This window comes from Nannobrachium achirus (genome assembly GCF_963921795.1).
Source record: "Nannobrachium achirus genome assembly, chromosome: 11".
Classification (NCBI taxonomy): domain Eukaryota; kingdom Metazoa; phylum Chordata; class Actinopteri; order Myctophiformes; family Myctophidae; genus Nannobrachium; species Nannobrachium achirus.
In genome coordinates this window covers 35637493-35777095 of record NC_137820.1, presented here as the reverse complement: position 1 = coordinate 35777095, position 139603 = coordinate 35637493, and the positions used below count along the sequence as shown (strand labels likewise).

At 42.4% G+C, this 139603-nt stretch overlaps 3 protein-coding genes across 3 annotated transcripts; all 3 read right to left on the bottom strand.

Annotated features, from left to right (window-relative positions):
• Positions 1-8818: 8818 nt before the first annotated feature.
• Positions 8819-16799, bottom strand: LOC308294739 (uncharacterized protein). Its single transcript, XM_080737555.1, has 3 exons — positions 16472-16799; positions 15845-15948; positions 8819-12834 (listed from the first exon to the last, which is right to left on the bottom strand). Exons 1-3 carry the CDS (start codon positions 16668-16670, stop codon positions 12352-12354), a joined length of 786 nt encoding a protein of 261 aa, XP_080593681.1. The 5' UTR covers positions 16671-16799; the 3' UTR covers positions 8819-12351.
• A 12082-nt stretch (positions 16800-28881) lies between these two features.
• On the bottom strand, positions 28882-35964 carry LOC308293513 (fibroblast growth factor 4A-like; the record flags this gene model as incomplete). Its single annotated transcript, XM_080736081.1, has 3 exons — positions 28882-29058; positions 34528-34631; positions 35568-35964. 3 exons carry the CDS (start codon positions 35962-35964, stop codon positions 28882-28884), a joined length of 678 nt encoding a protein of 225 aa, XP_080592207.1.
• Positions 35965-47814: 11850 nt separating this feature from the next.
• Positions 47815-130370, bottom strand: LOC308293556 (solute carrier family 45 member 3). The gene is made up of 8 exons (XM_080736128.1): positions 130325-130370; positions 78355-78666; positions 63823-64019; positions 61668-61952; positions 59518-59759; positions 58756-58928; positions 49969-50234; positions 47815-48539 (listed from the first exon to the last, which is right to left on the bottom strand). Exons 2-8 carry the CDS (start codon positions 78500-78502, stop codon positions 48099-48101), a joined length of 1752 nt encoding a protein of 583 aa, XP_080592254.1. The 5' UTR covers positions 78503-78666; positions 130325-130370; the 3' UTR covers positions 47815-48098.
• Positions 130371-139603: the final 9233 nt, after the last annotated feature.

The following is a 139603-nucleotide window of genomic DNA, read 5'->3' as shown; positions in this document are numbered from 1 at the left end:
TAGACTATGTCCAAAACCGTTCATTTTATATTATTATTATCAAAACATTTTAAAATAGTGACGCTACTTGCGACATTCTTGTTTGATCAAGTAGGTCAGGTCATTAATTTACGAGTTGAAATATGGGAGATACAAGGTTTCGACTCAACAGCAGCGATATAAAGCTATTATGTATTGTCAATATAATGTCCTCAGCCTCACAATAAACACAATATGGATGCGATCATTCAGTGTTTATTAAAGTTCTGTTGATAGTGTCCACTAGAAGTGATGTCCTGTGTGTTTTGTTATGTTGGGCTGGTCATTCAGGGGGTTTTATAGGGTGTCCCCGAAGAATTAGGAACACAAAATGAGCACTTTTTCAAAAATAGTGACGCAACGTGACAAACACTTTGTAGATCATATTTTTGAAAATATTTGCACATAACAATTTACAATATACAATTTAGGCATTTACTGTAGCAGATGAACAGTATCATGGTCAGCATCATGTCCTATGACATGGAAATGATTATGGATGACTATGGTACTTACTAAGGATGATTATGTATGGATGACTGTATGGATACTACATGGCCATTTCTAAGAATTATTGTGGACTGTATGGATGACTATGGTACAGTACTTAATATGGATGACTATGGTACTTACTATAGGTGACTATACTTATTGTGGATGGTACTTACTATCTATGACATGTCAGTCCCATTGTCAGTAGCCTCGGAAACCCAGGCATTTTATTTCGGCGATAGGAAGAAAAATATCAGTATCATGGTCAATATCATGTTAGTATCATGGTCAGCATCATGTCAGTCCCATGGTCAGTATGGCCAGTATCATGATCAGTATCATGTCAGTTTCATTTCTGTAGAATGTCAGTATCATGATTAATATGATGATTAGTAGCTGTTCAGAATGTCCATTCAGCTCTTTCTGCTGCAGTTATCTATTGGAAAGCAGCTCAGTGAAACAGTGTTATTTGGATGTTAATCAAATGATAGCTTGTGTGTCCTGTATTTTACCAGGTAAAGTAAAAGGGTACAAGGACAGCTGGGGGTCACTGCAGGTCAGTCTGTCTTTCATTCTGAACATTTTGTTTCACAAGATTCTTTTTCTGTGTTGGACAATAATTAAGTACATCTACTCAAGTACTGTACTTGAGTAAAACGGTTATTTTATTTTATTCAATGTTCAATACGTTTACTTCTATTCCACTACATCTCAGGGGTAAATGTAGTACTTTTACTCCACTAGAAATGATTTAAAAACTTGCTAGTTACTTTGGAGATTTGGAATGTTATACTAAACATACATTAACCACTTCAGCCTTGTGCTTCAGCTAGTTTCACAATATTTTGTATACATGGAAACTGGTGGAATGGGACATTGTGCCCATTGAGTACTTTTATTTTGATGGCAATACCTTTGTACAGTACTTTTACTCAACCGAACCTTTACTTGTTACAGGTCATTTCAACATTTTGATAAGAAATAGTCATACTCTTTACTGATCTTTTGTCAACGCATAAAGTCACAAATAAATGTGTTGATGAATGTATTGAATTCTGTAGCAGTTTCTGGTGTGTGTGTGTGTGTGTGTGTTGTACTGGACTGTATGTGCGTGCGTACGTGTGTGTGTGTGTGTGTGTGTGTGTGTGTGTGTGTGTGTGTGTGTGTGTGTGTGTGTGTGTGTGTGTGTGTGCATGCATGCAGAGGAGATAATAAAAAACAAACAAATCGGACACTCCACAGAATTGTCACCATTTATGTTGCAAAAGGAGACATAGCAATGCAATTTGAAACATAAATAAACAATGCAGCATCAACGTGAATACATGTTTACATGTCAATAAATAAATATGTTTTTGACCTGCTCATTATGCTCTGGCTCACATGGTGTCCCGCACCTGACAAAATTAGACTGACAGTTCCTGGAAATCTCGCTTTCCCAATTAAAACCATTGACAAACACCATATTTGTTCAACACAGTTCAATTGGCACTATGTAAGGAATAAAAAAACTATTGTGTCCAATCCAGGCCTGGAATTTCATCATTTTAGGGGCAAGGCCACTTGGCCTTTGGTGTTGTCCATCTTTTGCGGGCACAAAGGCCAAATGCCAGGGCAGGAAGGTCATCAAATAAAACCAAAATGTAATCCATTTAAATAATTAATTGAATTTAAGGGTTAAATTGAATATGTAGAATATCTGCTGTGAAATAAATAAATGGTTATTTAGAATCTGATGCTCAGCCCTGCACAAATCAAAGATACTGGATCGGTTTAAAAATGGGGACTCAACAAGACACTGGTGTCTACATGACAAGAAAGAGGCACTGGTGTCTAAATATTGACAAGAAAGAGACACTGGTGTCTACATGACCAGAAAGAGACACTGGTATCTACATATTGACAAGAAAGAGACACTGGTGTCTACATATTGACAAGAAAGAGACACTGGTGTCTACATATTGACAAGAAGGAGACACTGGTATCTACATATTGACAAGAAAGAGACACTGGTGTCTACATATTGACAAGAAAGAGACACTGGTGTCTACATATTGACAAGAAAGAGACACTGGTGTCTACATATTGACAAGAAAGAGTCACTGGTGTCTACATGACAAGAAAGAGACACTGGTATCTATATATTGACAAGAAAGAGACACTGGTATCTATATATTGACAAGAAAGAGACACTGGTGTCTACATATTGACAAGAAAGAGACACTGGTGTCTACATATTGACAAGACAGACAGAGGAGAAAGTGGTACAGTCAGCTGGGACATTAAGGCCACTGTGGCCTCAGGTCATGCCATTGGTTTGAGGGGCACAAGGCCAAACTGAGGGGCAACGGCAGCCTGAAATTCCTGCCCTGGTCCAATCTGTATGTTAATACCATATAACTTATACAAGTGAAAAGCTAATACAAACAAACCAGTTCTATTTTGTCTCCCTGCTATTGAGACATTTAGATGTGTCTAGGTGAGCCATGACCTCATCCTGTTATTGGTTTGACACAGATTTTAACCTGAAGTCAATATTCAATTTATCCCCTGAGCAAGCAGGCATCTATTAGATCAATGGTAAAAATGATGTTAGCACTTGTGCAGGAAACCGGGTTCTAATCTGGGGTAGAAGAGGAAGTCACATAGAGCAGTGGTTGTCAACCTTTTCAGGCTGTGACCCCCATAATATATGTTTACTGGGGGACCCCCCACCCTGACGAGCACTAAGAGTTGAGGCATTAGATTTTGTATAACACGGTTCTATTGTGAAAATATCTACATGCTCACAACGCTAGGGTAAGTGATATTTTTGTTGGTTAGATCAAAAAGTGTTTTGTTAAAATGTTAAAGCTCTATAATGTGATAGTAATCATTGCTTTTTAGAAAATAGATTTTCAGATGGGTTGTCAATCAGGAGTACCAATTAATCCGATTCAAATTGTGTTCCATGCCAGATCCAATTGTGTCAGCTCATTTCTTTGGGTCATCACTTTCAATCCCACTTGTTTAATCTGTATCCTGGATTGGATAAAATTGGTATCCCAAAGTGAAAACACATTTTCTGTTTGCTAGCTAGAGAGACAGGGTGACTGAACAAACAAACAAACACAATAGCAATAAGTACTAGCTATAGTAAGAGCTATTTAACATATTTTAACAAAGAAATATCACTAACCCTATACCTTGAAATTCAATACACCTGATTCATTAATGTATATTAAAAACTAAATGCATTTTTTTTTGAACAAATTACATGCCTATTAGTGGCTGAATACCATAGTTCCTTAATTCTTTACAAATAAAACATTATATAAACTATAACAGTGGGGTCCAGGGTACCTTGAGGGGGTTCCAAACCAAATGGACCCTTTTACGCGTCTGTAACTCTGAGAGTGTACAAATAGAACCAAGAGGACCTTGAAATAAAAGCTTGAGAAACACTGCTCTATAACACTTTATAAAACAACTATAAAACATGTACCGGTAGTAATTTGGAGCCATTATGCTCCAAATGACTGCGTCATTATGTTATTATAACCTGTTGCATCAGTCTATAAATATTCATAATTACTCACAGGACATATTTTTACACATGCAAAACAAACATTGCCACATCCAGCGCAGTGACGGGACAGTTTAAATTTTAACAGTCTTTTAAAGAGGTGAAAGGACACCAGGACAGCGGTCCAACCTCGCCTCACCTAAAAGCCAATGTTGCCTAACGCAGCACTCCCCAACATGGGGTGCACACTCTGCACAGACTCCCTTGGGGGCCCTTTGAGGAGGATCCAGGGGGTCCGCGGACCCCCTAGGGCAGTGGTTCATTAAGTATTCAACAAACTGTACTATAAATAACTGGTCAAACATTGGCCAAATTATCAAATGATATAAGAAAGAGGCGAAGATTTTAAAAAGATGAGTTAAAAAAGATCTCAATGTAAATAAGCCATGTGCTTTCCAGAGCGTATCCATTTAGTTCCATTAGGTTCCAGGGGGTCCCATGCAGCTATAGGATTGATAGTTTAGAAAAGAAATGCACCCTTACGGTCTGTAAATTAACACTGAGGATGTTAATGTGTATCAAACTAGGGGTCCTTGAAATACAAATACAAAAAGGTTGAGAATTACTAGGCCTAACTTCATAATTATCTGTTCAAACAAGTTATCTACATCATAAGAAATAAACAACTTTGATTTGATTGTAAGCGTGAAAAAATATAGTATAATCTAATATAATATTAGTCTGATATTGTATCCACAATTGATAATGGCTTTATTCAAAAGTTAAAAAAAAAAGAAAAGAAAAGAAAAATACAATAAAATCTACATATCTCAAGATCTGTTACTAAATATAACACTTTGAACTGTCTACACAATGTCTGTTTCCTCTCAAATGTTCACGTTCATTCACGTTTTGGTTACTTTCACCTTGAATTCTGGACCTAAAGATTATATAATATTTAAATCTATGTACATTATGTCACAGAACAACATACTGTACACATTCTGTAAATGTACAGTAAATTCTTGCAGACCAGAATTATCTGGAAATGGAAATTGTGGGGAAAAAATGAAGAGGTATGTTTACATACCCAACCTCTCATACACACTGTAGGGTAGAGTGGGGGAAAAGGCCCCCCTGGGGTAATAAGCCCCCCAGCTGTATTTGACTACAGAACTACAAGGTGGCAACAATTTTGATTTCAGCACATTCCTGGCATCCTTAGCTCTTCATGGATACAACATTTCATTGTCTCACCTTAATCCAGGTCATAACTTTCTCAATCAAACACATTTAAGATAAACTGATCTAATTCTTTGTCACTGTGAAAATGTTCCAAACTCGGTGTAAATAAGTTGAACCTCTTCACTTATTTTTTGTATATCATTAGGAAGGCCTTATGATAAATTATCAACTTAAAAAAATAAAAAAATAAAAAAGGTTTAAGATTTAAGATGACACTCTTTGCAATGACAGCGTTGGGGTAATAGGCCCCCCCCTCGTGTGGGGTAAGAAGCCCCCGGAGGCTTTTTGCCCCATGGAGAGAATAACTGCTTATTTTTGGCAGAATCGTTCAGTTAATGATACAAACGTGAAAATTGGCATTAGCAGTTTCCATGGGTCACTTTGAAATGGACACTTTCAAGATGACAGACATTTTTCAAGATGGCTGACACCTAATTGGAGCAGTTATGTGATATAAAGGGTTATTTTACCCAGGGGGCAAACCAGCCTTTTTTTGGGAAACCTGCATTTGCCCCGACATAAAAAGTTGTCCACCAGAAATATTATCTATGACCCAGTAGGATCACAACCTATATGGACAACCCGGTCAATTTGTACAACAAAGTCCAATATGGCCGCCTCAATATTAGCCCCTATTAGTTTTAATGGGGGGTGAATAGGGCAAAATTTTAAACTGAGGGATATTTCCACGAAACTTCACAGGTTGATCAATGGTATACATATGAACATTTTTTGTATTGCAAGTTTCCATGAAATCCAATATGGCCGCCACAATATGGCCGCCATAATGTAAGGACCCAGAAAATAGGTTTTGCCTCTAACTTCTGAACCAGATGAGCTAGAAACGCAAACTTGGTGTCTATTTCATGGTGTCTGACCATGGGAGACTCAATGGAATAGCTAATTTTATTATTGGGTGTGTCTGGACCTTTATTGTGCATATTTGCAAGATGGTGGATTCCCAAAATAGAGCTTTAACATAATTTCTACCATGATTGTTGACTGCTTTTGCAAATACAAGCAATATGAATCCATTTACTAAGATTTATGGCACAGAAGGGACTTATACCTGTATTATTCTTGAGTTTGCATGTTGTCAAAATGGCTGTAAACGAGATATTATATTTCCTGTCCGATTCTACTGTATGTAGTTGTAGCAATGACTTCAGATAAAATCAGAGACCAAAACAATGTATCTTAGAAATTATTTTTTTATTAAAAAAAATATAAAAATCGAACCTCTGTTCGAAGTGGAGCTGTGTGTGTGTGTGTGTGTGTGTGTGTGTGTGTGTGTGTGTGTGTGTGTGTGTGTGTGTGTGTATTGCAGTTGATGCTCAGGGCAGGCTAGACTCAACAGCACCTCTCTGGTCACCCAGGGTTACTACATACAGGCTACATACAGACCCACAGACCCACCCACCCACATACCCACATACCTACACACACGGCCACGTATAGGGAGCTTGTGTTCCACACAGCTCCAAAAAAGAGAGAGATTATCTCAATGAAATGAATGCAACTGCCTTTTTGGGTCTTTCACACATAGACATGCACATGCTTTCCAACAACTTCAGCTTCAGGGAAATTATAATGAACACATGATTAAAACAGGCTGCATTATAATGCAAATAATTGCTAGTCACTATCACTGTCATGTGTACTAGAGGTCTTCACGGGTCCAATTTGAACTACCCGAACCCAAAAGGACCCGGGGGAAATGGACCCGGACCCATATGGCCCCGTCTATCATTTGGAATTTGAGAACCGTTACCCGATCAGCCCCGAGACGTGATGGATCCGATCCGAACGGCCCCGCCTGTTATTAGAAAAATTGGATCCGAAACCCGAGCAGAACGGGAGATCCGAGACCCGAACCTGTCGCCCCGAAATGAAAGAATGCCAACGTTATTATATTAAGAGTTGTATCAGACATATTTCTTACCTAACGTCGCCACGGTGCTGCTGTTGCTGTCAGCGGCGCTGTGCCTCTCGCCAAAAGATGATCTTTTCCCAGACCAGTAAGTCAATGCGGACAGTTTGTAAATACAAATAAATCCATGTTTTTATTCCTTCTTCTTTGGCTAGCCAATGCTAATGCTATCGTTTTCTGTCGCATGTGTTGTTCATTATATCTTTCTGCTTTGAGTGTCCATTTTGCTCTGCAGAGCATGACAACACGCAATGACAACTCCATTGTAAACCGTTAACCAAAACGTTACGTTAATATCTTTGATAATAATAACAATCCAACAGTCAGTGTTGTTGTGACTGAGTGAGTTATACTTCTCAGTTCTCACAACCAATGCAACAGATTACATGCTGCATCTTTAGTGCCATCGTGTGGCGTTATCTATTTGGTGCAGTTGTTGCGTTCGCTTTCACTTCAATCTCGGCCTGTCTCGGCTCCACTCGGGTAACAGGAGATACCCGGGGAACCGGGGCAGACGGCCCGGCCCCGGCCCGCCCCGCGGTAAAAGCTCGAAAATGGCCCCGTTACCCGGCTCGGGGCAGTTCGGATCGCGGGTAATTTCGGATCTCGGGCAGGTCCGAAGACCTCTAATGTGTACCTATCCTGCTGCATCTTGTCTCCAGTCCTTGGCAACGACACCCCAAGTAGCATGCAATTCCCTTCTTCGCACATGAACAGTTTTTCTGGCAGCCTTTGATACAGCTACATGATCTTGCCTTGTCCATTGATATAGGCCAGGCTGGCTCTGTAGATGGACAGGGGACTGCCTTCCCATGGCGGCAGCATGATATAGGCATCTATATCATGCTGCCACCCACCTCCTAGACCTTCCAGAGCTGTGGGTGAGAACAGAGCAGGATGCATATCTTCCTATCCATCACATGGTCTCAGCTAGAGGTCTTCGGACCTGCCCGAGATCCGAAATTACCCGCGATCCGAACCGCCCCGAGCCGGGTAACGGGGCCGTTTTCGAGCTTTTACCGCGGGGCGGGCCGGGGCCGGGGCCGTCTGCCCCGGTTCCCCGGGTATCTCCTGTTACCCGAGTGGAGCCGAGACAGGCCGAGATTGAAGTGAAAGCGAACGCAACAACTGCACCAAATAGATAACGCCACACGATGGCACTAAAGATGCAGCATGTAATCTGTTGCATTGGTTGTGAGAACTGACTCACTCAGTCACAACAACACTGACTGTATCAGTTGGATTGTTATTATTATCAAAGATATTAACGTAACGTTTTGGTTAACGGTTTACAATGGAGTTGTCATTGCGTGTTGTCATGCTCTGCAGAGCAAAATGGACACTCAAAGCAGAAAGATATAATGAACAACACATGCGACAGAAAACGATAGCATTAGCATTGGCTAGCCAAAGAAGATTGGATGGATACAAATAAGATGGATTTATTTGTATTTACAAACTGTCCGCATTGACTTACTGGTCTGGGAAAAGATCATCTTTTGGCGAGAGGCACAGCGCCGCTGACAGCAACAGCAGCACCGTGGCGACGTTAGGTAAGAAATATGTCTGATACAACTCTTAATATAATAACGTTGGCATTCTTTCATTTCGGGGCGACAGGTTCGGGTCTCGGATCTCCCGTTCTGCTCGGGTTTCGGATCCAATTTTTCTAATAACAGGCGGGGCCGTTCGGATCGGATCCATCACGTCTCGGGGCTGATCGGGTAACGGTTCTCAAATTCCAAATGATAGACGGGGCCATATGGGTCCGGGTCCATTTCCCCCGGGTCCTTTTGGGTTCGGGTAGTTCAAATTGGACCCGTGAAGACCTCTAGTCTCAGCCCTTGGACTCGCACAGTGTCGTGCCCTGCCCTTTATTCACAGCCTGAGTGGCAGAGATACCACCAGCTATCCCTTTTTCACTGGAAAGAAGGCATGGTTCAAGACCAGCATGGGTCTAGATCTCCCTGCACTTCAGGAGTTTGGTGAAAATTCCTCTTATTCCCTCTCAGAGGATGTCAAGAATCAGGCTAGAGACCTCACAATAGCTGTATATGCATCAAAAGCTGACCATTCGGAGGACTTTGACCTGGCAAAGCTGAGAGTGTACAAGTTCCTAAATAACCGATCAACCCTGTTGAAGCTGCTGCCACCTACAGAAAATGCCTTTGGCCTGCACCTGAAAAGAGCTGCTCTTGCAGCCATAATAGATAAAACTGCACACATCGCGAAGCCAGACATCCCTTACTTCACTGAATATGGATGGTCTCTCAGTGATGGGAAGGCAGTCCCCTGTACATCTACAGAGCCAGCCTGGCCTATATCAATGGACAAGGCAATATCATGTAGCTGTATCAAAGGCTGCCAGAAAAACTGTTCATGTGCCATCCATCCATCCATCCATCTTCAACCGCTTATCCGGAATCGGGTCGCGGGGGTAACAGTTCCAACTGAGACTTCCAGATTTCCTTATCCTGCGCAACTTCCTCCACTCCCTCTGGGAGTATACCGAGGCGTTCCCAGGCCAGTCTGGATATATAATCCTTCCATCTGGTCTTAGGTCTGCCATGGGGTCTCCTCCCAGTGGGACGTGCATCGAGGACCTTCCTAGGAAGGCGCTCGGGGGGCATCCGTACTAGATGCCCGAACCACCTAAGCTGACTCCTTTCCAAGTGAAGGAGCAGCGGTTCTACTCCAAGTCTCTCTCGGGTAATTGAACTTCATGTGCGAAGAAGGGAATTGCATGCTACTTGGGGTGTCGTTGCCAAGGACTGGAGACAAGATGCAGCAGGATAGGTACACATGACAGTGATAGTGACTAGCAATTATTTGCATTATAATGCAGCCTGTTTTAATCATGTGTTCATTATAATTTCCCTGAAGCTGAAGTTGTTGGAAAGCATGTGCATGTCTATGTGTGAAAGACCCAAAAAGGCAGTTGCATTCATTTCATTGAGATAATCTCAATTTGGGAATCCACCATCTTGCAAATATGCACAATAAAGGTCCAGACACACCCAATAATAAAATTAGCTATTCCATTGAGTCTCCCATGGTCAGACACCATGAAATAGACACCAAGTTTGCGTTTCTAGCTCATCTGGTTCAGAAGTTAGAGGCAAAACCTATTTTCTGGGTCCTTACATTATGGCGGCCATATTGTGGCGGCCATATTGGATTTCATGGAAACTTGCAATACAAAAAATGTTCATATGTATACCATTGATCAACCTGTGAAGTTTCGTGGAAATATCCCTCAGTTTAAAATGTTGCCCTATTCACCCCCATTAAAACTAATAGGGGCTAATATTGAGGCGGCCATATTGGACTTTGTTGTACAAATTGACCGGGTTGTCCATATAGGTTGTGATCCTACTGGGTCATAGATAATATTTCTGGTGGACAACTTTTTATGTCGGGGCAAATGCAGCACACCTTCCTTTGCCCCCTGGGTATTTTGGTGATACAAGCCTGAAAATTGGCATGAGTAGTCTCTGTGGGTCACTTGGCAATTAGCCTCGGAAACCCAGACTTACTTGGCAATTAGCCACCCACAGTTACTTGAAATTTCAATATGGCAGCCATTTTTCAAGATGGCCACCACCTTAGTGGAGCACCAAATAATTAAACCATTATATCACTTAACTGCTCCACAAGGTGTCCGCCATCTTGAAAAATGTCCGCCATCTTGAAATTTCAAGTAGCTGTGGGTGGCTAATTGTCAAGTGACCCACAGAGACTGCTCATGCCAATTTTCATACTTATATCACCAAATAAACTATTATATCACATAACTGCTCCACTAAGGTGTCAGCCATCTTGAAAAATGGCCACCATCTTGAAAATTCAAATTCCTCTGACAATTATCTTGTCAAGTGACCCATGGAAAATGCTCATGACAATTTTCATGATTGTAGCACTTATTCTGCTCCAGGACATAGAAGGGGGCCTATTACCCCATAGAGGGGGGCCTATTACCCCAGTAGTGGGGCAATAGGCCCTTTTTACATGTTTTTCTTTTTGTACTATAAAATCAAATGTATCTAATTTTTCAACATGGTGCCCATATAGGTGTATTGGGTAAAGCATTGTTAACATGTACATACTGAATTAATATCAAAATGTATTTTAATTGGTCATAAAATAGACATTATCCTTAGGGGGGGCCTTTTACCCCACCTTACTCTACATGTTTACATTACATCAGTGGTGGAAAGTAACTAACTTACTCAAGTACTGTAATTAAGTAGGCCTACAGTACATCTCAGTGGCAAATATTGTACTTTTTACTCCACTACTGTTAAATTGAAACTTGTTAGATTATTTTACAATGAATTTGAGAAATCTCAGTGAGTATTTGAGTATGTGAGTATGTGCCCTGCGTATCTCGAGAACCGTTCATTCATCCCACCGGCTTCAGATTCGGCACGCGCGTTCCCCGCCGCAGCGCGGAGTGCAGTGCCCGGCCTCGACCACTAAAGCCCTATTAAATAAAAACTATGACAATTTGAGAAATGGTAAATTCGGCATACTGACTCATTTTGCATTTGTATTGTACGTATATTTTAAGTAAAAATATATACGCCAATGCAAGCCACGTACAATTTTGAATTATAAAGTAAAAAATATACATTTTTCAGAAAAAGTAAGCAAGTAAATGAAACATAAGCAGTGCAGTCCACAACTGCGCTGCAGACCTAGCCAAAAATAATTGGTAATTCTTTAGCGAAGATATTTGGTGTATGGTGTAGAGGAAGAAGAGGTCCACCGCGGTGCATCTGACTTTGTCGAGCGTCTCTATAAGATCACAGTTGGCCCATGTTCGGGAGAGGCACGCCAGGTGGGGAGGGAGGGTGATATTCATCACTGCACATACTCCTACAGGCTGGGGGGCGGTTGGGCAGGAGGAGCAGGACGAGTAGGACGAAGGCTCTTACGTCCTCTCGATGGGGGCTCCTCACTGGCAGGTGAGTCAGTAGGATGCAACAGCAGTGACAACACACAGAAATGTGTGTGGGGACGAATCAATTGAAACTAAATTGCGGAAGAAGAGGGGGTAACAACAACAAAGAAAGCAACCAAAAGAAGCAACCCCCCCCAGCAACCAAAAGAAGCAACCCCCCCCCCCCCCCCCAAACTGGTGAAGTCAAACCTCAGCGTGTCATGGGCTTGCCTCATCTGCATGCATGTTATTGTTGAGGTTGTGCTTCACGGGGCTGACGGGGGGGCTGGGCTGCTGCAGCACTTTCAGCGGGTCGTCGCATGACGTGATGGTCTCCTTGGAGACGGCGCCGGGCTGCTCCTGCTCTGGGGGCGGCGGCGGTGGTCCGGGATGAAGCCCCCCACCCGCACCCCCTGGGGGGTGGGGGGGCTCGGACCGCAGCGGGTCGGACGGGTTCACCGGGCTGTGGCTCCTCCGCTGTCTCCCAGCCGCGAGCGGACCACGCAGGAGGAGGAGTCTGGCCAGCAGGGCGGATGGGAGCAGGGTGTCATCGTGGGGGGACCCCTGGCTCAGGGGGCGGTGGCCCTCGGCGGCCTGGAGTCTGAGCAGCCGGCCACTGCTGGTGGAGTAGAAGACACGGTGGAGCTTCTTCTGGTCCGACCAGATGTGCTGGAAGACGCAGTCCTCTGAGCTCTGCTCCCTCTGTCAGAAGGAAGGAACGGTTGATATGATTAAACCTAAACCTGATTTGGTGCAGTTTAGCCACGTCTACACAAACGTTCAGATTTAAAAAATAAAGTGCTTACTGAAGGCTCACGGATGTCGCAATATGGTCCGCATTTATCCGTATCTTGTTTTCTGTTTTTAAATGCAAGGAGCTTCAGAACTCGTGTGATTGTCTGTCATTCAATGTTATATGAGATACTTCAATGGTTTCCTGTGTAAATAAGCCAAGTGCTTTTCTAGGATCTCCTTTTAGTTGACCTTGTACCAGTGAACTGTACCGTCATGAAACTGTACCTTTTCTTATGCAAACTTCTAATAAAGTCTTCAATCAATCAATCAATCAATCAATCAATCAATCAATCAATCAATCAATCAATGATACTGCCTGGTGTAATCTTGTTCTCCAAGCTCATCACACAACTGAAACATCAGTCACCACCCTTAGTTAGAGGGAGACTCTTAAAAGGCCATTTCACCCCTGAGACAACCAAATCTTATATTAATGTTGAGAGAGAGAGAAAGCCAGGTGCTCACCAGAGAATAAGAATAGTAAAAACAAGTCTAATGGACGAGTCTTGGATCGACGGGATCAAGTCATCAAAAAGAAAAAAAAGTGATCCAAAAAGTGAATGTTGTTTGGGACACAATCCTGGTTTATTTTTTGTGTTTAATGTGTGTTTGTAGGTGTCTTTAGTATTTCAAGTGTTTTATGATGCAAATCGCATCACAAGACACTGATCTCACTTTATTTCCTGACTGCAGATGTGTAGTTTTAATGAATGACACTGAAAATGTAGGAGGAGTTTCACAATGTTGGTGCGCAAAGCATTCTGGTAGTTGTAGTAATGCAGTCGAACACATCCCAAAGGAACAAGATCAACTGCATTCTTTTTTTCCCAGTCATTAGGCACCAATTTAAAATATGAATACACTTTCCCCCTACAAATAGTTTTAACTTTAAGTGACTGGAACTTGTTCCAGGGGTGAAATTCCCCTTTAAGGATCACAACAATTGGCATTAATTATCAAAGAACTTCATCTACTTCATCCAACAAATGACTGTGACTGATGTTAACAGTGAGGCAACCTGCCTTGAGTCCTTATTTATATCATAATGCCATGTGTTTTTATGAGTGACGTATGGATGGAGTGTTACTAAATAAGATATAAATAGATAGGTTAATTTAAAAGTTGATATATGGCGTTGAAGGGAATGTTTTATAATATGAGTAATATTGTCATTGTAACCTCAGAGTACACCACCAGGGGTATACAGTACAGCTGTTAAAATAATAATAGTAACACAAAGTATTGTGTTGTGGACCCTATTGTAAAGTAGTCTGGCATATCTACCAAATTCTTGCAGTTTTAACTTTTAACATACGGTATTTCAATGTGTTCCGAGTTCCAATTCAATTGTCCAATATGTGGCATCTCATTCCCTTTATCAAAGTCAGTATGGCCTCTGGAAAATAAATTAATTAATAAGAACGCTGCCTACCCGTGATATAAAGGTGTACAGTAGGCGCTAAAGGGACCATGCCAGTCTAATTTAGACTTGTAGCCATTAGGCCATTAGCAGAGATTGCACCTGTTTGTTGTCAACACATAATTCATTGTGTACTTTAGCAGATGTGACCCTAGGCTACATGTTTACGTCATTCAATGCCATTCATGGCGAAACAGTGTGTTGACAAACACTTGGATGTTGCCAGGTACAGGTAATTCACCCTTTTGAAGGTCATTATGTTTATTTGATGATATTACACACAGATATGGGCCATGACTTGGCCATCTGGCCAGTGATATATATCGATGACATCAGAGATCTTCATATATGGGCATAAAAGGGATTCTGGGGAATAGGACTACCCATATATGGACCTTTACATAGGTCACCAGCTGTGATTTGATATCACCTGTGATGTCACAGTGACAAGGGAACCAACCCATAGACTGTAAAAATGTGTACTGACCATCTGGCCAGTGATATACGTATATCAGACCAGCTACCCATATATGGAGATCCCTGCATCATAGTCAACAATGTGATGTCCGAACATGCCCATGTATGGGCATTCCCAGATATGCCCTTGATATTGATGACATTGGGACAGGGATCTCCTTATATAAGCATAAAACGGACAAGGACGTAATTAATTTGCAGGTGTGATCTGGGAATGCCCATAATATGGGCATGTTCTGACATCACATTGTCGGCTATATATATGGGCATAAAAGATATGGGCATAAAAGGGACATCAAGCCAGAGCGTGATATCAGAGTGGCAAACCCTGTTAAGAGTGGTTCCCCTGGCCTGACATCACAGTGACATCAGAGCATGATGTCAGAGCGACAAACCCATAGAACCATACACAAACCTATAGAACCATAGACTGTAAAAATGTGTACTGACTGACGGCTGACTGACAAACAAGCTGCAACATTTCTCATGGTATACTGCGACCTTCGGTCGCAATAATATGTAACATGTTGTGCCATGCTGCATTTCACACTGGAATTTAACTCTTAAGTCTTAAGGCTCCTAACAATGCATTGCATGCATTTTAACCTAACCTTGACAAAAAACTTCAATTTGATTCTGTATCATTTTGTTTAATATATCATTCAATGTGTAATGTTTAATTTAAAGCGTTAGCGTTGCCATTCTCATGAGTATCTGCAATGTACAGTATATATCTATTTTCATTCTATTCTCTAGACTATTCTTCTTTCTTTTCCTGAAAACTATAGAGCATGTACGAAAAATAACGGCATTTCGAGCTTGTAGATCTGCTACTGTTGATGCTTTTGTGTGATAACGTGATATGATCAAGTAGGTCATTCATTTACATATAAAACACAAAAAGTTAAAATATGAACATAAGAGGTTTCAACGATATATTGACAATTTGGTCAATCCTCTGTAGTGACACTGGTATGGTCCTTAAAGACAAGCGCTTCAAACAAATAAAGGATCACTCACAGAGCGGTACATCTCTCCTCTCAGGTCCATGCACAGGAACTGTTTTAGCCTCCAGTCAAATATTGACACAAAGTTGCTTGTCCTGGTTCTTAGCGGCAGAATCGCTGTTAAGAAAACAAGGCTGTTAGAAAAGTGCAACTTCTAGAGAGGCATAGGCCGTAACCGTAACATATTCTAAAAGGATTTAATCAGATTCCATCAACCACATGAACCCTAAAGCGAAATTTGTTTGGCCAAAATAGCCCTAATCTACAAGCTCAAAATGCGGCGTAAAGCGACAAGGTTGTGAGCTTGTAGATTGGCTATTTTTTGGTGAATAGGCCTACTAGCATATAGACCCCTGAGGGACTCCGGTTACCTATAACAGTGTTTCTCAAATTGGATTCCAGGGACTCTGTGGGTTGCTTTAGGGGGGGCTAAATTGACCCATACAAGTCTGTAACTCTAACAGTGTACAAATGGAACCAAATGAACCCTGGCGGGTCCATTTGGTTCCATTTTGTACACTGTCAGAGTTAAGGGGAGACCTTGAAATGTGAAAGTTTGAGAAACACTGACTTAAAGGAATATAAGGGTTTAAGTGGTTCAGAAAGAAATGAGAGGAAACAACAAAACATGTCCACGCACCCAGAGAGTCCAGATGGACCTCTATCTTCTTCACCAGCTCACTGGATCCCAGGTGGGCCGCGGGTTCACCGCTGGGTCTCCTGGTGAAGCGGGAGGCCGCGCTGAAGCCGTGCTGTGAGGAGGAGAGGAGCCTTGCAGGAACACACCTGAGCGCTCCAGACAGAAGAATGAGCGTGAAGGTGAGGAGGAGTGCTCTCATGATCAGTGAGGATGTGATCTCACACTCTCTCTCTCTCTCTCTCTCTCACACACACTCACACACTCACACACACACTCACACACCACACACACACACACACAAGTACTGAGCTCTCTCCGCAGGGCTGTAGTGGACTGCAAGTGGACCAGGAGAAAGTCCAACATGCTTTATTTAAACAGAGGGCCGTCCGATAAGCTGGCTAACTCATTTACCCATGCCAGAGCTATACAGTGCTAAGTACTCCCTTTTCTGTGGAAGTTCTTGACCTCCTACTTCCTGTGAACTACTGGTGGTCCCTGGAGGTATTGCACGTTGTCCCCGTACATAATATTATAACAAAACATACATTAACCACTTCAGCCCTATGCTTCAGCCCTATGCATCGCAACGCATTGTGAGTGTGTAGATCTGCTATTTTCAAAATGTTTTTATACATTTGAAAACTTGTGAAATAGGACATTCTGCATAATGAGTAGCCTACTTTCTACTTTTGGCACTTTAAGCACATTTTGAGACCAATACTTGTAATGTATTTTTACTCAAATACATTTTGAATTCCAGACTTTTAGAGTACTTGTGACAGAGTATTTCTACATTGCAGCATTTACTTAAAAAATTACTTTTACTTAAGTAAAAAATGAGACTCCACTAATAGCCAAGAAGAGACGATGAAGGGCTTGGGGGGGGGCGGCATTTTGGGTTGGGATGCAATTTTCAGACCTGTTGAAAACTAGTCTAAAAAGCAGTGGTTCTAAACATTTTCATGTCAAGGACCACCAAATTGACATGCATTCTGCAGACCCCCACCTGAAAATATTTTCTGCCTGGGAAGATTTTTCAAGATTTATCATAGTGTTTAAAAAATATCCGATCTACAAGCTCAAAATGGGCTGTAATGGTAATGCGTTGTGAGCTTGTAGAACGGCTATTTTCAAACAAAGTTTAAAACTGAGTTAAAATGGTAAAACTCTTCCTCGTTTTACAGTGGACCCCCTTGAACTTCCTAAAGCGCTCTTGGGGTGGCCTTTTGGTTCTTAAGTGTGACATGTTGTGCAGGAGTGGTTTGTTCTTTGAGTTTCTTCAATTCTACAGTTGTATAGTAGTATGATTTAAATCACCAAAATATTTGTATTATATCTTTAGAGTAGTGGTTCTCAAAGTGTGGTTTGGGGACCTTTCTCTAAAGATATAATACAAATATTTTGGTGATTTGGATCATATTGTTGTACAACTGTAGAATTGAAGAAACTTGGGGAATAAATTGTTTTTGCACAACATGTCACACTTAAAAGCTAAAAGGCCACCCTAAGAGTGCTCTACAGTGTGCGTAGATTTCTTCTTAACATAAGAACAAATCACAGTTAAGAAAACATTGGTGTATGCCAAATCTTCTTAAAAAACGTCTTAAAAGGTCTAAAGAAGAAACTTCTTCGTAAGAACGTTCGTAAGTACTGTAGGTTGGTGAATCGGGCCCAATGTTCTGCCGTGATAAACAACCATCCCAGACATTGGCCCACGTGCCCACTCTGGGCCAATCAACAATCCTGCATATGAAAGGGAATTATCACTTCCTGTTTTTTCAACCCTCGGTTGGAGGCCTTTCAATTAGCACCATTCCAAGACTTCTCCTCATAGGAGCAACCAGGCTTTTTATATGGCCATATCTGGACCGTTTGGTCTCATACACACTTAATAGCATGCACGTGAAAAGAGGGGTGAAGTGCATTCGCTAGGATTTGGTGATAAGAAAGAGGCCAATGTTGCCTGTATGATCTGTGTTTAAAGACTAAACCAAAATTATCTCATACAATTGTATTTTTTTTTTATTTTTTGCAGTGGAAATTGTCATTTGTCGTAATGTTAAATGTGGCATAGAATCAGATTTCCGTTATTACCGCACCAATATAGGCTTCATTCCATATGGATTGATTTCATGCATATTTGTTTTACTCAACAAGATGTTTTATTTCTTGTGCAGAGAAAATTATGTAAAACCCAGACATGCTTGACATCAGACTTGCCCCATGGTTTCACAGTTCACACCTAACCCCCCTTCTTCTCCCATCGTCTGTAGTGGAATAATGAGAAGTGGGAAGTAGCAGTCAAGGCAGAGCCCCAGCCCCCGTGTCGAACCTACGTCCATCCTGACTCCCCCGCCACGGGAACCCACTGGATGAAGCAGTCTGTGTCCTTCCTCAAGATGAAACTCACCAACAACACCTTGGATCAGTTTGGACATGTAAGGATAGCAACTACAACTTGCAGTGTTATGAAAGCACATTACTACAGGGGTCTTGGGGGTCCCCAGAGTTACTACAGGGGGTCCTCTAAATCCACTTGAATCCTAGTGTCCATATTCTGAGAACTTTAACCAAAAATAGCAGATCTACAAGCTCACAACGCCTGCGAGGCGTTGTGAGCTTGTAGATCGGCTATTTTCGGCAAATAGCTTTGGTGTAGAGGGGAAAAATTGCAGACTAAGTACAGAGTGAAAGGTCAAGTTTATTAAGGTCAAGTGGTGCGGCATAGCTCAGGGGTAGAGAAACCGTTATTAGAGCACGAAGGGTTCCCGAAGGGTTCCCGAAGGGTTCCCAGTTCGAATCCGGGCTTCCCCTGAGTCAATGTCGAAGGGTCCTTGGGCAAGACTCTGAACCCCACATTGCTCCCGGTGAGCTGGTTGGTGCTTTGCATCGTTTCCTCCGCCACCGGTGTATGAATGTGTGCGTGAATGGGTGAATGTAATGCACAATCTCTGTAAAGCGCTTTGGATAAAAAGCGCTATATAAATGCACCATTTACCATTTTACTCACGTCTCGTAGGCTTGTGAGCAAAATATTTGCCTCAAATATTTGACAATATGGCCAAAGCTACTGTACCTTTTCTTTATTACAGGTATTAAAAGGGTCTTTTCCTTAAACTGTCAATTTAGAAAAGTGCAGATACCCTCTATACACTTATACTGTGTGTTGGTTTGTTTACTGTTGAGTGAGAAAACAATGTTGCACATTAAGATAATCATCTGGGCATCCCCCAAAATAATTTGGGGACCCCCCCCTGGGGGTCCCGACCCACAGGTTGAGAACCACTGAACTAAGATTCTGCGGCAGTGCAGTTGACAGCAGTTACTGGGAAGTACTGTAGCAGAAGAAGAACTTCTACTGAACTCAGGGTTAGAAGACATCTGAGAAGGTTAACTGTTTCTCTAATGGTCCACTTATTCTTTATTGAATTTCAGCAGAAACATATAAGTCACACATCAGTCTCCAAAGATATTATATGATGTGGAAGTTCTTTCTGTGGAAGTTCTTGACCTCCTACTTAGGGCAGGGGTCATCAACGTTTTCAGGCCAAGGACCGGGCCAAGCTGAGAGAGCGATGAAGCAAGGACCCCCACAACCTTTTCATAGATTCCATAGTTTCATCGTTTGACAGCACGATCGATCGTCAGTGTATTTTGAATTCACGTAAATTTGTGTTTTCAGATATTTAACCACTTGAAACGTCAACACTTAATAAACTTGACCTTTCACTCTGTACTTAGTCTGCTCTTTTTCCCCTCTACACCAAAGCTCTTTGCCAAAAATAGCCGATCTACAAGCTCACAACGCCTCGCAGCACGAGGCGTTGTGAGCTTGTAGATCTGCTAATTTTGGCAAAAGTTCTCAGAATAAGGACACTAGGGTTCAAGTGGTTAAAGAAGAAAAAGGTTTATATCACACAAAGATTTCGAGGACCCCCTGAGGACCCCCCTAGGGGTCCCCGCGAGGCATTGTGTGCTTGTAGATGCTGTTTTCATTACTTTTGTGCGACGGCCTTGTATGATGAAGCAGGGCTTTGCTTTGCGAAAAAACTTGGACTTACGAGGTTTCTGCCGACAGTGACGATATCTTCATATATGCTCATTATTATTGTATGTTGTGTCTGTTGGGACTTGTTTTGTGTGGCCACTGTGACCATGTCTTTGTGTAATAAGGCTGAGAGTGCTCTTGGCACAAGCATTTCATTGTATCTGTACTTGTATGGTTATGTGTGACAATAAACCTGAACCTGAACCTTATAAGATGACACCATTTCCCTCTACCCTCCCTCTGTGTCTCATTGGTGGGCTGTGGACAGTTCAGAAACATGCCTACCAGTGACATCAATGATGGCAATTCCAAGCTAATGGGAACTAGAGCCTTTCCCTTCCAGGAAAGTTAGCGTTTTGAAATAGAAGTCATTTTTGTGCATCTTTATTATTAGGTCTTATGTGGTTATTAAGTCATAATGCCACCATCTAATGCGCAATCGCTATTTTGCAAGTCTCATTTTCAAAAGTAATACTATTCTTCAATGGCATCTACAGTAAATGCACCGAAGACACATGCAAGTGTAATTATTACATGACAAGATTTTACAAAACATCTTTTTTATTTTCATTTCAGGAATACAGTTGACTGCTGTGCACAGCACATACGTACAAAAATAAAAGGAAAACCATTTGTAATATAGTTTTTTTTTTTTTTTTACTTTTTTACTTACGTCATATTTTCTTTCTTCAGAAACAAATGATTGGAGACTGTCCGTTTCAAACTAATTTACAATCATTTTCAATAAATCGGAACTAAGGCAGAAAGGTGAGGTATATGTTCAAAACAGAGGAGGAAGCACTCTCCCCTCAGTGCAGGAATAGAAAAACTGAGAGAAACATGAGCCTGATTCATGCTGCGTCGTACGGTGTTGCACGCCGGAAATAGCAGACCTACAAGTTCATATAGCTGAAAATAGCTCAAGCTAGGGCATTCACCAAATATTCGAATATTCGAATATCAAAGTCACAATTCGACGTTGTTCTCCGAAGTCGAATATTTGCTTAAGTCACTATTCGACGTTGTTCTCCGAAGTCGAATATTCGCTTGTTTTTTTTTAATTATTATTATTGTTCTCTTTAAAAAATATATGGTTTATAAAGCTTGGCTACATAGGAAGTCATAAGAATGATTTGTCAATGAGTTGTGAATTAAATGTTAATGCTCTATACCAGGGGTTCTCAAACCTTTTTAGGCCGTGACCCCCAAAATAAATATATTTAAACTGGAGACCCCCCACCCTGACAAGCACTTGGAATTGGAACATTTAATGTGACTCGGTTCCGCAGATAAGTATTGTGAAAATAGCAGATCTACATGCTCACAACGCCTTGCAACGCAAGGCGTTGTGAGCATGTAGATCGGCTATTTTCACAATGTTCGCCTCTTGCTTACTTAATATTTGAAAGTTTGGCCAGTCCTGTAGAATATTAGACTATTCGAATGCTTTGAGGTCGAATAATTCGAATACTAAAAATCACTATTCGTGAATGCCCTAGCTCAAGCTATTAGCTCACAAGCTATTAGCTCAAGTTATTCACTAAAAATTCAAGCTATTACACAACTTGAGCTATTAGCTCACAAGCTATTAGCTCAAGTTATTCACTCAAAATTCAAGCTATTAACTTACAACTCGAGCTATTAGCTCACAAGCTAATGGGTCACAACGTTAACAATACCTAATAATGGCAGCTCACAACGCATTGCATCCGTGACGCCTTGCGAGCTTGCACTGCAGGTCTGCTATCATACCTTCGGCACGTGACAGCGCTGTACCGTACGACAAAGTATAAATGGGGCAATAAAAGCTGCCAGCGCACAGGGAAACACAAGCCAAGTCAGTCATCATCCCACTCTCCTCCAACTCCCTGTGAACTAACACAGCTGAAAACAGTTCAACAGAAGTACAATTATGGCAAACATCTGAACGTAGGCTCCGAAACCACAGGGGGATAAAATGCAGCAAGACCCTTCCCGGAACACTTCGGTTTACAATGAAAACCTCTTCTGCCTCGAACTAAAGGTCCTTACACTCTTGGGAGTGTTTGTTTTTGTTGTTATAATTTGCATTGATTTAAACTGCTGTTTAAAGTTTTAGTCATGAGTACACTACACCCACACGCAAATACAATGACATGATAAAGATAACGCTTTCAAAATGGTGAATCACAATCCCGTCGTGCGAGGACCTTAAATCGATTCAAGGACCCCTTTTTTGAGAGAGAGACAAAGGAACATATTGTATAAAATTGAGTTACAGATTAATCTTTTTCATATTTAACAGCACTATCATCAGTAGTTAATATTTGTTTGTTTATACGTCATCATTTCAATTAATATTTTGGATTCATGTTAAGGTGTATATGTTTTTAGACATTTAACACTTAAACCCTCAATACAACCCTCAATAAGTAAACTTGACCTTTGCCTTTGCACTTGGTCTGCTCTTTTTTCCCTCTACACCAAATCTCTTCGGTTAATACTGTAGGGATGAATAGGGATGCTAGGGTTCAAATGGTTAATGTAGCCTTGAAAAAAGAAAAAGAAAAAAGAAAATCACAAAATGATTTGGCTGCCCCTCGAGGGGTCATGGACCCCTGTCGAAGACCTTTGCCTTACAGCATTGAAATGTCAATGGAACAATAGAATTATGACATGCTGGGAGCTTCAAGTTATCACATCACAGTATTCAGCAAACCTAACAGACATGAGCTGACTGATGTCCCCCCCTTTAGTTTCATGGAAGCTTTTTGATAGTTTTACAAATTGTGCTAGGCTACATAAATAACGATGATCTTTTCCTGCAATTAGACCGTTCTTTGTGACTCATATGGCCAGAGTAGGCATGCATGCCAGGGTTCAAGTGGTGAAAGGTACAGGTACTTCATGCATGCCGGGGTAATAAAGGTACAGGTACTTCAGCTCAACCACACATTACAGCGTCATTTCAGCCTCACTCAGACATAGTGCTGTGTTGTTCCTGCCCTGAAGGTCAGCTGAGCTGATACCATCTCTCTGATGGTGCACACACACTGTTCCACAAACTGGCACGTTCATTTGTGCTACTCGACGTGACACAGTTGAAAAGGGAACAGACACCTATACAGTATTTGCTCAGCGACATTTCATGTCAGTGCTACAGCAGGGGTCTTGAAAAATAAATACATTTTTTCACAACTTTCATAAATAGCTTTTGTTTTTGTTTGTAGAACTGGGCATAAACTAGCCAAACAAACGCTTAGCTAACCACCATGTACAACCCTCTGCACATCATTGGCACGCACTATCTATCTCCACCAGGGAAAACCAGCGCCTCTGTCAGAGGGAAGGAAACTAGCATTTGGATGGATTCAAGTATGGTAACAGCATACATATAGATGAACAGCACGGATATCGTTCCTGTCGGGCAGAAACTTCCTGTCTCCATATTCTACTGTAACTTTTTGTGGGTTTTTCCCCCCTAAATCAGGGGTGGGCAACTTTGATGATGGAGAGGGCCACTATATTTTCACACTCACTCCAGAGGGCCATATTACAAAAAAGTAAAAAATAGCAGATCTACAAGCTCAAAACACGTCGCAGTGCAACGCGTTTTGAGCTTGTAGATCAGCAATTTTTTTATTGGAATCCTGAACAATTTTTAGTTCATTGTGGGCTCGCCTGGAAGGCGAGCACACGTATGTTATCTTCATTATTTATAGTCAGTCAGTCAGTCAGTATCTCCTCAAAACTTTGGCGCGCTTCATCTCTTAAACGCTTACACCTTTCAACACCATTCAAATTTTTATGTGTTCAGCTTACTGAGGACAAGTGTGCGTGTATTTTTCTTTTTGAAATGTTTTGTAGTATAATTATAAAAAAATAAAAATGTTTAACTTTAAGCACCCAATGCATTTCCAATGGGTTTAGTGAGGAAAGGGACCCATGTTTATATTAAGGCGCTGTGGCTGCAATATTCACACTTCAGATATGCTATTTATATCAATGCGTTCACACAGGTCTGCTCTCTGATTTGATCCAAATATCTAAGCTGTGTGATGTATAAAACTATAGTTATAGTTAAAACTATAAATAAATGTCCCTCTCCACTCTACTGATTACACAGCTGTGATCAAGAATCAAGTCCGGGCGATGGGATGTAAATCCCATAGCCATATATCCTAGAGCCCGCAGGGACAGTCAGCCATATTAGTGGTTGTTGTTGGTTGTCAGGGAGATATCAAAACCAATGCATTTCCAAGTCAGATCCACAAACACAATAAAAGCCACGCTCCACTCCTCAGTCTGGAGTGGCCACATAGAAGAACGCCTTGGTTATAGACATAGTGGAGGACAGATGTGATCTGGGATTGTTAGCCTACAGTATATGCACTCAATATACTCCACTACAGTTGGAGTCCATTTGACAGTTGCTGGTTCCCAAACACAGAATCAAAAATGTAGATCTAGAACACATAGAATATGTACAGTACAGTAAGGTTCAGTAGAGTACAGTAAAAGTACAGTAAGGTTCAGTAGAGTACAGTAAAGTACAGTAAGGTACAGAAAGGTACAGTACAGAAAGGTACAGTAGAGTACAGTACAGTAAGGTACAGTAAAGTACAATACAGTACAGTAAGGTACAGTAGAGTACAGTAAAGTACAGTAGAGTACAGTAAGGTACAGTAGAGTACAGTAAAGTACAGTATAGTAAGGTACAGTAGAGTACAGTACAGTAAGGTACAGTACGGCACAGTAGAGTACAGTACAGTATAGTACAGTAAGGTACAGTAGAGTACAGTAAAGTACAGTACAGTAAGGTACAGTACAGTAAGGTACAGTAGAGTACAGTAAAGTACAGTAAGGTACAGTACAGTAGAGTAGAGTAAAGTACAGTACAGTAAGGTACAGTAAGTTACAGTAGAGTACAGTAAAGTACAGTAAGGTACAGCAGAGTACAGTAAAGTACAGTACTGTAAGGTACAGTACAGTACAGTAGTGTACAGTAAAGTACAGTAAAGTACAGTAACGTACAGCACAGTAAGGTACAGCAAGATACAGTAGTGTACAGTAAAGTACAGTACAGTAAAGTACAATACAGTACAGTAAGGTACAGTAGAGTACAGTAAAGTACAGTATAGTAAGGTACAGTAGAGTACAGTACAGTAAGTTACAGTACGGCATAGTAGAGTACAGTACAGTATAGTACAGTAAGGTACAGTAGAGTACAGTTAAGTACAGTACAGTAAGGTACAGTACAGTAAGGTACAGTACAGTACAGTAAGGTACAGTAGAGTACAGTAAAGTACAGTAGGGTACAGTAGAGTACAGTAAAGTACAGTAAGTTACAGTAGAGTACAGTAAAGTACAGTAAGGTAAAGTACAGTAGAGTACAGTAAAGTACAGTAAGTTACAGTACAGTACAGTACAGTACAGTACAGTACAGTACAGTAAGGTGCAGTACAGTATAGTAAGGTACAGTACAATACTGTAGGGTACTGTACCTTACAGTACCTTAAAGTATCCTATTTGTTGGGTTGGAATCGAGCCCACACTGTTTCGAAGGAACAGTATTTCTAGTTTTGAATTGGAATCCTACGTTTTTAGTTTTTTTCATTTATTATTTCAGATTTATTTATATGATTTTATGTTAACTTTATGAACTTAAATACAAATACATTGGACATAAAAAAGACTAGTACTATTAAGCAGTCATTAAGCTACTAACATAGACTGAAGTAATTAAAGCGGGTCATGTTTGCATGTTTGGAATTGGAATATATATGTACCGGTATTTCGATATTAACCTCTGGGCCACAGTAAGTGAAGGTGGGGGCCGCATGTGGCCCCCGGGCCGCCAGTTGCCCATGTATGCCCTGAATGCCTATACTTGATCATACTGTAGTGTGGCACAACACAAAAGCAATAAAAGGAGCCGATCCACAAGCTCACAATGCGGCACCATGCAACGTGTTTAGCGCATAGATCTGCTTTTTTTGCTGCTTTTGAATTTGAATCCTGCAGAGTAGCAGTGAGGTTTCCACCCAACTGAGGCGATAATACAACCCTTTGCGTTGGTAGTTTACTTTAGCAACACCACTCCTCCTTTTTCTTGGAAAAGAAACTCAACTCAACTCAACCGTGACTCAACAGACATTTTTTCGAATAACGCACAAACAGCCCCAATCGTCAGTTTTAAGGTATACAGTCCGTATCATCTAAATATCAGATATCAAGACATCTTTAGCCAAACTGGGCTACCGGAAATATTGTTCACAAATCCCAGCATCATGAACTTGGCAACAAGTTTGTGATTTCAGAAATCAACTATAAATATTTACATTGTTTTTAAATCAACACGTTAGACCCTTATATCCAGAGTGATTTGAACATTACTGGCATTCATTGTAGCTTCAGCATCTGTCTGCATTAAGCAAAGGTTGTTGTTTCATTATAGTGCCAACTATAATGAATAAATATCATCAAACCAGTGCATAGGAGAAACAGCTCCCACTTTATCTGTTTCGCTTTGACTGTAAACAAAACAAAAACAAAAAAAGCAAGAATCCGCTATGAGTCTCAATGCCAGTTGCAACATAGGTGGCACAGCTGATAACCGCCAGTCCAGTCAAATGGATATCATGACTTGCAGAGGCCGAGACTAAGACTTAAGCCTAGTTCAGACTAGCATAGCCTATAGTTTTAAAGATGGGGTGCCATGATTTTTTCATCCCCTAAAACATGATGATCAGGTATTATGATTATACTAGGAGGAAGATTTTTTCCAAAAAAGTGTACAGAAAATGTTTTGTAGCCACACCTAACAGTTCATAAGTATGCCTGGATGTCAGGTGGGCGGTGACCCAGCTGAAGTTAGCCACACCCACAGTGGTGGGTATATGGTAAAAGGGGAGGGGATGATTTTATGATGTCGTTAAATCAGTGTTTTTCAATCGGGCCTTTTGACTCAGAGGCTTTACGCTTTCAGGAAGAAATCAAAAATACACAGGGAAGGCAAATTTGCACATAATCCTACCGGTGGTCTATTCGAGTAATAGACACATACAAAACAGAAAAAGTACAAAACTATGGCACAACCTCTTTAAGCCTGATTTACACTTCGTCGTACGGCTGTGTCGCACGCGAAAAGCAGCAGACCTATAAGCCGAATAAATAACCATTTATGGTGTCTCAATTTTCTGCTACACATATAGTCTTTGATGACCAATAATGTAAAATAAATGCTTCGCTTTGAATAAGGCCAAATGGCCGCAGATCAATTATGCACAAAAACACACCTCATCCACGTACGCGTGCGCACACACGCACGCACACACACACACACATTCATAAGGACACCCACACAAATCAATCCTGAGCCATGTAGCTATGACATCCGAACAAGTAAAAACCCAGGATTGTCAAAAGCTCCCTATAGGACATAGCTGGGGGGTGGGGATGGGTCGAATGGCATTTCCAGTTCGGTCTTCCCAATATCAACCTAGTCTCAATTACTTAATTGATCTAATTATGGAAAGAAAATCAAGCGGAGTTACTTCTGGCCCTCTAGGAATTGGGCCGAAGCCCCATGTTGAGCGGTCTGTGAGAGTGACTTGCGTTTCATTCCTATTTCTGACTAGGAGGAGGGGTGCATTTCTGCCGTGCGATGGCGTGGGGAGGGGGGCGCAAGCTGGAATCCAAGGCAACCCGCCACCTTCCCCCTCCCCACCTCATGAGTATGCAAACGAAGCTGCCACCGTACCCTCCCTCGCAGCGGCATTGATAACAATAAAACATATCAAAGGGGGATGGACGGAAAACCTCCCAGTCCATGGGGGGCGATGGCGTATAAAAAAGCTTTTCAGCAAACAAGCACTCTTCTTCTCTGTAGACATTTCATGCACACTTCTTCTTCTACTACTACTTCTATTACTACTTCTTCATCTTGTCAGGACATGGCGCGTTGAGGTAATAAACGATATCCGTTTCATAATAAAAGATATCCATTTCATAATAAAAGATATCCATTTCATAATAAAAGATATCCATTTCATTTTCCAGGAGACCAACTGACAAGTCATTATAAAGTGAAGGGACAGGTGCAGCCTTCCGGTTCAGACCAGAAAAAAATATAAAAATAATAAAAAGCAGCAAAGAATGGCATATTCATAAGTTCTACTACAAAGTAATCTACCCAAATATACATATAACGTTTTTGAATAAATATCGTCATATATAGTGGCACATCTTTCTTCTTACAGTCCGTTTTCTTTTTTCTTTTTTGTATTTTCTTTTAAGTACGTACTCATAATATGTATGTTACCTGGAGGGAAATAATCCACATGTGCAAATCAGTTTAGTTATTGCCAGTCTTTTCGCTCGGTCATATCCGGGGTAGGAAGTGTGTGACGGTCATGGCAGTGGTGGCCTTGTTGCCTCTCTTGGCGCGCCCATGCTTGCTGAGGGCCAAGTAGGAGCCGCGGTACGCCCACGACTCGTAGGCGTTGTAGTTGTTTGGCAGCAGGCTCTCCCTGAACTTACACTCATCATGGAAGACCGTCTGGAGTGGGCAAAAAAGGAACAAGAGTGTTAACACAGTCCTTATTATTTTTCCTTCTCTCCCCCCACCCCCTTTTTTGTCATAATGCCAATTGATTCCTCCCCACACATATTTTCCATTATAATTATAATAATATAGCCCCCACTCCTTGGTGTGTTTTTGTATGTAATGTATGTAGTATGTATGTATACATAAATAAATACTTACATACATACATACATACTGTATATACTGTAAGCCCAGGCGAGCTAACTAACAACTCAGCTATGGCCACCATGTTGTTGTCACTGTTGTTGCATCCTACTCTCCTTTTGCACAAAGTAGTGCAATGCAAGATAGAGGGCGCCAGATCCCTTTGAGTCACACCCTACCACTACTTCCTGTTCATCCACAGATCATTGATTCTAGTTGTTTTATCCATTAGATTAAAGTGCTTTCTTTTCACTTTTTTAAACTTTTATTACTTGTCAAAATACATTTTATTTGTCTGCCTCATCTTGTTACCATCCCAAGTAATAAAAGTTGAAAAAGGTGAAAATAAATCTAATGGAGAAAACAACTAGAATCAATGCTCTGTGGATGAACAGGAAGTAGTGGTAAGGTGTGACTCAAAGGGATCTGGCACCCTCTATCTTGCATTGCACTACTACTAGGAGGACGTAGAGATTTCGTCCTACTCAATTCATATTATATCTCCATATTTCAACTTTTTATGTTTATTTTGCAAACTAATGCCACACTTCATTGTAGAGTGTCACGCAACAGTAGCGAAAATAGGCGCTCGATAAGTTGACAAAGCGTTGTTATGTGGCGTGCTGTTAGCTATTTAAAATGAAAGTAGTTAGTTGTAGTAAGAGAAGTCTGTCTGTGTGGTTTATAAATATTGAACCAATGAAAAGTATTAAGAGGAGTGTGTGCCTAAATACTACATTGGATCCAATGGAGCACAGGTTCAGTTTTGCCCCGGGATTTTCCCGGTTTTCAACATTGACTGGAAAATTGCCCCGGTTTTCGCCACAATTAAAATAATAATAGTTTTTCTCGGCAGTTGCAGAGATGTTTATCATGTTCTGTTCATACAGTATGAATGCTCACCTAACCAATCAGAAAGCATGAACAATGCTTTGCCTGTCTCAATTCAACACTGATGAGTGTCAAACAGATGTTGCCTGTATAAGTCGGACTTACTGTATGTGCAGTCCCCGAAAATATGGGGACTGTTAGACATATGAGGTTTCCACTGTCACCTGATGACTCTATTTGACAAATACTTCAGCATGGACATGTTGGACCTCCAGAAGGCATTTGACACTGTAAATCACTCTATACTGCTCGATAGGTTGAAGGCAATCGGTTTTGATGCATCTGTGAACTGGATGAAATCCTATCTGGAGGGAAGAAAACAGGTGGTGGATGTGAACGGAACCCTGTCCTCCCCCCTCCCCGTGAGCTGTGGCGTTCCTCAAGGGAGCAAACTAGGGCCTTTACTGTTCCTAATTTATGTTAACGTTAACAACAAGACATCAGCACGTGACTGCAATTTGCTCTTGTTTGCAGATGACTCTGCTTTTCTGGCCTCGGACAAGAACAAATTGCAGTTTGAGAAAGCCTTTAGCTCCATGATCGGTAAAATCTGCACACAAATGCAATTTTTGGGCAGGATCTTCTCATTAGTCAGAAGGAATGCACTGAGGACACTCTAGCTGGAGCACTAGTCAAAAATCCAATATGAATGCATGCATACTCTAGCACCTCAATGAACTAAAATACACATACAGACCTCTCAAAACAAACTAATCAGACCTCACTCCTAGGACTCATCTAATGCCTGCTCTAGGGTGGGATGGCTCAGGGTAGAGGACAGAGTACAGCGACTCACAATGGACCTGGTCTACAAGATACTCAAGACACCTGTGCCCTAACCAAAAAAAGTTATGAGTCATCAAAAATCACAGTTTTGAGAGGCCGAAATCTATCCCAAAGAATGTTTTTCATGCAAGACAAATGCTTGCAATGGATTCAGAATCATGAAGAACCCCTAGTTTGACACCTTACATGCTACTTAAAGCAGATTTATTTTGTGTATTCTTTTCCTGTATAGTGAAGTCGATGGGACAGTGAATAAATGGCCATAACCTTTTTTCGCAATGTTTCCGGCAGAGCAGGCCTCTCATTCTGTGTACCTTAATGACCAAATGAATAGAAAAAAACTAAAATAAAAAGTATGTCATGATGTCACAGGTAAAACCCTATTCTTTGAGCTTTTGGGCCTGTGGCTCCCCGACTATAAAGCGACGGAGGCACGCCATCTCAATGGGAGGCACTATGGACATGATATCCAAAGATGTATAATTATTTATTTATCTACGGACATGATTTCCAAAGATTGATACGTATCTATCTATCTATGACATGATATCCAAAGATTAATAAGTATCTAAATATCTATGGACATGATATCCAAAAAATAATAAAGTATCTATAAGTCTATCCCTGAGCTATGCCGCCCCTGGTGAATGCTAACCTGGTGAAATGCTAACCTGCCAACACTGGTGAATGCTAACCTGGTGAAATGCTAACCTGACGATGCTGGTGAATGCTGCTAACCTGGTGAGTGTTAAACTCGTCAGACCAACGGTGCTTAACTCAGTTGCTTTTTTGATACACTCAGACTGAAAGACCTGCAAAAGTCTATGGACATGAATGATATCCAAAGATGAATAAACATCTATACAGTATATCTATGGACATATCCAAAATGTCTGTTGTCTCTCTCTCCCAGTGGAGGGAGGTTCCATTTGTACACTCTCAGAGTTAAAGACCTGTTATGGTCATTTAGGGCTACAATAAATATGGCAGCATAACCTCAATGTCCAATCCTTCCAGTGACTGTGAATAAAACAATTCCTGTGTTTTTGTCACCATTAATAACAGTGGGAAATGCTGAACTACGTTGAGAAGTAGCCTACAACAGCAGAGCAATTAACATGCCATTAAAAGGCTGTCATATGACGTGGCCTTAATTCAATCTGTTGTCAGATCGACAGCTTCCAGAGATTAGCCTGGGCACACACACATCATCACCCACCGAGCCAATGATTGCCTCTCATTGTGTGTGTCAAGGGTGTCGACTGAGGCTCCAACATGGAAATAGCAGCACTGAGCACATGTATAGTTAGACCTCTGGCCCCGTTGTGCATGCTGCTGCTCAACAAAGTGCTCTCCTGGGATCACAGAGTCAATATGATCCCAGTGCATGACAGAGGACAATTTCTCTTTTTACATTATAATGTTCTTATTTTGATCATTAGACCCAATTGCGGAATGTCTCAGTCTCCAGGTTTTCTTCAGAATATGCATGACACTGATTTACCCGGACATTACAGTATGTATTGCACATTAGGTGTCCTCTGGTACAGTGCTTCTCAAACGTATTTTCAAGAACCCCCACTACTCTGAGAGTGTACAAATGGAACCAAATGGGCCCTTACGTGTCCATTTGGTTCCACTTGTGCACTCTCAGAGTTACATTCTTGTTTGAGCCAGATCGGCAATCTTATCTGAATGACTGTTAAAGCACTTGTTGTTAGATTGCTTCCATATCGCTAGATTTCAATTGCTTGTCATTGTAACTTGGAAATAAAATCGGCCTGCATGTCCATGATGCATGTGTAGTGATGCATGGAAGCAGGGATTGAACCCAGGGTTCCCACTCGCCAGACCAACGCACAAACCGTTGTGGCTGGGGTTTACTGGCTGGGGCTACATATGCTTTTATACAATGGGATTCACAAGGATTATTTATTAGTGTCTTAGATTATACATTTTGGAGTGGATACATGTGTCCATTGCCTGTCAGATAGTTAGACAATGCTGCTCCGCATGCCTACAATGGAACAAAGTGGTGTAGATGAATCCTACACCACCTCAGAAAAGACATGAGATTTGATCCTACCCTACGCCAACGTCGAAGTCACAATGTGATAATAAATGCATACAATTGCCTAAATTTCGGCGTACACCAAAAATTTGATCTGCACCGCGTTGATAAATGAGGGCCGATGTGACTGGTATTGGCAGGTTCCTGAACTGTCCACAGCTCTCCTCTGAGATGCATTATGAGCATTAGTGAGGACCAATGAAGTGGTCCTTTAAGTATGGGAATAGCAAATTTGATATCAGTAGCTAGCCTACTATCCACATTCAGCATGGAATACAGTTGGTGAAAAAGACATGCAATGAAACCAAGGCAACACATTATTATTAGAGCCCACAAGACAGAACAATGATCTACACTATGAACATCAGCTAATATTACTATTGTCCTATAACAAACAACCACAATATCAACAACAACGAGAGGAAGAAATAAGAAATGAGAAATCCTGACTACTAATTGAAGCCGAGGCCGAATTGGCCCGAATCGCATGAAAGAGGCCTCATGGTTGGTTCTACAGACTCCAACTTTCGCACGCAGATAGCTCAGATCTGTGCCTACGTTCTTAGCTAGGCCTCGACCCGACCCGATATGTGGTTTTCCGGAACCGGCGCAAAAGGTTCGGAATCTCTGTATGCGGAGCTATTGAAGCCGAGGCCGATTTGGCCCGAAACGCATGAAAGAGGCCTCAGAGCACATGGTTGGTTCCACAGACTGCAACTTTCGCACACACATAGCTCAGATCTTTGCCTACGTTCTTAGCTAGGCCTCGACCCAAGCCGATACGCAGTTACGACTAGACGCTCGGCCGCCCGAAGGGCCGAGTATGAATAACTTTCACACACGGCCGTAATCCTTTCTGCTGTGAAGTCTATACAGGCTTTAGTGTGTGTGTGTGTGTGTGTGTGTGTGTGTGTGTGTGTGTGTGTGTGTGTGTGTGTGTGTGTGTGCGTGTGTGCGTGTGTGCGTGTGTGTGTGTGTGGCCCCTCATTTATAAAATGAATGAAAATATAGAAGCATATATATAAAATATGAAATACATAGGCATTACAAAGAATCCCACTGTTTCAGCTACCTATATGAAACAGCCAATAGACTACTTTTGAGATATCCTGGGCTTTGACTTGACCCCCTTTCACATATAGCTCTGTAAAACAGTTACACTGCTGTACACAGCCTACATAATTCCCATATGTGTATGTTGACAGATTTGGTGCTCAAAGCCGCCTAATTTATATAGCCTACTACTTCCATAGTACTAGAACGGTTAAGAAGGGTGACAAAAGTGTGTGTAAATTTGGCACAATCCTTCTAAAGCTTCAAGGGTCACAGACAGTCACAGAATAGACTACGATCAGGGCCAAAGCCATGCACAACAAGCACGCCAAGAACCCACAATAAAGGCATCCCAATAAAACCGGATCAGGGGGACTCGTAATAATAATTATAAGTATAGCAGCAGCAGCAGCCACTATTTCGGGGAGGCTGTTAATAAGTCAAATATAAAATGGAATAGCTTTGTGCATACCTACCGTTGCGTACAACCGTCCGCGGCTGTTCATTGCCACAAATCGCTCACTCCGCACGCCGAACAGGCTGACGACCCCTCGGTCCACCGTGGAGATCTCTATTAAAGCTATTAGACAACAGAGCCGTTAGATTAGATTATAGGACACATACTGTCAAAATGTGTAATTCTAAAAAGTGCTTGATTTATCCATGCGTAACTCTGAGATGAGAGGGGGGCAACCCTCAGATGATGTGTGTATAATGGTTAGACCTACTATATGGGATTGTTGTTGTTGTTGGTGTGTGTGTGTGTGTGTGTGTGTGTGTGTGTGTGTGTGTGTGTGTGTGTGTGTGTGTGTGTGTGTGTGTGTGTGTGTAACCTTGCAGGTTGCTGCAATGATGCTGCTGTGCTGACTGAGCTTTTTGTTCTGCATATTTTTTTCTAGCTTACACCTTGCATTTACAACCCCATATATTGCATACAGTATATAAAGGCTATATAAATAATATTGTTGTGACATGACATATGGTTTGTGTGGGGCATGGCCGTCACCGTGTAGTATTCCATAAGGGAGGGCTTCTCTTCTTGCGTAAGAATAAGTTGCGTCTAAGAGCGTTTGATGCATTCGCGTTGCGGCTTAACGGAGACATTTAGCGCTCAGCTGATGGATGCTGGTTTTTAATAGACGTGTCTTTGGGGGCTGCGGGAGGAAACCCAACGCTCCCTGCTGCGGCCAGCATGTGTGACATATGATCATGCAAAAATGAATAGAGGAGAGGAGGGGGGAGTAATAGCCTGCCTGATAGACGCTTATTGCAGATCAATATGTATTGGCGTCACGGCCGATGCAAATTGCAGGACATTTTATGTCATCAGAATTATGAGATATTATAATTTATAATCATACCAATATGGTAAGACGGAATTCAGTTCCCGGTGGATCGCACAAGGCCACTAAACTGCCCCGCAAAGTGCAAGCTCTGGTAGGCTATAAAAGGACTGTGTCATTTGATCGATGGAAGGATGCTCCTTTGCTGTGTTGTGTAGAGTCATACAACTCACTGTATTGGTTCTCGCTATGTGCACCGCCGATCCTCCCGTCGGGCAGCACCTGCAGGTGGAAGCCGATGCCCACGTTGCAGTAGAGCCTCCGCACCCGCTTGATGCCCAGCAGGTAGTCGCTCTCCCAGCTGCTCTGCTGCCGCTCCGCTGCGGAGAGCCCCAGGATGGAGCGGGAGAACAGCGTCTCCCAGCGCGTCTCCAGCAGCGAGGAGGAGGCGGAGGCTTGGCTCCGTGTCGCCGGGTGGAGGAGGACGGGGTAGGAGGACACGGCGCCCGCCAGCAGGGCCAGCAGGAGAGCAAAGGAGACGGAGGCGCTCCAAGTCCAGTGCGTCGTCGTCGTGCCGCCGGCCTCGCAGGAGGACATAATACTGACGAGCAGTCTTTGCGCAATGGCCATCCCCCGCGCACCGTGCACCTCCTCGGCGGGGGGGGCGAGGAGGGGGGGCACGTGGTGTCACACGCACACACGCACACGCACGCGCGCACACACACACACACACACACACACACACACACACGAATTAATGACCCTAAAAATATCCGCCGCTGCAGGAGCCGTCTTGTTTTGCTGATGGCTTCGGCATGCCTCTGCTGGCTGGCGGAGAGAGAGGGACTGAGGGAGAGGAGGAGGTGGAGGGGGGTATTTTGGGAGCAGGTTGAGGTGATTACCACCTCTCTCTCTCTCTCTCTCTCTCTCTGTGTGTGAAGGAGCATAGCCCACCAGCCGCCACCACCACCATTCACACAAACAGTTCACCTTGCCCATGAATGATGCCATCGCATCATGAGATCACCGTCCAATCATAAGGGGCGGAGGAGGAGGATGATATGGTGATGATGATGACGAAGAAGAAGAAAGAAGAAGAGGAATAACCTGATGATGAGAGAAGTTGCAAAGCCAGAAACATGTAACATTGTATTATAATAATGTACCTAAATTGATTCTGGTGGGGACCAGGATTTACTCAAGTATTGTTGATTCAAGTTGCCACTCTACCTCCTGAGCCACTGCCGCCCAATGATCTGTTATAGTGGTTCTCAACCTTTTTAGGCCGCGACCCCCCAAATAATCAAATTTTAACTGGGAACCCCCCAACCTGACGAGCACTAAGAGTTGAGGCATTGCATTTTGTATAGTGAAGAGCATATTGGATGAGCCTAAAGACAGTTGTTTACTAACCAAAGAGAGTTTTTCCATTTTAGAGATGCACATGGTTAGCCTGACACTCAGCCTGAATTGACATTTTGTTTCACTCCAATAGGCCTATTCAGTCTGAACTTGCTCTCCAAGGCGATTTCTGGGATGGGCGTTGCCAAAGAGGCAGTCTTCTGCGATTGGTTCACCGTCTGACCAACACAACAGTAGCAAAGCAGATGACATAGCGTTGTTATGTGGTTGGCTAGTGGGGGTCCGCATCAGTGTGCCGACGGGCCGGTATTCCGACACTAAAACTAACCCTAACTCTACCCCGAACCCTAAACTTAACCTCAGTAACCGTGACGAGTAACTAACCTGCCGACGCTAGTCGGAACAGCGGCCCGTCGGTATAGTGAGCGGACCCCGGCTACTAGTGGCTAGCATGTTGCTTGCTACTTGCTAACCAAAGAAACAGGCAGAATAGGAGCACTACGAACTAGGAATCAAACACAACATAACATGCCTGCTACTGGTGTTTCATAGCGAGATCGATACGATCGCATATTACTGCGACGCGATGTGCGGTACGTTTACTTGGAAACGCACATGAGTTCTGGGAAAGCCCCACCCACGCTGATCACAAGACGCTGATTCACGACGCTGATTCGCCGTACGGATTTTCGAACGAGGAAAGCCTCTTCAATGACAGCAATTCTAGACCCCTGAATCGCCAAAATAAAAATTTAAAGGGGTGTGGCTAGCAATTCATGGTCTGGAACTAGGCTAACAAGTGCTTGCAATGGATTCAGAATCATGAAGAACCCCTATTTTGACCCCCCCCCCCTTTTTTTATATGGGACAGTGAATATTTTTATTTTTATTTAACCTTTATTTAACCAGATAAAAACATATTGAGACATGATCTCTTTTTCGAGTGTGACCTGGCCAAGAGGCAGAAATAAAAAATGACACAATCCTTGCTTACATACAAGACATCACAACAAAAAATAGAACATCCATGATACACAAACAGATACCTAAGAAATACAAAAATAAAAAATGTATACTAAATAATAAGCAATTCACAGGTAGCAGTACACGGCACGCACAGTGTGCCCAATGTACCCAAAGGAAGAGATCAACAGAGCAAATTAATTACAGGTCTGAACAAGTGCAAGCGTTTGTAGATCTATCAAGAGTGATTCTCTTAAAACTTCTCAAGGGAATTAACACAGCCAATTTGAGTCTGGACTGAAGGTCATTCCATGACCAGGGGCCAAAAAAGGAGAGGCTTTTTGCCTCCCTCAGATGTAAATGCAGGTACTACACAGCGTAACCAGGCATTTGATCTGAGATTTAGCCCATTCTTGACCAGTACAAATTTGGAGGAAATGTAAAAAGGAAGCTCCCCAAGTAACGCTTTGTATACAAAATTCAACCAATGTTGTAACCTGCGAGATGTCAATGAAGACCAATCAACTGCAGCATACAACATGCAGTGATGAGTCCTGAAAGGCGAATTTGTTATGAATCTCAGAGCTGCATGATAAAGGGGATCCAATTTGGCCAAAGTGGAGGCACAAGCAAACCTATAAATGGTGTCCCCATAATCCAGCTGGGACAAGAACAAACCATTTACCAATCGTTTGCGAAATATAAATGGCCATAACCTTTTTTCGCAATGTTTCCGGCAGAGCAACCTCTCATTCTGTGGACCTTAATGACCAAACTAATAGATAAAACAGAAATAAAAAATATGGCATGACATCACAGGTTCAAACCTATTCCTTGAGCTTTTGGGCCTGTGGATCTCTGACTATTTGTATCAATGTTTCGGGAGGTTTAGTGGTATTCTTTCATATAGGCATATTGACCTGTCTTTTTCTAATAAAAAGTGTTTGTTTAAGATAAGGCTGAAAATGACCACCTCAGAATGATATACATTTCCTGAATCCTTAGGGTCATGTCAGTATTCTAGTTGTTGTGTTTTGTGTCTCTGATGTTTCTTGATGCCACAGAACTAAAAGAAAATATATGGTTTAGACGGAAATTGTGGGAAAAATTGGGTTATTAAAGGCCCGCTTCACCTCTGGGACAACCAGATCTTATTTTATTGTTGTTTGGGACATGATCAACACAATCCTGAGTTTTCTTTTAAGATCTGGTTGTCCCAGAGGTGAAGTGGGCCTTTAAAGTTTTGAAGAGCTCCAGTGACCACTGTAATTATCATACATATTCACAAAAGGGCTTAAAGCTCAAGTGTCCCCTAAAAAAAAAAAAAAGAAAAAAAAAAATGCAATATGTCCTGAACATGATCCAATACCAAGATATGCATGAATGAAAATCCGCCTATAGAGGAAAATATCAAAATGTCCAAAAAACATATAAAGCTACTCCTATGGAAAGGCTATCATATTTAAATGTACTTATATTGACCCAAACAACAATTTAGTATACAGTAGGTAAGGTTTTGCTAACTCAGTGGTACCGATACCTCGTCTGGCCCAAGGAAGTACATTTTGAATATGGGACTTCTACTTGTTAAGTTATAACAGAGTATTTACATTGCAGTATAGGCTATTGATAGGCCTACTTTTACTTGAGTACTGGTGGAGAGGATCTTCTGCAATGCCAAGTGTGTGGAGAGTTCAGCTGGGAATACACACGCAACTCTGAGTGTTTGAAAAAAAATAAAGAAAGAAAAGGGGTATCAAATGGACCCAGGAGGGTACCATTGGGTACCACCACTCTGCAGGAGTTGCATTTGACAGTGTACTTGTCACTTTGTCTGGCTCATATGATGGGACACTTTGGCAGCCGGGGCTCCCAAATTGGGTCGGTGGTCATATGTCTTTGACATGTCCTTATTTAGAAAAGAGGGACCGTGTAAAAACAGGTCACTTGTCACCGGAGAGGGGTGGCTTTTGCTTTGCGGTGACACTTCCTATAGCCTACCTAACTGCTGCTATTACAATTTCAAGAACTTTCTTTTATCCCCCCCCCTCCCCTCCCACAGCAAACGCCTCATTTTGCTCTCTGGAGTTCTAAATCATATTTCATTCTTGTACAATTAACACCATGCCTGGAGTGTATGTATTCTTGAGGCTTGCGGGAAGCAAACAGGAATGGATAGGCCTGTGGCAGTGGCACTGCATTGCTAGCATGCCATTCCCCAGCGACATGAAAAGCCCTCAGGCTCTCATCTTTTCCATGTAACAGATAATGCCACTAGCAGCTTGGCCCATACGTCAGTGGCAGTGGGAGTGGGACACAGCCAGTGCAGCGTTCCTAAAGTTGTCCAGACGATGGCGCTATTTCCACGTTTGTTTTAAACACCATGGGGTTGTTTTGGCACAGAATATAATATTGTCTAGTCTCCTTCCTCCCCAGCGCTAACCAGAAAAGCCCCAGAGAACACAAATATTTATTTTAGTTGATGTTATATTACATCTACATGTATTTAACACATTTTGGGCCAAATACAGTGTATAGGCTAGAATTCTTTCAAATGACACACATTACACATTGCTGCAAAAAAACACTCATTTTGGGGATAAACATAACATAAAATGTGCTCTTAAGAAATGACTAGGCAACAGAAGCAACGTATTTATAATGCAGTTTATTTTGTATAAAATCTATTTGGTAACTGCACAATTATAGACAATCTTACACAAATATACACAAGGAAAATAAAATACATCTTTCTGTAATGGATGAAAATGGCATTGATATACTGTTAGGCAGGTGACCGTAATGTCCTAGAAAGACTGTCGTAATATGAGAAAATATCCCTGAACATGATCTGTGTGTGTGTGTGAGAGAGAGAGTAAGAGTGTGTGTGTGTGTGTGCGCGCGTGTGTGTGTGTATGTGTGTTAGGGGATTAACGAAAAAGTCGACAAGTCGACTCAGTCGACTCCCACCAGAGAAAGTCGAAAGTTGAAAAAAAAAAAGACTTTCTATTGTGAAAATAGCAAATCTACATGCTCACAACGCCTCGCGATGGGAGGCGTTGTGAGCATATAGATCTGCTATTTGCACAATTTCTGCCTCTAATATTTGACAATTTGGCCCATGTTTAATTTGTAATTTTAGAGGTATTAAAAAGTCCTTAAATTGGCACTTTAGAAATGTGAAGATACCCTCTATTCACTTAAACTTTATGTTGGTTTGTTTACTGTTGAGTGAGAAAACAATGTTTCACATTAAGTTAATCATCTGGGGACCCCCACAAGCAAATAATTTAGGGTGTCGTGTGTGATGTGATGACGTCATGAAATGATAGTCGACTTCAACTCAACTTTTTACTGAGTCGAGTCGACTTGCAAAAATCACAAGTCGTTACATAGATAGATAGATAGATACCTTTATTATCCCAAGGGGGAAATTCAGTAATGCCCTAGTGTGTGTGTGTGTGTGTGTGTGTGTGTGTGTGTGTGTGTGTGTGTGTGTGTGTGTGTGTGTGTGAGAGAGAGAGATAGAAAGAAAGAGAGAGCAGTTTTTGGGGCCTTGACATTATATAGGCACTTTTACAGTCTGTAAAAATTAGACGGCAATATTTCGGCCAAAACAAGATGCCAGGTGGATGTGACTGTACTGTAGGCCTACTGTACATTCACAATGACCAGCTGTAAAATAAGTAACTAAATCAACATCAAGAGAAATAAGTGGTTATGATCCAGGTCAAGCAGAAGAGACAACAAATACAGCTTATTGCCTGCATTTCAACCAGCAGAAAATAAATAAAATACGAAAATCGTTGAAGCCTGAGTCGTGCAGGTGCTAGGGCATTCACCAAATATTCGAATATTCGAATATCAAAGTCACTATTCGACGTTGTTCACCGAAGTCGAATATTCGCTTTTTCTTTTTTTTGTCAATGCCCCTGATGGATGAATTTGTTGATGCTCTATACCAGGGGTTCTCAAACCTTTTTAGGTTGTGACACCCAAAATAAACACATTTGAACTGGGGACCCCCATCCTGACAAGCACTTGGAATTGTAGGTATTACATTTAATGTGACTCGGTTCCACAGATAAATATTGTGAAAATAGCCGATCTACATACTCACAATGCGAGGCGTTGTGAGCATGTAGATCACAATGTTCGCCTCTTGCTTGCTTAATATTTGACAGTTTGGACAGTCCTGTCGAATATTCGACTATTCAAATACTTTGAGGTTGAATAATTCGAATACTAAAAATCACTGTTCGTGAATGCCCTGGCGGGTGCGACACATTGTGAGCTTATAAATCAGCAGATGCTATTCGAGGTCAACTGGAATCCGTTTTTGTTGACTGTCATAAACTATGTTTACACTTTATTTTTATTATTATTATTAATTACTGGGAATAGGCCAGCGGTCAATTTCAAGCCTCGTTATCAAAGCTACAGTAAACGGTGTAAAATATTAAAATAAATTACAGCCTTGAGCAATAGCGGTCATTTTACATGTTTATACAAATAATTTATATTTTTCACAGAAATCGCCTCGTCCTTGCACCTGGCTATGACTGATGCCCAAAAAAAGGCCAATATTTGATGTGCTTACAATTCGGAGTAAAAAACAATAAAATAAAAAATAAAAACAGAATAAATAAATGTATATTATGTACAACAGATATCTTGAAGGGTGAGAGGCACTTTGATGACCGGTGTCCTAACCTTTGTTCTGGATCATGGCCCACTTGAAGATCTCAAAGACCACACTCGGATCAATAGAACCAATTGTGTCATACTTTAAGATCCTATTTTCTACTTTTTTTCCCCCAAGATTTTAAAGGTAAAATAATATCTTTTTAAAACCTTTATCATAATTATTATTCTTTTTTTTTTTTTTTTGCTAATTATTTGGGGCCCACTTTGCAATATCCTCACAACAACCAACAGGTTATGAATCGCTGCCCCTACTGGTAGTATATTGTTACTGCCAGGCAGAAACCTCATCTCCATAAATTGACCTTTTGTGTTTTTCTCGTAAATGAATGACCTACTTGATCATACTACAGCGTCACAAAAAAAGCATCGAAGGTTGCAGATCTGCAGGCCCCGAAACGTGGCGCAAAGCGGTACACTTTGAGCTTGTAGATCTGCAATTTTTGAATTTGAATCCAGAAAAGTAAGGGTTTTGGACAAATGAAGATTCCACCGGACAGAGATGATATGTGTATACGACATTAAAGAGGTGGTGCCATGATTTCCCCCCCTCTAAAACATGATTATCAGGTATTATGATTATACTAGGAGGAAGATTTTTTTCCAAAAAAGTATACAGAAAGAGTTAGAATTGGGTTTTTATGTGGACACACCCCCAGTTCATTACGTATGCATGGATGGCATGGTGGGTGGTGACCCAGCTGATATAGCCACACCCCACAGTGTTGGGTGAATGGTAAATAGGGGAGGAGTTGATTCTGTGATGTCATCTTATCTGTGTTTTTTTACTGACACTTTTCACCACAAGGTGGCAGCCTCCAAGAGAAAACAAACAAATACTAAGAGAATAATCATTTCTAAAAGAAAAACACATAAGGGGGTCTAATGAAGTACTTTCAACCTCCTAGACACATGAAAAACAGAAAAAGTACAAAACTATGGCACCACCTCTTTAAGTTAGTCTTGTTGCAGGGTGCGCTGGGTTGCTCTATAGTAATACATTAATTTTACTGTATTTTAATACCACACAGGGCAGAACTCCTCTGCTAGTTTTAGACATAGACTATATTCACCTGGCGGCCATGTTTGAAGTTTGCATTGAAAACTGTAGGCCTACCTACATAAGCTGCGTCTCAAGTCCTTAAATTAGATCCTATTTCCTATACTTCTTTCCTATTTCCTTGTATGTTCCCACCCATTGACAATAAATAGGAGACAGGAAATAGGAACTAGGAAATATAATTTGATTTAAGGACTTGAGACACAGCAACTAGGGTGGCATTTCATTCATTGACTTAATGGCAAGATGGCTGCCGTGTGAATATGGTCAATGGAGTCTGCTGACAATTTATGTGGCCACACTGCCTAGAAAACAACTTGCATTCCCACACCTAAACTCTCACACACATGGATGAGCCATCGTCACCCCCATGTTAAGACATGCATTCCCATTCAAATGAGAGGTCATGCACTGCAGCCGTTTGTCAGTTTCCTCCTCTGTAACAGCCGTTTATATTTGTTGATGACATGTATTTATATTCTATGCTTTGTTGATGAATTGAATACAAGGGACCACAATGGAAACAAGTCTTTGTTTTATCCTTTTAGCCTTAAACGTTTCACTGTACTGTGCTCCGTGCTGTTTAAATCTTTTGAACTAATACAGTATTCAGTCAAGTACAGTAGCAGCATTCACAATAGCAAATGACTTATCAGCCCCTCAACGGTCACTTCACTATAAAGCCACCTGGACGGAGATGGAGATCTTAAAGTTCAGGAATCCTTAAGGGGATTCCGAGGTTAACCACTTTAAGCTAGGCTATACATTGACTATTTGGAGATCTACGTCTAAAGAAAACAAATAGGTTTGGATGGTGAGTAAGACTAGCATGACAAAGCTTTGTGTGTTGAATACTTTACGCATCATAGATCGCTCCGATCATCTCTCGACTTGTCATTTATCTTCCTCATTCTCTCTCTCGCTCTCAATGAGTGATGAATGAACACAATGAGAATGTCATATATGACATACTTTTCAAACATTGATTGCGGTAAAGACATGAGTCCATTAATTATTATACCAGGTGCGTCCCATGCAACACGGTCAAAAATGTTCCTGAGTGTAGCCTATCACTTAGCTATAAATGACGTGTGTAGGTGTGTGTGTGTGTGTGTGTGTGAGAGAGAGTTTACATGGCTGCCATGTTGGATACGGCAAAAGCAGAGGAAGTAGCACAGATCAATATGAGCCAGGTGCTCTGAGTCTCTGATTGGACAGATCGATATGAGCCAGGTGCTCCGAGTCTTTGATTGGACAGTTCGATATGAGCCAGGTGCTCCAAAGTCTTTGATTGGACAGATTGATATGAGCCAGGTGCTCCGAGTCTTTGATTGGACAGATTGATATGAGCCAGGTGCTCCGAGTCTGTGATTGGATAGCGGTGTGGTATTGAGTTCAGCGGCCATTATACATTAAAAAAAAATCCCACCTAGTGTGAAGTGAGCGGTGCTATTTATGAGTTAATTTCTGCGTCCTGTGAAACTTGGCCAGAGAATTTCTCCTTTTCAAGCCCAATTTAAAAAAATAATTAGTGAAAGCTTTATATTCAAATGGGACCACATGGATTGAGATGCACTGCCGAACTACAGTAAGATCAGATTCATCTGGTGGAATACATCTGCATTAAAGAACAGAACAGAATTTGAGGTTAAATGCAAAACACATTTAAATCACTTCCCTGCGTGAAGTTGCCATTATTAAATAAGTGTGGATACATGTTAGTTTGTCTTTGGGTGCAAGAGAGAGGGAGCGTTTCCACTCTGAAGCACCTGAAAAGTGGCTCATTTTCTGGGGTTTACATTTACCTATTTTGTGTGAGAGTCGAGACAAGCAATTTATTTTCTAGAGTCCTACCGATGTATTGGTCTGGTCAATAATATGTAACAGACATTATTTGACTATTTTTGTATGACATGTCCCAGATTTCTAACCACTTTCAACTTGGCACCGCTATTTTCTAAAATTCTAAGTGATCTACTTGTAAGCACATTTTGTTTGCTTGTTCATTGTAGAATTAAAGTTGAATGTTCTTTTTTTTAAGTTGAATGTAGGTCTACTTAATAAATAGCTATCACATAGTTCTTTTTTATTGTTTTGATTTGCTTGCTTATAAGTTAAACGGTCTCAAATATAAATATACAAATTGATAAGAACATTTTGCACTTTGACAACATTTTTCAATGTTGGTAGCTGAGCTTGATCAGCTATTTTCAAATAGCCGATGTATACCTATAGGGTTACAGAGGTTAAACTGATGTCGATGCTATAGTCACTGAGTTTTCTGGGGACCCCCTGGAACCCCCTCAAGGGGTCCACAGACCACTTTTTGAGAACTACTTATCTAGGCTCATGACATCTCAATGGTGGGCTGTAATTTGCCAATCCCTAGCTTTGTTCCATAAAAATAATAAAACACCACAACTACACTAAAGCCCCATTTTCACTTCGTCGCATGCTGAACATAGCCGATCTACAAGTCCACAATGCACTGTGGATGCAACAAGTTGTCGGCTTGAAGATCCACTATACATTCGGCTCGCGGCGTGATCACGTGACAAAGCATAAAAGTTCGCATAAGAAAATTCCCATAGGGACATACGTAAATATGTATCAGTAATATACACGATATGTACAGTCATAGTGTTCATCACACAGGGGAGAAACAGCAACTTGTAGAGTATGAAGGCCCTGACACAGAGGTGTCATTTAAGAAAAGAATAAATTAAATAAATAAGCCCCACATTTCCAAAATAGTGAAAATAGTAGATATACATGTTCACAACGTGTCACAATGCATTGCGTTGTGAACTTGTAGATCCACTATGCATCCCATGTCTATAAGGCATTATAAACATACTTATAATGCATTATAATCTAATGCATTATACGGTCATTATAAGTGGAAATCTGTTGCTTTAACAGAATATAGAGACAAATATACTGTAATAATTGACCTTATAAGTCGTAGAAGGCTTTATAATGTGATTATTGTTATAAAGCATTATGAGCATTGAGTTCTCATAACTATAATTATACAGTGCTATAAGCAGATTATAATACATTACAATAAGGCATCATAGACATATAGGATGCATAGCAAGTGTTACTGGACTGGACTTCATGGACACAGAGGACTGGAGCATCATGGAACAGTGAAGCTTAAAGGAGGTGTAAGTAATGTATATATGTTTTAATAAGTGTAAAATAGCTCTATATTGTGATAGTAATCATTCTATAGACCAGGGGTGCCCAAAAGGTAGATCGTGATCTACCAGTAGATCACAAAGGCTGTGCAAGTAGACCACAAGACATGCCCTTAAAAAATATAATTAAAATATTTAAAATATATATATATATATATATATATATATATATATATATATATATATATATAAACAAAAATCACAAACGCCCTCTTTTTGGCATCTGTCACTTGAATTAAGTTGACTTGATAGATCAAGAAATCAAGACATACACTCTATACTGTAGCAATGATTACTATCACAATAAAGAGCTTTATAAAAAGAAAGAAAAAAAAATCTAACTTACACCAACTTAAAATTAGGGTATGTCACACGATAGTGCCGAAGGTAAAGGATTTTCTGCAAGCAACATCATGGTACTGCAGACTACAAATTAGGCTTAACCTCAACAGCAGGGAGTTAAGAATTGAATTGTAAAGTAAATCTGTGTTCAGTTGTACAGTGAATGTGTTGTACCTGAGGAAGAGGAGGAGGAGGAAGGTGGGCACGTCAGTACAGCTGAGAGAGGAAGAATCTGATGCTGTAAAGCTTTAGAATAGATTTACACTGTACTCTTCAGTCCCATGCAATGCACAATCGGAGCACTAGGAGGCAGTGCAGGTAAACCATCACTCAAAGTAACTGCCTATACTGCTGAGTTTGCATATGCTGTCACAAATTCATCATTTAAACCCACTACTAGACACAGTAAACTGGACATGAGTTGGCTCTGTAACTGGGACCTCTTTTTTCTGTCTATAACAAATCTTTTTGGCAAAAATTGCCAATCTATAGATCTGCTATTTTTGGCTAATGTTCCCCCCAGAATATGCTGGGGTTCAAGTGGTAATAGACGTGCGCGCGCGCGCACACACACACACACACACACACACACACACACACACACACACACACACACACACACACACACACACACACACACACACACACACACACACACACACACACACACACACACACACACACACACACACACACACACACACACACACACAGCTGTCGGGTGGAAATCTCATTATGTACAAAACTGTTACTTTCACGATTCAAATTCCAAAATAGCAAGAACAGCAGATCTACAAGCTCAACACACGTCACAATGCGACATGTTTTTGAGCATGTAGATTGGCTATTTTTTGCTAATTTTGTGTGACACTGTTGTAGGATGAAGAAGTAGGGCATTAATTTATGAAAGAAAAAAAGACATGAACACACAGATGAGTGGTTTCTGGCCGACAGCATTGAAAAGCAACACCAGCGAAACTGAAGTGACAAGGCATTTGTGGGGAATCGTAGTGCATTGTGGGTGTTGTAGGCAGAGTCACATCCAAACAACAAGCTGGACGAAAAAATAAAAAATAAAAAAATAAAATTCCATAATCCCTCGACTCTCGAGTTCCGTCGTCAACACAAAATCAGGTCCAACTCTTCAGGTCCTTTTGGTCGAAGACGATCTGATTGGCCAGGTAGATGGCGACAGCGCCGAAGAAGGCGGAGCAGGCGATGTAGGCGGTGACGGACTGGGCGAACTGCACGATCATGCCCATGAAGAGCGTGGGGAACACCTGAGAGAGGAGGAACGTGCTGTCCAGGATGGCGAAGTCCAGGCCCACGCCGCGTGGCTCAAAGCCCGCCTCCGGCACGTCGTCATCATCCTCGCCCCCGGGCGACGCCCCCGCAGCGGGGGGGTAGTGCTCCGAACTGTCCGGGCCGTAGTAGGCGTGGCCGTTGGCACCTGCCAGCTTGTGGTTCAGCGCGCCCTCCTCCACCGCCGGAGTCAGCAGCAGCATGGAGTCTCTCTTGGCGGGCAGACCGTTTTTATGTTTGCTTTTGCTTTTCCTTTTTGGCATATACACCTGGAAATATGGATATGAACAGGTTTGTTAGCACAGTGTGGACGAGGACCTGTCGTGGTTATGGATTATTAGCTGATGATTAATTGTCATACAAATACTCCAGATTAATGGTTTCACTGTGAACTTGGCTTTGAACATTGGAACACATAAAACTAAAAATACATTTCTGTTTGCGATTCAGGCTTTGCAAATAAAAATGTGCACAAGGCACATAACGACAAATAACTTAAATATACAAAGAAATGACCGACAATGAGTGGTACCAGCGCAACGTTGTGAGCTTGTAGAGCCTGGTCCGCGGCCAAATACATGTAATTGTGGGGGTCCTTGACATGAAAAGGTTTGAGAACCACTGATTTAGAAGAAGGATTTAGAAGACATAGAATCGTTGTGATTATGGATTACTAGTTGATGATTAATTGTCATACAAATACTCCCGATTAATGCTTTCACTGTGGACTTGGCTTTGAACATTATGGAACACATCAAATTCAAAATACATTTCTGTTTGCGATTCAGGCTTTGCAAATAAAAATTTGCACGAGGCACATAACGACAAATAACTTAAATATACAAAGAAATGACTGACAATGAGTGGTACAAGCAGCACATTGTGAGCTTGTAGATCTGGTATTTTAACTATATTTAAAATAGGGCTTAAGCGGTTGATTAATAATATATTTTTGTCATTTCGGGGGCCGAAGACTGCCTTCCTAAAAATGTAGAGGAGTCAAAAGTACAATATTTCTATTTGAAATGCAGCAGAGTGAAAGTACAGTACTCAAGTAAATGCGTTAGCTACTCGGCTTCAGACACATACTGTATGTGTGACCGTACATGGATGAAGCATGAAGCTTGATGCCTTGATGTATGCCTCCCTTCACACCGGTGTCACGGGCCAAACATACATGATGTACCAGATTATAGATCTGCTATTTCAGTAGGACAACAATCGCAGTGTGACGGCTGTATGAGTTAACCACTTGAAACCTAGACGTAGCTGACCCGATTCCCAAGAGCTCTGTACTAAATATCTCTGCTGATCCACAAGCGTACGTATATGTTCCCGACTCGCTGTGAGCTTGTAGATCGCTATTTCTGTTGAATGTTCACCCCCCCAGAGTAGAGTAGGGTTCAAGTTAGGGCTGTCACGATCATGACATTTTACATGACGATTAATTGTCACTCAAATAATAGAGATTAACGATTTAATTGTGTTTTTGTCGTTGACAATTACATTTCTGTTTTAGGCTTTGAAGTTGCACATGGTAGATATGACACATAACCTAAAAACATACAAAGAAACTACTGACATATTTGACAACGTTATACTTAAAGAAGAACAATGATAGTGGAAATAGAAATAAATTGGCCCGAGGCCAGATCTAATTGCCGACCCCTGCTATAAGGGCTTCCCTCCTCCCCTGACCTCTTTCTCCTTGTGGTAGTGGCAGGTGAGCGTGTAGGGCAGGGTCTGCAGCGTGGCGTAGGCGTAGCCTGTCAGGGCGGACATGAGCGTGACCAGCACCACGCTCTTGGAGAGGCAGATGACCAGCGCCGAGGCCGTGAAGCTGACCATGCTGCTCAGGTAGACCCGGCGCGAGCCGAAGCGCCCCACCAGGCGGCTCATGGCCAGGGAGAAGAAGGTTGAGGTAGCACACTGCAGGAACAGGCCCAGGCTGCCCATACGGATACCTGCAACATATAACATGATAGGATAAGTCAAGGGTCTTCAACAGGGGGTCCAGGAGCCCCAGGGGGTCCTCAGAGTTACTACAGGGGGTCCTCCAAATCTTTGCGTGATAGAGAACATTTTATATTAACCACCTGAACCCTAGCATCCATATTCTGAGAACTGTAGCCAAAAATAGCAGATCTACAAGGTCACAACGCCTGTTTTCGGGAAAGAGGTTTGGTGTAGAGGGGAAAAAGAGCAGAACAAGTACAGAGTGAAATTAACTCATCCAGTGCCAAAACCGAACATGTTCGGTTTTTTAAAACGTATTACATATGCCAAAACCGAACATGTTCGGTTTTTGAAAAAAGAAAAAAAAAAAAATTGAAAAAAATTGAAAAAACATTTTTTTTTATTTTTTTTTTGGACCCCATCAAATCTAGTGAACATGATTTCAATCGCGATTTTGCATGTTCCACCCCCATACAACCCAATCTAACATACAGGGCAGCCATGTTTGTTTACATAACATGTAAAACATAATGGCGATTATCTCAAGAATGCCTGAACGGATTTCCAATCGGATTTTTTTGTTTGAAAGCTGTGAACAAACTGCACAAATCCACTCCAATGCAATCCAGGATTGCATTGGATTTTTTAGAGCTCATTCTTCTCTGTTTTTTTCCCATGCATGAGGTGTGCAAGGTTTAATCATGGCTAAGTTCACAAAAATAAGGCTTCTAAAATGCTTGGTAGCCAATAGCTAACTTCAAGCTAACTTCATCCTCTTCCTGTACATGCACAAAGGAAAGTGTTCAGGCAAGTCATGGCTGCAGGGCTTCTGCATATACCAGCATATCTCTATGGGATTTTCTATGGCACCTGGGGCGCCCTCTAGTGGTGAACGGGTGGCACTTAAGTATTGACGGTTCAAATGGTTAAATGAGTGCAGCGTTGTGAGCTTGTATATCTGCTATTTTTCAATAGCTAAAGTATAAAATAATTAAGGCCCCTCCACCTTGGGCCCTGGTAACTCAGTCCCACTTTTCCCCTCCCTTGTGACGCCCGTGGTAACCAGGGCTCTCTGTTCGTGTTTTCCATCTACACCAAATGTCTTTGTGAAAACACCCTACTGTACTGTATATCTACAAGCTCGAAGGCCGGCTATTTTAGACGAATGTTTGGCCCAAGAATAGGGACGCTAGGGTTCATGTGGTTAACCTAAAAACACTGCTGTTTGCTCAGAGCCATATGTTTGGACGCTGCTCACCAGGCGTGGCACTGTGGCCAGACGGTCGCGTTTGGCCCGGACTGTACCGACCGAGGCCCTCGGAGGAAAGCCTTGACCCACATGAAGCCCAGATGAGTCATCATAACATGACATATTCACACTGTATACTGATCTGGTGTGTGTCTGGCCACCAAGCATCTGCACGACGTCTCATCCACCTCACAGAGCAGTGTCAATTTCGTCTACCAAAAATATGGCGGAAATCTTTCGTTGACTACCTTTTTTTTTCACTGACGAAAACTAAACTATGATGACTAAAACTAAGGCTAAATATATTGACAATTTTGTCAACAAACAAAAACTAAACTAAACTAAAACTGAACTGAGATCCAGACGAACTAAAAGACAAGTCATTTTATATTTGGTTGTGCTTGTGTGTTGCGCTCTGAAAATAGTAGAACTAGCTTGTAGATCGGCTATTTTCAGCATGCAAATAACTGTAAAATCGGGCATTACGACGCCATCAAAAATACACAATATCAACTAAATCAACTATCAACTAAAACTTAACTAAAACTACATGTATTCAAAAGAGTATGACTGGAACTAAAGTCAAAACACTGGTACAGAGTTCAATGGCCCCAACTCCTCAAGTGTGAGATATTAGTTCTTCATTTATACTAAGTTTGTTCTGTTGACTTATTCCGTCTCGTTCTCACACAAAATCCCTTTAATCTAAACAAAAGCCCCATGGGAGGTCAGCCACAGAACTGGACACCTGTATTTGTATCATTTTGCCGCTATCAGCCCCAAATATCAGAGCCTGGTTATTGTGAGCATAATGGGTCAGGGGTTCAATGGCGGGCCAGTTAATCTCTCATGTGAAAAGGAGGATGGGGATCGTGTTACAGTTTGAAAGCAGAGCTACTCTGCCCACTTTGCAAACATTACCGGAGCCCATGAATGGTGGAAAGTATCTAAGGATTATGCACCTTTTTTGAAGTATGTTTTGCTTTACTGTATTTCCCAATTTTCAATACTTTTACTTCTACTCCACCACATCTCAGAGGCTACATCTCCACTACATTTATTTGAAAACTTTAGTTAGTACTTACTTTGGAGATTTATCTGATTATACACCGTTGTGATGCGACAAGTTGTGAGCTTGTAGATATTTAAAAACTATTTTAACACATATTGAACTTGTGAAATGTGGCATTCTGCATAATGAGTTTTTTTTTACTTTTGGTACTTTAACACTTTAACACTGGGAAAACACACATTCTTCCCCTTACAGTATGTCTATTAGTAGAAATGTAACTAATGCATATTACCTTATATGTCTATTTATAGAAATGTAACTAATGGATATTACTATGGATGGATAGTGGATACCGCAACATTCAAATCATCGTTGTCGGGTGAAAACCTTGTATCTCCAAAACCGTTCGTTTTGCATTATCATTTTAAAAATGATTTAAATTAGTGAAAACAGCCGATCTACTTGTGGGTTGGCTGTTTTCACTACTTTTGTGCGATGGCCTTGTATGATGAAGCAGGGCTTTGCGAAAAAATTTACAAAATTGAATCTTGGAGATACAAGGTTTTTTTGCAGTGCGAGATTAACCACACAAACCCTGGCATCTCTATTCTGGTAGCGAATGTTTTCTAAAGATGTTGAGCTTGAGACACAAAAAGGATTTTTAGTTTTATAGTCTCTCAAAATCACTTACAAATCACGTAAAGCCTTTCTTTTTATTTCAATTACAGCAGTTTCTTTCTTTGGAGATTTCTGAAAATCCATTGAAAAAAGTAACTTTTTCGGTATTCTTTTATTCAACGAGGAACACAAACAAACCAACCATCAAATGGGATATTTTAACAAACGGGTCCGCGACCCATGGCTTGGAACACCTGTTCTGTAGCAGGAGGCTGTGAGTGTGATGGCGTAATGACAGTGTAATAAGATTAAGCAGCCCTGTCTACCTGACCTGAATGAACATGCTCTTTGTGTACGGATGCCTTGACATTCATTCTTTGTGAGTGTGACATTCCTCGAGGTTGGGGGAGAGAGAGGGAGAGGGAGAGGGAGAGGGAGAGGGAGAGGGAGAGGGAGGGAGAGAGAGAGAGGGAGGGAGGGAGGGAGAGAGAGGGAGAGTGGGATGTGGTAACAGAGGAAGGGAGGGAAAAGCAGAGGACAGGGTGAAGACGCAGAGGAAAGGGTGAAGAGAGAGAGAACAGAATGAGAGGGAAAGGGAGAGAGAAAACCGAATGAAAGGAGGGTAAAGAATGTGGGTTAAAGAAAGCAAAAGCGAGAAAAAACAGGAGGCCAGAGGCAGAGGGAACCAGCCTCAAGCCTGTTCTCAACCTGTGTTCTCAACCAAATTATTTTGAGGGGTCCCCAGATGATTAACTTAATGTACAACATTGTTTTCTCACTCAAAAGTAAACAAACCCTATATAAAAAAAAGTGTATAGAGGGCATCTGCACATTTCTAAAGTGACAATTTAAGGACTTTTTAATACCTCTAAAATGACAAATTAAACATTGGCAACATTTTCAAATAGTAGAGGCAGAAATTGTGAAAATAGCAGATCTACATGCAACGCCTCACGTTGCGAGGCGTTGTGAGCATGTAGATCTGCTATTTTCGCAACAGAACCATGTTATAAAAAATGTAATGTCTCAACTCATAGTGCTCGTCAGGTTGGGGGGGTCCCCAGTTGAAATATGATTATTTTGGGGGTCGCGGCCTGAAAAGGTTGAGAACCACTGTCCTAGAGCAGCGTTTTTCGAACCTTCTCATGTCAAGGACCCCCAGATTAATAAGTATTTGACTGCGGACCGGGTACGAGTCCCCCTGGAACACCCATATAGGAACCCTTGGGGGACCCCACTTTGAGGACCACTTTCATAGACCGCCATTTACTGATACATTTGAGCCGTTATTAGCCAAAAAAGGACAAAATTGATTAGAAAAACTTGGTTTCACGCATTAAAATTAACTTTTTATTTAACCTATTACGGGCAATTAAAAGAAAATAGCCTAACATCACCTATTTTTGAAACATTTCAAAAACCTTTAAACATGCTCACTTATAGAGGAAAGCAAATCAACTGCATTGTTGAAGATACAGAAAAAAGTGAAATAATGGACGATATATTTACAATTTAAGCATTTAACAGACGCTCTTGTCCAGAATGACTACAATATGCAAGGTAAACAAACACATGCATAGACTGCAGAGATAGTGTAGTAGCCTCATTAGACTGGGTGCCTCAATATCACAGGTAAAACAAGAAACTAGCATCAGTCCAGTAGATTTTAAAGGATGTTAGGGATTTACACTCCTTTAACTGTTCTGCTGCTGTTGACGGCGCTCACCGTCATTGAAAGGGTTAATACCATGGCGCCGTTGACGGTGAGGACTGTGAATCTTACTGTATATACAGTAAAGATATTATTACTTACTTAATGTCGCTCCGGTCCCGCCTGCATCGGTAATGTCGGCGATTTGTTTACAACGCACGTTGGGCGTGCACGCGAAGTGAAGCTCCTCAATGTTAAGTCAATGGAGAGGCCCATAAAGAAACTTCATTTAAACAAAATAGCCATTTTGAGACATTTTGCAGCAGATCTAAATGTAAACAAGGCACAAGGCAGGGCGCAGCCATCTTCCTCTTCTTGTCCCACACTGTCATGTGACTAGATGACGTAATCGTTGCCGTCAAGTGATAATCCAAAAAAACAAAAACAACCCCCTTCCAGCCCTTCAAAATAATAGCGGCGGCCTATGGAGGAAACTGCGTGGCACCGAGGCACCAAGCAACTTTCAGATTAAGAGGCACTAATTGTGTTAAGGACTTTGGTAAGGCGTTCCACATTTTGGTAGTATAGCAGAAGAACGAGTTTTACCCTTTGTTTGAGCTGACTCTGGGTTGAACGTGATCTGTGGCGCTGCCTCTGGTGTTGTAATTGTGGACATCTTTAACGTTTTCAAAGTATTTTGTCAGGTACATGGGTATCTTAGTGGTGTAGTGTATCTTGTACACCAGGCCCATTGCAAGATGCTGTACTCTGTCATCTACTCTGAGCCACCCCACTCTTAACTGGTGAGTAGCTATAGGTCTTGCCCAACGTGCATGCCCATCTAAATGACATTTTAAACGTGTTACATGGGCTTGCAACACAGTTGAAAATCTGAAAATAGTATAAACACAACGTTTGAAAGGTTAAGATAACAAGGGCAAGAAAGAGAGCGGTAGAGTAAAGATGGAGAGAGAGAGTGAAATAGAAAAAGACAACAAGAATTCAGTACTAAGGGCCTTTAACTTTAACTCCATTTCCCCAGATATCCCAGAGGTTCCGTTAACTCCGCTTCCCCACCTCCTGCTCTCTCTCCACAAACCTCCGTGATCAGATTATGTCAAATTAAAGTTGATGTAAGTGATATTTTTGGGTTCAAACAAAAGGTTTGCTGTATATTGTGATAGTAATCATTGCTTTAGTGTTTGTTCAGTAACAGGGGACTCCCTGCCTCTCCTCCCAACTCTTTAATAAACAGGAAATACATTTTCACCAATTTCATTCAATCAGGAAAGAACACGTTTATCAGATTCAATTTGATATTCTTGTTTTGTTTTGTTTCATCATTTCCAATTTCATCCTCCATCCTGTATGAGTTCTCTATGCTGATTGGATCAAATAATTATCCTCAACAGGAAAATGCATTTGCTTCCCGTCTACAGATTAAACGAGTGAAATTGTGATGACACAAAGAAAGAACAGACACAATTGGAACTGGAACACACTGGTACAATATTAAGCTGATAAATGGGTACTCTCTCCTGATTGGCTGACATTTTGCAAACTACCGGAAAATGTATGTTCTGTTTATTAAAGTCGGAGAGACCCTGTTACTGAACAAACTCTCCATATAGCAATGATTATTAGCACAATATAGTGCTTTAACCTTAACAAAAAAAAAACTTGTAAAACCCATTTCACTCTCTTTCCTCAGATATCCAGTATGTCCATGTTTCTTTAAAGCCAAGACCGAAAAATTACATTTTCTCCGGACATCCGGACCACATTCATTTCTGGCCAGATGAATCTATCAACCTTAAAAGACAACTCCACCCTTAATAACATCCAGGCTCATGTTCCTACTTATATTGATCCAAAAAGACTGTCCATTGGGTCTATTAGGCAGAAATGCCCCATGTTGTCCAGTTTGACCAGCAGAACCCAGCTGCCCTCATAGCTTAGAGTGGAGCCCATAAGCCTATCGCTTTTACGCTCTTTGTTGCTGTCAAAAGTGATTTGTGTTTTGCCACTCACCCCAAAACATGATTTACAAGACTGTGGCGGCTGGTGTGGGACAACCAAGGCATGGATGTGAATAAAAGTAGCAGAAGCGCTGCGTGGGTCCGTGAGTAATACAATAGGATGAAAAACAGGTGCTCTTTGGAGAGGGTATATAGATAAAGACAAAAAGATTCTAGTTCCATTCCATTGTAACCAAACCAAGTGCACTGATGAGGTGGGGAACTTAGAAAAAATCCAAGGCAACTCCGTTCAATTCAAAGTAGAAAAACACATTTATTTAGCTCATAGCAGCAATAAAAGAAACGACCAATGCGTTTCGCCCTCGTTTGGCCTTCATCAGGGTCCGGCGGACCCTGATGAAGGCCAAACGATGCGGCAGCTGTGCATTCCATTGTTTGGTTACAAAGGAATGGAACTAGAATCTTTTTGTCTTTAAGGCATGGATGTGTTAGTTATGACAACTAGTAACACATTCATGAAAAATAAATATCTTTTGACTGCAACAAATAGTGTAAAAGTGATAGACTTATGGGCTCCACTCTAAGCTATGAGGGCTGCTGGGTTCTTTTGGGATCAATATAAGTAGGAAAATGCATACACAATTATTATGTGCGTTATTTTTTATCAGATGTCCGGTACATTTTAATCATTCCAGACACTGTGACACTGTGTTAAAATCCTAGCACAACCTCTGGTCCGTAAACTTAGTCCGCCCTCTGCTCTCTCTCTTCGAGGGCCTCTGTGATCAAATTACGTCAAATTAAGTAAATTCTTCAAATGGAGGATCACTTGGCACTAGGCTGGCTGTATTGGATGTGGCACCAATGGCGTGAATCCCGCTGTGTTGGCTCAGTCCATGTGAAGTTCAGCCTATATTTAGACACACCACCACTGCTTCTTTTGCTCCTCATCATCACACAGGGCTATGCAGCCTTTCTACAGCAGGGGTCTTCAATGTTTCTCAGACCAAGGACCTTAGCTGAGAGTGAGAAGAAGCAGGTACCCCCAACTACATTGTACATAGCTTGAAAAACCCTTCGATGGATTCAATGGACAGGTGGTGTCATCTTGAGAGATTTTCTCAATTACTTTCAATGGAAACGCGATGCGAGGCATTGTGTGCTTGTAGGTCTGCTGTTTTCACTAGTTTAGTACATTGTATAGACAATAAATACAAAACGAACGGTTTTGGACATACAAGTTTTCCACCCGACAACGACGATATGCTATAAATATAACGTGCTGGGAGTGAAAATTATAATGTAGGGGTGCCTCGGATTAAAAACATATTTATGGGGTGCCCTCAGACAAAAAAATTGGGAACCCCTGAACTAGACTATACTAACAGTCTGTCTGAGGTCGGATGTCAGTGAAGCAGACAGAGGGACAGGCCTGGTGTCTGCCTGCAGAGTCCTGTGACCCAGGAATGTACAGGCATCCTGGCCAGCTGTGAGGCACAGCGCTGGACATGAAGACACAACATAATCGTCTCTGTCGGGTGGAAACGGAACAGAGGACAGCTTCCTTTGTCGACTTTCGGAAAATACTTTTTCAGGTGGGCCACCACATTTCAATCCGAACGGGAGAATTCTCTCTCCCGAGAGAATGTTTAAAGACCTCCGTTACTGAACAAACACTCTAGTCTGTAGCAATGATTACTATCAGAATATCGAGAGAACACTTATTTCAATGAAAGAAAATCTTTTTAGCTTGAGAACCAAAAGAGAAATTCTGTGTCTCGCTGGGGTCTAAACTAGTGGAAATAGCAGATCTTCAAGCAACACGTCGACATTGTGAGCTTGTAGAACTGCTATTTTCAGTACTTCTTAATTTTTGTTTTGTCTTTTTCTTTGGAAATTTGCATTTATGGCAAAATGCTTTCCATTTTTTAAAACCTTTTGAAATATTGTATATATATTTTTTTTAATGTAGGTAACAGAAACCGCGTCTTGACCCAGACCCAGTGTGTGGGAACCTTACCTTCATCGTATCTCTGTCTGTCGGCGCTCCCCGGCAAGGCGCTGGGAACGCCCTCGTAGAGCCCCTCCCCCACAAAGTCTGTGTAGAACAGCATGAAGGACATGACGGCCATCCAGCTGCAGAGCTGGGCCACGCACAGCTGCCGCATCACCCTGGGAACATGGCAGTAGCACCTGGAGAGACACACAGGAGATGGTCAGTTCACATTCCGGTTCTGCTTAGCAATTCTGGTTCTAAACCAGGGGTGTTCAACAGGGGGTCCTCAGAGTTACTCTACAGGGGGTCCTCCGATTCTTTGTGTGATAGAAACTTTCTTTTCTCCTTTTTTATATTAATCACTTGAACCCTAGCGTCCATGCGAGGCGTCCATGCTGCGAGGCGTTGTGAGATCAGCAGATCTTGTAGATCAGCAATTTTCTGGCAAAGAGGTTTGGTGTAGAGGGGAAAAAGGCCTACTAAGTAAGGAAAGATCAAGTTAATTAATTATTGGTTATTAAGTGGTTAAATATCTGAAAACACAAATCGACACAAATACAAAATACACTGATGATAGTGCTGTCAAACAATTAAACTATATGGAATCTCTCTCAGTATTGGCCTATATTTTGGTGTTCAACTGGAACCAAATGGACCCCTTTAGCGACAAGCTGCTGTCAGGCAGCTGAACTGCTGCCGTCGGGAGCTTGTCGGCAGCAGACGCTTTCCTCCAACGCGCCGTGTCGGGGAGAAATCAGTGCAGTGGAAAGACATCTTTAACCGTACCTGTAGATGGCTGGTGTCATGGACCAGCAGGTCCTCAGCAGACACAGCAGGGGTCCTGCCTTCAACAGCCTCAGCTTGCACTTCAGCAGGTAGCAGCAGGAGCGGGGGAGGGGCAGGGGCACGCCGCAGCGCCCCGCCCCCTCCAGGGAGCCCACCCCCACCAGGCCGCTAGACTCCAGGAGAGACCCCGAGCCCGAAACCCCAGACAAGCTGCCGCCGCCACACGACGGCTCCTCAGACACCTGCAGGGATTCAAGACAAATTATACAATAAAATAAAAATTAAATCTATTCAAAACCAAAAAAAAAGGTGGAAAAAGTAATCAAATGTTTTACTTAAGTATTGTTACATTGCAGTATCGATACTGCAATGTAACAATACTCTGTTAAAAGTAACAGTCCGGAATTAAAGATTTACTTTAGTAAAAGTACAAAGGTATTGGCATCAAAATGGACTTTAAGTACCAAAAGTAAAAGTGCAGTACTTAAAGGAGCTATAGTCAACCTTTTCTTGAAAAACGGATGCTAAAATAAAAATAATGTTTCGAAAATATTTTATAAAAAAATAAGCTTCACATATGTGTTTCTATTCAAAAATGACCACAAAAAGCGTAAAATAATGATAAAATAATCATTTTGGCCATTGTCAGACTTTGTTTACATTCTAGTCTATAGTCAGACTAGGATGTAAACAAAGTGTCGGCCCTACAATGAAAAGGTTGACTATAGCTCCTTTAAGTAAATGTACAAAATAAAAAGTCACAAGAGAAAAGTTGTCTACGCCGACCTCGATTCTCAATGACTTCCATCATACATTCTTGTACAACAGAAGCACCGAAGATGTGCAAAAACTTAGAGAGGACTGTCCACCTTTCCCCCCCTCCAACTTCCATCTTTGCCGTAGCGTAAATTAATCAAATACGTCGAAGCCTATCTAGCTCGCTGCTTAGCAAAAATCGGGAAATTCAAAAATATATTTTAAAGATGGTTTAAAATAGAACGTCAACAGCTTCCCGTGCGTGACTTTCGGGAGGGCGTAGTTACAGACTCTCTGTAGCTGTCTTGCTTGAGAGGCTAGCCAAGACCCAATGTGCAATTTGTGGAGCAGATCTGTTCCTGTTAGGCAGAGATAAGTTGTGCTCTGAAAACACTGGAGTTTTGTTTTAGGATCTAATTGTGATTAAGAATAGCTCATTTAAGTTGGGCTTTCTGTAATAAGCAATGGTAGTCCAAAGACTGGGAACGACGCACAAAAATAAATTTCACCCACTTCTTTACTTCTGTAAACCTGTGATGTGACAATAAAGCTGACTCTGAAAGACACGTTGTCTACTATGTGTATTATTCTACAGAATAAACTGTAAACTGTTCCCTATCCTTGTCATTTACTACCCTGATGAACTGAGATCTGTTACACCTTATCGCCGCATAATATTGGTGTTCTGTGTTCACGTACTCATGCCACAAATATCAGTTGAAATTCATGTGATTAGGATTAGGGTTTTAAAAAAAAGAAAAAATCATCAAATTGATTTGAATTAGGGTAATTACTAATTCTGGTACGGATCCCGCTCATTAGAGCCCTGCACGGGGCAAAAAGTCTACAGCCTGTTCCTCCTAAAACACTACATTTTATGTAAAATGAAAATTTTAATTAAGTTTTGAAACAATATATTCTTTTTACCAAAGAATGTAAATCGAAGTCGAAAATCGACTTTTCTGATAAATAAATCTGGATTTTACTTGTAGGCCAAATCGAACAGCCCTACCTTCAGGGTGAAAATATTGAAAATAGCAGACTTCCAAGCTCACAACGCTTCGCGCTGCGACACGTTGTGAGCTTGGAGGTCGGCTATTTTCCTTACTTGATACCACACTGAACCAAGCATAATCAAGTGAATACTGGAGATGTGGCGTAACAGCATGGATTTCTACAGAGAGAGGGCAATTATTTCAACATAAGATGCTTGGACAAGGCAATTCTCTTGAATGCTGCCTTCAGGTATGGCATGGAAAGAAGGAATTTGCATTTCACCATAGTAAAAACTGCATTCAAGGTCTGGAGAGAGGGCACTTTTTACAGACAGATAAAAGGACAGGGGCTCAAGCCCCCTTTGATGTCTATGTGTGCACGTGACTGAACAACCCTACCTTCATGGTGATGAGGACACTGGAGATGAAGATGAGGATGAGCATGGAGAAGAGGCACTCTGCCTGGCCGCCCAGGTAGACGGAGAGCAGCCCGCGCGACCAGTCCAGCGCGGGCAGCAGGTAGCCCACGCAGCCACCCAGGCTCACCATGAAGCTGAACATGGCGAAGGCCTGGCCACAGTCATCCTGATCGCGGTACAGGTCTGACAGCAGTGCCTCCAGCGGCGTGAAGCACACCTGGCCGCAGAAATCCAGCAGCCCCACCCCCAGGATGAGGAAGAACACCTAGGAGAAGACAACACTACTAGTAAGACACCTCAGGGTGCGCCATGTCTTGACCATCTGGCAAGTGATGTATATCGGACCAGTTATGCTGTGAGAGCCCAAACATGCTTACTCAGTTATTCGTTATGTGAAAGTCCTATGACGTCTATGACATCTGACATCATACATACGATCCCTTTTATGCCCATACATGGAGATCCCTGTCTGTGGAACCAGCCACACAGATATGGGCTGTCTTGACCATATATGGATTCTGTTAGTGTGGTATGTGACCTCCATATATGGGCATTCCCATATGAAGTCCTGTTAGATATGGGCTTAATATTGATGACATCAGGGATCTCCATGTACTGTATGGGCATTACATGTTGTCCTTTTGAAATAAGAGAAGACGACAGCCAGACCCATGGCCTCCCCCAAGTAACAAGAAATCTTGTGAAATAAAATGTTGTCAACCAATCATCAAGGACAATGATACACGAAAGAAGAAGAAGAAGACAATCTACAAGCTCACAATGCGTCGCATCGAGACGCATTGTGAGATGTAGATCTGCAGTTTTCAAATGGTTTGTATACATTTTATACATTTGAAGACATTTAAAATTGCAATAATATTCTTTTGTTTTTGTAAAGCCTATTTTTTTTCCTTTTTTTCCCAGTTATGTAAAATGTTTTATCAATTCAGTTTTTTCTGTTATTTCGTTAACTTCAATAACCCTGGCCTGGACAGAAAGGGACGTAAACAGCAGCTGCTTGCTGCAGGCATACGTACTGTACTGTACAGCACATACACACACCCTGCCACAGTTCTGTGTCCGCGGATCAGATCACAAGAGTGTCAGCAGCACAGCCAGGCTCATCAAAGGGCCTCTGGCTGGAGAAGATCAGTGCTTTGGCACGGCTGAGGGGACACTTTATACGGAACACCAGTCACCTTGCAGTCCTCAGTTCCTCCCTACAGCCCGCCAGTTGGTAGCATACATCAAAGACACTACAATATTAGAAGACTCCCCCTCGGTACACTATGAATCACTCAAGACACGTGTCTTCATGTTGTGTGTGTGCCCTGTAGGCCACTGGTTCTCAAACTTTTTAACTCATTGACTGTCCCAGCCGAGCAACCCAAAGATTTTGCTATGTCTTTCACTGCCTGCCTTCTCTTACTTTTTAACATGGGCGCTAGAGTTTCCATCGTGTGCGATCGGACATGGACTATGCATCGTGCGTGTGCGGGTATTTCATCAGCTTCGAAAATCCGTTGAAATTTAGAAAATCCGTCCAGCCGTTGTCTATTTGTCAGCCGTGTTGTTTACACAGAAAGCTAACGGCCGGAATAGAGGATGAACCATCCTGCTTCCGGTTTCGGCCAGCGTGATGTTAATGGTCTGTCACCCTAATGGGTCCGTGTTGAAACGATCGCGGAGGATTAGTTCCGGCCTATTTTAGTTTCGCTGCGATAAAATATATATTTTTAATTAAAGCTTATTAATGTCACAGAAACGGAAGTTCGGTAGACCAATCAGACTCAGAGGCAGTACTCCCTCTTTCCTAGAGGCACTGGGTAAACGTTTGTCTCCTCATGCCAATAAAGCTCCTTTGGATTAAATTTAAGTCCCGGAAAAGACACACTGTGATTGGCCAGTAGTCACTTTGAGTGTCAGTGTGCCTTTCACACTTCCGCCTATCCTTTTTTCTATGTCTATGGCTCTAACTGCAGTGTGGTGCGCGCCCCACCCCAGGCCAGGTAATGTGTGATGGTTGTACCTGCAGTGTGGTGCGCGCCCCGCCCCAGGCCAGGTAATGTGTGATGGTTGTACCTGCAGTGTGGTGCGCGCCCCACCCCAGGCCAGGTAATGTGTGATGGTTGTACCTGCAGTGTGGTGCGCGCCCCGCCCCAGGCCAGGCGGGCAGCCAGCACGTCGGCGTGGGGGATGATGATGAGCGCCAGCAGGACCCCCAGGGACAGCAGCCAGATGAAGGGGCGGCGCCGGCCGTAGCTGCTGTTACAGTGGTCACTGGCCGAGCCAATCAGAGGGATGAACAGGAGGCCCAGCACTGGCCCGATACCTGATTAAACAAGAGATTAAGATAATGTGTTGATATTGATCCCCGCAATGGGAAACTCAGTCGCCGAAAGGCAGCACAGCAGCTTAAGATACTGATGCAGCGGGACGGAGAAGTACTGTAAATAGACTTCAACACTCTGTGTGCCGTGTGCTCTGAGAATGCCTTTTGGTGTTGGCAGTGCCAGTCTGCCATGCATTTCTATGGTAAAGAGGAGCAAGAGCGCTCCGCTTCCCAGCAGCATCGCGCTTCAGTTCTGCCGAAACCCAGTGTTTTTTAGGTGCAGCCTCCTCAACTTTAGAAGCATATAGCACCGCTCTCCTGATCGTGTCTGACAACCTTGTCATTTACGACCCGACGTTGAGTCGTTACTAGAGATGGGACAATAATCGTAATTATCCTTTACTAATTCAGAACCACTTATCCTTCCTCTACTTTATCTACTTGATAAAACAGACCTGTAAAAAGCAAGGGGAACGGTGGAACAGTTTCACCATTCGATTTTTTCCTACTACCAAATATAAAAACTACAAATTTGCACCTGTGACCCAACTACAGTACTCTCTTTCTCTCTCTCACAAAAACACGCACACACAGTGCCAGGGATTAAAAACAACAGATGTAACAGGGTTACTGTTTCACAACAGCAGGACGAGTGAAATTATTGTTTGTAAAACAACGTTTCCAAAGTGTTCAGGGAAGAACTAAAAACAAGCGTTAACACAGACGGTCCTTTCTCTACCGCCTGGTATGAACTAAGACACATCACACACGCTTACAGAGGAATAGCAAAGTATAAAATAATTAAGGCCCTGGCTTTCACCTTGAGCCCCAGTAACCCAGTCCCACTTTTCTCCCCCTTGTGACGCCCCTGTTCGGTATCGGCCGCTGCCGTCAGAAGTATCGGGCGAGTACGAGTACAGCAAAATAGGGTTGTATCGGCGCGAGTACCGATACCGCGAGTACCGATACCGCATCCCTAATCTGAGGCTGCATGTCTGGAAAGTATCACATGTACAGGAAGAAGAGGCGAGCACGCACACGCACACGCGCACACACACACACACACACACACACACACACACACACAGAGCAGCTGTGAGCAACCATCAAAACAATCCACACATGCATGGTGTCTCATCTCAGGAGCTCCTCAAAACCCCCCAAAAAAGCAGCAGATCCACAAGCTCCCAACGCGTCAGAAGCTTGTAGATCAGCTATTTTTGGCGATCGGCGCTCATACATGGAGATCACTGTCTGAACCAGCCACACAGATATGGGCCGTCTTCCTCCATATACTGTATTGGCATTCCCATATGAAGTCCTGTTAGATATGGGCTTAATATTGATGACATCAGGGATCTCCATATATGGGCATAAAAGGTATTCTGTTAGAGTGGTTCCCGTGACATCACAGTGATGTCAATGTGTGATGTCAGAGCAGCAAACCCATAGACCACGCCTGACACTGTGGTTCCCCTGACACATCACTGTGACATCACAGGCGACATCACATGTCACAGTGATGTGTCAGGGGAACCACAGTGTCACGCAGTACCCGTATACACGTACATGGACAAGTTGTGACGGTTCTGATAGTAAACTGCAATAAAACACACTGTAACTAAACCACTTTAGAACCTATTTTATACGTACAAGCTCACAACGTGTCGCATCGCGACGCGTTGTGAGCTTGTAGATCAGCTATTTTCAAACATTTTGTACTTTTTACTTTTGGTACTTCAAGTACATTTTGTTTTCATACTTTTTCATTTTGAATTCCGGACATTTACTTGTACCAGAGTAGGCTATTTCTACATTACAGTATTGATACTTTTACTTACGTAAAATGTGTGAGTACTTTTTCCACCACTGCTAAACACGGTCTGTACAGGGTCTCTGTTTATTCAGCTCTCAGCATGACCACAGATGCTTAAAAAAACAGGTGCCATTGTGGTATAAATACATACAGTATGAAACATCTGCTGCCATTTGTCCCAAAGGTTTGATACCAAGTGAATGCAAACCATTCTTTTTTTATTCCAAACGTTTATTCCAAGCTAAACTTTCCTGTGTGGAAGTGCAACTATTTCGGACAGCAAATGCATGATTCTTATGGTTTTTGCAAGCTTGTTTTCTCTCTTGCAGTTGCAAAACACAGCTCGGTTTACAAATGTCTTTGTTTCCATTTAATTGCACTTACTTTGTTCTTTTTCCATTTTTTGCTTTGGCAATGTATGTTACATTTTCTTGTGGCAATAATGGGTATGCAAGCTTGTCTTTCTATTTTGACCCTGTTAAAAAAAAGGAAAAAAATCCCATGGCAATAATGGACCCTTATACAGTTGTAGTTCTTGAAAGTGTCAAATTCATTTAATGCTCTCAAGAGTTGCATTATTGTTAAACGCCTGCATTACTTCATTTAGTCAATTAAATTATTAAAGAAAGTAGAAGAATCAATACAGCATGTTTGGAATTGTGGACAAGATCTTATCCAACTACAACAAAATATTATTTCTTCAAGTTTTGGGTCTGAGATGCAAAATCTCATCAAATGAGGATCCGTGGTAAATAATGGACTTTGATTGCGACCGTCAGGTCGCAGTTACAATCAAAACCTCTACCGGCTGTCAGTCAGTCTGTCGGTCACATGTCACGTCATGTCACACTTTTCCCCTACTCATATCTCCGCCACCGTTCCATGCCAAACTTTGGCACACACACTCCTTGGTTGCCAAACCACAACTTCCACCCCTCATTTCTCACATGGCCCTCTTCTAGCGCCACCATGAGGCCGATTATTGCTAAACCCATTTTTGAACACTGCTCCTACAGATTTAGCCCTAAAATCACGCAAAGCGGTACACAGTATCTCTACAGTCATGTCATCAACATGGATCTGTCCCATTTCCCATATTCCCTCCCGATTGGCAACCGTTGCCTTCTAAAGTTTGTGTATGCGACCTGACAGTCACTTATCCTCCGATTAGGGAGTCTTACTGGTATGAAATAGGTTGAGAACCACTGGGCTGGAAAAAGGTTGAAGACCCCTGCTCTAATTGGAAGCTTTGATGTTTTTTGGGGGGTGGACAGTAAGGTCTCGTGTTGGGTCAGGTCACAAGATGAGCCGTAACACTATAGCACCATGTGAAGGCTGTTTACACTGACAGCATAATGCCTCCATTCACACAACTCACTACTACTGACCTTATGCAGGAGCACGCTGCATGGGGCTAAATATAACACCTATGGCTTCTGTGTGTGTGTGTGTGTGTGTGTGTGTGTGTGTGTGTGTGTGTGTGTGTGTGTCTCTGTCTGTGTGTGCGTGCTAAAGTCTGACCGATAGATATATATCGTTGTTTTCGGGTGAAAACCTTGTATGTCCAAAACCGTTTATTTTGCATTTATCATTTTAAAAATGATTTAAACTAGTGAAAACAGCCGATCTACAAGCACACAAGGCCTAGCAGTGCACTGCGAGGCGTTGTGTGCTTCTAGATCTGCTGTTTTCACTACCTGTGTGACGGCCTTGTATGATGAAGCAGGGCTTTACTTCGCGAAAAAACGTACAAATTTGAAACTTGGAGATACAAGGTTTCTGCCCAACAGTGACAATAATAGGCCGATATATCAATAATTATTGGATTTTTTTTTAAACATACATAATTATCAGCAATTATGCAGCTGATTTGTCTGGATTTTCACTCCATACATATTTTGTCATTATAGGGGAAAATGTTCAGAAGGATTATTCAAAAATCAACACACCTACAAGCTCACAATGTGTCCTGACATGATCGGTCTTTACTTGTGTTTTAAAATGAATAAGATTGGCAGGAGAGCAGACCTGCAGTTTTCTGGGTGTTTGCTCTAGATTAAGAGGTGCATAAAAACTAAATGCTGCTTCCTCATGTTTATTCTTGGTTTTAGGAGCAGAAAGCAGACTACCTAAAAGTGTTTATAGAATGTTCCTTAGTTTATGTTTTGTCCTGAAACTGAATTTTTTACATGCATGGAGAAGAATGCCTTTAATCAAGTCTCATTCCATCAAAACAAAACATGCACAAAACTGACATCAGGTGGCCATGGTTTAGCAATAGTTTAACTGACATTATCATGCATGGAATGGAATGGAATGGAATGCATTTCATTTTGGTGGCGGATCGTCCCTAAACAACAGTGCAAAGTTACATGGCCAGTATATAGATGTACTCTGTTACAAGTAAAAGTCTGGAATTCAAATTGTACTTGAATAAAAGTATGAAAGTATTGGCATTAAAAGTACTTAAAGTACCAAAAGTACAAAATGTTTGAAAATAGCAGATCTACAAGCTCACAACGAGTCGCATCTAGGTATAAAATAGAGAAATAGTGGATTAATGTATGTTTTACAATGTCAATTTATATCTGCAAAGTAACTAGTAACTAAAGTTTTCAAATAAATGTAGTGGAGTAAAAGTACAATATTTGCCTCTGAGATGTAGTGGAGTAGAAGTAAAAGTACTGAAAACTGGAAATAATCAAGTAAAGTACAAATAACTGTACTTAATGTACTTAGTTACTTACACCACTGGTCACTTGACACTATTGAGTGGTGCCATTACAATATAATCACATTTCTACCAATTCTTCTGATTCCATACCTGAGTCACCTAAAACGAATGGTTGGAATGGATTCAGCACCCCCACAAACGTCCAGTTAGAAGCTCATATTGGCAAATGTATATTTTCCAGTTGTTCAAACCAGGTCTGCTCACCTTTGATTGGCTCCCACAAAGAGCAGAAGCATTTACCAGAGCAGAAGCATCAGCACTGGGCAACGTGGGTGAAAGATGGACCCATTCTCAACTTTGATTGGCTCCCATGGAGTTTCACCAAAGGAGGTGTTAGAGAAGACACCTTTATGAACACATTGGTGAAGAAAGCCATTCTTGTGCAGATGGCTAAAAAAGTTGGCATCATAATAATTGGCTAAAACCTTTTTTAGCCATCTGCAAAATAATTGCTTACCAATAGCGTTCTTAACCAATGTGTTCATAAAGGTTTCTTCTCACACCTCTCAATTACTTCCAACCGAACTCCTTTGGCTTTGGGAAAATTGGGAACCAATCAAAGTTGAGAAGACCTGGTGTGAAAAACTAGACAAAAATAAACTGTCCAATAGGGATGTCTAAGGCTGCACTCACACTGGAACGCACTGTGTTCAAAGTTCTGTGTTCAGTCAAAGTCTCATCCAAAAAATAATACATTTCCCACAATGCTTTGCGGACGTGGGCGGTTCCGCTTGAGGAGGAACCAGATATGGTATTTGGCCATGTAGTTCTTTTGGAGTTGTCATCGGGTGAAGGCAGAGTACCTTTTACTCAATACATTTTGAATTCCAGGCTTTTACTTGTAACAAAGTATTTGTATGTTTCAGTATGGATACTTTTATTTAAGCAATGAATTTGAGTATTTTTTCCACCACTGTATAAAGCTTACATTTTATTATGAATCATTTTATTATTAATCAATTGCATCTGTGTAGGCATCACTGTCACCATGTATGACATGCAAAGAAATATTTGTGATATTCATTGTTATTTTCAAATGTTTTACTGTGAAACACACTTAACTTTAATTTATTTATAATATTTTTCGTTCTGAAATGGAGGTTTCATGTCACTGCAGTGCAGACAGGCTCTGCTGCTGTGGAGTACAAACTACAAGTGAACACAACTGTGTGGGATTGCATCATGGCCTTTCTCTCCTATTGGTTGGCAGTTGAACCCTGCCCTTCTGTCTCATCAAGTGCAGCTTGTCTGCCCTCTAATGCTTGCCTACAACAGTCCCTGTGCGTGTTTTTTTTTTAATTTTTTAATTTTATTTTATTAAATCTTTATGCAAATATCATGACATACAAGACAATGTGTGCTTGTGTGCTTGTGCTTAAGCAACCACAGGACTCTCACTAGACTTCAAACCATGTGACTTCCATCCGGAATGCATTGTGCTGTCTCTGCCCCCCGCTCCCCCCACACAACTCTCACTAGACTTTGTGCCTGCAGGTGTGTGGGAAGCCTAACTAGGCGCTGGTTGTGGTGCTGAATCCATTCCATATGTGCAAGGAACCTATTTACTTCATCATTGGTGTGGGGAACAAGAAACGGATAATCAGAATGCACTTGGTAGATGCATTTCTGTTTTTTCAGTTGTTCTGATGCTTACACAAACATGGACATAGACTCTTAGATCACCTTTCAAAGTTAATGCCAAATTATATCGATTTCTATTTTACTTTATAGGAACCTCAATAATCTAAATATACCACTCAACAAAAAATATGTGAAAATTAAGGCTACCAATTTGATTGAAGCCTCCTGAAGCATGGCCAATTATCTGACCAGGGAGTCACTCTTACAAAAAAAAAGAAAAATGGTTGGAATGGATTCAGTACCCAAACGAGCAGTTAGATGTCACACAAGCTCATTGGCAAATGTATATTTTTCCAGTTGTTGAAACCAGGTCTTCTCACCTTTGATTGGCTCCCACAAAGTTTACCCATCCTCAACTTTGATTGGCTGCCACAGAGTTTCACCAGGAGTTCGGTTGGAAGTAATTCAGAGGTGTTAGAGGAGACACCTTTATGTGTTATTTTGAATATGGCTAAAAAAAAGTTGGCATCATAATAATTGGTAAAAATATGACTATAACGCTCGGGTGGCGCAGTGGTAAAGTCCCTGCCCACCACCATGGAGGTTGTTGGTTCAAAACCACTGTGGTGCAACCAGCTTTTTGGGTGTGAATGCAAACACAATTGGCCTGTGTTCCTGGGAGGGAAGCCAGGCGGGGAGGGTGATATTTGTCACAGCACTTGCTTTCAGCACTTTAAATAAGCACCTTTTCTGAAATTTTGCCTAGACTAAAAGGCTAAGCACAGGCGTTTTTGGTAGGGTCATAGTGTACTTAGGCCATTTTCTAAACTTTCCCTTCATACAATTCCTTGCGACTTTGTGTCTGTCATTCAGCACGTATTAAGGATACAAAATCAGCTGAGTTTGGTTTTGTTGCAATTAGTGGGAGGTTGACCCCCATTTTTGGAAAAAAATGCCTGGACTAGTAGGGGATATGGGGAGGTATGTAAGCTTGTCTTTCTATTTTGACCCTGTAAACAAACCCTTTTTCTTGAAAAATAAAATTAAAATAAAATAGTATAATGAAAAGAAGACTTAAAACTAGCGACTGAAAGCATAAAGTATGACAATGTTTACTAGAGGTATAAAAAAAAAATCCATGTTGGCTTCATATTCAAAACTAGATCCTGGCCAACCTGCATGGCCTGAGGATTCTGGTTACATACACCGGAATGGAAGAAAACAAATCTGGTACGGGCCGGGCTCTGGCATATCATGCATGCCCAAGTTCACACGTTCCTTATTATAAAGTGGTTTACAACCCTTTTCATATCAGGGTCCATTATTTATTCTGCATTTGAGCCACAGACCACCATTTCCTCTCAGACCCAAACCGTACATTATTTTGTTATCTTTGGATAAGATTTTGTAAGTCCAAGCTGTATTGATGTTGGTACCATAGGAGAGATAACAGGCACACGTTGATCACGTTGAAGTAATACTATGTTTAACAATAATGTAGCTCTTGAGAGAGTAAAATGAAACCGAATAGTTTATATTATATTTATATAAGATATAAGGGTCCAATGGTTACCAACTCTCTTTAGCTGGGAACCACCTGGAACCCCCTCAAGGACCACTGGTGGTCCCTCTACTCCGGTGAATCTAAATGAATCCATGAATCCTTTAGGTACTGTGGTCTCCCCTCCCCTCTCACTACTACAGCATGTGGGCCACGTCGGTTCGCAAGTGAACCTTTTTTTCCATGAACAATGCATGCCAAACGGCTCCAGTGCCTTCTATAACTACCTATTGTTAGATGCAGAGCCCTAGAGCCTTCCAAAGCCACAGTCGCTCACACTGAGGGCTGTGTTTATGGAGTCTATATGTGCCCTGGTTAACCCCGGTGCCCAACAGGAAGCACACATAGACACGGTCCCTCATTAAAGACACATTGACTCGCTGCTCATTTAACCTGTGAGCGCAAAACAACAGGAAGCTGAAAACGGCACCGTTGGCAAAACATACTCATTTTGTTTTGACTCATTTTGTGTCGCGGACCCGTTTTCATGGGTAGGTTTTAAACCACGTAAACACACTAGACTTAGTAAACTGGACCCGAGTTAGCTCTGTACTTCTTGTACCTCTTTTTGTCGTCTATCAAAATTATCCCATCTACTCTGGATATTGGCTATTTCTGGCTATAGTATTTATTATTATCCCCAGAATAAGGATTCAAGTGGTTAACCGCTAGTATTCTTCATAGAGAACAGCAAGCTCACAACAGCAAGCTTGTAGATCGCCAATTTTGTGCCAATAGATTTGGTGTAGTGGGGGGGAAAGAGCCAAAATACAGAGCCGACCCTGGCCACTAAGTATTATTTTAATTGGAGGTTTAAGTGGTTAAACTTGTCTAATTTACTTTTCCCCCTCCTACTATTTTCAGAAATGTTCAAAGGAAAATGTAAAACTAATTTCAGAAATTTAGAAATGGTGAAAAGAGCAGACCTACAAGCTCACATCGTGTTGATATTTTCTTATGAATTAGTAAGTGTTTAATTCAATAAATTAAGTTGAAAAAGTGTTCCTCGGAGAGTCGGAGCACAGGTCTCCGCCAGGACAGGTTGAGTCAATGTTCGGAATTTGCCAGTCAGGATGGAATATGAAAAATCTGACAGATCCGTCTTGATCACTTGACTGTGTACCCATTTGCGTGATGTTTTAAGTAAGTCTATAGAAGTACTGTCAAAAATGTGATCAGCAAAGATTTGCCTCCTGGTGGCCCAAGTGAAAAATTAAGGGCAGAGGTTCTGCTCTGGCATCCAGGGAGTGTGTGTGTGCACAGTTTTGCTGCAATCAAGCCAACAGAGCTGGAGATTAGCTGTCCACACACACACCGACACACACACACACACACACACACACACACACACACCCCGACACACACACACACACACACACACACACACACACCCCGACACACACACACACACACACACACCCCGACACCAGGCAGAGACAATAATGAGTTTTTGTAAGTTTGGGTTGGTGTCGGGAGAGACAGACTTTCTCTTCTGGGCCTAGTGCTGAAAACATCGATCTGGCTTCTTCAACAATAACTGGACAGGACTTCAGACTGTCTGACAACACTGTAGTGGCATCAAATGTCAATATTTGATGTTTACTGTCACACAAGGTTTGACAGTCACACAGTCCCTGAACAACAACATAAAAAGTGTCTTCTTAAACCTGCACCATGCGACTTTCTACCCCGGACTTGAACCCGGTTTCACCCGGTGCTGAGTCTTTTTTGCATTGAGCTAATAGAGGCTACCTGCTTGTAATCTTGACCTTCAGGTAAAAATGTGTGTCAAACCAGTAACAGGATTAGGTGTCAAAAGTCACGTCTCACCTAGACACAGGATCTGTGTCTAGGCAGTGAAGGACCAGTGAAGGACCTTCACTGCTTTTTAGAACTTGTTTTTAAATTGTATGTGACAAATAAAGGTTGATTGATTGATTGATTGAAATGTCTCAATAGAAGACAAAATACAACCACCCCAATTGTATAAGTTATACAGTTATTGTGACCGTCAGGTCGCAGTTACTATCAACCTCCACCGGCTGTCAGTCAGTCAGTCAGTCAGTCACACGTCACACTTTTCCCCTTCGCATATCTCCGCCACCGTTACCCCGATCCATGCCAAACTTTGCACACACACTCCTTGGCTTCAAAACCACTACCTCCACCCACCCATTTCTCACATGGCCCTCTTCTAGCGCCACCATGAGGCCGATTCTTGCAAAACACATTTTTGGACACTGCTCCTACAAATTTTGCCCTAAAATCACACAAATCCGTACATAGTATGTCTAGAGTCATGTGATCAACATGTATCTGTCACATTTAGCGCCACCTTCAGGGCGATTTTTTAAACACATTTTTGGACACTGCTCCTACAGATTTTGCTCTAAAATCATACAAAGCAGTACACAGTATGTCTACAGTCATGTCATCAACATGGATCTGTCCAATTTAGCGCCACCATCAAGCCGATTTTTACATGCGACCTGACGGTCGCTTATCTCCCGATTTAGGGAGTCTTGCTGGTTCATTAAAAAAAAGTGACAAAGGCTTTAAGTTCTTGAGGTTTTACAGCTTTAGAAGCAGGAACATGACAAGTAGGCTACCGTAGTTAGACCTGGGCTTATATCACATGTACTGTACTGTATCTTACTGTCCACTGGCATACAATGCTTTTTCGCTGTTGAAAACAATGATACATGTTCCCTTGTGGAAAACAGGAACCTTAGTCAGACGGCTCATGTTATGTTCCAACTAACAGATGGTCACAAAGCAGATGTCTGTCAGGTTTTCATTTCATTTTGTACTTCCGCGAAATCATCCGGTAATAATGAGATGGTCACCAAACCGGTTCAACTTCTTACATGGGATCTAAAATGTGCTTTCATTATGTGTCTACGTGTCTTTTTCATTTCAAAGACACCCCCGTTTGATGAGCATTTTAATTTTTTCCTTTTTCTCCTTGTACATATAGTGTTTTGTATTTGTTGATGACATGTATTATTGTGTAATTTCTTATACTATGTTGATGAATTGAATACATTGGACCACAATGGAAACAAGTGCCCAAGATCTTTTGTGTGTGTGTGTGTGTGTGTGTGTGTGTGTGTGTGTGTGTGTGTGTGTGTGTGTGTGTGTGTGTGTGTGTGTAGGAGATAAAAATCTCCTAGTGAACGTTCCTGCTGTCATTACCATGCATCCTCCATTTGGTAAACAAAGCAACACATGAATTTGATTGGCTATCACCGGGGGAAATCGCGCTCTTTCGAACGACCATCATTTCGACCGGAGGGTTAGCGACTCACTCCACGGAGGTTAGGGTTAGGGTGAGGGTTAGTTGGGTGTCGAAAATGACATGTAGTAACAGCGACAAGCTCCCCTATCACCGACGATGTCGCCCAAAAGATAAACTATTTTCATGTTTTTGGGCAACGTTCCTCTGCCCAATTGTCAACCATCGCCTCATCGCCTGCTATCACCAGTAGTTGCCGGGTCCCATTGACAAATAACACACTTTCGGAAAATACGGCCGACCGTCGCCCGCTGTTAAAACACACTGTTAGAGATGGTTGGACCAGGTGTGACGTATTCCAGACACTGAGAAAACTATTCACCCACCGTCACTAAGGCAGCGCAAAGTGAACTCTGAGTGTATGTAGAATCCGTTGGAATGTGTGTCACTGACAAGGTTTTGACATTGCAATGACAATCTAGCGAAGTGCCAAAGGCAGGGCCTGTGAAGTTCTGAGATGGCACATCTGTATGCGTGTGTGGTTGTGCGTGCGCGAGAGAGAGTGAGAGAGAGAGTCTGGGAGACTGTTGTGTTCTGCCTCCAGCAGTTTCTCATCCCGGCGGTGCCTTTCAATTAGCGTCTGATTACCTCCTGAACAAAAACAACAGGTGAGGATGTGGCACAACAGCCACAATCACGGCTTTGAAATCCTGGCTGGGAAAGAAGCTATGTGTGTGCCCTGAGGCACGGTCGCATCATCTCACCCACCTGTAGCTTGTAGATCTGCTATTTCCACTGTTGTTGTATGAAAAAAATGCATGAATATTTTTCAACGTGGAAACACAAAATCATTGCGGTTAACGCAAATCATTGCGAAGAGACGATTATATAATATTTATGGCGTGTCAAGAACACTTTCAACCTGGCGTTCAAATAGAAAGTATGTGCGCGCGCACACACACACACACACACACACACACACACACACACACACACACACACACACACACACACACACACACACACACACACACACACACACACACACACACACACACACACACACACACACACACACACACACACACACACAGTCTTTCTGGACTGGGTAAGATCCCATTTCAAACGATGTTTACTAAATTGTGTGCAACCATATTTCTTAGTATTACAGATAGTCGTCGTTGACACAGCAATGACCCAACAATAACAATTACTACTTAATTCATGTCATCTGTGTTTCTCAGAAAGTTGTGACACAAAGTTGTCGTGATCTCATAAATCAGCATTTGCGTGACGTGCATCAAAGCTCCACACACACTCCACTGGGCTTGTATATTAAATAAACAGCAGTAAATTAAGCACTCAGCTTGTGAGATTAAATTAAATCAGTAATCTAGGCCAGTGGTTCTCAAAGTGTGGTCCCCCAAGGGACCACACTTTGACATGAGGGAGTTAAAGGGGGTCCCCAGCAATATGATCAACAATTTTAACCCTATTTTATACTTGGCTATATTTGAAAAATATCGATTTTCATTTACATTTAAAAAATAAAAATGTTCAACAAATGTTGCAAAGTGTAAATTTAAAATTTAGATTATTAATAATGAATCATGAATCATGATGTATGTCTGGCCCAACCTGGCCGAGTTCCACTATCAATGCCTGCATGCGCGATGACATCACACACGCGATACGCTGCCTTGACCGCAGCCAACATGTTGTCTAGGCAGAGGCGTTCTAAAGTTGGCTGTATTTCACGGCAATGTGCATGTTAATGTCACACTGTCACTGGCTGCACCTGTGTGCTGTGCTAGTTTTGATAATGAGACGTCAGCTTTCCTATATTCAGTTGTTAACAGTTACTCAAGCTCACTGCATGGACGGACGTGTCTCCCTGTTCTGTGTCTGAGCTAGAGAGTGCCCTAAAAAGTTTGTTTTCAAACCGCCGCCTCCCACGTTCTGACTGCCATGAGTGCCGTCATTACTGACACAAAACGAGCTGTCTGCTAAATGCTCCCCTATCACATGTGCAAGAAAGAAAATATTGTAAATCCCTTGATCGGAACTATAGAAGACAGTACAGCAGAGCAGCAGCTCTACAAGGAAGCACAAAGTACACTGTAAAAAATAACGTTATGCCTTCACGTTCTGACCATGGCAAAAACGGGACATTGGATGAGCCATTTTAATCGTGATTAACTCCAGGATTGGAGTGCGATTAAAAATATTAATCGATGCCCACCTCTAACATATTTATAAATATTTCTTTTTTTCTTTCTTTTTCAAAAGGTTGAAAGTTCGAAATATTTGAAATGCGTATCAATGTGAACATGTGTGAGAAACACAGAAGGCAGCAGAGGAAGAATGTCACATTAAAATGAACCCAGAAAATATGAAGCGCTGGACACCAACACATCGAGACATTATGTGGTCAGCAACCCAACCCAACAGATCCTGTTCCTCCCTCAGGGTGTGTGTGTGTGTGTGTGTGTGTGTGTGTGTGCGTGTGTGTGTGTGTGTGTGTATGCGCGCGAGCGAAAGAGCAAGCGAAAGAGGGAACCCCTTCTCTGCCTTTCATGTGTAATGAATATATTCTGTCAGAGGTTGAGATATGGACAAAGAGTCTAGAGAGCAAGAGATAAGAGAACGTGCATGTGACCGACACACACAGACACGCACTTGCGCGCAGTAACAAGATCTCCTTTAATCATTGTTGACCTGATATCCATGTAATACACATTTTCACAACTTTCTACGTCTGCAAGCGCACACGTTTCCTAACATGTTATCAAGTTCTTTTTATTCAAAATGAAAACTGTAGATTGTCTCTTTTCGCCGGGTGACACCATGGTACATCGAGGTATAAAGCGGGGCTTAACCTCCCCAGTCTGGGAACCCATCCACCCATGGACCCTTGAAGTCGAAGCCCCTTCAAGTCAGTGTTGTAAAGTAATTAAGTACAATTACTGAAGTACTGTACTTAAGTAAAATTTTGAGGTTCTTTTACTTTAATGGATAATTTCCATTTTCCAATACTTTTACTTATACTACTACTACTTTTTTCATTTCCTTCTTAGAATTGCTAAATAAAAGGCACAAATACTTAGTTTCCATACAATCAAGTATTTGCACTGCAAAACGATTCGATACCCATTATCTGCATTGTAAAACGATACTGATACGATAAAAAGCCAAAACGGTACGAGATATGCTTTTGCATATCGATATAGTAGATCATTGCAAATTAAAATCTATTTTTTGATTCAGTTGCTATATCGTTACACCCCTAGTTATCAAGTACTGCGACGCGTTGTGAGCTTGAAGGTCTGCCATTTTCAATATTTTCACCAAAAGGCCGTTTAAGAAATGTCAGCCCCTGCCTCTCTAACATTCTCTGCACGTGCTCACCTAGCACCATGGTCATGTAGCGCTCCTCCACGCCGGCCTCCAGCAGCAGAGGGGGGACGTAGGTGATGCCGGCCGCCACACAGATCTCCAGCCCACAGGTCAGGGAGTTGAGCAGGACCAGTCGCCACTGAGCCCTCCATCCGGGCATCGTTGCTGCACCGCCTCTCCTCTCCTCTGGGACGGCGGCGGGGTGGCGGGGGGAGGAGGAGGAGGAGCAGGGGGGGACCCCCGGGGAGGAGGAAGAGGAGCAACGAGGACACGTGCACGTCTCAGATGACCTGCAGGGGCCATGGTCTCCTCTGCATTATGGATCTGTAGGGGCACAGGGGAGGATGGCAGGTTATGATGGCATCCTTACAACCAGAATCATAATCAAGTTTTATCGTTACTTCCATAATAGTCCATGGGTCATACGAGATGTCAGTATCCGAAAGGTGGCAGCAAAGGTTACCATGCATTTTTGAAAAGCTCTATATCTGTAGATTATATTTTGGTATGATAACCCTTTCTGAGACACAGCTAAATTGGTGTTACCTTGGGCTAACACGCCCCCCACAAAAGTGTGAAAAGTGATGACTCATCACTTTTGATCATAGTCTTGTGGGGCCGTTTTTAGCTCAAGGAATGTTTTTGGTGCAAAACAGATGCGTGCAATGTATTCAGAATCATGAAAAAACCCTAGTTTGACCCCTCATATGCTACTTAAAGCAGATTAATTCTTTGCTTTTTCCCCCTGTATAGTAAAGTTAATGGGACACCAACTCTAGCGGCTGATAACACCAATTTAGCTGTGTCTCAGAAAGGGTTATCATACCAAAATAATAATAATAATAGTAATAAACTACAGATATAGAGCTTTTCAAAAATGCATGGTAACCTTTGCCACCTTTCGGATACTGACATCTCGTATAGCCCATGGACTATAATGGGAGCAAAAAATGCCGTTCTCCGCAGCTCATGGGGCTTCTCACATTTAAAAAAAGAAAAACAGCAGACACATTCAAAAGAGGCAAAGCCATTTAAAAACACTAAAAAGTAGAAAGAGAGCAGACAACATTGGGAGAAAAAAAGAAGTGCTGATGCATTCAAAGTGCAATATAATTGCAGTACTATTCAAGAGTGCCATTCGTCTCAAGATGTTGGTTTTGGGGCCAGTGTATGGCCAGTGTTCAGGGTTCTGATGAGAACCAGAGAACGCTTCCAAGAATCTAGAATGGAACCGGCTAGAAACAAAGTTGTTTTATTAAGTGCCATCTAACAACCCTATTTTAAGTAGTTTTGCGTGGCCAGACTGTTGACTCCCACAAACTGCAAATGATCCCATCATACAGTCTCCTTGATGCAGTATAGCGATAACAAGTCCTACTGGAAGCATTGTGTCTTCTTTCAGTATTTGTCGGGCGTTATTTTGTCTTTCTCTGGTGGTGTTGGCGTTACTTCCATGATGTTTTCAAATGTTTGGGATAACCCATGTGTTATGCCAGTTTTAATCATTCCAATATGAATTAGCCATCTAAAAATAAAGGCCTTTTTTTCACTAGAAGAGTGCCTTGGTTTCTTTTTCCTTAGTTGCTATATATATGGCCTGTATTGGGTTTGGGTTCAAATAAACTAGGATGAGCATTTGCCAGTACTTTGTATTTCATCACCTCGTGTAGAGTTTTATAGCAGCCAAATGGATTAAAAATGATGTTCAGTTGCCAACCTACAAAAAGGAGAGAATCTCCACAGCAAGATCCTATCTACACACATTCTCGGAGAATACTTTCAGCGTGTGCACGTGCGTGTGTGAGTGTGTGAGAGAGAGAGACTATGATATATAGTGCTCATCTCAAACGGGGGACATCTCAGCCCCATCCTCTCAGCAAAGAGAAGGTGTTAAGAGACACAGCTTCATGTTTAGGTGTGAAACATCTCCATGGATGTCCTGTCCATCTGTTATGTCCACAAACACGCAGACGCGCACACACACACACACACACACACACACACACACACACACACACACACACACACACACACACACACACACACACACACACACACACACACACACACACACACACACACACACACACACACACACACACACACACACACACACACACACCTTTATGTAGTGAATTAAATTCATTCCCCTCACACATGTATGGAAATTACATCGTGCGCAGAATTCTAAATTCATTCAAAATGACCGCTCAACATTTTGAGTGGTGCCAGCCGCTTCAACAACTGACCGTGTGTGTATGTCTGTTCATACTTCTGTCCGTATCAGTACGGCCTGAACAGCTGCAATACCGCTGGGTGACCAACATTCAAGTGGCGCTGTTGAGCAGCCTTGAAGTGTCTGCAGTGATACTGTATTTTCCGTTTTCTTGGAACAAGTGAAGCATGAATTAAAATCGGATTGGATACTGACCGTCTCTTCGGGCTATGGGATGTAAACTCTAGTGTCAATCTGCCATCCAGTCCTACATTTTTAATAACGTAAACAAGTTTATTTTAAAAGGCCATTGATGGCTTGTCGGAACTAATAAGGGTAATGCTTTACAAACGTCACAAATTAAACGTTCAACTTGTAGCTGTTGTAAACATAATTATTACAGACAAGTCACCATTGTTCTTTAAGCGCTCCGCTACGCAGGCTGCTATGACAACCAGCTGCATTGAGGGGATGCTATATGAAGTGGAAAAACAAAGTACCTGCTACCAAGAGCGACTTCACACACCCCTGTGGTGTGTGTGTGTGTGTGTGTGTGTGTGTGTGTGTGTGTGTGTGTGTGTGTGTGTGTGTGTGTGTGTGTGTGTGTGCGCGTACGTGCGAGAGTGCACGCCTACAATTATAGTAGCATTTGAGAAATAACACATTTTGAGGATAAGTATTATTTTCCTGGTCCAAATTATTAATAATTAGATTTTGTCTTAAAAATTAGGAAGAGATTCAGGTTGGGGTTAGGATTAGACATGTAGTGGTTAGATTTGGGGATTTAAGGGTTAAAGTTCCAGTGTGCCTGATTTATAGTTAGTTGTGTACCAGTGTTGTACACCGAAAATAGCAGATTTACAACATAACGTTTTAGTGTGTGCGTTTGCGCGTGCATACATGTGTGTTTATTCCTGTCTCCTGTCCATTGGCTTGTGTCTGTCCAGGGCAGGGGTGTCACAAGGGGGGGAAAGTGGGACTGAGTTACCAGGGCCCAAGGTGGAAGGGCCTTGATTATTTTAGACTTTAGCAATTGAAAAAAATAGCAAATATAGAAGCTCACAGCACGGCACAGAGTGCCGCGCTGCGAGCTTGTAGATCTGCTATTTTTGAAACGTCGTGAAAATGTGTGCAAATCTCTGAATACATGTATTTTTTAAGCGAACATTTGTAACTCAAATTTTGCTTCTGGGGTGTCCCTGGAACTAAATATTTAGAGATGGCCGTGGCCAAATACATATCAAATACATATTTTGGGGGTCCTTGACATGAAAAAGTCTGAGCACCACTGACATAGAAAAAATAATAATAATAATCAAAGACTTGCACACATTTTCACGATTTTTGCAAAAATAGCGGATCTATATCTGCTATTGTTCAATAGTTAAAGCACAAAATAATGTGTTCCCACTAGTCTAAATGGGTCTAAACTCTAAACCCCCTCCCCCTATGAAGAACATTCATGGGGGGCCCACAGTGAATCCTTGTACCTAGGGCCCAGAATTTGGTGTGACACCCCTGGTCCTGGGCCCCAGAGGTCAGCCTGGTCATTCTAAGAGGAACTCCTTTGACATCTCTGCCCACGACTGGTTATGCTTTCATGCTCGTGAATGGCTCTGAACCCCCCCCCCAGGCCGACCCCCTGCCAGGCCTTCCCTTCCCTTCCCACCACACACAGAAGGGCTGTGGTGGAAAAAAGTACTCAAATGTTTTACTGGAGTAAAAGTATCAATTCTGCAGTGTAGAAATACCCTGTTAGGGTGCCCTCACACCAAAATACCTAGAGTGGAATCCGCCAATGCATTTCAATGAGAATGGAGCGTATTTTGCAGAAATCCTCTGCTGGCATGAAACCGCTTCACTCTCATTGAAATGCATTGGCGGAACGCGGATTCCACTCTCATAGGTATTTTGGTGTGTGGGCACCCTTAGGCTGAAGCCACACCAAAATACCTAGAGTGGAATCCGCCAATGCATTTCAATGAGAATGGAGTTTCATGCCAGTAGAGGATTTCTGCAAAAAACACTCCATTCTTATTGAATGGAGCGGATTCCACTCTAGCTATTTTGTTGTGGCTGCAGCCTTACAAGTAAAAGTCCCGAATTCAAAATGTGTTTGAGTAAAAGTACAAAAGTATTGGTATGAAAATGTATTTAAAGTACCAAAAGTAGAAAGCACTCGTTGTGCAGAATGTCCCATTTGAAGAAATATTTCGAAAATAGCAGATCTGAAGCTCACGATGTGTCGCATCGCGACTCATTGTGAGCTTGAAGAACTGCCATTTAAGAATGGCTAAAATGTATATAGGATTGAGGTGGTTAATGTATGTTTTGTAATAATAATCCAAATCTACAAAGTAACTAGTAACTGAAGTTGTCAAATATTGTAGTGGAGCAAAAGTACAATATTTGCCTCTGAGATATAGTAGAGTAGAAGTAAAAGTACTGACATTTTGAAATACTCCATTAAAATAAAGATACCTCAAAATTGTACTTAAGTACAGTACCAAAGTAAATGTAGTTAGTTACTTTACACCACTGGAGAAGGGCCCCCGACGGCACCAATAGAGAGATGTGATTTGTCTACACAGGCGGTAGCAGAGCCCACAGAGCGGCTGGCCAGATGCCTGGAGTCGCTGCCGGGTCAGATTCCAGGGTTTTGTCAAATTGAATGGTTTGCTGAAAGTCTGCTTGACCCAAACACTGGTGGTTTGGAAGGGACTGGAAGGAATGACATGGAATGAGGGATGGAGAGGGCTGGGTTCCTTTAGAAATGGAACAATTCCCTCTTAATGGTCCGATTCCCATATATACCCCACCGGGTCTCAAAGTGGGGTACATGCAGTGGTGTAAAGTAACTAAGTACATTTACTTAAGTATTCTTACTGTACTTAAAAGGAGTAGTTCACCCCCAAAATGACTTTTTTTTCTATTGATTTAAACTCATGCCATGGAGAGTAGAGTTCAATAATATTCTTTGGTTTTTGTCACATTCCTAAGATAAATATTTGATTCGAGTAAATTTACCCCCATTGATTCAGGATGGGGACCCGTTTCGAAACATTTTTGTCTTAGGAATGTGACAAAAACCAAAAAATATTATTGAACTCTACTCTCCATGGCATGAGTAATCAATAGGAAAAAAAAAGTCATTTTGGGGGTGAACTACTCCTTTAAGTACAATTTTGAGGTATTTGTACTTTACTTGGCAGTTCCAATTTCCAATACTTTTACTTCTACTCCACTACATCTGGGATCCAAATATTGTACTTTTACTCCACTACATTTATTTGAAAACTTTAGTTACTAGTTACTTCGCAGATCTAAATTAAAATATTATAAAACATACATAAAACACTATACCATATTTTATACCATGGCTATTTGAAAATAGCCGATCTACAAGCTCACAATGCGTCGCATCGCGACGCGTTGTGAGCTTGTAGGTCTGCTATTTTCAAACATTTTGTACTTTTACTTTTGGTACTTTAAGTACATTTTGATGCCAATACTTTCATACTTTTACTCACTTTACATTCTGAATTCTGGACTTTTACTTGTAAGGGTGCCCTCACACCAAAATACCTATGAGAGTGGAATCCGCGTTCCGCCAATGCATTTCAATGAGAAGGGAGCGTTTTTTTTTTGCCAGTAAAGGATTTCTGCAAAAAACGCTCCATTCTCATTGAAAAGCATTGGCGGATTCCACTCTAGGTATTTTGGTGTGAGGGCACCCTTACAGAGTATTTCTACATTGCAGTATTGATACTTTTACTCAAGTAAAAAATGTGAGTACTTTTTCCACCACAGGGTACATGGACCCTCCTTAGGGGTGTTCCATGCAGGTCTGTAACTCAGAGCGTACAGTACACACGGAACCAAATGGACCCGGGTTGTCCATCTTAAAGGAGCTATAGTCAACTTTTTCTTGAAAAACGGATGCTAAAATAAAAATAATGTTTCGTAAATATTTTATAAAAAAAAATAAGCTTCATATGTTTATATTAAAAAATGACCACAAAAAGCGTAAGATAATGATAAAATAATCATTTTGGCCATTGTCAGACCGACACTTTGTTTACATTCTAGTCTATAGACTAGGATGTAAACAAAGTGTCGGCCCTACAATGAAAAAGTTGACTATAGCTCCTTTAAATAGACTTCCAGTTCATAGCCGTTGATGTGTACTATATGGGTGTAGACTTGGCAAAGAATGCAAACATCTTAACCACATAATCCTTAGTTAGCGTCCCTCTGATTGGGGCGAACATTCACTGGAAATAGCCGCTTGTAGCTTATTATACACTTCTTTGAATTGAGCCTTTTCTCCTCTGCCTTTTATCTTCTGTCACTATCAGCTCTAGACCGGGCATTTCGAGCAGTATGTTGATGGAATCGTGCACTTTATGAAAGAAAAATGAAATTTGGCACACAGTTAGAACATGCCATATGGAACATTTTTGGCTATAGGGACATCACAGATTTGTCTTGGGAAACTTGTGGGAACCAATCAAAGTTGGCGTCTCAAAGACTTTACTATACAGTAAAATAATACAAAAAATAAATACGATTAAGTAGCATGTGAGGGGTGAGGGATTCTGAATCCAATCTAAGCATTTGTTTTGCACGAAAAATGTTCCATATGGCATGTTCTAACTGTGTGCCAAATGTCATGCTTCTTTCATAAAGTGCACAATTTGTGCACAAAACGCTCGGACTACTCTATACTTCCTTTTCTGAAAACTATGATTTACACCTGTACTTTTGCTGTGCTTTTTTGCAAACTGCTAATAAGGTCTAAGGTTCCCGGCCCGCAGGTTTGAGAACCACTTGTTTTTAAGTGGATACAACAATTTGGGGAAATGGAGAAATCAGCTTCAGCAGTGGGCTGTGGCTGCCAGGCCATTGTGCAGGAAGAGGGATGCAGACACACACAGTTGTGTCAGGTTACTGCTGAGATGTGTGTGAGAAGTTGGCAGAGCGGAGGAGAGAGAGAGAATGCACACATCTCTCAGGTTGACAGCCTGCACTGTCATTACACACACACACAATGAATCTACTCCTACACATACCCATTGATTTTGTCACACACACACACACACACACACACACACACACACACACACACACACACACACACACACACACACACACACACACACACACACACACACACACACACACACACACACACACACACACACACACACACACTCTCCCCTGTCACACATAAGCATTAAAACGAAAAGAGAGTGGAGGGGAAGTGGCGAGCGTGTGCATGTGTGTACACGCACATTCGCTTTTGTCATTACAAAACTCTCAATTTGCCCCATTTGCCCGGTCCTATTCAGCCACCGGCCCCCAAAATCAGCCCTAATTGACTCCTACGACACAAAACAGGCTTTGTGTACATTGAACCAGAGAGAGTCACTTTATTGAGTGAGGTATCAGGCTCATTTCTATTGGTGGAGGGGTGTCAAATAAACACGGTACTATAGAAAGAGTGTTGGAGGGGGAGAGGGGAGGGGGGTGAATTAACCGGAGTGTTGGGTCTCATGGGGGGAGGGGGGGGTGGGGGCATTGCTCCGAGGTGACATCAGAACCGCAGTGGTTCTGGGAACCTGGGAGGTGCTCCTTTTTAGCTTTAGCTGAATGGCTATTAGGCTAGTGCCCCCTTTCTCTCTCTCTCTCCAGCACAGAGGGACAGCACCAGGATAGCCCGATCTGTTGAGACCGGCTATTTTCAGCGAGTATTAAGTCGAGACCCTCTCCCCCGTAAATTGTGTTAGTCCTCTGTTTGGGTAATGTCTTCTACTATGAAGAAACCACAGCGGATGTCACCCCCCCCCAAAAAAAAAACTATTCTCCTTTCCGACCGTAAAGTTGCAGTTACTATCAAAACCTCCACCGGCTGTCCGTCCGTCAGACTGTCAGTCACGTCACATGTCACACTTTTCCCCTACTCATATCTCCCACCGTTGCCCCGATCCATGCCAAACTTTGCACACACAGTCCTTGGCTGCAAAAACCACAACCTCCACCCCTCATTTCTCACATGCCCTAAAATCACGCAAAGCGGTACACAGTATCTCTAAAGTCATGTCATCAACATGGATCTGTCCCATTTTCCATATTCCCTCCTGATTGGCTACCATTGCCTTCTAAAGTTTGTGTATGCGACCTGATGGTCACTTATCTCCCGATTAGGGAGTCTTACTGGTTTGTATGACAATTAACATGTCAAGTAACATGTCACGATGATGACAGCCCTACGTTTTGTGTCAAAGAAGTAAGTGTGTGGCCTCTCAGTGAAATGACAAGTCATGGTTTTTTAAAGTAGTAGTGCTCCTCACTGAGAAGACTTGATGGAGGAGATGATGACACCCAGTTTATGTCAGCAGAGGACAAGCTTCCCAAGCTTCTAATCATACCGGGGACGCCTGCCCAGATGTTAAGTACTCTCCATCTTGCTGCACAATTACGCCGGCAACTCAAGATTACATCCTATTTTAAAGTTTAAAAACATGCAGAAAAAAATAAACATATATTGCCTACATACTGTATATACAATATACAGCCGGAAACCCAAGATGAGTGACTCCCAAACCCCTCTTGTTTGAGTCGTAAAATACAACAACATATCTCTGATGTCGGGCCGAAACCTTCTAACTCCAAAATGTTCATTTTTGGGAAAATGAGCTCATGTGGAGTTAGGAGGTTTTGACTGAAGGGCTTTTTACTACTTTTCATTGGTTCAATATTATTTTAAACAACACTCAGATGTAAAGGGTGTTTAATAGCACATATTTATGAAAAAAAGAGAGAGCCAATCGGGTGGAATTAGCTGGTTTGGCAGAAAGTGGAGAGTTAGGAGGTTTTGTCCCAAGCACTTTTTACTACTTTCCATTGGTTCAATATTATTTTAAACAACACTCAGATGTAAAGGGTGTTCAAAAATGGAGTTAAGAGGTTTCGGCCAGACAGTGACGATAAAGTTTCTGTTTGTCACTGCACACACTCCTACGTGCTGGAGCCCTGGAGCCCCGTCAGTAGGGAGGGAGTGTCGGGCGGGAGGAGTGGGGATGCACTGCGTCCTCCTGTTGGGGGCTCCTCACTGGCTGGTGAGCCAGTAGGGAACGACAGCGGTAGCAGTGGCAAGCAGTGAGAGGAAATTACGTTGAAATAATGACTAAATGGGGAGAAAGGAGGGTTAGAAATAATTGCCTATTCTAAAAAAAGAAAAGGAAAAAAAAAAGATAAATAGCCAGACTCAGACTCTCCGTCTCTCTCTTGGAAAGATTAGCTGTCATCTCCAGCACACAGCTGTACAGTCCCTACGCTACAGTGGACACGTCCCACTGAGGGACGGATGCTTGACATGTGACAGTATCCCAACTGTCCAACTGTCCATGCATGACTGGCTCTGTCCCGTCACACTGTCACACTGCGCCCCGGGCCAGCATTTAACAAGACTATTTGCATCCCCGAGCTCACATAAACACCCTCCTCCCCTTACAAGTTCACAGAGAGACAGAGAGAGAGGGAAAGAGGGAGAGAGACAGAGAGAGAGAGAGAGAGAGAGAGAGAGAGAGAGAGAGACAGAGATACGATGAGAGCAGAATAACCAGATAGGATAAGTGCGGGAAAGCGATACTCACTATCCTGTGGAAGAGATGCCTCAGTCAGGAAGCCATCTCCAGGCTTCCATGGTTGACATCAGAAAAGGTAATTCCTTTCAAGGAGCACTCACACACTCCTGATTCAATAAACGCACACACTCATAGACTCACACACACACTCCCCTTGCTGCGCGGCGCAGCAGAGTACATTCCCTCTGGCTGTTTTTGACCACCTGCCCGACTCGCAGTGCTGTCTGTATGTCTCTCTCTCTCTCTGTCTGCCCACCTCCTTTCACCACCACACTGCTTCCCTCCCATGAGTCATGGCTCGCTCTCTCTCTCTCCCTCTCCCTGTGTGTGCGTGTGTGTGTGTGTGTGTGTGTGTGTGTGTGTGTGTGTGTGTGTGTGTGTGTGTGTGTGTGTGTGTGTGTGTGTCCCAACCTGTCAATCTGCCATCTGGGAAACTCCCAAAGTACTTCAGGAATCCTGTCACTTTCCCAGTCTGTCTGTCTTTTCTGCCAGTCTTTTCTGTCTGTTTATCTCACTTCACGAGTAAAGAAATATGCACTTAAGACACCGTCTCACACACACACGTCACAGCATGACACGTTGCACGCTTTGTAGATCAGCTATTTTCAGAGTGCGACACAGACAAGAGACGCAGTATAAATCCTGCATAACTCCAACCATAACCCCTAAAACTAAGCTCAACTAAAACCCTGAGCCCAACCTGAAACCTTTCTTAGTGTAATGCCAACGGTAAAACACTTTTTTTAACCTTTAAACACCACTTTATGTAGTACAGTCCAGGCTATTTCTGCATCAGCATATTTCTCAAATTCTACTGTAGTTATGGGCCCTCACAAGTATAGTAATACAAGCACATACAGACACACAGAGACACACACACACACCCCTGTGGTATGCTGTCATAGCACAAGAGGCAAGTCAGGAAACAAAGAGTGAATTGATACGACCACAGTAATGTACACCGGACCACTCCCCTCTCTTTCTATGTATCACTCCTCGCTGGAAATCCTATAGAATAGATCCTCGACCGGTGTCATGTTCAACAGCCAATCAGGGCGTGGCTTTAGTTAAACCCCAGACCACTGTGCGTGTCTGAATGTGCGGGACCGCTTTTTAAACCCTTTAACCCTGCTGTGAGTTCTTGGATGAAATGTTCAAAAGTTTGATTCATTGTCTTTTTGTCAAAAATAGCTAAAAGAGTCAGTCTAGCTTGAAGATCAGCTGTTTTATCTGATTTGTCGTTGTTGTACGACAAAGTATGTAGGGCTTAAAAGTCATATCAAATATATATTTTGGCGACACCTCTGAGTCTGGTCTGTCTATGGTCTGATAGGGGACGCGTCGCCATTCCGACACATCCTCATTCCGATCACCAGGTTAGCATTGACCAGCGTTGGCAGGTTAACTACTCACCAGTTAGCATTAACCAGCGTTAGTTTTACTGAGGTTAGGGTTAAGGTTAGGTTTAGGTGGTTGGAATAGCGATGTGTCGGAGTGCCGACGTGTAACCCTGACAGATCAGTGGTTCTCAACCTTTTCAGGCCACGACCCCCCCAAAATAATATTTGAACTGGGGACTCCCCACCCTGACAAGCACTTGGAGCAAGAGTTGAGGCATTACATTTAGTTTGATTCCACATATAAATATTGTGTACTGTAAATAGCAGATCTACAAGCTTGTAGAACTACTATTTTCACAATATCTGCCTCTTTCTTAGATTATTTAGCCAATGTTTTAACATTTTTCTCCTTATTAAAAAGGTCTTAGAAGTCCTCAAATTGTCACTTCACTGTCATCTGGGGACCCCCCAAACACCGGGGAACCCCCAAAAGCCGCGCTGGTGGTCCCGACCACAGGTTCAGAACCACTGTGAAAGAGCTGTGATTCCCACAATTCAGTTTAAAATAAGCTCCAAAAACGCTTCACTAAACCCAACCTACAAGGTCCTATAGCTCTGAGGTGATGTTGGAAAGTGTTAGGGGCCCTGGGGCTCCGGCCCGGGACCCCAAGAAAGTGGCACCCAGGCCCTTCAAGCCGTACCAGCATGACAACCGCCACAAGGACCGTCAGCACCAGGAGAAGCGCAGAGGGTCTGTGGGATCAGAGAGACAGCCATCTCCAACTCCTGCTGTTGCTGACAAGGCTGACCGCCAAGCCATGCCGCCACCTCCATCTCCACCAGTTGCCCAGGTGCCCGTGGGCATGCCACAACTTGCATATTATCCGATGCAAGCAATACAACCCCTATATCCAAACCCAGGCTGCCCCCAGCCAGCTCCAGCCCCAGCTCCCACTCCACCTGTGACCTCTGCCCCCCAGGAGGGCAAGAGTGGGAAGCGAAAGGAGAAACGACACTACACTTCTCGCCGCTAGAAGAAGAAGCCAAGTAAAGTTATGTCCTGATATAATCCTTATATGTTAGTGTGGAAAAAGGGCATAAATATATATTGAAATACTTGGTTTAGTAGTATAAAATGCATATATACATTGTTGTTTGTGTAGAAAAGTTCTCATCATTTTATAATACATGAGAAGTAGGTTTTTAGTCAAAAGAGCTGCTGTTTTTCTCATATACTGTATGTAATGTGTGTTTGCAACAAACATGGGACATTCTCACAAGCATGAAAGTATGCCTTGGCACACTGCCAACACAGCTGCATCTACAAGACGCTCTCTGTCTGGGAAACCAACCTGGGACTGAGCGTGAGTGAGACAGGTGCCCGTCCCTCCCTAACGTTCGGGCCGTGCTGTTATCTCTTATCCGAGATAAGAGATATGACATCCTGGGGGAGAGCGTGTTTCCCAGAGGCTTCTGAAACTAGGGCGGACACTCCCCAATCTCGAATGAATAGGGGAGCCCTAGCCTCACCTTGACCGTCTCCATTGCGTCAGGCTGTGCATGAGAGGGCATGTACGTGCACAGATGCGTGACAACGTGTGTGTGCTAAAATATGTTCTGTGTGTAAATCACGTCACTGTGACTGCAACGGACTACTGTTTAAAAGAGAATGCTCCGTGTCTATTGTTCAGTGTTGTTTTTTAGTTGAGTGGTTGCAGCTATCCCCGGCCCGTTAGGGGTCGGGGATGGACCTGTTTGTACTTAGTGCAATTTCTGCACCACTTGTTCCTGTACTTAGAGAGAGTTTGACTCTGTTTAGTTGAGTACTTATATAGTACTTCTTTTGTTAATTTTCATCGCCAATTTCTGTATTGGTGAGCTTATAATTTGTAACTGTTTTTACTTCACTAAAGCTTTTTATTCACTTTTGCTTGGTGTCTGTCTGAAATCATTTTCTAGAGTTTACAACTTTTAAGGTTTTGACTTTTTAACTTCCCTTCGGGGAAGTTCCGCTTCCATGGGAAAGAGGTGTTAGCATCTCAGGGCACTCAAAGCAACTTCTGGCTGTTGGAGCTGAGTTAGACTTTTGGTAAGAATCAACAAGTATATTTTCTTAATTTAAAAAGTCTTTCACCTTCTCAGTGACTGACACTGCGCGTGCAGGTGTCAGTAGGGTATGCTTGGCAGACAATAAAATACAAATTCCCAACCCTAACCGGAAGGACAGTTTGTCCGCAGTGGGCTCTTTTGTATCAAATAAGTCAAGCTGCTTTTCTCCAAAAAACAGTCCCTGGGAGAAAGCTACAAGTTCAGACTCACACTTTACACTGTCTTTGTGGTTTTGCATTCTCCATTCAGACCTAAGGTCTACATTTCTAAAGTAAGGTGCATATCTTGGTCTCTAAAATAAATAGTCGCTGTAGAAAGTAATAATATTCACCAGTTAAAGAGGGTCTCATTGATAGCTCAGCTTTCATTCAGAGAAGTGTATTTATATTAGTGTTAAATAAGTATATGTAATGTAAATATGTAAATATGTATATGTATATGTGTAATAGTAGGTTTACACAAACAAGGAAGGTTATTAAACCTGTTTGTGAACTTACATAGGTTTACACAAATGGGAAACTATTTGTGAACTTAGTACACCTACATAGGTTTACACAAATGGGAAACTGTTTGTGAACTTAATACACTTAATGGGTTTACACAAATGAGAAATTGTTTGTGAACTTAAAGGTGTAGTGTAGTGACAGTGTTTCATTTTAAAAAGATCCGGTAACTTCTTGGGCTTAGGACCTGGGAAGGGTTCCGGGCGGCGTGAGGAGTACTTTAAAAGGTGGAAGAGTACTCAGTAACTCAAGCTCATTACAGAAAGCAACAATAAGGTTTTCAGAATCAGTATGTATTCATTTTGATAAATGCCTAAATACATTTACGGTACATTTCCGATGCTTGCGCCTTTCACCCAGGAGACACTCTTGTGTTTGGAGAAGTTGATAAAGACAAATTCCACAAATGTCTGTGTAAAAAAGACCATTTCGACCGTTATTCTCTTTTTTGATTACTTATGAAATCCAAACTTTATGTTGACCGAAATAGATTTAACTAAACTAGTTCACCCACTAATCTAGCTTTTCCACGCAGCACCATAGAACTGTTCTGCACCGGTGTGGCATTGGTTGGAAATAATAGTACATTATCAATCCACAACTATTCATAGAAGACTACAGTCATTATACACTCAATTGCATGTTATCACAGGGTTGATTACAGGCTATTCGGGTAAATAGCCTGGAGGATTGCCATTCAGAAAATTCAATGTGAAAAGGGATCTGGTCAACTTAAGGCTTTTTTTTATAATGTTTTATTGTATAGCGAAAAAGAGCAGTTATGTGTATATTTCTACTTGCAACAGTGAGACAGTGTTTACCGTTTAGCAGCGGCTAAAAACGCTGACCTGGACCTCATTGTCGTGTATCTGTTGATCAAACTGTAACCAGATGCTGGAGTTTATAGAGTGCCGACAAAGCGTGTCCTGCACCCAAACAGAAATAATGACAGCACCAGTATTGAAGTCGCATCATGGAACGTGGCCAAAAGAGCACGCTGGATCTGAGAATAACATGTTTCGGGTGATTTGATCAGGAGTTAACGCTTAGTTAATGGTTAGTAAAACTGAGAAAGCATCTGTGTCATCTTAGATCTTTGGCTTTGGCTATTCAAACATATGCAAGCTCACAAACATCTGCTATTTTTTCTTTTTACAAATCAGGGAGGGAAGTGAGGAAGGGTCCCACTTTCTTTCCAATATGGCTGCTGTGCATAGAGCCTAATAAGCCATTTAGGCTTAGAATTATTTAATGCTTTAACTATTGAAAAATAGCAGATATACAAGCTCACAGCGCGGCACCGAGTGCCACGCTGCGAGCTTGTAGATCTGCTATTTTTGAAAAATCGTGAAAATGTGTGCACATTTTTCAATATAACATTTTCAAAGCAAACTTTTGTAACTCAAATCTCTGCTTCTGGGGGGTCCCTGGAACAACATATTTTGAGATGGGGGTCTGCGGCCAAATAAATGTAATTTAGGTGGTCGTTGACATGAAAAGGTTTGAGAACCACTGATTTAGAGGAAGGATTTAGAAGTCGGGTCAAAGATCGGGTCAAAGATATTCAAAGACTTGCACAAATTTTCACGATTTTTTCAAAAATAGCAGATCTACAAGCTCGCAGCGCGGCACTCGGTGCCGCGCTGTGAGCTTGTATATATGCTATTTTTCAATAGTTAAAGCATAAAATAACGGTTAAAGTTGTTAAAATCTAACACGTTCCCGGAGGGTTAATTGGCGAGCAAATACAGAGATAGGAGGTTTCAGCCCGACAGCAACGTAATGATAAGCGTTCACAACACAGCTCCGCCACGGAGCAGAGTGGAGTGGCGTGGCGTTGGCTCACGCTCATTTGGCTCCAGAACGGAGGGGAGAGAGCCTTTTTAACTAAGACCATTCAATTACACACACTCACTACACAGGCCTGTCTGCCGCACACGCCCACAGGCCAGGACCTACCATCCACTGAAAGGCTTTTCATTTGATAACACTGCAAGCAGGAACAATGGTGTGTGACCTGTGCGGGCGTGTGTGTGTGTGTGTGTGTGTGTGTGTGTGTGTGTGTGTGTGTGTGTGTGTGTGTGTGTGTGTGTACTTGTATTTCTACACAAATGTCCCCACACGTATAGAAATAGACAATGTGAGGACCATTTCCCTGATTCTCACAAGAGAAATGTTTGTATTATAATTATTATTAATATTTTTTGTCCGTTTTATGCCTTTATTGATAGGACAGTAGACTGAGAGGAAACAGGGGGAGAGAGAGAGAGACCGAGAGAGCGAGAGAGAGAGAGAGAGATGGGGAGTGACATGCAGCAAAGGTCGTCGGGATCGGGACTCGAACCCGCAACACGCTGTCAAACTACATTGAGCCTTGGTGCCGCGGACCGCTATGCCCACGGTCTGAGCCATAAAGGGTGGTTTTATGGTTAAAGGGGAGTTGGGCTTACAGTTAGGAAAAGATTGAGGTTGGGGTTAAGGTTATGAGGAGATATCCGGAAGTTATGTTTAGGGGTTAGAGTTGCATTATTTATACCTAGCGGTGTGATGATATCAGACCAAAAGTGCTGTGTATGTCTCCTCCATCTAGCGCCCCCCCCTGTTATCCTCACAAGTATAGTAGGACAGTGTGTGTGTGTGTGTGTGTGTGTGTGTGTGTGTGTGTGTGTGTGTGTGTGTGTGTGTGTGTGTGTGTGTGTGTGTGTGTGTGTGTGTGTGTGTGTGTGCGTGCGTGCGTGTGTGTGTGTGTGTGTGTGTAGCTGGCTTTAAGGACTGTCCAGAGGAAGATCAATAATCTCACACAGTGCTGCTATACAGCAGTGGCAGAGCGCCTGGCGTGGAGACCACATGAACTCCACGGCCCTATTCTGGGCCAAACAATCGCCCCAAAACAGCAGATCTACAAGCTCATAATGCATCACAACACGATAGTGTTTAGGTATTTAGTGTAGAGTGAAAACAGGAAGGGCCCTAGTGTTGAGCCATGTGGGACTGCAGTCAACTATGTATAATATAGAGTTCCGACAAGATGGCGACCGAGTAGGACGCGTTTGTTGAGCTCTGTGGAGGTGCATAGTTTTCACATTTTTTAAGCCCATTTTTTACTGCCTTTATAGTTCTTTTGAGACTTTAAACGCCCAAAACACTGGTGAGCGTCTGTTTTTGCAGTTGTTTCGTGTTTCATGCCGAATACGATTAACACGAGGTCGAGGAGTACCAGGTCTCCGACCGCAAACGCCGACAACATGGCCGGCGCAATGCAGGGCGACGCTGACGCTCCGGTTACAAAGAGCATGCTGCGCGAGGTCCTCAAGGAATCACTGAAAGAGTTTATGGATGGTTTTATTCAACCCATGATGCTTGGCTTGGAGAAGAAATTACTGAAGAAGATTGATGACTTCGGAAAGGAGCTGCGTCCTGCAGTCGCCACGCTGAACACGACCGTGGCTGAACAGGGGGAGGCCATTGAGAACTTTGGTTCCTCCATGGACAGTTTGCAGATGTGTATCACTGAATTGGAGAGAAGATGTGCTAATCTGGAGGAGAAGCTCGTCATAGCAGAAGACCGGAGTCGTAGGAACAACATAAGAGTGATTGGGATCTCTCCTGGGCTAGAAAAGGCTGACCCAGTGGCCTTTATCCAGTCTTTTTTGCAGAAAACATTCCCCGACGAGTTTCCCGACTCCCCCCCGGAGGTGGATCGTGCTCATCGGACCGGCAATCCACGTTCTGATAAGCCAAGGGCTTTCCTGGCAAGGATCCATTTTTTCCGGGTAAAGGAACGCATACTCCAGCTCTCCAGGAAAGCAGGCCAACTGACATACAATGGCAAAAAGGTGTATATTTTCCCCGACTGGTCTGCTGAAACATCAAAGAGAAGGGCAGCTTTCGGGCCAGTAAAGGAATTCCTACGTTCCATCACCGCGGAAGGGGTTAAATACGGAATAAGGCACCCGAGCAAATTCTGGATAACCGTGGATGAGGCGACTTCTACTTTCAACTCACCCAAGGAAGCTCTGGCCTTTTGCAAGGATAAGTTCAAGACTCCAGGTGCTGCGGACGAGACTCTAGCTACGCAGGATGATGAGACGACAGTTACAGAGAACTAACTTTTACCAGGGACACTTTTGCTTTCGTGATCGCGTGCTTTCAAACACATTCTGCCGATGTGATATCCTTTTGCCTTTAATGGACTGTTGGTAAGCTGGCTGGGACTTTGGAGATGACTTTTACGCAGCGTCTTTCTTTCCTCACTCTCTCCTCCTCCTCCTCCCCAAAGGGTGAGTTGTTAATGTAAGCCTACTTATTGTTTTGGACTCATCATCTGACTTGACGTTGTGTTTTCAAGTGTTTCGTTTCATAATACCTATTTTATTTGTTTTATTTTTTAACAAGATCTGTAAGCAGATGGGTGTTACTCGTTTTAATTTAGGTTACCGCAAGGAGAGAGGATTTAGGGCTGCTAAAGCTATAAGCATAATTCACTGTCTTTTTTGTTTGAATATAATGGACATTGTTCTTGTTATTATTGTATTCCTTTTCTTTGCTCTTATTGAGCGTTGTGCTGCTTACTATATAGGTCTAGAGGGTTTTATCTCTCTCTGTTAGGCTTTGTCTAACGTGTTCCGTGTCGCGGTTCGGACGGAGCCTGCTCTCTCTATCGTCTTCCCTCTATGTCTCTCTATCTATCTCGGCTTTCCCTCTCTCTCTCTCTCTCTCTCTCTCTCTCTCTCTCTCTCTCTCTCTCTGGCTCTCTCTCTCGCTGTGTGTGTGTGTGTGTGTGTGTGTGTGTGTGTGTGTGTGTGTGTCTTTCTCTCTCTCTCTCTCTCTCTCTCTCTCTCTCTTTCTGTTAGGTAATGGCGGCTATGTTGGTTGTTAGTTTATGGTTCGTTTATGCCGCCTAAAACGCTACTTTTTCGGGTAGGAGGGCGAGACTGGGCTTTGGCCTTTGTATTGAGTAATGTAGCCTACTGTTTAAGGTGAAACAGATATAAATAATATGGTCTAAATTGTGAAGGCTCCGCGGTTCCAGAGACCACTCGCTCTCTCGCCCTTTCTCTATGTCTCTCTACCTATCTCTGCTTCTCCTCTCTCTCTCTCTCTCTCTCTCTCTCTCTCTCTCTCTCCCTGGCTCATTGACTCGTTCTTTTTTTTCCTTTTTTTTTCTAATCTCAATAGCTGGCGGATGTACGATCTCGTGGCGCGTTGGCTCTACGTGCTTGTGGATCCGCTGTCTGGGGGGGGGGGGGGGGGGGGGTAGTTATTTACCTACTTTACTTGTTAAAATGTTAATTTACTTGTTAAAATGTTAATTTCTTGATGGGGGGAGAGGGGAGCTCTGTATTGGGATATTTATTTTGTAGTCGTGATTGGGTAGGTTCACTGTTTGAAGTATGGTAGTTTACTGTTTAAGACGGAAACAGACTTAACTAATATGATTGACATTTATCTAAGTTTGCACTGGCCTTTTGGGCATGTACAGGGAGCTGTATATGGCGCAGTATGCATTATGTGTGCTGTGTTGTATATGGTTTCCTGATCATACATAACTGTGTTTTATGTAAATACTTATGTATACAGACTTTTCTTTTCTTTCCTTTTTTTCCCCCTTCTAATTAGTAATTGTGGTTTGTATGCATGGATGCATGGGGGGGCTGTATGTGGCGCAGTATGCATTAACACTGTGTGTGCTTTGCTGCATATGGCCCCCCGGATGTGCTTTTAATTTCTATTTCTAACTACATATGTAAGTGCATATATTTTTATATCATATACACTGATTTCCTTTTTTATTTATTTTTATTATTAATATTATATTAGTGCCTTGTCGTGGTGACAGCCTTATTTCCACTTATCTGTCACAAGTGTTTGGTTATTTGCATTAGCGTGGCTTATAGGGCTTTATCACATTCTAAGTGGGCCTAATGCTGGACTGATTATTATTATTACAGTTGTTATAGTCCCCTCAATTTTTTTTTTCCCTTTATTCTTTTCTTTTTTCTCTCCCCCTTCTTTACTAGAAATGTTAACATACCATTCTCATTTATTTAAGTGATATGAAGTGGGGAGATTGATCATAATTTGAGCTGATGGAATGTTTGAGAGCTATTCAGCCACAAGAAGGCACTTTTTTGTTGTTGTTGTTTTTACTTTGGTGATCTGTTATATATTTACATAACCACCAGAGGGCAATGTATGGTTACTTTTGGGCAGTTACTTGTTTGCACTCTCTGACAGAGTGAAATGAAGGTTGACTAATAGGTTGATGGGGTGGGGAACTGTTTTTGTGCACTCTGATGCTAATGGGGTTTTCCCCCTCAAGCTTCAATGTTATGTGTTTTTTTATGTTCGTTTGATGTTGCTTTTTCCTTTCTGTTCCTTTTGGGGTTGTTTTGTTTTTCTGTTGGGAAGGTTTGTTGTGAGGGACCAACTAGGAAATTCTAAAATGTTCTACTGTGCTTGCTGTGCGTATGGTTTGAACCACAATTATGACAGAATATAAATTTCTAAGTTTCAATGTAAGGGGAGCGAATATACCGCATAAGCGAACCAGCATTTTGGGGGTTTTGCGATCTAAATCAATTGACTTTGCATTTATACAGGAGTCTCATCTTTTAAAAGAGCATTCCAACCGATTGGCTAATAAACATTATCGTGTTTTAGCCTTTTCAGCTGCTTCTTCCAAAACCAAGGGAGTAGCCATATTGGCTAGACGTAACCTTAGGTTGGATTCTTTGGGTGATTGGTCTGACAGTGACGGGAGGATAGCTGTTGCTAAAATCCGCTTGGAGGGTAAAATGCTAGCACTAGTCTCTGTGTATGCTCCAAATGTTTTAGACAAAGAGTTTTACAAATTACTAACTAAAACCTTATTGGAACTGACGGATTTCAAAATCATTGTTGGTGCTGACTTCAATGCAACATGGCAACATAACCTAGATAGATCCACTGGGGTAGAAAGCAGAGAACAAGCACTAGCGTCTGCAGAACTACGTGCTTGGGCAAACTCAACTGGCTTACTCGACATCTGGCGTTTAATGAACCCAACGGTTAGAGATTTTTCTTTTCTGTCGGGTAGGCATGCTTCATTCTCTAGGATCGATTACGTTTTTGCCCCTGTTAGCTTGTTTCATAAAATTGCCAAGGTAGAGTTGCTCCCAATGTCACTCTCGGATCACAAGGCGGTGCTGTGTGTTGCTTCACTGAAACAGGTTATAGATAGAGCTCCTAGATGGCGGTTTAACACCACACTGCTGCGCGATGCGGCATTTGTAGCTCAGTTTCAAACTGGTTTGCGTGAATTTATAAATATCAATACAGGCTCAGTTGAGGATCCCAGAATTCTTTGGGATGCAATTAAAGGCTTTATCAGGAGTAATACAACCCTCTATGCGTCCACTCAGAGAAAATTAAGGTCAGCCAAACTGGTGGAATTGGAATCTCGGTTTTCTACTTTGGATAATTCTCTCCAAAATAACTTTGATGTTAGTACAGCAACTCAGAGGGAGCTAGTTAAGAAAGAAATTAACTCCATTCTCAAGCGCCGCTCAGAATTTCAAATGAAACGCACAAGGCAAAACTACTATTTTAATAGTGCAAGACCCAGTCACTTACTGGCTTTACGTCTTAGATCCAATGAGCATTTTGCTGATATTGTTAGTGTCAAATCAACAACGGGAGCCATGGTTACAGAACCCAAAGAGGTCAATGCCACGTTTCGTGCTTTTTATGATGAGCTCTACACCTCCGAGGTCATTCACGATGATGCAGTATGCAATAATTTTTTATCCAACATACAGTTACCAACCCTTAGCGAGGCGGATGCGGAAGCCTTAGATAGACCGCTCCATCTGGCGGAATTACAGGAAGCTGTGCTCGCAATGCGTAGGGGCAAGTCGCCTGGTTTGGATGGGATACCCCCTGAACTTTATGCCATCTTTTGGGAAGATCTAGGTCAGCTGATGCTAGACATGTTTCGATATGCAATTGAAAGTGGCTCTTTCTCCAGGGATGTGAATGTAGCTATTATATCATTATTGTTGAAGAAGAACAAGGATCCCACAGATTGCGCAAGCTATAGACCGCTTTCACTTTTGAATTCTGATCTAAAAGTTTTTGCTAAGGTGCTTGCGCGTCGCTTGCAGGGTTTTATGACCACCTTAGTACACTGTGATCAGACAGGTTTCATAGGAACTAGACTAGCCTCTGATAATGCTAGACGACTATTGCATATCATCGATAGGGCTAAGGAGCTGAGGACCCCCGCCGCAGTGTTGTCGCTCGATGCGTTGAAGGCATTTGATCGTCTGGAATGGTCTTACCTGTGGGCTGTACTAGATAAAATGGGATTTGGTGCTTCATTCATACATTTTGTTAAAGTACTTTATTCTAATCCGTCAGCGATGGTCCTAACCGGTAAGATCTGTTCGCCGCTATTCACGATTGGCAGATCTTCGAGGCAGGGTTGTCCCCTTAGTCCTCTCCTTTTCGCACTTTCACTCGAACCCTTGGCTCAGACAGTGCGTCAGTCTGCAGATATTACTCCTGTTTCGATTAACAACACACAGCATCGCATTTCCCTATATGCTGACGATATTCTACTGTTCATTGAGAATGCACCACAGTCAATTACTCATGTCCTTCAAATCTTTGATCAGTTCAGTTCCATTTCCGGCTACAAAATTAATTGGACGAAGTCAGCCCTTCTACCTCTAAATGATCAGATGAGATCTGCTATCCTGCCGCCCATAATCCCAGTAGTAAGCCAATTCAAATATCTTGGCATAGATATTTTCCCCTCTCTTCAGGCTATTGTTAAGAACAACTATGGTGACACTCTAAATAAGATTTGTCTTGATTTAGATAGATGGTCATCTTTGCCCAACTCTCTCCAAGCTCGAGTTTCAATCATAAAGATGAATGTTCTTCCTAGGGTTAACTTTGTAAGCTCTATGCTCCCTTTGCCACCACCGCCGCAATACTGGAATAAGCTTCACTCTTCGATATCTAAGTTTGTGTGGAAAGGGAAACGCCCTCGTCTTAAACTTTCTCTATTACAGCGTGCTAGAGATGATGGCGGCCTTTCATTGCCCAACTTTAAATTTTATTATTGGGCCTTCACGCTCCGCCCCCTTTTAAATTGGTTTAACCCAGCAAATAAGGTTTCTTGGAGAGAGCTTGAGGAGAGTTTAGTGCAGCCTGTTGAATTGAGAGATCTTATCTATTCAAACATAACTACACATCAATGCAAAGTTCGCTTTGGACCTATCATTTCTCATTTAGTGGCAGTATGGAGAGCAGCTGAAAAGATGTGTAAGATTGATTGTAAATGGAACTTATTTTCCCCAGTGTTCAATAATCAAAGACTTTTAATCGAGGATCGCCCCATTCGCTTTCCAAGGTGGAGGGCTAAGGGGATTCGTACATTAGGGGACTTATTTGATAGAAATGGTTTACGACCTTTTCGAGATTTGTGTGACATCTTCAATCTGCCTGGAAATACCCTTTTTTTCTACTTCCAACTGAGATTGTCCATGAGGACCTATGGGGTCCCATGGCAAGCTCCCCTTAGATTGCACCCCTTCCATGAGTTTATCTGTGATGGTAACAGAACAAGAGGTTTGGTTTCCACCCTCTATGGTTTTTTATTAGACTGTAGTTATGGGCCCCTATCTGTTGATACTGTTTGGAGGAATGATGTACCAAATTTGGACCCTGACTTTTGTTGGGACACAGTGTGGTCTAACATTAGGCTATCTTCTAGAAATCCAGACCATCAACAAATTCATTTAAATTTTGTTCATCGGACTTATTTAACTCCCCGCAGACTATGTGCTATGAGGATTTTGAATAATCCCAACTGCACTCTCTGCGCCTCAAATAGTATTGGTACCTTCCTTCACATGGTTTGGGAATGCCCAAATGTGTCGTCATTCTGGAATATGGTTGCCTCAAAACTTTCAACTATTTTTAGTATTAATATCATATCTTCTCCTTCTTTATTTTTATTAAATGACGTCTCACAGTTGCAACTAAACAATATACGCAAGCGCATCTTCTTTGCTGGATTAACGGCGGCGAAGAAGATGGTAGCTACGCGGTGGAAACCTCCTCATACGTTAACGTTTCGCCAGTGGGCCTTAACCTTTCTAGATATAGTATATTTAGAGCAGTCGATAGCAAGGTTACACGGAGCAAAAGAAGAAAACATTAATATGTGGTCGGACATTGCAGATAAGCTTAAGGCTATGATTCAAGAAATCACTATATAGTGGTAACAGCCTAGCACAGGCATGCACTATTGTACATTCCGTGTTGGTCCGGGGAAAGGGGGTGGGTGGGTTTTCTTTTCCTTTTCTTGTTTTGCTATTGTTTGTGTTTGTCTGTTAATTGCATTTTTCTTTTGATTAATGTTTTACTTTTTCTTGTTCTATTCATATGTATGTCTCTAATTTTATGTTATGGAAAATAAAAATAATTGATAACAAAAAAAAAAACTATGTATAATATAGGGCTTAAGCCTTAAGTGATTAAAAGATGGTTCTACAGTACAAACTGCTGACTTCAATAAAAGTAAGCTTGCCAGGGTCTCTGGCACTGAATCTGTTCAGATGGGGGTCCGCTGCCAAATACTTATCGATGTGGGGGGTCCTTGACATGAAGATGTTTGAGAACAAGTGAAATAACTGACCTAACCTAAAAGAGAAAAAAAGAAAATAGGCCATCTTATTATTTTTCTTCTTCTAAATGAATGCCAAACGCATCTATCAAGACAAAGGCTCAGGATGTAGAGCAGTTGTTTCTGGGAATCCTAAGGAACCCAATAGGAGCTCCTGGAATCACCTTCAAGCAGAAGTGCATGATGTCAAGTCCAAGTCCTAAACATTTTATGTTGAGTCCTACGCTTGTTGTAATGTATCATCAAGTGACTTGAAAAAACTTGAAGTCCCCAGTCAAGGGAGGGCTCAAGTCATTCAGTCAGTCACGAGTCATTGGCATTGTAGTCCAAGTCGAGTCCAAGTATTATTATTTCTTTACATCAAGTAAGTCTAAAGTAATCAAATGTGTGACGTGTGTGAGGTCGAGACTTGCTCAAGTGTCCTTGAGCAAGGCACTGAACCCCAAACTGCTCCCAGCGAGCTACTTGGTGACTTGCATGTTGTCTCCGATGTGTTTTAAGCGTCTTTCAGACAGAGTGCGGTCGCCGCGCCCTAGTAATTCATTTTCAATGAGAGGCGGGCGGTTATTTTGGCCGAGCGGAGAAGTTTTGGGGCGGCGAGGCGAGCGGACGCGGTCCCGTGAAATCCCCGCGGCGCGTGCTCGTTTGTGCATGCGTACACGCTCCGTCTGAAAGGGCCCTTTAGAATGGTTGAATGCAATATTGATCTGTGTGTGTGAATGGGTGAATGTAAGGCATAACTGCACACCATTTACTACATTCACGATCACATCGACCTGCAATTACCTTCCCTGTCCAAACAGTGTTGTCTAGAACACACACAGCCTCACACCAATCATTAACTAACTGTGTGTGTGTCAGTGGAAGGAGAAATGTATGGCTTTTTAATAGCGACCCAACCAGTTATTTGACTTTATTGCCGACATCGGTATCTGCATTTATATGCAGCTGACCTGCTAGACCTAAAGCCTTCTTAATCAGTAGTTCTCACACTTTCAAGGTTTTTAAAAAATGCGGAAAAAAAATTGCAGATGAGCTTGTAGATCTTCTATTTTTGAATAGGCAACACAAAAGTCTAAATTGACAGGTTTTCATGGGTTATAAAAGAGTAATAATCGTCCCACCCCCGTTGCTGTCGGGTAGAAACCTCCATATTTGAACGTTTGTATTTTGTTCGTTTTTTCATAAATGAATGTCCTCCATCATATATGCGAGCTTGTAGATAGTCTATTTTCACTATTTTAAAGATGTAGTGAATTACTCTTTAGATGACAAAAAAATAAATACTTTTGTGTATTCTTATGTAAAAAATTACTTCCTGAAAATGTAAATGTGCTGCGTGATGAGACTCATTGCTCAAGGAGACGCAACAGTCTGATTGCGTGACAAACACCAACTCTGTTTCTGAGCTAAGCTTAGCAGAAAGCCCCTCCCATAGGTCCCAAAACGAAAGTTTAGTTCTACTTCAGGAATAGGACCTAAAAAAGGTTCCAGGAACCTTGTCTGGAACCGGGCCGTACGCAATGGAAACAAAACCAGAACCAAAAAAATAGGTTCGGGTTCCTGAAAGTTCTGGTTCCACCTTGCAGTGGAAAAGGGGCTAAAGTAACAGTTTTGGACATATGAGGTTTCCACCCGACACGAGACGGTATGTCACCAACAGTGCTGTGGGTTAGCAGCAGCAGGCAGTATGTCACAAACGTCGCTGCTCGCTGTGCTTACTAGCTAGCAGCGCAGCAGAGACTCATTAAAAGCTAAATGCCAGCCACATTATAGATAACATGAGCGATGGGAGGGATCAATCACTCATTGTGTTGCTCCCATAGCAAATTAACCTTTAAGAGTAAATACGTGATGCTAATGCTAAAACGCGTGTACGCTGCTACACAGACACACACACACACACACACACACACACACACACACACACACAGGAGGGTTTTCAGGACGAGCCACTGAAGAGCAGTGCTGAGCAAGTTAGTCGAGAGTAGGCTAATAAGTTACAAGTTACTTTTTACTCCTTTAAAAAATAATAGCCAATGATCCAATATTTGACTATTAAGTATTTTTCAAAATGTTCCAACTCTGCAGAAGTCTCTAGACGGGTGCTACACCAGAATGTTACGTGTAGTGCTCAACATCAGCAAGAGTACACATGTCACCAACAAGAATCTGTATGCTGGAATATTAAGGGTGAGCGATAAGATAGCAGCCAGGAGAATGAGACTTGCAGGAGACTGCCAAAGACATCAAGAGCTGCCAGCCAGTAAACTGGTGCTGTGGGAACCAACACATGGGCACCGGTCACGAGGACGTCCCACACTAACATATGTGGATGTACTCAAGGAAGACGCAGGAGCACAAAGCACCAACTAACTGGCTGGATGTATGGAGAACCGGGATGAATGGAAGCGGCGATGGACGGCTCGTCTGAGGACGACCTAGAGATGTTTTTGTGAGGGTACCTACTAGTACCTACCCTAGGGAACACGGGGAGAACATGCAAACACCACACAGAAAGTCCCTTATGCCAACCCCACCTAGGGTATGGGCGCTGATGACTCGGAGGAGAGGACATGCCCCCAGTGCCAACAGCACTGGGGGCATGCACTGGGGGCAAGCACTTCCCCAGCGGGAATCGAACCCAAGGATTTCGGACGTATGGGCAGTCCCCCCTTCGGTGAGGCAACAGTGCTACCGACTGCGCCACCGTGCCCCATTGAGTTACACATTTGCTTAAAAAAGACAAAGATTTGCATTTTGCACACATTTTCACAACTATTTTGCAATAGCTAAAGTATAAGATAATGAAGGCCCCCTCCACCTTGGGCACTAGTAACTCAGTCCCACTTTTCCCCCACATTCGACGCCCCTGAAAAAAGTAATCGTTTAGGTGAACTATTCCTGTTTTTTGGTCTTCCTCAGAGCAGGTTCGCTCCCATAGAAAATAATAATTCAATCAATGAATTGAATACATATAGTAGGACCAACGGACACACGTATTTGACCTTTTTTTTTGACGACTTCAGTATTGGCAATTACTTAGCTGACTACGCGTTGCCATGCAACACGTACTCTGCGATTCCTTGAAAAAGGTTCAAAGTAAACAGTCAAGACACGTAATTGCAGATACAGTTGTTGTCGTCAATGAAGTCAATCGATTCATGGGTCAATATATCAATGCTCTAGGAGACAGACAAGTTAATTAGACCTGCACTATATTTGATCCCGCAGGGAGGAAACTCAGTTTTCAGCTTCACGGAGCTGCCCATGTAGGCAGTTAAGTGCCTTGCTCAGAGAACACATTGGTGGGGTTCGAACCTGGGACCTTCCATTTCCCAGCAGCCTCTCTACACATTCAGCTACTGTATGGCCTCTCCCATTCAGCTATGGCCGCCAATCGTTCAATGACAACGGCCCAAATTCAAGTGTGTAGCAGCTGCAGTACATGTTTGTAATTGTGGAATTGTGGATCAGTCAGTAACTGATGAGGCAATGGGAGTTGAGACGGTAATCTAAGTGGTGCTGGTTAATGTACATGATAATATCATGGTTATGCTTTAATGTACGTGATATCATGGTTATGCTTTATGTACAAGATCATGGGGAGAAGTACGTTGCACACACAGTTTGACACAGATCAGCTCTGCCAACAGTACCGGGCTCAGACCATTGTTATACTGTGGCTGCTTTAAGGACAAGCTGAACCATAACAAGCTGGCTGAGTGGCTGTAACATAAACAATAGCTATTAAGGCCTAGCAGAGACATCTTGCCTACCAAATACCAGTAAGACGCCTAAGGGCGACAACCGCACTAGGTCTTGGCCATCTGGCCAGTGATGTACTGTTTATCGGACCAGTTACCCATATGGTACCCATAGGCCTATATGGAGATCCAACATATGAATACATAATTTACATACCGGTATACATACATACATATATGCATTGAGACCGCAAACATGCTTACTCAGTTATTCGTTATGTGAAAGTCCTATGACGTCTATGGCTTCTGACATTAGACATACAATCCCCTTTATGCCCATGTATGGAGATCCCTGGTAAAATGGTAAATGGTGCATTTATATAGCGCCTTTCAAGGTGCTTTACATTGTGCATTATATTCACACACACATTCATACACCGATGGTGGAGGAAACCATGCAAAGCACCAACGAACTCCCCGGGAGCAACTAGGGGTTCAGTGTCTTGCCCAAGGACACTTCGACATGTTGACAGGAGGAGCCGGGATTTGAACCGCCGATCCGCGGATAATTGGCCAACCTCCTGAGCTACAGCCACCCCCAGATATGGGTTGTCTTGGCCAAATATGGATCCTATATGAAGTCCTGTGAAGATATGTGCTTAATATTGATGACAGCAGGGATCTCCATATATGGGCATAAAAGGGATTCTGTTAGTGTGGTTCCCCTGACATCTCAGTGATGTCAGAGCGGCAAACCCATAGACCGTAAAAAAAGGGTACACAGACAGACATGTCCGGAGACATGATGTGCCGTTTATCATACTAAACTGCGACCTTAGGTCGCAATCATGTAGCCTAATGCAATGTATTATATAAGTACTATAAGCCACGAAAACAATATAAAATAAAATGACAAATGGTGCATTTATATAGTGTCCACATTCACCCATTCACACATGAATGCAAGGCACCAATCTGCTCATCGGGTTAGGGGTTCAACTCAGGGGGAGCCCGGGATCGAACTGGGAGCGGCCACTCTACCTCTGCCGCCCCCAGTATAATGTATCATTCATCCTCAGGGGTCCCAGAGATAACAAGTCTTATCAAATGGGGGTCTGTGTGGCCTTAATGCATGTCTAACCGAGGGTCCTTGACATTAAAAAGGATGAGAATCACTCACAGCCATACTTGATAATGTTGCTATCAAAAGATGTACAGCTGAATTGTTCCCATCTAACAGCATTAACCAGCAACGCTACTTTCTGTCACTGTGATTTCTCTGTGAAAAGAAGCCTCATTAGGGCGCCAGTTAAACCAAGACACACGCACAATCGCACATGCCCACTCACGCTAGGGATGGGACGATACGCGATATTATCATTTATCGTGATAAAAAACACTCACGATAATCGTATCATGGAGATTTAATTTATCGTGATATCGTCCTCCGTCATGCATATCCACTTAAACCATCTATAATTGGTAAAAGGTACTTATAATATACGTACTTGATACAGTCTTTTTTTCATTCTCTATCAAATGTCTTTGCCAAAAAATAGCCGATCGGCTATTTTTTGGCATATGTTCCACTCCAGGATAATGTACTTTGATTATCGCGATAATATCGTAAATCACGATTTCTTTTGTCACAATAATCGTGATATGAAATTGTCATATCGTCCTATCCCTAACTCACGCGCACACACACGCACACGCACACACAGTGAACTGAACCTGGTTGAGACAGAGATGCTTTCATGAAGGCACATCTTGAACTGTGGATGACTTTTGGAACTCTTTGGAGCACCGTGTGTAGCCGAGCAGTGTGAGTACACAGTGTCACAGGTCTGCAGCTCAGAGAGTGTACACTTATGTACACCCATACAGTATACTTCCACATCATAAGAACTGTGTTCCAAACATAAACAAATGATCTCCACGGTTTGACTCATATGGATATGAAGAATCAGCTGATGGTGAGAAAACGCTAATGTTTTCGTTAGGAACTGTATCAAATATGAGTGACTGACTATCATAAACCATACAGAGCCTCCTCCCCGACAATATCAAGGACACTGTTTGTTTATTTTTGGACCGCAATGCTTATATGAGAGGATTTTAAGATGACCCAATGTTATTCTCCATAGAGAAATTACTTCCATGAACCAGGGGATGAGCGAGTGACATCATGACTTCACTTTGTATGTCCGAAACCGTTGGTTTTGCATTTGTCAATTTAAAAATGATTTAAACAGCAGATCTACAAGCACACAACACCAGGCATTGTGTGCTTGTAGATCTGCTGTTTTCACTACTTTTGTGCGACGGCCTTGTATGATGAAGCAGGGCTTTGCGAAGAACATAGACATTTGAAACTTGGAGATACAAGGTTTCCACCCGACAACGATGATATTATCATCGCTGTGGGGGCAAACGTTCAGCTGAAATAGGTCTACAAAAAAAGAAAGCGGACCTAGTATGGAGCCCTGGGGGACCCCTGTCAACTAAGCGTACAGTAGGCTACATAATGAGTTGTTGTACAAGTGGAGAAGAGCACAACACACAGTCAGGACTGAGGCTATAGTCTTCTCACAGCTGAACACAGTTCAATTCTGACCCAAGGCCCTTTACTACAAGTCGTCCCCACACACACACACACACACACACACACACACACACACACACACACACACACACACACACACACACACACACACACACACACACACACACACACACACACACACACACACACACACCAGAAATTATGTTTTCATATGTTCCAGTCTTCAATGCTAAAAACACAATTAAATCGCTGATCGCAATTATTTGTGTGACAAACGTCAATTTCAATTTGTAATCGTGACAGCTTTATTCTGAGCCATGATGGGACCAACGAACCCTAGGTAAGAGAAACAGCTGGACATCAAGCAGCTGTGGCTTGGTCCACATCCAGCTGTTGTTAAGAACTGGCCCCCGGGGGCCTCACCTCATCGGGGCCCCCCAAGGTCCAATGATTAACACCCCAGTCACATGCTCCACAAACCAGATGCTCTCTCTCTCTGTGCTCAGGCATTATTGCAGTGGTTCTCAAAAATGTCACAAACAACATTTTGAATATTTTAACCAATAGGCCTGTCACAATGCTCAAGTAGGGGCTCGAGGATAGAGTGGCCGGCAGGGAACCGTGAGGTTCCCAGTTCGATCCCGGACTCCCCCAGAGTTAGTGTGGAAGTGTCTTTGAGCAAGACACTGAACCCCTAATTGCTCCTGATTTAGCAGGTTGGTGCCTTGCATTATTTCCTCCGCCATCTGTGTATGTGTGTGTGTGTGTGTGTGTGTGTGTGTGTGTAATGCACAATTTATGTAAAGCACTTTGGATTGAAAGCGCTATACACCATTTACAATGACAATGATCATGATAACAGACATTTTGCATAACAGTTAGAAACATTTACATTCACTTGTATGATTATGAACCGAGCTCCATTAAACATCATACTTCCTAGAGTATTTCCATGTCACTGTCCACACTCTTTACACCTTTTTTTTATTAGTATATACAGGGTTTGAAATAGTGCACACACATACACTTTTTACAGTGTGTCCTCAGAGGCGAGCCATCCACAACAGGGTCTGTGTGTGTGTGTGTGTGTGTGTGTGTGTGTGTGTGTGTGTGTGTGTGTGTGTGTGTGTGTGTGTGTGTGTGTGTGTGTGCATTCTGGACATGACATTGAACTGCTCCGTTGCAACTACCACCGTTAATGTTGTAGATGCAGATTTAAGATGCATTTCGTCGTTGTCGGGTGAAAACCTTGTATGTCCAAAACCGTTCGTTTTGCATTTATCATTTAAAAAATGAACTAAACTAGTGAAAACAGCCGATCTACAAGCACACAACGCCTCGCGGTGCGAGGCGTTGTACGATGAAGAGGGCTTTACTTTGCGAAAGAACGGAACTGTGGACTCTGTGTTTCAACACGATCGCAAGCTTGCATAGAAGGTGCTGCTCTCTGATGGAGTATACCATCAGCCCGCGCTGGCGGCACCCTGTGAGCAGCTACCAGGAAGAGAGACCAAACCTTCTGGCGGAGTTTCATGTCCGCTGATGGAACAACAGTGGGTGGATTACAGGCCCACGGGAACAGCTATGCTACCGACAGCGCTTTGACATTGGCCCGCAATGCTAGCCTGGCTGCCAGCCTGCTCGTTCCGTTCCAAGATTTGTTTTGCCTCTCCGCGTCTCAGTCTAGCAATGATTCAGTTGACTTGTATTTCTGAACATCAGTTGTGACGTAGGCGACGTGTGTGTGTGTGTGTGTGTGTGTGTGTGTGTGTGTGTGTGTGTGTGTGTGTGTGTGTGTGTGTGTTACTGTAAGTGCAGGCATGGGCACTCAACGTCGCAGGCAAGAGAAAGGGAGCACTTGATTTGTTAAAAAACACAAAACAACCCACTTCCCCATCCACCCACACCACCACAGTACTGACAAAATGGGCAGAGCCCCAACAACGGGACTCTCTGAATGTCCTCAGTCAACCTGTAGGTCGAGACCCTAGAGAGCTCCCAAAACATTTTGGGGAGTGACAGTGATGACAGTGAAGTTACAATTTAAGGACTTAAGGCCTTTGAAATACCTCAAGAAAGAAAATAAAGACCATTACTGCATCAAAAGTAATCAACTATACTATCAAAAGGACTGTTCAAACGTCAAATTGTAAAATAATAAGAAAGAGGCAAACATTAGCCGATCTACAAGCTCTGAAGTTGTCACAACGCTCAAAAACATGTTATTGGGGACCCATACAATGTTGAGGTAACAGATAGATAGATACCTTTATTATCCCAAGGGGGAAATGTAGTTGTCCAGTAGTAGCACAGCAGTATACAGTTATTTACAAAGTTACAGAGACGTAAGAAAGATAGATAGGAAAAAAACAAAAACAAAGACAAGAGCAGTACAGTACCAATAAGGAGAAGGTGCATCAATAGAGGGGGCGAATAATATATAAGAATATATACATAAAGTGTCTTGCAAAAGAGACCATAGCAGTCAATGCTAGTTAGTGCAAACAAGTATCTCACTGTCAATGTTAAACAAAGCAAAAAATACTCAGGAACTACCAACACTAACAACCTAATAGTGCAGTGTCAAAAATCAGTGCGAAAAAAAAGAAGAAACTAGGAAGCGTGTCACCGCAAGGCGCACATGAGCACTCTTCCTGGAAGGTCCTTAGAGGTCAAAGTCAATACAGCAATTATTCCTTAGAGGTCAAAGTCAATACAGCAATGGTTCCGTAAGTCTAAGTTAGGAAGGGAGACCTTTTCAAGCGTCCGTTATGTGTCTCGTTGTACAGCTTAAGGGCAGCCGGTACAAAAGATTTTCCTAATCTCTCACATCTCCGTACTGGGTAGGTAAAGCGGTCGTTTCCTCTCTTACTCCAGTAACTGGTGATCTCTAGATGGAGGGAACAGTAGCAACAGTAGCAAGGGCTGTAGAGTGTAGACAGTCACACAGCACTGCTTTACAGTTACTTAAATCATTTGAATTGAATCATTTTACTGATAAATTCTCCCTCATATCACTTTATTAAATGAATTATTTGATAAATCGTATTACGGAATCGTATTTCCGTATTTCCATTGTGCCACTAAAATGATTTCTGTGCTACCAGATTTTTCAACTTAGGAGCACTTGTGCTACTTGGGAAAATGCTAAGCGTCAAGCCCTGCTGATGCGTGTGTGTGTGTGTGTGTGTGTGTGTGTGTGTGTGTGTGTGTGTGTGTGTGTGTGTGTGTGTACGCATATATATGTTATGTCTGTGTGGAAGTCAATGTGGTCTGAACAGCCTGAACCTTTCTCCAAATCTGGAGTCATATAGACATGTCATAAATGACTGATCACACGCTGGTCACATGATCTTGGTGCCTTGAGGGGGTTGCAAATGGAACATTGCAGGTGGTCTGCAAATCTGAGAGAGTGTACAAATGTAACCAAATGGACCCTTACAGCAGTGGTTCTAAACCTGTGGGTCGGGACCCCCAGGGGGGTCTCCCCACCTCCCATAACTTTGGGAGGGATTTCCAGACGACAGTGAAGTGACAATTTAAGGACTTTTTAGACCTCTTTTAACTCTTATTGTGCCTATCCCGAACTAGTTCGGGATAGTTTGGACCTTATTAACGTTCGGGGTGCCAATCCCGAACTACATCCAGAGGCCTTACCGAAGCACCGGGCAAAATTTTCGAGCCGGGCCGCCGGCCGTCATCTGTTTACACGGCCCGCGAGAGCGTCGCGCCGCCGATATTTGCCATCCACTCCAATGCAATCCAGGATCTTTAGAGCTCATTTTCTCTGTTCCATGCATATCCATGAGGTGTGCAAGGTTTAATCACGGCTAAATCGCCGAAAATAGGGCTTCTAAAATGCTTGGTAGCCAATAGCTAACTTCAAGCTAACTTCATCCTGTTCCTGTTCATGCACAAAGGAAAGTGTTCAGGCGCGTCATGGCTGCGCACGGCTTGTGCATATACAGCGTATGTCTATGGTGGATTCTATGGCCATTGGGCGCCCTCTAGTGGTGATTCTGGCCACTGAAAGGGTTAATACCTCTGAAAGAAAAAGACCATTACTGCATCAAAAGTAATCAACAAACTATACTACCAGTAAGACTCCCTAATTGGGAGATAAGCGACCGTCAGGTCGCATTCTCGCATAAACAAACTTTAGAAGGCAATGGTAGCCAATCAGGAGGGAATATGGGAAATGGGACAGATCCATGTTGATGACATGACTTTAGAGATACTGTGTACCGTTTCGCGTGATTTTAGGGCAAAATCTGTAGGAGCAGTGTCCAAAAATGTGTTTTGCAAGATTCTGCCTCATGGTGGCGCTAGAAGAGGGCCATGTGAGAAATGAGGGGTTGTGGTTGTGGTTTGGCAGCCAAGGAGTGTGTGAGCAAAGTTTGGCATGGATAGGGGCAACAGTGGCGGAGATATGAGTAGGGGAAAAGTGTGACATAATGGACAGACTGACTGACAGACAGACAGACAGACAGACAGACAAGCCGGTGAAGGTTTTGATAGTAACTGCGACCTGACTCAATGATAGGTCCAAGATCCACATTGGAGCCGCAGCACCGGTTCCCATGTGGATCCCACGAGATCCACATGATTCCGTTTTTGTATGCACCATCCAGGCATCAAGGCAGCTTCACTGCATGATGCAGAGGAGTCCTCATTCAACTCAAGACGCTCCTCCAAAAGACGTCAAACACACACAATCACAACAATGGAAGCGCTTCAAACAGCACTCTCATCATCTCTAACACCCCGACATGGCAGGGAGGAAAGGGCAGTCCAAAGAGACGTCTGGGAAAATAAGGAATTGTCAATCAGCGAGACAAAAGGCTCTGCTCGTAAATGGAATGACTGATGAAGACAAGTTCCTTCCTTCCGCCTCTCGTTTAATTGCGTCCCCAGATGCACTCCCCAAAACTTGGACGGACATCTGACCGGCCCGACGACTTCAGACTTCAGAGACACCCGCTTGTTTACAGTCTGAGTGCAGTGGAAAAACCCAGACCATTCTCTTTTTTCATTAATTCCGAGGACCCCCAAGTTTGATAAGCATTAGACCAGTGGTTCTCAAACTTTTTCTTGTCAAGGACCCCCTAAATTAATGTTTTTTGTTATTGTTTTTTTATTCAAAAACCGCAAAATCTGAATAGATTAAGTGCCATGGACCTCCCATACAAGGTTTTGGGAGGTCAAAGTTTGGAAACAGTCAAAGTCAAAGTCGACTTCAACGGCAGCTTCCACATTCTGGGTGGAACATTAGCCAAGAAATGGCAGATCTACAAGCTCAGCTACACGCTTACAATAAGATTTGGTGTGTAGCAGACAGGGCTTCAAAAGGTGGTAAGCACAGAGTAATGTACTGAAGAGTTTGTCACAGAACTACAGGGTCTGGTCTGGAAACAGGCATCAAAGCATACAGACTTAACTCCATAGATACGGCCCTCTTGCTTTCACACACACACACACACACACACACACACACACACACACACACACACACACGCATCTCACATATCAAAGGTCCTGGAGCAAGGCTTTCAGCCTGGCTACATGAAAGCCTACTCTGTGGTTGTCTCTCATACTTTCACAGTGTTTTCAGACACAGGGCCGCGACTTCAAAAGACGCTTAAAATCGCTACCTTTTTTCCCCCTCCTCTCTCTCTTCACTCAACAAACCTTTCTCTCTTCTTCTCCTCTTTAGCGTTCGTTTGATTCCTGTGATTCCTGGTACTCGATAAGCACGGTCGTGGCGGCGACGAATCTTAAATTGGCACGGTTATAAGAGCCCCCCCACCCCCCTCCCTTTTGGGTCTGCCACGATACTTTAGTCAGTGTGTCTGACTGACTTGTGCGGATTAGTGCGTGTGTGTGAGAGCGAGACACACTCACACACACACACACACAGACACAGACACAGACACAGACACAGACACACACACACACAGACACACACACACACACACACAAAGAAATAGAGAGAGAACGAGACAAACAGACAGAGCGAGACACAGACAGAAAGAGAGACAGAGACACACAGACATTTAGAGAGAGAGAGAGAGAATGAGACAAGAGACAAGACAAAAAGAGTGACAAGACAGAGACAGACAGACAGAGAGGCAGACAGACTTCTAGAGTCTGTCTGTCAGACACAGACAAATAAGAGTGAGAGACAGACAGACAAAAAGAGAGACGCAGACATGCAGAGATGGAGAGAGAGAGATGGAGAGAGAGAGAAAGAGCGAGAGTATTACAAACATCTGTTCATGTTCTTATCACCATGGGAAAATGTGTTCAGACAGACTGGTGCATTATCCCAGCTGTAAGGGCCGAGCTCTCTCTCTCTCTCTCTCTCTCTCTCTCTCTCTCTCTCTCTCTCTCTGACCTTAAAACGGTGCCTTCAAGCTACATTATTTACCCTCACCACGGCCGTGTGGCTTTGCCCTCCGCTCATGTCCACACCGCCGTGTGACGGAATATTTTAAAATAAGGCCTCGAGGTCCCACGCTTACGTTTCCCCAGTGGTGGACAAAGTAAATACTCAGTATTCAAAAGTATATATAAAATGTCAGAAATTGTCAGAAATGTACAACAATGGCCACCGAGTTATAGCCATTTGAAGTGTTAAAAAAACACTGAAAACCCCTGAACAGTATTTTTGAGCCAAGTTTGGTGCAGGTCAGAACAACGGTACACTTCGTGAGTCTGGATGTTACGTTTGTGACCGCGGTCTGCCCACTATGTTTGGGTCCTAACTTAAGAGGGACTCTTAGGACCCAAACATAGTGGGCAGTTCCTCAGAAATTAAGTGGAGTCAAAAGTGCAATATTTCTCTTTGAAATGCAGCAGTGAAAGTCATCATCTTGCAAAAAACTAAAACCAAATACTCCCAAAAATGTACTTAAGTACAGTACTCTAGTAAAAGTACATTGATAGTTACTGTCCACCACATACTCTTTCATCAGCATCAACAGACTACATTAATATCACTGGGCAGTGTGATGACACACAGGGCAACATGCTCCCACTCCAATAGACTGCTTATTTATTGATAACTTTTCAATAGAAACGCATTGAAAGTTTGACATGTCAAGGACTCCCAAAATAATATGTACGTGTATTTGGCCGCGAAGACTTTTTGAAAATAGCACATGTACAATTCTCAATATATACACCTGTACACACGCACACACCCTCAAGGACCTCTATGGGGGCCCCCAGACCACACTTTGAGAACCATAGTTGAAAAAAACCACACACACACACACACACACACACACACACACACACACACACACACACATACACACACACACACACACACACACACACACACACACTTTGTAAAGTCAGTTAAATTGAATTAAGCTGGGGAGGGGGGGGGGGGGGCTTTCTGAACTGTTAATTCTGTTGTTTTCCAAAAGGGAAGCTAAGCACTGCCAGCCGGGTTTTATGATGACTAACTCACTTAAAGTCCCAGTGAGTCAGTATCTCACAGACCATTCAGCCGTGAGTGTGTCTGTGTGTGCGAGTGTGTGCGTGTGACCGTGTGTGTGTGTCTAGCGTCAGCAACACCGTTATCCTGCGCGCGGCTACGTCGCGTCCAAGAATCATTGGCCAGCAGCACATCGTATACTGCAGTGCCAACTACACTTTTTATTTTGCCAAGATTCTGAGGCACCAATTTAGTAGCGAAGAAAGAAGACAGACAGACAGACAGACAGACCAGGCACGTGCACACATAGACAACAAAGGGGGCTCGAGCCCCTGCCTTTTTATCCGTCTGTAAAAAGTGCCCTCTCCAGACCATGAATGCAGTTTTTGCTACGGTGAAAGAAATGCAAATGCCCTCTTTCCATGCCATACCTGAAGGCAGCATCCTGAACTTGAATGCAGCATCTTATGTTGAAATCAAGAAATAAACCAAGCATCGAAAATAGCCGACCTCCAAGCGTTGTGAGCTTGGAGTTCCGCTATTTTCGATGTTTGAACCAAAAGGCCCTTTCGAAATGTCAGCCCCTGCCTCTCTAACATTCTCTGCACGTCCCTGAGACAGACAGACATGGGAGAGAGCCTGGTACTTGTGAGCACACAGCTCACACAAACAAAAAAAACTAAAACAAATGACTAATTCAATCTCATCACAGCAGTCTGTCAACAGCAAAGACATTCAACGTCACACTTAGCACCACAGCGAGCTAGAACAAAGTGGACGTTTTTCATTCGACACAGATTTGTTATTTTAACAAATTATCTGCTTTAAGTCCACACAACCTTCATCTTTGACACGATGTGGAAACTAAGACTTGGCGGCCCTCCACCCCTCTCATTCTGGAGAACAGATCTACACGTCCAGAACAGATCCACCAGATCTGCACAAGGAGAACAGATCTACAGGTTTACACATGGAGAACAGATCTACACAAGGACCCGAGCAAAAACCCTTAATTCAATTCTAACTTTGGGAATCACCATCTGAACAGTGTTTTGAGAAAGCAGGCCATACTGATCTGGATTCCTACACATAAAACTGTAGATAAAAGAAGATTAATGTGATGTGTGAATGAAGATCAACCAATCTGACATTCTGCAAACACACAGAGGAGGCCACTTCACAGCAGCATCAAGATCACAATGACTTCCACAGCCAGCAAGAAAACGTAAAGCACCTTGATGTTCTCCTCACAAAAGGCAGATACACTACAGCAGGTGTCTTCCACGTTTTTCATGCCAAGGACCCCTTAGCAGAGAGAGAGATGAAGCAGGGACCCCCACTACTACAGATTGGATTCATGTTAAATGTGTGTTTTCAGAAATGTAACCACTTAGATCCTCAATACTTTGTAAACTTGACCTTTGGCTCTGTACTGTTCCGTTTGGCTTTTTCCAAACCTCTTCGCCAAAAATAGCGGCTCACAAGCTCACAACGTGAAACGTGAACTTGTTGATCTGCTATTTCCAGCAAATGTTCCCCACAGAATAGGGATGGGAGGGTTCAAGTGGTTAATGTAAAAATAATGTCTTTATCACACAAAGAGGCCCCCCTGCAGTATCTATGAGGACCTGTACCCCCTGTTGAAGAAACATATACTATACAGGTTAGGAAAAAAATTATATAGGCTATATAAGATGTGTCCATAATGTCTCCATTCTTTCATCGAAACGTGTTCGTTAAATCGACTCTCATCATGTTCCTTGTTTCTGTAATGTGGAAAAGGCAGAAGGATCATTGCTTTAAAGATCAAATGGCAAAAAAACTTATAGAGAAGCTAATTAAGACCGATGCTGCGTTCAGGCCAACAGTGACAAGCGGCCGAAGCGTCGGCGGCTACACCGTCGCCCGGTCGCAGTTAAAGTGTTGCTGGAGCCACGCTGCATAAATGAAAAGGTTAGGGTCACATAGCAGAGGGAACTGCTTAACGCCAATAATTAGATTAGCTTCCATTTACGGGAACTGGGCAAGGAACTGTGTGGAGAGAGAAGAAGGGGACTGGAGATGGAGAAAACCAGAACATATCATTGCTGTCGGGTGGAAACCTTGTTCCGTTTTTGATTATTATTTTCGAAACATTTTAAAGCAGTTTACTAATGTCAGTGGCCTGAAAAGTTGTAGGCTGAAGCAGAGGCTTATTTGCCACTAAATACCCTAAAGAAGTGTTTCCCAAACATGGTCGGGACCCATATGTGGGTCATGGAGAAGTTTGTGAGCTTGTAGATTTGCCATTTTCACTAGTTTGGGTCCCGGGCAAACATCGAATACCTCTTTTGGGTCTTGAGCTAAAAGGTTTGGGAAACACTGCCCTAAAGTAGTGAAAGTAGCTGATCTACAAGTGGTCCCCAGCTCACAGGTTGAGAAGCACTGTGTTACACCGCAGCCTCACAGACGCCTTTTCCTTTTAAAGCTGAGATACAGCAGTTGGCGGCGGAACGCAGCGTGTGCCCGGGAACAAACCCTCCCACACGTTGGCAACCAGAGACTCGATGCCATCAGCTAAAGAAAGACACATCCCGTCTGTGTTGGCTGCTGGAACCGCGTAAGTTAAAAAAAGGCTATTTCTTTCAGGAAATGGAATGAAAACGTATCGGAAATAGCTGATCGACAAACTCACATAGAGATCGATCAGCTATTTTCACTACTTTAGCTTGAGACTCTTATATAACGAAGTAGGGCGTTAAGTGATGAAAAACATAAACAGGGAGATAAGGTTTCTGTCCCAACAGCGATGATTAAAAGAATGATTTATGCACCACATCAAGACATCATCCACCAGTCGGAGAACGGTGTGCTTTTTCTCCTCACCAATTAAAAATAGCAATTGGATGCCAAGACATGTCCCCAAGAAGAACATAGCTCAACCAATGCTTGTTCCTTGCATAAATTAAGTTAAATGTTCTGTTGATATCTAGAAGTTTTACAAAAAAAGAAAAAAAAAGAAAACTATCAACCTTTTCTAGAAAGAGGCCTACTTGAAAATCGTGAGTGTTCGCGGACCACACATCTGAACACTTAACGGGACGACTTCACCTATTTACAAGCCATCTTCATATAATTGGTCCTCACTAATGCTCACTGTAATATCTTACCTAGGGATGGGACGATATGAAAATGTCATATCACGATTAGTGTAACAAAGGAAATCGTGATTTACGATATTATCACGATAATCAAAATCCATTAGAAACCTAAGAGTGACAATGGCGAATCCAAGCTAATAGAAAGAAACTGCAGGCCTTCTATTCCTGGAAAGCTAGCATGCTATAATAAACGAGATTGAAATCTCGTTTGCCTAATGGTGATGCCCCTCCGACATGACAACACAGAGGTGACATTCCAATGTGGTGCGCTAGCTGTCATCTTTGCTTATTGATTTGCTCCGTTAGGGACCCCCGACCCCCGCCCCTCTCTCTCTCTCTCTCTGGCACAGCTGGCTGGGAACACTATTACAGGGGAAGCCGTTTGAACTCTGACCCCCGAGGCCCTGCACAGGGCTGGGAAACACTTTTGTGTGCTTCTGCTCACCCTGAAGGCCTGCAGGGAGGCACACAGGACACAGGAGGAACTAAGTACATCAAGTACTAAAATACTTAAGTACCACTTTGAGGCACATTACCTCGACTAATTCATTCCATTTTGATCATACCTTCTACTCCACAACACGCAGGGTAGAACTAGAAACCTTGTACTTCATATTTCAACTTTTTGCATGAATTAATGCCCTATTTTGTCACACAAACATGTCACACAAAAGTAGTGAAAATAGCAGGTCTACAAGCTTGCAGATAGTTTTTTTTCTTCACTTTTTTATAGATGTGGCCTCTGTGGCGGATGAGACGCTCCACTCCGGACTTGTACACAGTGGCGTACTGGCTAAGTCCCTGACTCCCAGTGTAACATCCCGGACGGGAGGACCTACTACCACCTAGACCTAGCCTTAAAACTAACCCTAACCTCATTAAAACTAACGCTGGTGACATGCTAACCTGCCAAGGCTTTTGGAGGTTGACGCTGGTGATGCTAACCTGGTGAAATGCTAACCTGCCGACGCGCCGTCCTGGCGGCCTCATGGGAAGACAGTCCGACGCGTGCGCATTTTTTAGCACAACGGTGGGGTTGTCGGGGGAGGACGCATCTGGGACGCTCTGGGAGCGGACATGGCCAAAGAACCTCTGACACCAGGTTGAAAGTGGTTAGATAGATATCAGCATATAATTGCTGTATAACAATCAACAATCATCAAAAGTGGGGTCTAGGGACCCTCAGGGGTCTTCAACAGGGGGTTCAGGACCCCTAGGGGGTCCTCAGAGTTACAACAGGGGGGCCGCCAAATCTTTGTGTGATAGGATTTTTTACATTAACCACTTGATCCCTAATAGCATCCCTATTCTGAGTGGAACATTAGCAAAGTATTTGACGTTTCAAGTGGTTAAATGTCTGAAAATACACATTACTCCAACATGATGACAGTGCCGTCAAACAAGTATAAGCTGTCTAAGAAATCTGTGAACATTTCTAATCTGCGACACAATTTTATACAATATGTAGTGGGGGTCCCTGCTTCATCCCTCTCTCAGCTAAGGGGTCCTTGGCCTGAAAACGTTGAAGACCCCTGCTCTAGGGGGTTCCAAATGGACCTTTACAGGTCTATAACTCTGAGGGTCCTTTTCCACCAAAAGAACCTTGGCTCCAGAACCAGTGCCGGTTCAACTTTCTTGGAACCTTGGTTCGTTCTTGCGAACCGGCTTGCGTTTCTACCAGATTGAACCATGATTGAAGTTGAACCAGAGGAACCAAGGATTTTGTGGTTCCTGTTCGGAAACCAAATTTTACGGTTCGGAACCAACTCCGGTTCTCGGTGGAAAAGCTCACCTCTGGTTCATCCCATAGGTGGGAGAAAGAACCAGAACCGGTTCTTTGCCGGTGGTAAAGGCCCCTGAGAGGTCGATTTGGTTCCATTTGTGCAGGTCCATTTGGTTCCATTTTGTGTACAATCTCAGAGTTATGGAGGACTGGAGGTCCTTGAAATGTAACGTTCGAGAAGCGCTGGCCTATATAAGCTCGGCCAGACCGATAATATCAGTCAGGCTGGAGGCCAAAAGAGATCTTTAACCACCGACTTTGTTTTTTTCCTCACTTTCCCACTTTTCCCCTTCGGCTCCCAACCCACACACTGATCTGTGTTTTCATAACGATTAAGCGCTTGAGAGGGACGCGTTCGGCTCAACAGTAAACGTACAAGGCCCCGGCGCTTTGGCTGTTTGCACAACGATAACCGTAAAACACACCAGGCAGGGCTTGACAGATGAACCCGTGCTGAATTGGAGCTCACACACACAAAGGAAATGGGTCCCAAATAACCAGGGATCTTATCAACGTAGAACCGTCGACTCAAATGACATGAAACCCAAGTTCAGATTTGAGTAGTGGTGGAAGTGGTAGGCTATACTTAAAGCAGTGGTACGCAACCTGTGGGTCGGGATCCCCAGGGGAGTCCCCAAATTATTTTGCTGTGCAAAATGTCTTTCTCACTCAACAGTAAACAAACCAAAATAAAGTTCAAGTGTATAGAGGGTATCTGCACATTTCTAAAGTGACAATTTAAGGACTTTTTAATACCTCTAAAAAGACAAATTAAACATTGGCTAATTGTCAAATATTAGAGGCAGAAATCTATCTATAAATGCGACAAATCTCTGTCTGTCTGTCTGTGTGTATGTAATCCGCGTATCTCGAGAACCGTTCGTCCCACCGGCTTCAGATTCGGCACGCGCGTTCCCCGCCGCGGCGCGGAGTGCAGTGCCGGGCCTCGACCCGACCCGACGCACGTTTTTTTCGAACCGGCGCAAAACGTTCGGAATCTTCTTATGCGGAGCTGATTGTTGACATCAGGCTGTTCCGGAGGAAATCTGCGCAAGCGCTGACTCATTGTGACATCACTTCATAAAAGGCTCTGACATCACGTACGCCACATGAGTCAACAAAAAATCTCTGTGAATGTGTATGTATGTATGTAATCTGCGTATCTCGAGAACCGTTCTTCCCACCGGCACGCGCGTTCTCCAGATATGGGCATAAAATGAATGCCCGAATGCGGAGCTGATGTCTGACATCAGAGTTTTCCGCAACCGGTACTGTGTGTGCAGAGATCTCCATATATGGGCATAAGGGGACAAAGGCAAACAGATGGTCAAAACGGGTCCTATGACAACAGGTATATTGGGGTTTGCATTAAAGGGTGGGGACAAAGGCAAACAGATGGTCAAAACGTGTCCTATGACAACAGGTATATTGGGGTTTGCATTAAAGGGTGGGGCATTCATGGGGTCCGCTCCAAAAAAGAAAATAAAAGAGACAAAGACAAACATAAGACAAGCAACAAAGCGTGGGACTGGGAGGATGACTTGAATGATGCAGATTTAAGCAGGCTGTGTATTCTGCTTAAAGAAGAAACAAACAAAAAGCGACAGAGATCTCATATATGGGCATAAAATGGACGCAGATAAACAGATATCTCCATATACGGGCATAAAGGGACACAGACAGACAGATACAGAGATCTCCATATATGGGCATAAAATGGACGCAAATAGACAGATATCTCCATATATGGGCATATATGGGCATAAAATGGACCCAGAACTATATCTGCAGTGATCTCCATATATGGACATAAAATGGACGCCGACAGACAGACAGATACAGATATCTCCATATATGGGCATAAATGGACACAGGAAAACAGATGGTCAAAACGGGTCCTATGACAACAGGTATAATGGGGTTTGCATTAAAGGGCGGGGCATTCATTCCCTATTTACATCGTTCTCGAGTTGGCCAGGTCGCCGACTAGACGCTGGGCCGCCCGAAGGGCTATTTGTGAAAATAGCCGATCTACATGAATGTAGATCTGCTATTTTCACAATAGAACCGTGTTATACAAAATGTAATGCCTCAACTCTTAGTGCTTATCTGGGTGGAGGGTCTCCAGTTAAAATATCATTATTTTGGAGGTTGAGACCCTTAAAAAGGTTGAGAACCACTGACTAAGTATTTCTACTTGTTTACTTAAGTAATAGCACAATGTAGAAATACTCTATTACACGTAAATGTCGCTTGTGCTGTATATCTGCTATTTTCGGCCTGCGTTCCACACATAATAGGGATGCTAGGGCGGAAGTGGTTAACCCCTGACCAACTTCACTGAACTGACGAATGTACATTTAACTCTATAACAGGGTACAAAAGGTCCCGTACAGGTTTTACAGTGCAGCCGTCAATAGAATGGAGGAATTAAAACTCTCTCTCTCTCTCAGCTAAGTGAAAGAGCCTCCTATACCGGCAGGGTGAGAGACAACCCTTTGTATGGATCACATACCTCTGATTGTTCGGGGCCTAACACACAATACCGATGCCTCACAAAGCTTTGAAGGACGCGCACGCACACACACAGGCTCAGGAGGTAGAGTGGCCTCCTTGGAATCCGAAGGTTCCAGGTTCGATTCCCGGCTCGTGTCGAAGTGCCCTTGAGCAAGACACTGAACGACTAACCGCTCCCGATGAGCAGGTTGGTGCCTTGCATGGTTTCCTCCGTCATCGGTGTGTGAATGTGTGCGTGAATGGGTAAATGTGAAACACATTGTAAAAAAGAACTATATAAAAAGCCTGTGTCCGTTTACAGGCCTTTAGATCCGCTTTTCGTTGTCATAGAGAGAAACTTTTTTTGTATTTGTCCCAGCCAGCTCATGTCGTCTGTCAACATGATCTACTTTCTGACCCAACATGATCTACTTTCTGACCCACAGTGAGATCGCAAATTAGGAGACACTCTGCTCCTTTTCGTCAATGAGATGCAAAAGTAGACGAGAAAAAGCCTACAGGCATGATCGATATGTTGGTGAACTGTGTCTGAAAATGTGACATGTGGCGTGCTAGAACATAGATAAAATGGAAACAGGAGTGGACAATGATAACATGACACGACAGCACCAGGAGGTCTTAGGGGTGCTCCAAATCTTTGTGTGATAGAAACTTTGTTTTTTCTGCACCAACCACTTGAACCCTAGTTGTATCCTTATTCTGTGTGGAACATTAGCCAAGAATAGCCGATCTACAAGCTGCACGAGGCGTTGTGAGCTTGCAGATCTGCTATTCTTGGCAAAGAGGTTTGGTGCAGAGAGAAAAGAAGAGCAGACTAAGTGTTGATGATTCAAGTAGTTCAATGTCTTAAAAGTACACATTAATCCAATCCAGCCTACACTGATGATAGTATTGTCAAACAAGTCTAAGCTGTCTAAGAAACCTATTAACATGTTTAATCTGAAACACAATTGTATACAATACGTGGTGGGGGGCCCTTGCTTCATATCTCTCTCAGCTAAGGGGTCCTTGGCCTGAAAACGTTGAAGACCCCTGCGCTACGGGAATGTATAGATAGATAGGCTTTAGGGGGGGCATCAGCCAGCTGGTCTAGTGGGAGCATCCTAGGTGAAGAGGAAATCACTCCCCCACTCCCTCCCCTCCCTCCCCTCTCCTCTCCTCTCCCCACAGAAGAACAGATGATCTGGGAGAAGATCAACTCCACGTCAAACTAGTTCCTGACATTTTTCTCCAGACATTTAAAAAAATAAATCATGCATAAAAAAGGTAATAAAGAAAATAGCTGATAATTCTTTGAAAGGGGTGTAAGTTTGGGTCCCCGCCCCGGGGAGGGGGGGGGGGGGGGTCAGCCAGCTGGTTTAGTGGGTCAAAAGCGTCCCTCTTGCTACACAGAAGAGATGAGCAGGGAGAAGATCAGCTCCACACATCACCATCACGTCCTCTTCCCGGGAGTTGTTTACACAGCGGCCTACTGGCCTGACCTGCCTGGGGTCAGCCTGGCAGCTAGTCTGCACATTATAGGATATTGTCGCGGTCAGGCAGAAACCTCTTATCTCCATATCTGTGTGTTTGTGTGTGTTTTTATTTTTATTAACGCCATACTCAATCATACTACAGCATCACACCAAAGTATCAAAAGTAGCAGATCTGCAAGCTCGAAATGTGGCACAAAATGATGCGTTTTGAGCTTGCAGATCTGCTAACTTGTGCTATTTTCTTTTGAATCCTGAAAAGTTCTGTGTGTAGTTTGCATGTTCTCCCTGTGTCTCCTAGGGTAGATACCGTCACAAAAACATGCAGTTATCCTGGTCTCAATAATGCCTCCCCCTGGCCAGCCGGGGCGCCTGATGGAGGGGAAAAGAACTGGTTGGAATAATGTGTTCCTTCCACGCGCTACGTCCATACCGGGGAAATCCCCCCGTCAGGTGAAAAGAAACTACTTCCTACATAACAGGTTAACACTGACAGACAACTATACTGGACTGCTCACAACTCAATCGGTTGTCTTACTTCCAGATTATATGCACACACTGTGCACGCTTTAGTTAAAAATCGAACCTCTGTTCGAAGTGGAGCTGTGTGTGTGTGTGTGTGTGTGTGTGTGTGTGTGTGTGTGTGTGTGTGTGTGTGTGTGTGTGTGTGTGTGTGTATTGCAGTTGATGCTCAGGGCAGGCTAGACTCAACAGCACCTCTCTGGTCACCCAGGGTTACTACATACAGGCTACATACAGACCCACAGACCCACCCACCCACATACCCACATACCTACACACACGGCCACGTATAGGGAGCTTGTGTTCCACACAGCTCCAAAAAAAACCTATGAACCCTAGCGACCCAGTTCTGGGCATGTCATAATAGGCACTCATTCCACGAAAATAGCCGATTTACAAGATCACAAGCTGTGAGCTGGTACATCTGAAAAATTCTGCGAAGAGATCTGGTGTAAAGAAGAACAATCAACAAAGTATAAAGGTTTAAAAAAAAGAATCTCTTTAAAATAAATCTCTTTACTGATAGTAGTCATTGCTGTGTTTGTTCAATGTCAGTGGTCTCCCCAGCTCTTTAATAAACAGAAAAACATTTTAGGTGCTTTGCCACCTTGTTTATATAGCGCTCCAGTTTCAATTCTGTCTGCTCAGTTACAGTAGTTGAGTCATTACTTCCATTTTCACTTTTATCCTGTATCCTTTACGAATCTCTTCTGATTGGATAAGATTGGTATCCCAACCTGGAAATGTCTCTGTTTACTAGAGCTGGAGAGACGGGGATATACCCCTATTACTGAACAAAACACTCTAGTCTAGAACTATTTATTCTTCTCTAAATTAAGTGTTAGAGGAGAGGAGAGTCGAGAAGAGGAGAGGAGAGGAGAAGAGAGAAGCTGTGGGCCCAGCAGAACTAAAGAGAGCAGTCTTGAGTCTATTTTCTTTTTTGGGTTGAAGTGAATCAAAGTGGAGTGGTCCTTGGAGAGGGAGAGAGGCCTTTGTGTGACGCTGGAGTCATGGTCATGGTGACAATAAGAGTCTCTCTGTCATGGGTTGGAGCTGTTTAACCTTTTGATCCGCTTCCTTCATGATGTGCTTTTAGAGTCTGTTGAGTTCCTGCTTTAAAAGGAGTCAAGATGCTGAAAAGGGGGGGGGGGGGGGGGGGGGGGGGGGGGGGGGGGGGGGGGGTGGGGGGGGGGGGGGGAACTGTGGTGGACTTGTGGACTCAAGTAAAAGTAACAATACCACAGTGTAAAAGTACTTTGTTACAAGTACAAGTTCTGCGTTCAATACTTACTTTAAGTCAAAGACAAAGTATACACAAGTACAAACAGTAAAACTAGCGTTATGCACCATGTCCATTTTTTGAATCACATACGTGTATATACTGTATCATGTTACTGGTCTTATTTAATATTTAAATCTACAAGCTTTTTGATTGTTTATCACTAATCTAATGTCCAAAATAACTAGTAACTAAAGCTGACAAATAAATGAACAATATTTGCCTCTGAGATGTAGAGGAGTAGAAGTAGAACGTATAAAGAAATGGAGATAGTCGTCAGGTACCTTTAAATTGTACTTACAGTAAGTACAGTACTTGGTTACTTAACACCAAAATAATAAGCTCAGAAAGGTTATGTGTAGTTGTGTACCATACCATTCTGTTCAATGTGTCATATTATACCAACCACTGTTTATCAAATGTGTGTCGTTTCACTTCTTGATAGATGATGTTTCTGTGGTCAACAGTTGGGGTTAAGAAGTAAAAAAAATCACACCCAATGTGAAGTGAGCGGTGGTCGTGCTTGCATAACGTCTTCAGACTAGGATATAAGTCTAGGATGTACAGGCTACAGACACACACACACACTGCTATGGCAAAACGCTGATGAGTACAGGCTACAGACACACACACACACACACACACACACACACACACACACACACACACACACACACACACACACACACACACACACACACACACACACACACACACACACACACACACACACACACACACACACACACACACACACACACACACACATTGCTATGGCAAAACGCTGAGGAGTACAGGCTACAGACACACACCCAGCCACTCTATGGAGCGGTTTACCACCGCTCAAAAAGGAACTAAACTCAAGAAAACAAATGGTGCTGAATAGCACTAATCTTAGGGAACATCTTTTGGTGCTTTATAGCTCCTATGTTAAGCACCTAAACCCTATACTTAGTTCACCAGCCCCCAGGGCTCTATATTAGGACCTCTTAAACCTCATTTCACTCTCTATCTCAAGCTCACCCCGTGTTGCAACGCAGCCTCTTGAGCTTGTAGATTGGCTATTTTCAATGCAATGTTTGCAATGGAATAGTAGGCTGGAAATTGATTGGCAGATTGGTCACAAATCCGTCTGGTTTGTGATCAGTCTGCCATTGCCAGGCTACCAGAAGAATGTGGATGCTGGGGTTCAAGTGGTTAAAAAGTACTTATAACACTTTTGTCAAAGGGTGCTAAATAGAAACACTAAAGGTAGCAGCAGCAGTACCAAGTTGCAACTTACACAACATAAACATTTACATTAAAAAATGAAATAGCAACACTTTATGAATTCATTCAAATATAACGTACATTCAAATGTAATGTAACCAAATGAACCTCAGAGTTAAACTGAAGATTTTGGACTGTGTAGCCTTAGCCTACTGTCTAGAATAATCTTCCCTCATAGCCTTTAGTATAGGCTAATTATCATAGTTTGACTGTGATTTAACTAATAGCTTCTCTTGGAGTCTACAGATGTAACCAAACATGGACCGGGTACATTTTGTTACATTTGTACTTAATATAGCCCTGAAGATTAATTTTGGACAGTGTGCCTGTTTAAATAACCTTCCCTTACATTCTTCTTCCCTTGCATAGCATTAATTATTATTATAGTTTTACTGTGAGATTGAAGTCATAGTTTAACTCTGAGAGTCTATGGGTCCATTTGGTTACATTTTGTCCCAGAGTTAAAATAGCTCCTGAGGATTCATGTTGGACGGTGTGCCTGTTTAAAATAATCTTCCCCTATAATAAATCCATCCTCCCCCAGCCCTCCATGTGTCATAGCAGCAGGGGGTCACCCTCAAAAGACCAAAACACCCACCATAACCAACCAACCAACAATGTTTAACATCATCTCAAAACCATCTCTCTCCCTGTGCTGTAGGGCCTACATATAACACTATAACCCTAACCCAGGGGTCTTCAACAGGGGGTCCGGGACGCTTGGGGCTCCTCAGAGTTACTACAGGAGTACCGATAATCTTTGTGAGCCCCCCCCCCCCCCCCCCCCATTTTAACACATTAACCACTTGAACCCTAGCATCCTTCATTATATTCTGAGGAGAACTTTAGCCAAACAAATCAGATATACAAGCTCACAAGGCCTGGCGCTGCGGGGCGTAGATCTGCTATTTTTTGGAGGAGAGGGGAAAAAGAGCTACTACTAGGCTATAGACTACCACTGTGCTATTATTAGGGGGTCCTCCTTGGTCTGAAAAACGTTGAAGACCCCCTACTATAAACAAACACATAGTATCTCCGTGCATGGCAGAGCCCTGGCTGCCACTGTTGCCACCATGGCACTTGGCACCACGTCAATCCCCAATGGAGACGAGACTCAACTGCAGTCAAACACACTGCTGAACTCCCAGAAGGGACCAAGAGCGTATGTATGCAGCTCGCAGCCCCGCTCCACCTTCTCGAAGGGACCATGCCTTTTTACCCCGACCCGTACACGTAGGCCTACACACGCGCACGCAGGCACTGTAAGCCCGACGTTACCGTTAAAGAGCCGACCAAAGACCATAGCCAAACACACACACACACACGCACACACACGCGCGCACACACACGCGCGCACGCACACACACACACACACACACACACACACACACACACACACACACACACACGCCGACGTGGATAGCATTTTTAACCCCCCCACACACGCACGGATACTGATTCCGAGTCTGTCTCGACTCGTTCTTCCGTGCTGTAACGGTCCAGAAATAGGTACGCGGATTACGCACGACTTTTTGTTTGCGTTTTTGTTCCAAAAGTGAAGCCGTTGGCGTGTGTGTGCTCCGCGATCGAAGAGGACGGCTGTGAATCTCTTGCTATCTTTACTTTAGTGCTCAGCCGCTTCTCTCCCTGAGATACAATACAATGAAAAAGTTTGAAAGAAAACCCGCATTTTTCTGAATCAACCCGTCCCGAAAAGCCGCCGCCAACACGCTGATCCCACTGTGCATTCTACAAGTTCTAGTTGTGTTTGTTGCAGAGGTTTCTTTACCTTGAGTGAGACTCCATGAAGCAAGTAGCTGACTTGTTGAGAGCCGATGCAGACTCGCACAACACAGCAGACAGACAGCCAGCCCAGAGATGTTGCTCAACTTGTAGGAAGGTCTTTCCCTTCAGAATGGAGGGAGGGGGGGAGAGAAGGAGGAGGCATGGATGCATGGAGCCTACAGCCCACTGATGGCTGTTCAGGAATGTAGTGGAGGGGCCATCACCGCTGCTCTGCCTGCCTGGGACAAGTATTCGTGCTTTAAAAAAAGAAAAAAGTAGCAATACCATAATCAGGGGTTGAATAACTTTTTTTTTTTAATAGTTTTTTACTTAATAAAGTAAAAGCAGTAGGCTATTTATAGGCCTAGGCTCCGCTATTATAGCACAGTATAGTTGCTGCTGTCAGAAACTTGTTGCGACCATAGGCGGCATTTACTATGAAAACCTGCAGCTTATGTGCGTCAGTCACTCACTCATGCTTCATGTCACGCTCCATATATGGCCAAGATAGAATTCAAGAATTCATTTGCAAGTGTGACTCGCATCACGACAACCACACATGCAAATGAATCCTGTCCTTGTCCCTTTTATGCCCATATAGGTCTACTGTATATAGAGCCCATATCTGGGACATATATTGTCAGTCTCTGTTGTTTCAGCTCGCTTCTCGCCCTTAGGGTGTCTTACTGGTTATATGTTTTAGTATTTTTTTTTTTTTTTTTTTTTTGTAAATAAATGCCCTAAGCTTCTTCATACTACAGGATCACACAAAAGCATCAAAAGTAGCAGATCTAAAAGCAGTTTTGGACATGAGGTTTCCACCTGCCAGAGAATAAATATAGGCCTATATTTATAAAAAAAATATGATGTATAACATGTATATTGATGTATATTTGTACATTTTCTTCAATATTTGCCCCTGAGATGAAGTATAAATAAGTATCACAGAATGGAAATAGGCTACTCAAGTACGTGATATTACTCAAGTTGAGTGAATGTACTTACTTTCCATCTGACCACGGTGTAGAAATACTCTATTACTAGTAAAAGTCCTCAAAAAATGTTGAGTAAAAGTACAAAAGTATTGGTCATCAAAATACAATTCCAGTACCAGATATAAACGTTATGCAGACATTATAAACATTATGCAGAATGGTCAATTTCATAATCATCGGATTGTAATTAGTAACGCATTAATATGCTCATCACTGTAGTGTTGCAGATGCTTATATCTGTACTGCTCACCAACTTAATAAAAGTTATATAAATACATAATCATTGGTCACTGTTTTACAGTAAATCTGCACTGCAAAGCAACGTTATAAGTTGTCAAACCATGGAACAAAAGGGCCGAGATAACCATAAAGGAGCAGGCCTGGCTCCACTTAGATCACCTGAGACTGACGCTAGAAAGTACGCTGATATACTCTAATACAGGGGTTCCCAAACTTTTTTGGCTCAGGGCACCCCTATAAATATTATTTTCATCCGAGGCACCCCTACATTATATTCATCATTTTCACTCCCAACACCTTATATTTATGCCATATTTTAGTGATTATGTTGCAAGGAACATGTTGAGATAAAAGCCATTTTGATTAGAACTGACTGAAAATAACTTAAAAATAACTTATAAAGTTTAGAATGATACTAAATATTGTTTGAACAAGTGTCCAAATGAATTCCAAATATTATCAAATTATCTCACGGCACCCCAGGGTGCCCCGTCACCCACTTTGAAAACCCTTGCTTTGCAGAAATCCGCAAATGGCAGCAAACCACTCCATTCCTGTCTAAATGCATTGGCAGAATCCGCCCTCACAGGTAGAATAGAAGTGAGGTGTGACCATGCCTTAATGGAATAATTATGTGTGTTTGCACATTTTGGTGTGGAAGAAATAGAGCAGTGCGCTGAAAATAGCCAACAGAGGTTTGGAAAAAGTGGAAGTGCGTGTGGGCAGTTGACCAGTGAGTCAGTGGTTCTGAGAAGAGTTCAGTGACAACCTACCTACAAGGTCTCCTTGAAAACACGGAAGTGGATGTGGCCCTGGATGAGGTCCACCGCATCAGTTCCTCCATGTCTCATGATGTAAAACCTTCCCCCAAAGTGTCGTGGTTTTAAGTGTTAACAATGTTTAACCACTTGAACCCTAGTATCCCTATTTTGGGGGGGTATACTGTATGATAAATAGCAGATCTACTTTTGGCAAAGAAGTTTGGTGTAGTAGTGCCAAAGGTCAAGCTATTTCTGGAAAGACACATTGACATGAATAAAAAAGTTGTATCTGCAGCCCAATATTATTCAACATGTAGTGGAGGTCCCTGCTTCATCTCTTCCTCAGGCTAGCTAAGGGGTCCTTCCTTGGCCAGAAAAAAGTTGAAGACTCCCGAGTTAGAGAATTTTCCACCTTCATGCCACCTCCCCCAAGTCTCACATCCGCTATAGTTTCTTTGTGTTTACAGCACTTCCCACTAGTTAGGTACAGTAACTAGGGATGGTACAGGAGGGATGGGACGATAATTTCATGATAGTCGAAATATGCTTAAAATCTCTTAAAATGCTTCTGTCAAAACAACTGCACCCAATTAGACTTCTATTTTTGCCGAAGAGATTTGGTGTATACGTTAATAACGATTATTGACCCTCTCTAAGGCGGAAGCTCGTGAGAATTGTGTAACAGAGACTAGTCGTTGTGAAAAGTATTTCCTCTTCGGTCAACAACAAACCTTCCCTCAAACATTCGTGGTGTTACATGAGTCACACCACGACTTGAGAGAATATCCATTTCCATTACAGATTTAAAACTAGACTGCACTCTGTTGAGGTGCCAACTTGCCCCTTGTGCACTCGTGGCCATATATGGCCTACTTGTGCACCAGCAGAGCACGCAAGAACTGTGATTGGTGCTGTTCGGTGCTGTCTGTATACAGATCCATTCAAAGATAATATTGTGTAAAAAAGCATGCAGATGCCATAGCACCCCAAATCATAACTGACTGCGGAAACTTCCCACTGGACTTCAAGCAACTCTGACTTCAGAAGGTTGACATTTCTCTATTATAAATCCTCGTTTTGAGTGGTCTTGTGTAATATTGTCATATTTTGAAATATGGACGTTTGATATTGCTGTATGCCAAATTTTAACAAAAAAGCTTTGGAATATAATTCACTGCATGTGCAATGTATCTAGAATATATTAAAGTTTCAATATTACATTTTCTTTAGATGTATCAGACCTTAAAGGAGTTCACCCCCAAAATGACTTTTTTCCCTAATGATTACTCATGCCATGGAGACTTGAGTTCAATAATATATTTCAATTTTATATTCACAAATATCTAAATGCTGAATCAAGCAATTGTCTGGGGTGCTCAAAAATACTGAATAGACGATAAAGGAAGAGAAGATATAAAGTTAAAACAAAGTTAATAAAAAAGGCAACATTTTTCAGGGCCTGAGCGGGTTCAGTTCTCACGCTTTATATAATAAACATTTTATCTTCATAATCCTCCACTCCAGGCTGGAGGAGAGCGTAGCTCTTCATCCAGGTATGATCTCCTCCACTCCACACAGGATAGGACCTGAACTGACACTAGAGTGAGTATAGGCTACTGCAGGGGTCTTCAACGTTTTCAGGCCAAGGACCCCTTAGCTGAGAGAGAGAGATGAAGCAGGGACCCCCACAACCTTTTCATAGATTCCATATAGTTTCATTGTTGGACAGCACGATCGATCATCAGTGTATTTTGGATTCATGTCAATTTGTGTTTTCAGATATTTAACCAATTAATTTAAGGTCAGTACACTTGACCTTTCACTCTTTACTTAGTGTGCTCTTTTCTTCCCCCTACAGTACACCAAACCTCTTTGCCGAAAATAGCAGATCTACAAGCTCACAACGCCTCGTGTGTAAAAAAAATAAGGGGAAAAAAAAAGGTTTCCAATCACACAAAGAATTGGCGGCCCCCTGTAGTACCTCTGAGGATCCCCTAGGGGTCCCGGACCCCCTGTTGAAGACCCCTGGGCTACAGCAAGCAATATGGGGAAATAATGGAGAACTATAATATAAAGACAAATAGAATATAAATAGAATAATGAAAATGACAGGGATGTAACAATACATCTGAGTTCATAGGAACTGCCTATCCCTTGTCATAAACACACACCTAATGTGGAGGGACTGGATCAGTGCTTCCCAACCAGTGGTCCGGGGCCACCCTAATACACACCATTGTGTTACCTATCGACTTCTATTCCTCCCTCCCTCCCATTCCATGAAGGCAGATCACAAAAAGTTGTAAGTATTGTAAGTACATTCAGAGACTGAGAGACAGAGACATTTGAGTGATAAGATTTAGATTATTACTACAAAACATATAGCCTACCAATTCAGCCAAGTTATGACAACACGCACACATTGGTCCAGGTTTACCGAAAATAACAGTTCACCTCCTGGCTGGTCTCCATGAAGGACCCAGGGTATTATTATTATTATAGTATTATTATTATTATGTTTCACTGTATGTCTATAATGACATGCCCAAAATAGCGACTGATTATTAGTGTACTCTTAATAATGTACTCTTATATTTTTTCCAGACTCTGGAACCGTCTGATAGCAACACCATACAACTTTATTGTTCACACAAAGTGGACATGTATTTGTTCTTATTGCAATGTTTAAAAGGAAACTTGAAAGGGATGTTGACTTTTGGATATGAGCTCTGCTCCAAAAAAAGATGTAATTTGCTTAGCAAACGTACTCAAATATTGTTTTGGATGGCATGAGTAATCAATAGAAAAAAGTAATTTCTTTCTCTCTAATTGTGATATTATCCAACATACTGTAAATATCAGACCCAAATGAAATGCATGGTTTAATTCAGTCTGCAGAAGCAGGGTTAGAACCCCCCTTTAAGGCCATCACTGACACAAACTGTGATGAACCGAAGGGATTTAATTGCATGTGAGATAACTTGACACCAAGCATGAGATGTACATGGATGTCACTCCAATGGTTGACATGGCTTATTGACTTCACACTGGTTATGCATGTGAGGATTAACTCAACAGTAAAATGTTAAACCCAATAAAACTGGGAGAGCAACATTTTCTCTTGTATGGACTCGATTTGAATTAGACCATTTTTTAAAACTCCAGTATATCTTTATAGTTATGATACAGTAGTTACAATAGGGACAGGTAGTGTTTTAAAGAAAAATGCCATGACTCTGTAAAAAAAATCCCCCAAAAAAAATCAATGACCCTCCCCAAGAGAAAAAAGATTAAACCCCCACAATATGTTGTGCTGCTACAGTATGTATTTTGATCTTAAAATGTGAAAATAAGTATATTCTTTAATATTTTGTATTTTATTGTATTTTTGGTGAAATCTATGGGAGTTGTTACTGTATGGTGTTTGACATGACATCAATGTAAGCTTACCAAATCACAAGAATCATTAATTATGTGTCACTATCAGTTAAGAGCACACAGAAGTGTGTGTGTGTGTGTGTGTGTGTGTGTGTGTGTATCTCGTCAATGTTACATGCATCAAAGCAATTATGCTTCTCTGTCAAATAGGCTAAGATGATGGCCATTGATGATAATTGAAAAAACAGCAATTATTAAGTATGGTCGATATCAGCATATGAAAACGGACTATTTTATTAATAAAGAAATTGTATGACTCTCCCCTTGGTCTAAAACAAAATTAGCTGACCCTCCCTTGGACTAAAATTAGAAAGGCATGACCCTCCCCTATTTTTCTCCAGGGGTACCCTTCCTTAAAAAAAACGACCTGTCCCTTAGTGCTTGGTCTGGATGTCCCTTTGCCATAAGATGCTAACATGTAATAAAATGAGCTGATATCTGAATTATGTTCAAGTGCAAATAAAACAAACATTTGCTATGAAGAATCTGTAGGCTGAACGATCTAAAATAATAATGCCGTTAAAATCCATCAGTTTTCACACAGTAACTATGAGAACATGTCAATGCAACTGATCTCATCAATGCTGATCTCATCAATGCCAGGACTGTCTATGTCTGCTCATCCCTTAATCTTTAGGGACAGTGCCATCTGTTGGTCCAGAGGGTCTAATACATGGACCCTACACACACTCAAATAGACGTGTGCATTCTCATGTTTGTTATACTATACTTGTGAGGACAAGAACATCTTTATCCTTTTTGCCATTTATTTTCTTATTCCACAATTTTGCAACCAGTTTTTCACCCAGTGCCAATTATCTATTAAATGTAATCCTGGGCGCTACACTCCCTCTGCCAACCTGGAGAGAGCAACGAACTAACCTCATGCTTCCTTCTATGCATGAGTAGTCCAAGCCGCTTCTTTTCACCTGACAGGGGAGAGATTCCCCGGCTGGACGTAGCGTGTGGAAGGAACACGTTATTCCAACCAGTTCCTTTCCCCTCCATCAGGCGCCCCGGCTGGCTAGGGGGAGGCAATATAGAGACCAGGATTACTGCATGTCGTTGTGAGGGTACCTACCCTAGGAGACACAGGGAGAACATGAAACTCCACACAGAAAGGCCCTTTTGCCAATCCCACTTTTTGGGCATTTATAACTCTGAGCTGATCTACATCTACTAGCTACTGTACGTTTCGTTTTGATTATGATGCTTTTGTATAGTAAAATAAAAATAAAAAATAATAATATATATGTATATATAGTCGGCAGTGTCTGTTCCCCAAGAGCTATATCATTTTGGCCCCCACAAGTATAGTAACACAAGTACGCACGCACGCACGCACGCACGCACGCACACACACACACACAGCGTTTCTGTCTATAATCACTGCATTGCAGTGTAAAGCCCTGGGTACACTCAACGTAACAGCAATATTCATCTTTTGGAGATGTGTAAAGAGCCAACAGCCAAAACCTCTTTTCTTCTCTCTCGTGGGATTACAGGCTACTGAGTCTCAACTAGACTGTGTGGTCATCTATCTATCACAGCTAATTCAAGGGGATTAAACATGAAACATGGTGTTTTGCTGGAGCCTCTCTCATCAACAACAAAACATGAGCTTAACTGGAAGCTGCTACTGACAGTTATCTGCTGCCTTTAGGCCTACTAACCTGTGTTTCCTGTGTGTGTGTGTGTGTGTGTGTGTGTGTGTGTGTGTGTGTGTGTTTGAGAGTGACTCACATGCACGCTCACTTGCAGACAGAAAAAAGTAGGCTTACCTTTACCTTGGTACAGTATATTGACACGAAAATGTTTGTACTTCAAATATTTGGAATATATAGTATTGCAACCTTTTTTCCGGATGGGGAGTGGGACCCGAATGCATTTGGGTCCCCATCTGGAATCAATGGGGTTACTTTATTGTAATAAAACTTTTCTCTTAGGAATGCCACACAAAACAAAAAATAAGATTGAACTCAAGTCTCCATGGCGTGAGTAATCAATAGAAAAAGAATTGGAGGTAAACTACTCCTTTAAGGTCTTACTGTGCGAGTATTGGCACACCGGATTGAACAAGAGATAAGCCGCCATCTTTATTATAGTTTGGACATCGCTGCAATTACCTGTGAGAGGGAGACAACAGACATAAAAAGAAAACTCACACTGTTAAATAGCTTTCTTCCAGTCAGTAGTTTATTACGGTCTGAAGAAGAAGATGGTCTTGTTCAGAGTTCGTGTTGGTCGAAATATAATCTATTTTCTATTTTCTGTCTGATCAGTTTGTCAAGCACCTGTTTCTTTTCTTTTTTTATAGGTTTCCAAACAGCTGGTAATGCAAGTGGACCCTCAAACAATTGGCAAAACACTACATTAATAAGAATTACATGGGCACAGAACAGTTCGTGGAATTATTTTTGTTAAAACATTAGTTTTATTTATGTTACCAATACAGGTATGTTCCAATGATCCAATAAAAATAAGAAAAGAAAATGCACACGGCCCACCCATCTGACGGTTCTGAGGTTTTTTCTTTTTCAGTTTGTCGCACATCTTTTTGGCCTTTTCGATGCACCTGTCGCCTTTGTAGGTGTGCAAGAGACCTTCTTTTAATAACATGATAAGGTTTCAGAAAACTCAGATTAGGTTTTAGAAGGCGTTTTTAGAATCGGTCTCAGGTCTAAACGGAAGTATAAACCTGCATATTGTAGCTTCAACCTGGTTTAGATCAATTCCTGGATGTCTGCGGGATCAAACTATGAAATATATAGATCAATCTCAGAAAATTTGAATATTTTGTAAAAGCAAATATTCTTGAAACTTTCATAAATTCTAGATACATTGCACATTCAGTGAATTATTCCAAACCTTTCTTTGTTAAAAATTTGAATTTCTATGGCACACACCTCATGAATATCAAAAGTCCATATTTCAAAATATTACAATGCGGACGTCCACTATTGCCGGAGACCACACTGCCAGTCATGTGACTACTGGCGAATCACAACACGTCTTTTCCGTGACTTATAAATCCATCCATTTCCTGATGTTGCGCGGCTCTGCTGTTCTTACAGGCTGCGTAGGTAAAGGCCCGCCCCCACCTGCCTCTGATTGGCCTAGCAACTTCCGGTTTCTGTGACGCACGTGGAAGTGGAAACGACCGGTCACCGAGTCCTGCGATCTCACGCTTCAGAGCCGAAGGAGGCTTTTCTATGTCTGTGGTTGTTACGCCATCACAGGAACTGATCTAAACTCGGATAGCGTTGTTGTCGGGTGGAAACCTTGTTATGTCCAAAAACTGTTCTTTTTTATTGTTATTATTATTTATTCTGAATTAAAATGGTTCTATGTGAAACTCTTGTAGGGGAGAGCGGGGTAAACTGAGACACCGGGTAAACTGAGACGCTCCATTTATCTTGGCAATGGAACACATCTGTGGTCATGTGACCATTATATTTTCAAGCCCCTTGAATTTCCCACTTGTCATGAAAAGAGAGACCTGATAGTGCTGTAGAAAACATGCTTTTTTCACAAAAATGTGTTTTTTGCATGTAAAAGTAAAATTTCTTGCTGTCAACATAATCAGCTGTTGTGTCAAAGCAAATTGATGCAGGGAGAACATTTTATATCATACATGTTGATGAACTACCAACTTATAAATCCATGTGATAGATGCTAGCTGAAGATTACCCTGAATTGATAAAAATATACCTTTTCCCAAAATGTGGCTGTGGGGTAAACTGAGACAATTGCTTCGGGGTAAACTGAGACTATTATCTCACATTATCCCAACATGAAAGACATGAAAGACAGGGAGAAAGCTGTAAAAACCTGATTAAAGGGTGTACC

Bases quoted from the DNA above. Each gene is read 5' to 3' on its own strand.
- LOC308293556 (XM_080736128.1), bottom strand. From the start codon at position 78,502: ATGCCCGGATGGAGGGCTCAGTGGCGACTGGTCCTGCTCAACTCCCTG. The intron at 59,760-61,667 runs GTAGGGTTGTTC...GAATCCCTGCAG, and splicing joins GTGTCCTCATCACCATGAAG to GTGTCTGAGGAGCCGTCGTG. The intron at 50,235-58,755 runs GTAAGGTTCCCA...TATATGTTGCAG, and splicing joins CAGACAGAGATACGATGAAG to GTATCCGTATGGGCAGCCTG.
- LOC308294739 (XM_080737555.1), bottom strand. From the start codon at position 16,670: ATGAGAGCACTCCTCCTCACCTTCACGCTCATTCTTCTGTCTGGAGCG. The intron at 15,949-16,471 runs GTGCGTGGACAT...TTTTCTTAACAG, and splicing joins GGTCCATCTGGACTCTCTGG to CGATTCTGCCGCTAAGAACC. The intron at 12,835-15,844 runs GTGAGTGATCCT...TCCTTCTGACAG, and splicing joins GAGGAGAGATGTACCGCTCT to AGGGAGCAGAGCTCAGAGGA.